General features: G+C 44.8%; 2 protein-coding genes across 2 annotated transcripts; both read left to right on the forward strand.

Moving 5' to 3' along the window:
• Positions 1 to 12675: 12675 nt before the first annotated feature.
• EXD3 (exonuclease 3'-5' domain containing 3) lies at positions 12676 to 107737 on the forward strand. The gene is given in 23 exon segments (XM_061550260.1): positions 12676 to 12682; positions 15868 to 15959; positions 17216 to 17383; positions 17988 to 18155; positions 23590 to 23643; positions 24476 to 24615; positions 27184 to 27284; positions 27866 to 27939; positions 28301 to 28339; positions 37162 to 37328; positions 38868 to 39000; positions 39827 to 39969; positions 39971 to 40035; positions 40459 to 40584; positions 41096 to 41205; positions 45712 to 45913; positions 47069 to 47244; positions 47917 to 48102; positions 59082 to 59135; positions 59575 to 59706; positions 104871 to 105081; positions 106965 to 106972; positions 106974 to 107737. Coding segments are annotated over 23 exon segments (2892 nt in total). The 3' UTR covers positions 107310 to 107737.
• Positions 107738 to 114758: 7021 nt separating this feature from the next.
• NRARP (NOTCH regulated ankyrin repeat protein) lies at positions 114759 to 118684 on the forward strand. The gene has a single exon (XM_061550496.1). It carries the CDS (start codon positions 115284 to 115286, stop codon positions 115632 to 115634), a length of 351 nt encoding a protein of 116 aa, XP_061406480.1. The 5' UTR covers positions 114759 to 115283; the 3' UTR covers positions 115635 to 118684.
• The last annotated feature ends 7158 nt before the right edge of the window (positions 118685 to 125842 follow it).

The following is a 125842-nucleotide window of genomic DNA, read 5'->3' on the forward strand; positions in this document are numbered from 1 at the left end:
CCCGCACCTCCGATTAGCACGGTTGGCTACGTACAGTGTGAAAGAAGTTCAACATACATACATACATACATGTAAATAAAAATCGACGCTAATTAAAGCAATTTGTTTTCTCCAAGTGAAACATAAGACTCTGATATATTTCAATATTTCCAAATGAGCTCAAGTAATCTTGTACCTAATCAACACAGCTGTCTTACATTCTATCCATTGCACGTCGCAAAAAAAAAAACAAATGAACGTGCCATGATCTGTAAGGGTATTTAGTAATCATTTGGAAGGCACGAACAAAACAAATGAAAAACATTGCCCACTTCAGTGTCCGAGTAACTCAAGCGTGACTCCTTATCAGAGCTCTGAAGCTTAGCTTTCGGTCTGTTCTCCTATAACGCGTGTGTTCATAACGCGAATTGGATATAACGCGATTGAGTGAACAGAGCTACGTCGCGTCGAGTAGGAGCACGTGGTTGCACGGCTGCCTCGGCTTGGCATCGCACGAGGCAGCGGGATGCTGCTAGATGCTTCTAAGATGCTGGCCACGCGACTCGGTCTTTGTTCAGCCTGCGTACGCGTCTCACGTGTTATCGCGGACTTTGCTTTACCCTATATAATTTATTAAAACGCGATTTTTCCATAACGCAGTGTTCTTCAGGAACGCAACTACTACCGTGTTATAGGAGAACAGACTGTGCTTACTTAGGCAAGGAGTACATTGGTTACAAGGCCATAATTACTGTTTTGCCAAACAAAAATTGTAGGTAGGGAAAATTACGGTAAACAATAAAATCAAAGGCCACTTTATCAGTTAATCTATTAAGAGGCTGGCATTCAGCGAGTCATTGGTCGCATGTGTTTACAGCACGTGGGTTCTGCAAGACATCCAGCTTACGAACCCCCCCCCCTCCCCCCCTTTACGGGAACGTTTTGGCAATCCCGTCAAAGGGCTACGTGTGCGTTGCAGACGGCCAAATAGGGTTCCCTAAAAAAAAAACATTCACATCTGTGTGGCATCATAGGCAGGGCCAGATTAACGCAAGGGGCTTTAGAGGCTATAGCACGGGCCCCGGACTTTGAGAGACTCCCAAAATCTCTGCTCGATAACGGTTTAGATTCTAAATTGTCGCTCTAAGATGTATGTATGGTATGTTGAACTTCTTTCGCGCCATACGTAGCCCACCGTGCTAATCGGAGGTGCGGGGGAAGGACAGCAAACTAAACACAAAAATAAGTTAAAGAGAAATGAGTTTTCAATCTAGATTTAAAAGTGCATAGCTTCAATGGCATCCTAATAAGCTCCAGTGGCCTCCTAAGATAAATCCTAGAAGCGATTCGGTAATTAAAGGCGTAGAGTAGCACCACTATGCAAATGACTACGAATTATGTGCCGAAATTTTGAGAGTTTTGATTGAGATTGTTAAAATATAAACTGCATTTATGTACTGGAACTGAAATAACCGAGGGACATGGCCACGCAGTGTTTTTGGCACCGGTTATGGGTGGTGGTAATAGACAAAAGAGGCACCCCCAAATCTATAACAGCCCCATGCCCCCCTCAAACTTAATCCAGCCCTGATCATGGCTAACAGCAATAATAACGTATTATAACTTGATTTGAAGCTTTCGTGACTGCAGGGATTACTATTTGGTTCTTTCGGTAAAGTCACGTAGAAATTTTTGTTTTTATAATTATAAAAATTTATTTATTACAATTATTAAAATAAATGTATTACAATTATTATTTATTTATTTTCTTTCTACGTGACTTTACCGAAAGAACCAAAGAGTAATAAGGTATCATATATGCTGGACTTCTTTCGCACCGTACGTAGCCAACCGTGCTAATCGGAGGTGTGGGGGGAAGGACAACACACTAAACACGAAACGCAATTCTAAAAAAATTGTATTTCGATCTAGATTTTTTCAAAATGCGTAGCTCCAGTGGCTTCCTAATATCGCAAGGAAGAGCGTTCCAGACGGCCGCAGAAGCACATCTGAAAGCGCCCAATGCCATCGTTGTTCGATGGTGATCCCAAAGTCGCTGCGAGGATGATCGGACTCTACGTGATGGTTTATGCTCCTTGGCGAGATGATGACATATGCAGAGTGCGACTTTGAAGGTTTTTAGCAAGGAAACACGGGCAGATTTGTTTTCGTATTCATTCATGTATTTAATAAACTAATAAACGTTACAGAGCGAGATCCTCGGTAATTGTAATTATGGTACCCCACCAAATACAAAGCAGTTCAATTCCAGTACGGCCACGTGGTGGGGGAATACGTGATGGGCAGGAGAGGGCAGTGCGGAAAATGTCCTATGTTCCCACGTCTATGCTCCCCCCTGCCTTCTTAATTCCATACTCCCTGGCATGGTGAAGTATGGTCAAATATGATTTGAAGCTTTCGTGACTGCAGGAATCCATACTCTTTGGTTCTGTCGGTAAAGTCACGTAGGTATGAATAAAATAAAATAAATCACGACGTTTCGAATCGCAACACAAGCAATCGTCATCAGGTGGGACAACCACAGCAAGAAAAAGACTACTGAAGTCGGCTTGTGTCGCGATCGAAACGTCGTGATTTATTCTATTTTATTTCTACCTACGTGACTTTACCGAAAGAACCAAAGAGTATGGTCAAATAACCTGCATGAAACCACATTGGGTATGGAAAAAGGCCCTCATCTGTAGCTGTGCATGTACGTTGAACTTCTTTCGCACCGCACGTAGTCAACCGTGCTAATCGGAGGTGTTCGAAAGGGCCATTGCACATTAATGTAGAGGTCACAGCGCTTACTATTCAAATCCGATGCAGATTCGGCTCATTCGACTAAGGCGGTGAGCCTCGCTTACCCACCGTACGCAGTCGTGGTGCTGAGTGTTGCCGAGTTAATGTGAGGAGGCTGTACGTGGAGCGTTCACCAGACATCTGGGGAGGGGGGGGATAAGGGAGAGGGAAGAATAGAGCGGCAGAGAAAACACAAGCTACTGTAAGAATGTTCCTGCTGAAATAAAGCAACGGCACATTGTCAATGTGGCAGTGCAGGCTAATTAAATTGATTTGTGCTTTATGGGGATTTTAAAAAAAATTGCCATTAAAATGTGAACTGTATTATTGCAGTTCATTATTTCTCCATCAGAACGCATATTCTGACCCCCCTCCCCCCTCTTCCCAGCACTCATGTCTAATTCCTGGCTCACCTCCTGTGCAGCTAAAGCTACACAAGGGTGCTTTTGCAAAATCACTTTCATTGCCCCTAATTTACACGTCGTGACTGTTTCAGGCAATACCTACTAATCCCGGAATAGCAGTCCAGGCACACGCACACACACGGACGCATGCGTACGTACAAACTCGTGAATGCGTGGGTGCCTGCGCTGCTATTCCGTGTCCAGCGGCGTAGGGGTTGCCACCTGTGAGGTGCAAACAAAGCTAGGACATATCACGGAAAGAATAATATCTCGCAGTGCCAGAAGAAAGAACTATGCGTAAGTGCATTAAGTGGTATATTATTAGGCAAGTGACAAAAATAAGGACTTGTCATGAACTTGGAAGACTTACATATTTCCAGGATAGCTACCTCGAAAAGAGGATATTCCTGGGAAAACCAGGACAGGTGGCAACCGTAGGTGGTGTGCCTAAAATGAGTGTCAATTAATTTACGCCCATAAGATTATCACCTTTCCCCTCGTATGTTTCATGTTGCTTTTGAAGGTTCAAAACACATCCACATGTTTAACATCCATGTCAAATTAGACACGCACATGCAGGAGAGCCACGTGCTCGAGTTAAATATAGATGGGACACACGTGCTATGGAAAATGCACAAATAAAACTGCTTCTGAATTTGATTATGAAGATTCTGATAAACAACAATAAAAAAGCGTTAACAGCCAATATACGATAATGTTAAAGTTCTAAGGGAATTATGTTCAAACATATACCTCGTGTTGTTTACTACCAAACTAAATTCTCTTTGGGAGTCTGGTTTTTTACAGTTCTGTTTTCTGCTTGCAGCATGTGTGCTGTAATTGGGGCTGATTCTCATAATGCATTAGGAATATGCCAAATGTGCTTCCCTTGTATGTATGTATGCCAAACTTTTTTCGCGCCGTACGTATTCAACCGGAAGAATCGAAGGTGCATCGCCAACCATGCTATTCCATTGAATAGGCACATAAGAAGACAGATAAAGTGTGTATGTGCCTAGCAATTCAACAAACCCGTGGCTATAAATATCCTAGCACAAGGCAAAGCATTACCTCTGTGTGTTCACATTACTGCCCAATACAGTTCCTCCATATGATAACGGTAAGGTTAAGAATATTCGATTGCCGTAATGTGCGTGTGTGTACAGCCCTTTGTCAATACAGTAATGGATGAAGGTCTACCCACGTCGTGTACGTCACGGGGGTTGTTTTACCATACTTCACCACGCTGGTCGGTGTGGGTCGATGAATGGGTGGCCCACGACCGATTCTGATATCCCTCGCCACTGATGGTAGCCGTGGCCAGCAGTCAAACTTGGGTGGCAATGTTTATCGTGCAGGGTGCTGACCACTGCACCACCGATTTACCCGTCAAATGTACTACGTTATAAATTTAAGCCATATTGTTTCCACATCTGATTAAATTGTGCACAGTGAAGCTAAGGTTTTGCAATACGCAGTAGGCCAGCGTCATTTCAGGGTCATTTCATACTTGCTCCAAAAAACACTCAATTCGGCACAAAGAAAATGTGTAATGAAAGAAGCTTTCACTTTATGAATGGATTCACTTCAAAATCTAAGTTTGGCTCCAGCACGACAGCCATACACGCCCAGACAGAAGCCAGGATGGCATTTCAATAGAGGCTGATTGTGTCCATGGAATAGACACACAGAGAGTTAACACTAAAGCCCGCTGTATCTGGTGTGCAATGCGCATTTTGAACAAAGTGTGCAGTGTCAGACATTCCAAAGTGCAGGACTTGCACGCAGTCGCTTTCATAAATGGGCTCATTATATATCTGGAGGTTTATGAGATGGTTCTTTTGAATTGGCAATTTTAGGGCAGAAACATCCATTGCAAACTACAATTGTTCAAAATAATATGACATTCCGTGGATTTTTTTTGCGTAATGAAATTTTCAAAATATCCCTTCACTCAGAGCATTTTAACGATGTGCCAGGCAAAGCAAACATCTTTTAATGTAATTTTTGTGTTCAAATTTGTTCCCTGATGTGGTTTTGGATCATACGGGCTTGCTGTTCTGCATGGTGTCCGAGCGAAATGCCAAACAACACGCTGTACAACCAGAACACACACAGGAGAGCTATGATGGACAACCGCGTAAACCTTTGCAATAATAATTCGTATTTTTTAAATACCTGTTGATTTGCGTTTTTTCTTTCAGGGCAGCCCATTTAGTGATTGCATCGCACTAACATTTCTTGCGTGGCAAATTAAGCCGACATGATCGTTGGCATTTTACAAGAGCAATAATATACGCTTCCTCCCGTGCAGTTTCCTGTAATATAAAATGATCTTTACCCCATTGCCATTAAGACATGATCAGTGTTACCTTAGCAACGTGGGGCTGGAAGAGTGGCGCAGTGGTTAGCGCACTGTGCTTTGAACCTCGCGATCTGAGTTCCAGCTACACGGCGAACATCAGTGGACGAGTGATATCTGAACCAGTCACAAACAGTGTGGGGTGAAGTATGGTCAAATAAGTCCCATGACCGACACGGAATGGGGAGGCTTTCATTCGGTAGCGGATTGACAATGGACTTTACATTCACATTTAGATGGTAACTGATCAGTGTGTCGAAGGAATATAGTAATTTTAAATTTTCTTAATATGTTCAGGTGAAAAACATACTTTGTTTATGTTACATTTCCCCCCAATAAAAAGCAATGACGTTGAAATGTCATTGCTTTTTATCTAGAGATGAAAATCACGATTTTAAACTCTTACAACCCAAAGAATGTTACGTCATTATCGGGAAAAAAGACAAATCTAATAATTAAAATTACCAAGACGACAACTACGCTATCACGGTTAACATCAAGGTCCCCGGGCATCACGGTCCTTGCAATCGCAATCTTGTTTGTGAAATGCTTGATATACATCAAGCTGAAAAGAGTTCAAACGAGAAATGTCCTCAGAGCTACTCTACTGATGCGGACGTTGCTCAAGGCTGCAAATAAAAATACAAACAATTTACGGGAATAAGCCAAGGTTATTTGCGAATTGAAAGTTGCAGCTGAGGCACTGCTTTGTAAAGGTAGCGGCGGGAGTTGGCTTTTTAAAATCCTTTATATTAAGTTCGCTTGCTTGCGTGCTTGCGTGCTTGCTTGCTTGCTTACGACCGTGCAAATCTTTCGGTCGTTTTTTAACCCACTTCCCGTGATCCAATCGAGCTGACATTTTGCACACAGACTCGTTGTGCGTGAACATGCATTTTCGTGAATATTTTTAAATATTTAATTACCAATTGTTTAATGCTGCCAGACAATAATCTGACCCATAGGTGGCAGCCATCTCAAGCCAGAGGACGAGAGGACTCTAGTCGCCCCGATGCCACGCATATAAAGGATTTATAGTGAAAAACTTTGTTTTTACGGGTTATTATTTTTTTTATTGTCTATAACACTGGTCAACACACTTTTTCTGGCATAAGGTATTCCAACGGTTTTAAGGTAATTTTGGGGTGCTGATTCCAAATCTGGCTATCACATCAGGTTTTTGAGATATCAAATACAGTATTACATTTTCAATAAAAACTTCAGAAGAAAAATATTAAATAAATGTGGATATCTACATAAAATGATATTATAAACGCACTATCCTAAAAATACAGCACCATATTTTAACACTAAAGCAGTCACTCACTCGCAACAACTTGCAATCATAAGTGACAGAGTTAATTTTGGGTAAAATCAATGAAAATGGGGTATGCCGATAGCATAAAATGAGATGTGATAGAGCAAATCTGAGATCAGCTTTGGAATCAGCACCCTGAATTTAGTCTAAAACAGCTGCAAAAGTCCAGGCCAGAATTTTTTTTTTTTGACCAGTGTAATGAAACATGAAAGAACGATTTTATAACGGTTCGACAACACTGGGGCAGTTTAACACGTAGGCTTTCGCGACCAATATTATTCATAATCAACGTTTTTGGGTTTAGATAAATAACGCGATCTAAACCCAAAAACGTTGATTATGAATAACACTGGGGCATATGCCAATCACATGGGTGCCTTATTTGTGCAGATTATTACCTCACAAACATTTTATTAAATAGTGTTAAATACTCGGCTTGTATCAGTTGATGTCTTATTAATGCATTTCATGTGCAGGTGCTGGATATATTGGTGCATTGCAAGATCGTTTTTCGTGGCAGTGGCTTGGAAAGGCCTGTATAGAGCAGTGGATTGGTCAAAGCTGCCGATGATAACAATGATGGTGCTGGTTAGGCATTCTAATTATTTCACTTGGGATTAAATTATTTTTTTATAGGCTTACCTCCTTTATATCTCTCTACTTTCATTTTACTCAATTCCCTATCACACTCCACTTCAACAACCAAGGCTCTCTGCAAAAGCCCCCCAGTAAACTTTGACTCAGGGACAGGTCGCTCATTCTCTTCTGCTGTCCTCATGAGTCTGCATCTCCCTTCCCTCAGCCATCTGAGCTGTCCACTCACAGCCTAAGTTCAAGTCCAGGCTCAAGTCCTCGGTTTTTTCTCTATGAGGCAATCACTTTCTGTCCAATAAATATTACTCATTGTTCCTGTACATCGTCTTCAGGTGACCAAATCACCTGGAATTTTTTCTATCCCATCAGCTTAGCGGGATTGACTCGGGATAAGGCCTGTATGGTTAACCACCATGCATGAAATATGTGTCGTAGGGAGTGTGTGCGTTAGGGGAGCACTTTAATGTGTTGAAGAGTTGATCAGAAACATGTATTTTGACAGATGGAGGTTAGTGAGCCAGTGAATGGATTCAGCAGTAAATCTATGTAAAACAGTAGAAATTATACATTTAAACTGTCTGTATTATGTCATTAGTGATTGCTATGTAAATGTCAATTGACAACCTGGGCCCCATTGTTCATGAAATATTCAATCTCAACGGATTATCCAGGTAAAATATATTAATGAATAAAAGTATCCAGATGAATGCGATCTTTTTAACACTCCCGGCAATTGATCGAACCAGGTAGTGGCATCACTATGTAGTCCACAGTTTGATATTGGTCACCAGAGTCGCACTGTGGGCGATTATTTATGTTCCATTGATCCACCTCCAATTAGCAGGTTGGCTACGCACGGTGCAAAAGAAGTTCAACATACATGCTGTCGTGCCCCTGTTGTGGTCAAAATGCCACTGGATGTAGACTCATCAACCTCCCAGTATGAGCACAAATGTGAACCAAGAGGCACTTCCAAAAGCCAATTTTACCACAGCGGGGCCTCTCTGGCCTGTGACCCGAAAGAAGACTGGATCGTAGTGTTCTCATTGCAAGCAAGCAACGATCACACCGTAGGGAATCGGCAGCTTCCCATTTCAACATGAATTTCGCAGCTCGAACTTTTTTGTGAAGGAAAAGTAAAAGGACAATGGGTTAGGCATCCGCTTTCTGCTGGCTAAAAATGGTTTGGCAACTTTGTCTTTTTTCCCCTTGCACGTTCAGTTTGGTCCGGAAGCATCTGTCTGGTCTGTAAACGGAGAAGCGTAAAACAAACGAAGACATGTCCATGACAAACTGTTCTTCCATTTCTTCTCAAACTCCCACTGCAATTTGATAATCTACATGGCGTTTGCTGTTTATAGTCAAGTGATAATGGGCACAATTTTTTTTTATAAAACAAGATTTTTGTTGACAAAAAAAACGTTCACTGTTTAGCAAAAAACCTGGCATGCAGTTGTATAATCTGTCACCATGATTAATCACTGCTAAATGAAGGTCTGTCAATGCAATCACCTTATCATCCTGCGTTGAAATATTCTATTCAGAACCTGGAAATTACACGATTTCATTTGTCCATCTTCTGCATGTCCTAATTTGGCATGCCCTCTATTGGCTGCCATTCGATAGCTAGTTTCGATCACCAGCCATCATCCCCTCTAGTGCCTTGTGTCCTGCCCAAGCCCAGTTACTTGCTTTTAACAGTCAATATGTCTCTAACTTGGAGTGTTTAAGGATGACCCTAATTTAAGTATCTGCCTATAATGTTGGTTTTTTTTAGGTTAGATCACGTAATTATCAATGTCTCATTAAACCCACCACCACCCAACACAGCCAATGAGTAAGGTTTGTTACATAAACAGAACATGCCAATTCGTTACTAGTACAGCACACCGGTGTGTTGGAGAGCAAATCCACAACGTTTACCTTCTGAGTACGACGTTTCACCAGTAATTAGAACACGTGACAACACCCCATCATCATCATTGTGCTTCTGTAAAACCCCCAATGGTTTCAAATGTGTGGTGGCCCTCACACTTATGTCTTTTCGGCGAAAGTGGCCCCGCTCTGAAAATTAGCGAAGAACACTGATTCAGATGGTTAATGCTGTGTCCAGAACTCTCAGCTGACACTGCTGAGAAAATCGGTTTGAACTCAAGACAACCACCCACGATTACCCTGAATTCTCAAATGCAAGCATGGTCACCAATGCCTGCACAATAAACAAGATATTTAATTTGGTTTTACATAACTCTGTAAAGTTATAGCTCTTGAGGATTACAGATGTTCGATTTAATTGCGAATGCCACAAACATTTCTAGAAAAGGCCACGTGAGAAAGTGTACCGCATTTAGTGTACAGGAAACGACTAAAGATATCTCGGAATCAGCGTTGAGATATCGCCCCCCAGACACCATTCTCAATTAGAGCTTTCTGAAAGAGTTTCCGAATGGAAGTTAATTTGTCTCATGACGTGGGCGCCTCGATACTTTCAACTGAAATATAATTGGAAGCGAAAACTTACGCTCCCTAGTGGTCACATTATGACACATCCTAAAATCCATTAGAAGAAAATTTCATATTTCTCTTAACCTCTAGTTCCACCTAGTGGTAGAATTCAGTTTAAGTACTGTATGCAGAGTAGTATTTGCAACTCCAATGCATGCCAGTGTTATCTGATTAAAATAATAACAACAAATTTACATCTTTAACTAAAAAATACTTGTGACAAGCGTACAGTATGAAGAAAAGTGAGTGATCTTGGAATGAATACATGGCTAAAACGGAAACTTGACTGATGGACAAGACTCGTGATGAAATGGCAGCACAAGGAGATAAATGCATACTATATTTGGAATGGCAGTGACTTTATTTCACATATCGTCATCATCCATGATGAAAAAAAAACTGCTGGATGTGGGCCTCTCCAATCCGTCACCATCTTTCACGATCAAGCGATAGAACCAATTATATTTGGACGAATATAGAGTGGATGGAATCAGCGAGGTAAAAAGGAAAGTTGAACAACTGAGAGGCCACATTTTCCCCTTTGAGAGCTGATAGCAATGATCAGAATCATAATACGTATTTAGAATGGAGGAATTCGATTAGCGATAAAAAATATTTTTCACAGATGTCCAATTCACATACATTGCCCGTATAAAAATAATTATACTATTCCTATGACTACTACAACTACTGCAGCCTTTTTTCTTACACCCACAGTTACTGAACTCTTCTCTGTCCCATGGAAATGCAACAGCAGCACTTGCTTGTTCAAACACTAAATAGATACATTTTGCAAGGAATTCAATGTATTGCTGGAAAGGGTGAACGCTATTCGAATTATTTCTCATACTTTGAGACTGTCAAAAAGGTCACGTGACAAAAGCAGCAGCACTTCCAGACTTACTAAGTCGACCATCGCCATCTGCTGGGCCATCAACGGAACTATCCACAAAAACAACCATCCAACCTCAATCTCATGGCCACAAACTTGAATTCTCAATGTCCTTGTTTGGTTGGTAGTGGTGGTGGTGTTGGGAGTTGTGAGATTGGGGGGTGGGGTAGTGGTTAGCGTGCTACGCTACGAACCCAACCACCCGAGATCGATTCCCGCTCACGGCCACCCGGTCCTGGGCCCTCCCCTAGGTCGACTCAGCCTAAAAATGACTACCTGGTGCAGTGTGTAGTAAACACCCCCACTTGGGCGTGATTGTTGGTGTAACCCCAGTCTCAAACGTCCTCTGGTTTAACACCGTTTAAGACACGCCTCGAAAGAAAGCTGTCTCTGGTGTGGACCAATCAGTTTCAAAGACAATGCATAGATAATTATCAGAATGTTTTTTTTTTGCATTCTGACCACAAATATTGTGGTTAATGCAGCCATGATTCCTTGTAAAAGGTTTCAGTTTGGTGTTTTAACATCTTAACACCTGTTTTGTTGCCAGAAAAAAGGGGAAAAATTATTCTCATATTTTGGTACTGGCAAAGGAGGTCCCATGATAATCGATTTCAAATCGAAATTGCAATTTAAAACCATGTGATTAGTAAACTGCAAAGTCTGCGATTTTTTTGCGATTTGAAAAGTCCTATTACTTTCTCATTGGAATTGTTTTATTGTTTATGATTATAACTCATTTAAATTTACAATTGTTCTATGTTTGATTGTTCTATTTCAATTAAGCCATTTTAATAAGGGGCCGTCCATAAATGACGTTACGCAATTTTTTGACGATTTTTTACCCCCCCCCCCTCGTCACACGGCGTCACAAAAAGTCAAAGCTCTGCCCCCCCCCAAAAATAAAACATGCTTCAAATCGCTTTAAACTATTGTCATTGTAGTGCGTATTTAATGTGGCGCTGCACTCTGATGTTGTAGGAGAAAACATTTATGAAAAATAATATTTAGTTAAGTAGAACGTCTTGTCTATATTTATTTAAAGTTGTGCATTTTGATGTGACGTCACATTTTCACCCCCCCCCCCTCCTCGTCACACATCGTCACACATGTCTGACCCCCCCCCCCCCCAGGTGCGTGACGTCATTCATGGACGGCCCCTGAGCAAATCGCAAAGGCTGCGAGTTTTTGCGATTTGAAAAGTCCTATTAATTTATTATTGGAAGTTTTATTTCATTATTATAACTTTATTTATTTAACTTAACAATTGTTCTATGTTTGATTGTTCTACTTCAAATTGTTTTTATAAATATATGTTGGAAGCAATTCATACCTTTTAAGTTCTCATCCTTGCATGATAATGATAATCTATAGAGCAGTTCATATTTTGATGACATCATGTGCCAATGCCCCAGCACATGTTTCAAATATTTAAACGGAGCTTAATTTTTTTTTTTTACATTTATCGCAAATCGCCATATCTGCCCGGAAACAAATCGCAATTAGATATTTACCCCTAAAACAATTCAACCCCTAGGCGCTCAGCACCCCCAACAAGGCACATTGTCAAGCCACGCGGATATTGCGTAGCCGGAAACAAGCGGGGCGACGCCACCACCAGCAGCCAATCGACATCCGCACGTGGTTACCAATTAAAGAAATCCATTAAATTGAGCGGCTTTGAGAGACTCGAGTGTGGGAGGTTGTGTGTGGACTGCTCTGGTGGTTGGAGGTGGACCTTCAGGACGAGTGGTGGACTGTTTTGTTTGGGGGGTGGTGGTGCTGGTGGTGGTGCTGGTGGTGGAAGCGGCTGGAGGATGAGATGAGAGGTGAGTTCGAAGCCGGCTCTGTGACTCTTGTATGGCTCCGGATTGTTTAGGTCTGGTTGGGTGGTAAATGCGACGGGTTGTTAATCCACTGCTGGATGAAGGCCTCGTCCTTCTCCCCTGCCCTCGTCACTCTGAGCCACGGCGGCTGTGGTTCGTCGAAGAGCCATACTTCACCGCGCCGGTCGCTGGCGCGGGTTTGGTGGAGACCGCTTTGGTGATGTAGTTCGTCACTTGTGATTCGCCACATCATCATCATTATCACTATCATCACCACTACCACCAACATCATTTTCATCATCATCGCCATCATCATCGCCATCATCATCGCCATCACCACTACCACCATCACCACTGCCACCATCGTCACCATCACCACCATCATCACCACACCATCATCATCACCATCATCACCACTACCACCATCATCACCACCACCATCACCACTACCACCATCGCCACCATCGTCACCATCACCATCATCACCACCACCGTCATCATCACCATCACCACCATCTTCACCACCACCATCACCACCATCATCATCACCACCCTCATCACCACCATCATCATCACGACCACCACCATCACCACCATCATCATCATCACCACCATCATCATCATCACCACCATCAAGAAACCAGTATCCTGTGGGTCCCGCACCAACACCCCCTAGGTTGACTCGGCCTCAAATGATTACCTGGTGCAGTGGTGTGTGAAACATCACTAACTAGGGGGGTGGAGGAGAGACAAAGACGGCCTCCTTCCCTCGTGTGCCGGTAGTCTTCACAGCTGCTGCTCGCCAACAGCACTTGCCCCTACAGCCTGTTGAAGGCTACACGGTGGATCTTTGTCTTTGTATGCTGTACTGTACGTCGCATACAGTAACTACTCGGGTGTGCACGACGATAACCGTGCTATAATGTAACAAAAACTATTTTAAATAAATACTGTTACAGTGTACGCAGGGTGGTGATATGCCGCTTGTACGTTTAACACACCGGTGTGTGTGCACACAATATATTTTTGAAGTATTTGCAGTGATTGGGGGAGGCCTTCGTCTGGATAGATAATGGTTGGTAATGAGACTGTACTGTTTTAGTATATAAGGCGCAGTGATTAACAACATGCACCGTAGAAACGTTATGCCATTTACAATATCAGATGCTGCTTTAGTTCGCAGTGCTGTATTACTTTTTCCCACCGTCACATTTGACCTCATCTCGATATTTGTGATGATAATCAGAGGGGGGGACGGTGCCTAAAAAAATCCCAATGTTGTACTGAACTATGAGTCCGGGGTCTATGCTCCCCGCCATCCCACACCGGGATGACCAGCGTGGTGAAGTATCGCCAATGAACCTCCCACGACTTGCCAGGTGTGGTGAGGTGGGGGGGGGGGGGCTCATCCAGCAGTGGATTTGCACCAGGGCTGTCTGTATACACACATGTACATGCCTCAGATGATGAAAGAGAAAAAACCACATGGGCTGGACTTGAAATTCTCAGATGATGTAAGAGAGAAGAACCACATGGGATAGACTTGAAATTATCAGATGATGGAAGAGAAAGAATCACATGGGCTAGACTTGAAATTCTCAGATGTAAGAGAGAGAACCACATGGGCTAGACTTGAAATTCTCAGATGATGTAAGAGAGAGAACCACATGGGCTAGACTTGAAATTTTCAGATGATGGAAGAGATAGAACCACATGGACTGGACGTGAAATTCTCAGATGATGGCAGAGAGAGAACCACATGGGCTAGACTTTAAATTCTCAGATGATGTAAGAGATAGAACCACATGGGCTGGACGTGAAATTCTCAGATGTAAGAGATAGAACCACATGGGCTAGACGTGAAATTCTCAGATGATGTAAGAGATAGAACCACATGGGCTAGACGTGAAATTCTCAGATGATGTAAGAGATAGAACCACATGGGCTAGACGTGAAATTCTCAGATGATGTAAGAGATAGAACCACATGGGCTAGACGTGAAATTCTCAGATGATGTAAGAGATAGAACCACATGGGCTGGACGTGAAATTCTCAGATGATGTAAGAGATAGAACCACATGGGCTGGACGTGAAATTCTCAGATGATGGAAGAGAGAACCACATGGGCTGGACGTGAAATTTTCAGATGATGTAAGAGATAGAACCACATGGGCTAGACTTTAAATTCTCAGATGATGGAAGAGAGAACCACATGGGCTAGACTTGAAATTCTAGAAATCAAAATCAGGGGACAAGATGCTCCATCATAGGACTCGAGTGGTGTTACTTTATTAATAACTTTGACATATATTGGAGTGATGGAACCAGCATGTAATAATGACACACTTAACCTTGGCTTTAAAGCATTTTTTTCCTCCATGAAAGAAGTTTCACAAATGTGCCCGGCAGAAGGCTGGCAGAGCGAGGCACACCATAAACGACATGATTTGAGTTTTGGGTTGCGTTATTAAAATGTTTCCAACCACACCTTGAAATTCCATCCTGAAGGGCAACATTAATTGTTTTAAAAGGACATTAAAAATGTTGCTTTGCAAGCCGTGAAGCACATTTCATTCACATACAGGGGAAAGAAAGGGGTAGAGTAATGGTGACTTTCTTGAGTGACTGTCAAGTTTTTGGCTAACATTATTTGGTGTTTCTGCATTGGCAGTTGTTAAATAAATGTTGTATCAAGGAAACAAACTTCTTAACCAGCGTCAGCATTTTGGACGTCAGCGCTGTCTCGGTTAACTTCATTTTGGAAAGCCAACAAACCAAAACGTTTTGTTTTACACGTAGGCTTTCGCGACCAAAACGTGTTTTTTACGCTATTGTGTGTATATAGGAAACATCGGTGTCCATGTACTCCCATGTACAATATTTATTTTACGTGTGTGTTTAAAAAAAAATCACTTTATGACATTTTAGCATAACTTTGAATACTTATATTTTACACACGTGCTAATACTATACTGTTCTCTTTTTGAAACTGATGATTACTGGTTTTGTAAGCTCTCTTACACAGCTTACTCCTTCTTTGAGAATCTTACAGAAATAGCCAATGCCCTAAGGATAATAAGGTTGCAGCTGAATAAATGTCACGTGTCACTGTCTTTTTTGTTGTTAAAATGCAGGAATAGATTTGAGAAGAGGTGTAATTTTTGCAAACTTTTACCATCGTCTTTCAGTGATAGTTTGAGAAAAGGGACAATTTATCATGATGGAGGACGGATTTGTACGCAACTTGGAGGAACTTTGGAATAAAAAGCAGCCGAAACAGGTGAGATGATTCATTAAAGGCTTAATAAACCAAACATGTATCAATAATAATTCCAAATAAATATTACTATTAATGTGATCAGATGTTACTGAGTGAAGTGATAAATATGAAAGCCACCAATCTGCCTTACAGTAATATTAGATGTACTTGTTTAATACTGTAACTCAATGTGATATTATTTTGTAGCTTTCTGTGTAATAAAATAAGTAACCAGACCTACATTTTGTATCTAGATAAACATTTTTAATAGTGTTAGTCTTTGGGCCTTTTGGCCTTCTATACTCGTGTTAACCAGCAGCATTTGTTAAAGTAAACACACTTTTTACCTATTTTCTTGGTTCTTTCGGTAAAGTCACACAGCAAGAAAAAATTATTGCTGTGTGGATTTCACACCTGATGATGATTGCCTGTTTGCAGTCAAAACGTCGTGAGAATTTTTATAGTTTTATATTTTTATTATTTTATTATTTCCCTTCTACGTGACTTTACCGAAAGAATCAAGAATATGAATCCCTGCAGTCACGAAAGCTTTAAATAAATAAATAAAAATTACCTGTTTCGATCGTATGGATGTCAAAGCTTTTGATTTAACATAAGTCTAGAAGGCCAGTAGACTAAAACATGTCACCATTGTGTGGCTATAGGGAACAGGGGTTAATTTTCCTCGATTCATCTCGAACTATAATACACCTTGCCAGCAGAGAGAAGTGCATCAAAATACACCTTCACGAAACCTGCTGTGACCAGCATGATGAAGTATGGTCAAACCACCATGACCGATAGAGTGTGGAGAGCTCCTCATCCAGCAATGGATTGACGAGAGGGCTATACGTGTACGCATAATAAATGCGTACGATACAAAAAATTCGTAATTTAAAAATTGCAACAATTTTATTGAATTTTATTATTATCTGATGGTGTCTTTGAGTTCTGCGCCTTTTGGTGTCATCTGGTCCAACCCATGTGAAACTAGGCTCTAAGGAAAGCTGTCTCGGGTGTGGACTAATCAACTTCAAGGACAGTGCCTATATTATCAGAATTGTGTTTTTTGTTTGCATTATGGCTGCAGGTATTGTGGTCTATGCAAACATGACTCCTTGTAAAAAAAAGGTGTCAGTTTTGTTGCCAGATAGAAGGGTAAAAAAACAATGATCAATTTTATTGAATTCAATTAACGGTTCCATATTCACTCAAGGCAAGGACAATTGAGTAAAATGTGATTTTTTTTTTTACATTGCCTTTTTCGTTGGCAAAAGATCTTGGCGGCATGCCAGGCTCGCCTGGAAACCGCGGTCGATCCTCGCAGAATGCTGGTAGACATCTTGGAGGTGCGCAGTGATTGGAGGAGGGGCAGAGCTCACCTTGCTCACCACATCATAACGGAGTTTTCCAACTGGGTGGCCAGCCACCCTTCCCAAGGGAAGGTACGACACCTGACCTCGACTGTTCATTTTGTATCGATGGCTATAAAAACCTGAATGATGAATGGGCACATCAGCCATGATCTGTCCACTGCTGGATGAAGGCACCTTCTGTCATGGTCCATCTAGCTCCTGCATTTCAGCTGATTACATTACTCTATATCTTTGGTTCCCTCCTTTGCCTGCCATTCCTACCAATAGTCTCGACCACTGGCCAAATTTCTAGAAATGTGTCCTGCCCAAAACCATTTTTTATTAACATTAAATATGATGTCTTCAACTTCCATATGTTATATTATCCATGTGTTTAAAATGTTCTGTTTCTCATTTACAAGCATGCACCTCTCTATGCTTCATTCCTCACTTTTCAGCTTTTGTTCCATTTTCTTAGCCAGTTTTCCTATTTAAAATCGAGATGGATTGGTGGAAAAGGTTTTGAAAATTGTGCAATTGTAAATTTATTTTTGTGAAGTTCAGATGCTGCCGCTTGATTGTCGAGAAACCAATCTCCACGCACACCGCTTGTTAGCAGTGGCACAACCTCAACAATGCACTTGTTTAGTGCACAGTGCCCTTGGTTGACTGGCTACCTGCACAACTCTTCCAGGCGCTGCCATGTGACTGGGAACTGCAGGCAAGGGCGATCCGACTGCTTTCATCCAGCCAGGGCTCTACCATGGACCCGTTCATTCATATGTATCAGCTGGAGACTGCCGATCGCCAGCATCTCATCAGCGCAGTGAAGGGTCTTCAGAAGAAAGACAGGTATCAAGAGGTGAGGCGTGGTGGGGTGTCATCGGCCACACTCATGATCGGTCATAACCAGCACTTCTTGCGTATAGCTTTGTATCGCAACTAACAAATCAGATAACCAAAGGACAGCCTCTCGGGAAGCTGAATAGATGTCTTCAATGCAACTGCTGATATTTCAACATTCGCAGTGCTTCATAATGTGGTCCACGGTCTGGTAAGAAGTCGCATGCTGCAGGTCTCGCTCTTATTGTCCGCTTAAATAGGTAGTGGCCGCATCTTGCCATGGGTGTTTTTTGAGGAAGATCTAATTCAGGGGCTTCAATGGTTATGTCAGCAATGAGACATTGATTGGGGATGGCTCTGTTGTCCAAAGCGATTACTCGTACTGGGAGAGTCTCTAAATATGAATAATGGTTATATTTCGGGTCTCCCCACAAGACCTATCTACAATGCCAATGCCAATTAGCTTTCAAAACGATGCACTACGCTGCTCCCGACGCGGCTATCTGGCTTGACCACCTGAATGTGAAATTAACATATTTCTGCGGAGGGAGCTGGTAGGAACGTTGGGTTGCTCGGTCAATGGCCAGGGTCAACGGCGGCGTGGTGTATTCCGCAAATATGCCCGACTGTGAGGGCGGGCACAAGCCGGCGGGAGTTGGTTAAACGTTGAGTTTTATAAGGGCACCACGGGGTGACCAGCCCCTCCCTCCCCACCCAGCCCCTCCCCACCCTCCCTGCACGACGGACGGACGGACACAATAATCCCCTGTGGGCTGGTGTAACCAGGAGGTTCCTACCAGTATAACTGTTGCGCTGCATCTACATCAGCCATACGAAAGAAGAAGCTTTAAAAAAGTGATGTATTGCTCAAATGACCCTGGATGGTGGTGGTCATCTCCTGTTGAAAGCCCTGAGCCAGTGGTCGAAATTCCACATTCCTATGGATATATGCCTATACGTCAATCCATTGGACAACCACTGCTGAATTCACGACAAAGTGGTATTCGTAAACATTACATGCTCAAATTACATTCTGATCTAGATTGAACATACTTTAGAACTGGGATAAAGGGTGGCACTTGTGAATATATGGATATTAGAGACGTGTGTGTTGACCAGGGGTCATTATCATGATCATCTGTGATAAATCAACTGCTGGATGTAGAATGAACCCGTGTTGAATTGAATTGGGAACGGAATGGATATAAAAAAAACTGTGACATTTGATTTCAGTGTTGTGGGTAGGAAAGGGGTTATAGTTATGACCGAAACTAATAGTTGATGAACCTAGGTTTACAGCAGGAGAGTTGTGCTGAGCAAGGGTTGTGCTGGACTGTTCATGATTACGCTTGCAATTACCTTTGACGAGTGCGTTTTCCATAAGATATCCTTGTGTTCTTGTTTACACAGCCTGTGTCTCGGTTGACTCTTAATTGCATCGATGCAGAAAAGTGTTTTTTAAATATGGGAAAGTATGTACATATGTTGAACTTATTTCGCACTGTATGTAGCCAACTGTGCTAATAGGAGGTATGGGGGAAGGACAACAAACAAAACACAAAAATCAGTTATAAAGAAATGAGTTTTCAATTTACAATGTGGATGTTAAAGATCCTTCGACATCAAAAAAGGAGTAGGGCACGCATACCCGCGTCAAATTTCAAACTTGCAAAACAATTACCCGTAAATTACTTAATCGTGTTTGACTACAAAACCATTGCGAGGTTATTCCAGACTATTCAATGTCCCATTGTAGCAGGACCCCCATAAAAAATTTGTTTTTCGGTTCGTTGAGGCTTTATTGTTGTAAATAAAGGGCATGGTGATAATTATTTTCTCTTTGACATATCTGTGCTCCGTTATAACCTCTGAACCTTTTAAAGGGCACTTGTTAGACATTCACTTGATCACCACATACGATGAGCACTTAGTACAATTATCTCGGCCACCTTGCAGGAAAAGCCTACAATATCTGATAGTATTCCCTGAACATCTTCATTCCAAGTACTAACCAGACTTAACTCTGTTATTAAGTTCTCAGAGGCTAAGCATTCGGGCACAATGAGGGTGATTTCGTGATAAGATAAATTATAATAATTTCCCATTCGCACAAACATTGGTGGAAATGGCACATTCCTGCTATGGTGGGGGTAAAGTCTTTCTACATAGGAACACGACTGTCATAATATACAGTGTACATACAACATTGGTTAATTATTTATTTCAATTGTAAAAAATATTAAGGCCGTTGTGACAGCCTGGATGACTGTTTTAGTTTACACTGATTCAAAGTCAATAATAGTCAGGCACAATTGTTTTTTATATTATTTGTATCTTCTATGTATGTATGTGGTCAATGGTAATAGAAAATAAACTACTAAATCCAGCTTGCTCACACGGTTGGATGGCCTCACTGCTCTGTGGACCGGCCACCTGAGTTCAATTCCCGGCGACTGTTAACATTGGTGGGCGAGTGATATCTTGGGAATGCTCTCTTCTTCAACCTCTACTGATGCTCGAAGTGCAATCTGGTGAAACATCCACTTTGACCAACACGGTTTGGGGAAGCAATGAATTGACGAAGGGCTGTTTATTGTTATTTTATTAATGGGAGGGTAATTGATATATAATGCTTCATATCAGTTTTTTTGCATTTTTAAACAGGAGAATGATTGCAGCCTCATTCCTTAATTGAGTTATTTCATTTACTTGTAACCATTTAGTAAATATACAATGAATGATATTGGCGGCGGTTGATGTAAAAAATATGATCGATGTAAGCAGTCGTTCTTTGTAATTGTAGTTGATTTTTCACGCGAGTGTTTCTCCAACTGTGTGAAGAAACAGCTCTCCGTTGGTTTCCAGGTTGTACCACACGTTTAAGGGAATGACGTCTGACGTTTCGATATAAGCTCCCGGCACGTGAAGTGAAACGTCGGACATCAGGCCCAAAAACATCGTTGTTACGACCTGAAAACACATCGGAAATTTCTGTACATCCCAACTGTCAAAACCCAACGCTTGAGCGTGAAGAAATATTCAAGTTCTCCACTAGAGGGTAGCATGACTCCTCCCTGGGAGCGCTTTCTATCGCAGTGCCTATTGATCATCGTCCGTATCACAGGGACTCGAATACAAGGGCTGGTTCCCAGCCCACTGACGTACTCTTATAGCCGTTGCCGGAAGAGGATGGGGAAGCAATGAAGGAAGCTGTCCTGAGGAAGTCCATGTCTCTTTGTACACTGCCAGTGATTAAGAGCTGTGTTTTGTAACTGTATTGATGTCACAATTAAGTTCACTAAACAGTGCATTGGGAACCTGGAAGGTTTTAAACTGAGGAATTCAGAGGTGAATAATATTTCCTCTTGGCGTGCCCCAAAAGTGCCTCCGGAAGAAAGCTTCGATCGGTGGTATGAAGCCAGTTGTGTTGTGGATCAGAAATACGAATTATGACAAACAAACAAAAAAGGGAAAAAAAGCTTAAAAGAGTGCAAAAAGAATGACCGAGAGTTACATGCCCTAAATTACACTGACAGTCTGCAAGAAGAGCACTTGGATCGGACAACGACCATAAATCGGAGACATTGACTCTAAAGAAAACACATGTGGGTTTGGGCAGGATATATTGCTAGATTGAGATGGAGCGATGAGATCAGCTCGTGCGCAAGAGCGAGATGGTCTGTGGCATCGCAGGACCTTGAGGGGTGGTGACAATGTACACAGTAATTCATCCAGCAGTGGCTGGCTGATGATGACGGTGATGAGTATTTGTAGGGCAGTTGTGCTGGTTTTTTGTATATGCTTGTCCACAAGTACTTGCTAGGGTAAGTACATGCTTGTACACGTGAACGCCCTTTGCCTGTTGGTGTATGCATTCGTTTTCTTGTGTTTCTTGCCAAAATCACACTGGCACGGACTGTCCTAGTTTGTGCCCCCCCCACACACCTGTAATGGCCCTCAGCTTCCGGGCGTAGCACAGGTGTGGCACGTTAATTGTGATACAACTTGTTAAAATAGGTTTTGTATTGCTTGCATAATAAGACGTGACAAAAATAAAATGCTCAATTTTATTCACGAACGAGCAAGCCTTAATAGATACAAATTCTGCAGCGCTTCAACTCCATTTGGTTGTTTGTACAATTGAGAATATTTGGTCTTCCCATGCACAATAAGTGATGTCAGACCTACGGTTAAACATACCTTCGTTTATCACACGCATTACATATGCACTGCACGTCGCTTTTGTAAATGACTGCTTATAAATGCAAGCCGAGCAGAAAAATGAATTGTTCTGCCACTCTCCAGTAAAAGCAGCAGCAGCCAGCGTCGCTGTGTTCTGCATGGATGGGCTCACAAACGGGCACTTGTGTGGAAACATAACAATGACACCAGCAAGCTGGCGGATTAACAATGAGACAAACTTTTACTATTTAAGCAGACTTTGACATAGGCCAAAATAGCTTTTTTTATCCCGAGCTGATGCCATGACTCACACACTCCTGTATTCTTTTGCCAAAATAAAGCTTGAGCAACAGCGGAGCACAAAGCTCTGATAGGACCTAAACTGATAAGTCCTGCCTCTCGACCATTTATCAGTCACTTATTGGTAACCAGACACAATGCAGGGACACAGGGCATGTGATGGATTGGTTTGTATTTGAGAGTGGTTCTTTTTTGCCATGTTGCTCTGTTCAACTGCAGTAGCACACGGTATGCATATGGATTTGGTTGATGATGATGATGATGTATGTATGTATGTTGAACTTCTTTCGCACCATGATGTAATTTTCAATTTCAACCATTTGAGGGTAGCATGCTCTCAGCTGTGCAATTATACATGAAGCCAGTCCCATAATATTGCAATGAAAGTCCGGCTGATGAGGTAGCTAGTCCTAATTGTGGCAGCAAATACAAATCTCCTCCAGCGTACAAAATCGGTGACGCTCGCGCGCAAAAATGCCATCGCTTTTTTAGATCGAGGGGGTAGTTCTGAAAAACATCGCCACGTCTCCACAGATAAGATTTTGTTTTCCCGCATCACCGTAACACACCAGCTCCTCTCAAACCCTTCCCCTTGGCAAGTCTCGTCTTCCGCCGGGCTGTGTGCGGGGCTCGGCTGAGTTTCTCGGGGCGCTGTGAAGGGGGATGTTTGTCTTCCTGCCTGAAGTCCACGGGGAATCACTGTTGACCGCTCGCACCGAGCACCAAGCGACCGGATTACAGTGAGCTTTAGCGTCCGAAGCGGTGCCGTTTTGATTGAGGATTTCCGCCTAAGCGCCCGGTTTATTTGCCAAAATTCATAGGTTCACAAACTTTACTCGCAAAGCAAAAAAAATCCTTCGGAAATGCCAATGTGTACACGTTCATTTATTAAGTAGGTAAATAAATATAAAAGTGATACATTTTGTTTTCAGAAATATTAATCATCAAACACTGTTTTTTGTTGTTTACAGGCCGCTCATTTGGCTAAGAAAATGCATTTGCAACCGTACTTGAACTTCAGAGAGGCATGTACTTTGCATTAATACACCTTGCCAATTTGATCTGCAACAATACTTGAAAAGCATTCTGTACTCTTTTATCCATATATGAATCACTGTTCAGAAAGTACATTTTTTTAAGGACATAAAGTACATCTGCATATGCATGCATGATATTATAATCATAAGACTATTCCATGTTGCAGCACTTCTCATTTACACATGTATGCACAGCATTTTATAAATCGGACCTTAAGAAATTATAATACTTACATTTCGATTTAAAGCTTTCGTGACTGCAGGGATTCATCTTCTTGGTTCTTTCGGTAAAGTCACATAGAAGGGAAATAATAAAATAATAAAAATAAAACATAATAAAATAATTCTCACGATGTTTCGGCCACAACGCAAGCAGCCGTCCTCAGGTAAAGACCAGGTCTGTCGGAACGTCGTGAGAATTATTTTATTATATTTTATTTTTATTATTTTATTACTTCCCTTCTACGTGACTTTACCGAAAGAACCAAGAAGATGAATACTTACATTATTTTCCCTACGGTATAAAATTTAATTTTGAGGGATGGAATGAAGGCATAATGGTTAGTGTGCTGTGCTATGAACCCGGTGACTTAAGTAGTATTCCCGGTCATGGCTAATTTCGGTGGCGCGTGACATCTGATCTGCTCCTGGACATCCCATTTCACCAACTCGCACTGACCAGCGTGGTGAAGTATGGTCAAACAGCCCACATGACTCGCACGAGGACCTCATCCAGAAGTGGACTGACAAAATGGCTGTACATATAATTGATTTTACAATCAAGTTTTAGGGCACTCATCCTTACCATTGCCCCCCTCAGCTCTGCACGCCACTGCTTCTCCAAGACAAGCTGAGTGTGGTTGAGGGTTACGTGTCCAACTCGCCCGAGCTGCAGCAGGAGCTGGTGCGACTCCTCGATTCCTGGTGCCATCCGGACTTCAACCTGGGGACCCTGCTGCAGTATGTCACGCATGCCAAGTGCACATACCTTAAATTTCGATTTAAAGCTTTCGTGACTGCAGGGATTCATCTTCTTGGTTCTTTCGGTGAAGTCACGTAGAAGGGAAATAATAAAATAATAAAAATAAAACCTAAAATAATTCTCACGACGTTTCGGCCACAACGCAAGCAGCCGTCCTCAGGTGACTTTACCGAAAGAACCAAGAAGATGCACAGACCTTGCTGACACACCGGGCCTGCATGAGGAGTCTGGCCACCACACGTGTGGGAGCGATGCCCCTCTTGCATACTTTTGGGGGATGTTTGTTTTTCGGTTCGCTTTTACCTGGTGATAAATTGCAATGATCGTGAATTATTAATGCACGCGAATGTAAATATTTGGGCATGGAGCGGTGGGGAAGTGGTACACGCACTGTGCTGTGATTATTATTTTATTGTGAACGTAGTAACATGAATTTAATTTCGAACCACAGCTCACTTCAGTGGCAAGTGATGTCTGAACTAACCCTTGGCCCCCCTTTCACCAACACGCACTGTCCAGTGTAGTGAAGTATGCGCCAACTACCCCCATAACCGACAGGTTAGGGAAGCTATTCTCCAGCAGTGGATTAACAAATGGCTGTAGATTATTATTTTCTGAATATATATGGATGAATATTTGGCTGAGTAAGCGAGTGCCCTGAAAATATGGGCACTTGTGTGGCTGAGTTTTTTCAATCAAAAATGCCTGAGCAAAAACAATGCAATTGGAAGTCTTCACAATATGGACAGGCATCAACACTACTTTATTATGACTACATTTAAAATGTTTCCTTTATCCTTGCGAGCTCGGTTTTAAATGCTGTGCAGTCATTGCTATTTCTAAACACATCCCAGTGGCAAAACGTGTTCGGCACATGGACAGTTGGATGCATTTTAAATGGCCGAGAGCAGGCTGAGGTCACAGTGAATTAACACATTGAGATATTCTTTTCTGCTGTGCTCATCGGGGATCTTTATAGTTCGCAAAAAATGTGAGCGGCTAAAAATAGCACTGAAAGAGGGGGCCTCATTACGGGGAAGGTTCATGCTCTGTTATGCCGCTGATGTGCTATAACGCTTCTGACAAATGAGTTACTAATCGCTAGGGCAAGTAGGTGCTTTTGCAAGTGAAAGCAATCTAGGAAATGCCTGGCGATCCTGCACTTGCCGATGGATAAAGACACAAGCTAGCTGATGTTACAACCCATGAGCTTTCTCGAGGTCTTCTTACAGAGTTCAGTTGAGGGCAGGAATATTTGAGGCTCCCCCAAGCCGCGTTTCGGGCGTAGAGGCAAGATGGGATGATGATAGCGTGATAATGATAACGTGATGATGTGACGAGGGGACTTGCAGGTATGCGTGATCCCTACAGGTTACATGGAAAGAATTGCTTGAGGCTACTTTGGCATATAGCAACAGATGGTCTTGGCCTTCTGAGTAGTTGCCAATAGTGCAGAGTGACTCTGTGAGTAAGGAATGCCCCTTGCTGTGGCAGTAAAACTATAATCCAGTCACAAACTAATGCACAACATATATTTTGCTCTTGCCAACCATACATGTTTTATATGACAAAAAATTGAAGCAGCTTCCCTTGTATGAAAGCATGAGGTTTTTGTTTAACGGCTCGAATCAGATGCACCGTTGTTTTTAAGGAACAAAAACACGTTTTTCACATCGGACGATTCATTTTCATTTACTTGGGAGAATTGTCACTTGAAATATTCTAACCGTTTCGCACTCAAGAACGCAGTTTAATGTTTTGCCACCATTAAATAACCCGTTAAGATGATACCTGTCAGATTACGGAATTCAGCGGAAATGGTTATGGCCTCTTGGCAGCAGACAGCGCGTGTTAAATAGACGGCAAACCGAAACGTGGGAAAAAAACACACAAGTTCACTGCCAATGGGCGGCATAGGTGAATTGGAGAGAGAGAAAGAGGGAGGAAGCGCAAGTCTTTTTTAATGGCCGGGCAGCAAAGCCACGTGCGTCTCGTCACCGCGACCGGCGTTTGCGCCCCTTGCGAAGCCGGCATCCTCGGAAGGGCCAGCGGAAGCGCGGCTGACAGCTGGGAAATTACGGGATGGAAAGTATTGCGGCGGCCCCCACCGCCCCTGGACGGAGGGAGACCTGCCATCCTGTTGCGTTGTGGGAACTGCACTTCCTGAGGCCCCGTCAGCGGCAGTGTGTTCCCGCAGAGTGGCTTCCTCGCCGCCGGGCCTTTGCGCAGAGCGGTCATTAGCCGGCGGGCGAGCGACGATTTGTTTGATTTTGTTTTGCCTGGTTTAGAGCGTGTGTTGACAAAATGCCATCAAAATAGCCCCAAATTGGGTATTCTGGGAGCCAAGTTCTTCGTGAGCCGTGGTTTTATCGAGATTGTTTATAGGATCTAAAATGAGTACTGTACTTAGAGTGTTTGTTTAACCTTTTCCATCTTTTTACATGGTTGACCAAATAATTGCCCACTGGAGTGCATTGACATTATATCTGTCCTGTTATGATTCACAATGCAAGCATACGTGGAAATGAAATTTTTTTTCTCTGCAGACAGTACCCAGGTCTGCAGCAGGTGAAACATGAGCGTATGCATCCCAAATCTCTGAGCAAATTTGTGACACGATTACTGGATACCTACAAGATCGATTCAGGTGGGGCCTTAAACTCTGCTATCCTTGCCTCGGCCTATCTTTCCACTGGCGCCATTGTTTAATATGGATGAATATACAGGCTGTTGTCGCCAACGACCAAATAATCTGGATTGCATCCGATCCGATCAGATCTCGGAAGCTGAGCAGAATTAAACCTGGATCATGTTTGGATGAGTGACCACCATGCTTACAGCAGGTGGTGTAGGCTGCCCCGGGGCAACGTTGCTAGCAGAGGACAGTGCATGTCAAATCCATTGTACTGTGCTATGTTCCAAAGTCTGCTCTCTGCCTTCACCATCGCACACTGACCAGCATGGTGAAAAACTCCCCACGATCTTCACGCCGTGGGGAGGCCCTCGTCCTGCAATGGATTGACTCAAGGGTTGTGCATACTGCATGTAATGTTCATGCTGTTGCCTTGTGATGGAAAAGCGTCAGCAGGGACACCCTGTGCCAAATTCCATTAAAATAATGCTTGACACAATGCTTTATACATTATTATCACTTGCGTTTGACTCGTTAAATGAATGGGATTTCAAGTGATGTAAAATAACAAATTGTTATGGAATTTCTTTTCGCAGAACTTTGCCCCAATGTGAAGCAATATCGAGCACTGGGAGCAATGAAGTTTCTCTTTTACCAAAAGTATGGAGAGGTAAACGTTTTGCAGTAACCACGTTTCCATTTACTTGGGGAGGTACTATTCACCTCCCTGGCCACTTGATGAGTTGGCACTATTATTCAATTCAGGAATAACATTTTTGGTTCTTCACGGTTGACCTTTGGTGGTTACAGTGATGACGTGAACCCAATTGCAACGTGTACAAATGTAAATGCATTGATTCTTACACATGCGATGCATCTATCGCAAATTTAAGATTGGGTGTTACTTGATGCTCGATCCACCCGTCTTGTTTACTTTGTGTCTTGACATTGCAATCGTTTCTACCATATTTAGAACTACAAGGTTGCAATTTTTGTTTTGTTATACCATGGTACGTTTTGTTTATCTGCAGAAAGCAATGGACGATGAAAATTGGAATGATCACATTTTGGTAAGACTCACTTTTTTTATCAAGATGCTTATGTGCATTGAGTTTTATGCGGTGCATGCTAAATGAACATTAGACGATTATAGTTAGCACCCTCCCAATAATAGTAAGTGGCAGCGCTACTGGTGTGTTGTCTTTCAGGGTGGTCAATGATGACCATTATTTTCATTTACGCATGGAGAGCTACGAGTGCTGTATAACTTCCTCTTAACAGTCCTCAAACGCAAATACTTAGATTACATCAATGTGGAAAGTGCTTAAATACAAAAGGCACGTGTACCAGTATATTTGCCACCCCTTGTGTGCGAGTCATAACATTTCGTCAAAGAGATAAGATTTTAACATCTGTCTTCCTGTTATCCACTATTAATGTTAACCATGCCACTGAATCGATCCACGGAGATTGTATTACTCACTATCCGTGCTTCCCCCACAGATAAAACAAGTCATTGCAGAAGTGGGATTAGTTTTATCCGGTTATCCGTGCTTAACTGTGGCTGAGAAAAGTCTCCGTGGCAAAATCATCCTTAATCCTCACAAAGGCGTGGGTCAGTTTACGGTACTTTTGGGGCACAAAAATCGTCATGAACGATGTCTGTGGCATCTTTTAATAATGTTTTCTAGCTGCCATTTAGTGTTGGCGGTTGTAGTAGTTAGGGTGATGGTATTTGTTGTTGCAGTGGTGGTAGTGATAATCGTTATGGTGGTGCTGGGAGTCGTCATAGTGGCCGCGGCCATCATCGTCATCAGGCATGATCGACTGCTGGATGAAGGCCTCCCCAAGGATTTGCTATCTCTCATGATCCTGTCATATAATAATCCACCTCGCCTTTACACATGAGCTGATCTTTCCACGGCGCCTTCTCCCTGGACATCCTTTTTGTATGCATTGCATTCCATGCGCTGCCGCTCCATCCCTGTTCGTGACCGTCACCCATCGCCCCTCTTCTTGCAACGTGTCCTGCCAGTGATCCATAGCACCCCCCCCCTGGTCCTTCTCCTACCTGGCAGATGCCATGACTGCTGGATCCGGAGCTGTTGGCGTTGGGCTGTGGTTTAGGTGGGTCGGTCATGGCGAGTGTTTTGCTTTGCCACACTGGTTAGTCAGTGCTGGTTTGTGAAGGGAGCACATTTTGTCTCGCCTCTCGCCGAGTACCTGACTGGCATGAGTGTCCCTATCCATTAAGAGCTCCGAAGGGTCTACATGGCACTCAAGCCTATACCACAGTGAGGCAGTGCTCAAGTGAAGAAGTGGTCATCGTGGTGGTCGTTTTGGTGGTGGTTGGCCAGCCTGCCTGCTCTGGCGAACGGTGATGATGCCGGTGTAGTTTGTGTCTGCAGATGAATGTCATCTGGAAGTGGTTGTCATAGGCACTAAATTCATCCTCTTATGCGCACCAGAGCATGGATGAGAGGAATAACTGGGAATTGGTGGTAAATCTGCATTTTATCCACGTTTATGCTTTATTCTTCACACAGATATGAGGGCAATTCATGGGTAAGTGCTGATCGTAGAATCTGACAATAGCACCTCCTGCATCGACGCAAATAAGAAGTTCGATTGCTTATCATATACGGTTGGGATGAACATGCGAAAAATAAAATACCAAGCTGAAACTTCATTTAATCTGCACGAAAAACTGGAGTGCGTTATTGCTACAAGAAACCGTATTAAACAGTGTGCATGCGTTTTAAGGCCCCACTTTCTGCGCTGTCCGACCGCACCTCGCGCACGCACGCGGCAATTACATCGCTAATGTTTTCTGGAGCTAAAATACCATAGTTTAAAGTCCCTGCAAATTTGATAGTATGTCCGTGGATGAGTGTGCGTTACGCGGCACCTGAATGTAAACCGTGAAAAAAAAGGCGGAGGCTGTTAAGAAGGAATTCTTTTGCATTGCTTTTTTTTGGGGGGCGCGCTTTTGTCTGCTGTGGCGGCAGAAAGGAAGGAAAAAAAAGAAGTGCGCCATTTTGTGTCCCTGAGGGTTTTTTTGTGGTGCCGGATTTCAAAGGCCCATTGGAGAAATGGCCGAGATTGTGTGTCCGCGCGATTTACCAGTTTTCTCGTTGAATTGATGCAAGTGCCAGTGTGCAGCCTCGCGCTTCGGACCACGATTGGAGTGCACCATCGGTGTCAATTGAAACTTGTGAAAATTGTGTGGTGACACTCCGCCGCCTTAAACGGCATGCACGTTGTAAAATATCTGATGATGTTTTGCAGGCGGATATTCGGTTTGCCATTTCACCGACTACCCAGCGTGATAATTACAGTTTGGCTTCATACCAAACGCAATCTATACGTGCGCGAACGGATTACCTCCGTTGACATAACCAATATGCAGGTGCCACTTCCTTGAATGTGAATATTCACAAAACGTACTTAAGGGGCATTCACTGCATGTAAATTTGTTCTTCATGGGCGTGTAATTGTGCAGTGATTAATTGATAAATATCGATGCATAGGATCACGATAAATGCATTGAATTGCCTCCGTAAGCATCGTTTTTTTTATTATACGTCATGATTCACGTGACCCACTTCCAGTCAGCAGAGACCACTCCATTCACCACAGCGTGAAAACAAGAGTCGATTCTTTAATGCCATCGCAACCCTGAATTCTGGCACTTCGTGGAATCACGGGGGGGAAGGGAATCGTCACACTCCTTGTTTCTGGTAACGCAAGTTAGTGAAGCTGCTCTTTAAACCATTCTACTTCATGGGTAAAGGCGTTTATTGTGGTCGTTTTTGGATCTACTTCCACAGCTGTGTTCCATAAAGACTGCAATCCTGCCTATTGCAATCCAGCGATATATCTGTATTCTAGAATTGAAAAATTGTCCTTTGCATGATTGATGGTCATGCGTATCTGCTCCCCGGTGATCGCCTCGCTCACTACCTCTGAAGATGAATGCCAATGAATCAAAGGCAAAAAACGGGCTCTGTTGCAGTGGGAATTTGTAAACGGTAATTGATAAATAGAGCGCCGCCACCAAATTCCACATGTGAGGACACTCCTGGAATCTTAGGAGACAGCATTTATCCTTTACTCATCTCTCCCGGGGGCTTGCAATCCAGGATCAAAAGGGGCGTTGACTGAGGAACCAAACACAATTTACTTTGCCTTAAAAAGAAAAGTGCCCAAGTCTTTTAAGTAAAATATCATCATCGTCAGGAGCAGCAGCAGCAACGACATCAGCCCCATCCTTATCTTGTTTTAGAATATAATCTTCTTGAGTCTTAATGACCTCTCAAGTCAGTCTCTGACAACCCCATCATACGGTACTTTGAAAAGCCTCGTCTTACTCGAATATTTTCATGGTTCCTCCATGCGTTTCTAATCAATGAGACGTAAACCTGCTACTATAACCCAACTCCGGTTTGTACTCTGATTTAAAAAGCTTATGTTTGTGATGTGATGTCTGCCCTGAAGTAAAATAGCAGGGCTGTAATTACAACTGGCTGCTCATAATTAAAATATTCGCTTTTAGATTTGAACAGCAGACTTTGTGCATCACCCGCACGACTGCCGATTTAATTGGCATTGCTGTAGCTGCTGTGATGTACACCATTCTGAGTCGTGTCATGCTGGATTTTTTTTGTTCTCAAAACAACTCTGGATTAATCAGCATCTGGTAGAATAATACATTGGGTCTTACCCTGAGTGCATGAAACAAGTACTGGGGACATTCTGGCCAAGAATCTGACGGGTCTTGGCACGGCTGTAAGGATTTGGCGTTGCACCATCTTTCACCGCTTTTCCAAAACGTTTGGTCTATAATCGTAGTCCTGTCTGGGGCCACACTAAGGATTTAGAATTTAAACTTTGTCATGTTTTGTCTTAACAACTGCAATTTGAGCTTCGGGGGGGGGAGGGGGGGAGTTCCTTGTGATACGTTTTGTAAAATATTGTTGGGTAAAATGTGCCTCACATTTTGAGAAATGTCTTGGCTCCTCATTGATTAGAGGAAGAAAGTTTCATCACCTGAAGGTAATGACTGAAACACGCATCCACTTTTCAACCGGCCAGGTTATTGCGACGTATCGAATGCGCGCACCCCCTTCGGTTCATTACGAGACATCAGCAGTCTTAATATATAATTTAATGAGCTTTCTTCATGAACGCCGACGATGATAATTATCTCATAAAATCATAACAGTGGCCTATTCAGTTCTGGGCTGTTCAAAGCCAGATGAAAGGCATATGGTATGGTTTGATGGATTTCTTCATTAATGCTGATGAAAGAGTTGCAGAGAGCAGCAATGGTCATAATGGGACCTTAACAAATCCCCCAAAACGTTCACTCTTAGAATCTGCGACGCTTAAAAAATAAAGATTCAGTCATCCATAATCCGCAGTTTGCTTCTTCAACTTCAAGTGCCAATAAGTAAAAAAATAAATTTAACAAACAGGCCAGCAATTATCTTAGCACGGGATAAACTTTTAGGCGGTGATATGACTTGTGCCAGCATTAAGGTTCCTTGAGGCTCACATTGAAATCTTTTCAATCGTCATCGTTCTCAGCTATCCAGTGACCCCTGATCTGCCGTTTTAACTCCTGACGTGGTCTTGAAATATTCCATTCGCGTGAGCAAAGCTTTGCACCAAACACCTTTCTCTTTCGTAAACATTACACGTCAGCGGACACCACAGCTTTCCACAGCTAACAAAATAAATAAGGGGCCCTTGAAAACATGCACGAGTCCATCTGTTTCTACTCCCGTAACGTACTTTGTTACCGTTTACTGAATGCACCATGTGTAGACGAACATAGATGTGTAAAATATAAATTATTATGACAAATAGATGTTTGACCGTGACTAAAGAGCCTTGTTGGTTAACGTATGCTGTATTGGTACAGGTAGACTATGAGGAAACAACAGTTTAATCTCATCTCCGCCGACAATACCTGCTGGTGTTATGATGTAAGAGCGCCGTCGGCTTAACGTAAATGTTAAAACCACGTGACGTTATTTTAAAAAGTTGGCCGTTATTTCCGAAGCAAGCAGCGCAGACAAGGTTTTTATTTCCAAACTTTGAACTTTGGCACAGTCGATAGAGACACACTGCTTGTTATTTATATAATCTGAGCCCCCAGTTGATCTGCAGAAATTCCCATTGTCCATCTATTAATTATTGTCTATCCATTATTCTTATTATGTGCATTTTTTGTGGATGAGTGGCGTCAATATTATCAAATTTTCCGTGTTTATCTACTGACCATCGCACTGACATTTATCGGAAATTATGAATCTCCTGCTGGATGAAGACCTCCCTGATGAACTGTTACGCCTCTGCTGTTACTGAGATAGAATAATCCACTAAGCATCCGTGCGTGACCTGATTTAATCGTTCCATCTCCTCAATGGATGTCCTTTCATGAGCGTTCACTTCTTTGCTCCCACTCCATCTTAACCAACGGCCGTTTTCCCTGTCTACTCATAGTGACGTATCCTGCCCAAGCCCACTTACTTTTCTTAACAGTCAGAATGTCTCCAATTTCTTTGGCTCAATGTAAATAAAAGCACGCATATACCCATGCTTCTTTGCTGCACTTTTGAGCTTGTGTTCCATGTTCTTTGTCAGCCATGCGGATATCCATAGTTAATAGAAACATCACCACGGATAAGGGGAGTTGTATTGAAATGTAACGAGGTAACAATGATCCTTGGTTTGCATATCACTTGAGGTAATGATTGTCTACATAGTCGAGAGTGTACAGATAGCTGCAGGGCAATAATTTACATTCAGATGATAAGTGAAACGGATAATAGATTGGTGAAATGTGTTGTACAGTCTAAATGCAAAAGTGAAGCTCTCCTAGTAAATGTTTCAGAGCCGTTTTTCAAGTGGTAAATTTGTACTTCACCATGAATGAACTTACATTTTCTCATGCGCAATCAAGACGGGTCACAATTTTACATTCTTTCCACGGTTCCATTCCGGTTTTATCTTATGCACATCGATGGAAAACCTCACGCTCGCCATGTCTTTTTTACACTAAAAATACATCTGCAGCCCATCGCTTTCCTTTCACTCCGTTTTCGCAAAAAAAAACCCCGCAAAACCCACTACGATCTCATTGGTGCCAACATCACATATTGCACCGTTGGTTTGAAAGAAAAAAAACACCAGAATCTCATCCATAATCCCCCGACATCACAGTCCGTGCTCGCTAAACAAATGCGCATTTTGTTAGGGCAGTTTGGCGGGAATGTTGCCCCGAATCGTCACGGTTGTAAAGCGCTGTGCCAGAGGATTTTGTCCTCGACATCACCGTCGATAAACCGAGAGGATTTTGTTTTGTGTTTTGCGGGCCCTGGCGTGCCAAAACACTGTTTGTTCGCTTATGGAGTTAGGCTGCGTGTTTAATGAAAACTGGATTTGTGCATATCCCGTGTAATTACAGTGTGCTCTGCCCTCGTAACCCTGTTTGGTTGCACGCCCAGCCTTTGAAGTGATATGGAGTCAGGTGAAAGGACCTGTGCCTTCTATTATTCTCAAGGAATGTGGTTCTATTTTTCCTTCTCAATTCAATGCACAGCGGAGAAATGTGGCTGTATTTAGTTTCCCTGTTTTTTTTTTTAGAAATCGTTTTTTTTTGCAATGAGCCTGTTACATTATTAAGTTTATTTATCAACGTTCAGAGTTTGCAGCACAGCAGGACGGTTGTGAACGTTCAGGGTGCCAGATATCGATAGTCTGTGAAGTGTATGTTTAGGGTGCATGTTGCGTTTTGAGTGCAAGCGCCCTGCACAAGAGGAGTATCTCTAATTTTAATTTTACAATCTTACTTTGAAAACTGCAGAAGACCACATTTTCTAAACCCTTGCACGTGAGATCATACCATTACTTCATATTTCTATCCTTTAACTCGCATCTGCCTGTAACCGAATCGCCCATGTGTTAAAAGGTGTTATAGGTTACTGCAGGACTACATTGTGGCCAGTGCATAAAAATCTACGAATGTACTGTACTATGCACCCAAGTCATTGCTCCCAACCAGCATTGACCAGCATGGCAAAATATGGTTCAAATAACCCCCCCCCACCTCACTTGCAGCAACCCGCACGGAATGGGGACGGCCTTTGTCCAGCAGTGCATTGACAAAAAGGCTGTACATCCACACATCGCTATAATGACAATCCAAGCTCATTAGAAACACAACAACCAAACACTTTGCTTGAGTTTGCAGCGGTACTTTGACCACACTTCGTTGAAATGGACCTTGCTGTGAGCTATTTTTTGACAGCATGCAATTTGCTGCATACAATGTCTGGCTGCTTGCCTGGCTGCAGGGGGCATTTTGCAGCATCCCACTGAGTTTCTCTCTATAGCGGACCTGACGACTGCGCGAGTATCATATTTGCCTGACGTCAATGCATTTTTTGGGCCTTTCCCTGGCAATTTTACAATGACGGCTGAAGCAGCTTGGTTTCCTGTGTTTCGCCCACGAGGATGTGTTTTCTGGAACTTTTCTGAGAATTTTATTTCATTGGCCACTTGTAAACAAAATACGTTGCCCATGCAGGTCGCCTCCACTGCTCTCCGATTTAGCGCGGTTGGTTACGTGCGTTGCGAAAGAAGTTCAGCGGACATAAATACGTGCTTTGCAAGAAAAACTACATCGGCATATACCATGGGAATAATAGTATTTCACAATACAAGAATCGTTGTCTTGAGTGATGTATTATTATGGAACTGACAAGACCGGGACTTTTAATGTGTCGCGAAGACAGATTTGCCAGGAAGGCTTAACTCAAAAAGAGGACGATCCTGGGAAAGCCAGGAGGACATTGTGGCAACGTTATCGAAGAGCAAAAATAAACCATCGAGTGTTTAATTCCAGCATTGCTTAAAGTAGCTTCAAATTGTCGCAGGTAAAGCCGTGGGCGAACTATTTAGTCATCCTTCAAAAGGAAATATGCTGTGCACATTTACTGTCCCTTTCCATGGGTGCACAGACAATGAGTAACAGACAGCCAGTGTCTTGTCTGGCCCAGGGCTGGTGGAAATACTTAACTTGATATTGCTTGCTTCACCATTTCACACATGGTAAAGACATAATAACACAGCCAATTTTGACTTGGAAAATACTAAATGCCAGCGTCAGATAGTTTGCCGACTCCGTGTATCCTTTCTGTCATAAACACGGCCTTGTTTGCATTTGAGGGGGTTCATATTTGTATCAAGAACAGACTGATAACAAGCAATACTTCATCAAAATCATCAGCCATGATCTATCAACTGCTAGACCTAGTGCAAAGATAGGTGGCCACTGCACAGCAGGTTGCTATAAGCTGCACGGTTATATTGTGGGCAGCAGAGGGCAGTGCAGAAAAATCCAATTGTTGAACTGTACATCTATGCTCTCACATATGTAGTCCCCATCTTCACGAACCCATAATAACCAGTATGCTGAAGTATGGCTAAACGACCTCCACAACCCTGTACAGTGTGGGGAGGCCCTCATCCAGCAGTGAGTTGACAAAAGGGCTGTACAAATAACTAAACATTCAACCGTGCCTTTGGGTTGTACATTATGTTGTTCGGCATGATGTCCCACATTTTACTCCACGTTCCTAAATAAACTGGCAGCACGTGGAGCGAAACGTCGGACAATAGCGCCAAGCAACTCGCGGTACGACCCGAAAACACATCAAGAGAGCTATAGAGCACAATCGCGAAAAACTTTTCGTAGCAAAACAAAACTTAGTTTTTCCTGCTCGCGTACGGTATAAGCTCGTTCGGTCACCGGTTTGCCACCAAGGCTTTGACCCAGCGCCGCATTCTCGCCACTCGCTCCACCGTTGCCCGACTGGTGCAGGTGACGGTCGGGGACGACCCGTGGCTGCAGGAGCAGCTGGTGATGATGCTGTGCAGCTACAGGGACGTGGCAGCAGCAGCCCGCTGGGCACGTCGCCTCAAGATGCCGCACGACCGGCTGCCCAGCGCCGTGCTCTGGATACTGTCCAATCAGCGGCAGGAGGATGGGTGCGCGTGCCTCTCTCGTACCCATTTTCACACTACGCGACCAAGCCGCGCCGAGGCCCACGTCTCGCCGCCACGTGTGGCAGCTCGGGGAGTGTGCCGGATTGTTTTTCCCCGTTGCAGAAGCCCGGAGCCGTGCCACTGACGAGGCAATGAACGAATCACCGGGGGAAGGTTCCTTGAAAATTTAATAATTTTGCCGATTTCTCAATTTTCTCAGCTCGCTACCGAATTTTTTTACATTTTGCCTTTTCCAACTAAATAAAAATAGCGGTGCAAAATATATATTTTGCCAAAGCTACGCTGCCGTCCTGTAATTTTTGCCACGAGCATTGCTTTCCCGCAAATTTGATAATTTTTCAGGAATCCTTGTTGCTGCTTTCTAAAGGCTCGGCGGGCAGCTGTGAATTGTACTGCACACCCTTCGGCGTGCCAGTGTCACATTTTTTTGTAAGGATGTTATTAAAGGCTATTATAGTATATTATTAAATAATGGATCCTGTGACTGACTGTTAGTTTTAGGTTGGGTTTCTTACCATTTGAATATTGAAGAATTTGCCAGTCATCAACATTTGCCTTCTCCGTGCACATTGAAATCGGAGTGTGTTTTTTGTGTTGTGTATATATATATATATAACACTGCACTGCCAAGCTATCAGTTTGACATAAAAGCCTCGCTTTCTTGCAAATTTGGCACTATATCCGAAGTCTATGATGTTTTCTAAGTTGCAGTGACCAGCTGTGAATTGCACTGCATACCGCCCATCGGCATGCAAATGTGGAAACTGCAAAGGGGGATGCCCAGTTAATCGTTTCGATGAGCGGTCACTGGCTTCTTTTAAAGAGAGCTACTTGCGTATAAGATACAAACGAGGTGGCTGGGTGGCTTGAGGATGAGAGGACTGAGTCGGCACCAACTGAGATGCTGGGTGTGAAGCCATATTTCAGCCGCCTGTGATTTAACCGGGCTCTCAAGTTTAGCGAGTTGAAAGAAATAAAAATGATCATTCGTTTCAAATGGGGTTTTTCACTTAAATCTGGCTGATTCCAACTTGAAGACTTGTGTACATTTCAGCTCGATTGACAGTCTTTGTTTGGGCGTTGCAAGGTGTGGCCTGAGTGTGACTCCAGAGGCCTGTTGAAATTGCTTTAAAAGTCGTTGCATGACATCCTTGCCAGGGTCGCTCTCCTACATGGGGTGATGCGCTTCTGCCTCTAGGCGTCCTCGAGGAAATTCCTTCATCTCATGTCAATTTGGCTTAATTCCAGTTGTCAGGATTCCATCCTCATAGCAGGCGGTGTTGGTAAGTGTACCCCTTGTTGTGTGGATATGAAAGGTCAGAAGTAGTTACATGGTATCTTCTTACACGTGACATTCTTTAACACGGGAATGCGCTGCTATCTGCAAAGACCCAAATGTAAATTTCATCTGGTGACTTGATTTATGGAACGATTGGAATACAATTGGGGGAAAACGGCAGTACGTTTTCGAAGAACGTATATAAGGCAAATTGCCGATTTTATCTTGCGTTCCTTTGCCAGCAGTGGAGAGGAAGAGAGTGCAATGGCATACTCCTCGAGGGAAGACTGCTACCAGCTGCCTGTGCCCCTCGATCAAGTGATCTTCATCGACAACCTCACCGACCTCGAGATGCATTTGCCTGCAATGCTACAGGTGCTGCGCTCTGACCATCGTTTAATTGACTGTGACAGCTTGGAAACTACAACTACTCATACATTAAGTGTGCCAAGTTATGGGATAAATAAGGGATGTTGATATAATGGTGATACGTTTTATTTAAATTTACATGCATTGAATCTATTTGCACAAAGCTTTGAGTGTTTTTCCATTTTATATGTAGAGTTTCTCCCGGTACTCCGGTTTCCTCCCACATGTTAATTGAATTGGCCAAACATCCAAATGCAGGACAATCATGAAAAATTAACCCGTAAAAACAAAGTTTTTCACTATAAATCCTTTATATGCGTGGCATCGGTTTTATTTTATTATTCATTTATGTTTTTCTTGAGTAAGAGTTTCATTTTTATCACATTGGTATTTTAAATTAAATATGAAAAAAAAATTCCTAAAAAGTGGAAAATAAATTGTCACGCACAACGAGTCTGTGTGCAAAATATCAGCTCGATTGGATCACGGGAAGTGGGTTAAAAAACGACCGAAAGATTTGCACGGTCGTAAGCGCGCAAGCAAGTGAACTTAATATAAAGGATTTAAAAAAGAGTCCCCAGTGAGGCTTTCCTGGGTCAATGAAGGGAATTACTATACTTCAACAAATATTTAAGTTTTTTGACGTCTATTCGGGCTAGAACAGTAGGCCAAATACCCATTAGAGAGGCTCTGTCGTGCTCACTCCAGTGGAAGCCCTTCCTCCGGCAGTGACGTGACCAAGACATTGCGGGGCTGCACCTTAGCGGCCTTGTGAAAACGTCCTCCTTACCTCGCGCATCATCCTTCCCCAATCCCTGCCCACCGTCGTCAGCCGGGCTGCACGCTGGGCGTGGACATGGAGTGGCGCCCGTCGTTCGGGGTGCTGTCGCAGCCTCGCGTCGCGCTCGTGCAGGTGGCCCGCAGGGACCGCGTGCTGCTGCTTGATCTGCCGCGGCTCTCGGTGGAGGAGGAGGAGAGCAGGCCGCCAGCCAGGGGAGCGGTGCCTCCCTCGGGCAACGAACGTGGAGCCGCGCGCTCACGGTGCAGCCACCGCACGAATTGCGGAGACACCGAAGCCCTAGAGATAGATTGTCGTCATTATTGTCGTTGTCAGCAGCAGCCATATTCAATGAACTGAAGGCTTCCCGTGGCTGTGTTGCGGTTTCTCACGGCCCTGCGATGTAGCAATCCACCTACTATTACCTGCACACAAGCAGATTTAATCGCTCCATCTCCACGGTAGTTGATCGCTTGATTGCGCACCCTCCACCATCGTTATTCTCGACCGCGGGCCACCATCCCGAACGTTGACGTGCCCTGGCTCACCAAGCTCACATTCTTTTTCTTAATTCAAACGAGCAGCCAAATACACCGTGACCGTCGTCTGCATTGCTGGAAATTATAAAACGAGGTGGTGGGGGGTTGGGGCAGCGGCGGATTTTGTTGTTTTTAATATTTTCTCAGACGAAACCGCACAGCTGCAGGCGAGCTGTTCGGGGCGCTGTGAAGCCAAGAATAGTGTCGTGGAGGAGGGCAGGCTGCTCAGCCTGATGAGAAGGCTCTTCTCAAGTGGCGATGTCCTGAAACTGGGTACTACATTTATTCAAATATTACGTGAATTTAGTTTATGTATTTTTTTAATGTAAACAGATGTGCTGCTACTTTTTTCTATACCTACCTATTCGATTGTTGTTGGCTGTGTGCACATCATGTGGTACAAGCACATAGCCCAGTGACATCTGCACCGCTGCAAGGCGGTTGGCTAATGGCAGGACAGAAAGTAGGTTGTTCAAGAGGCTGTCTGTTTTTGAGTGGTCCTGTCTATAGCCTCTTCATATGCACACGTGGTGCACATGGGCACCGCCGATCAGCGCGGTTGGGTACGTACTGTGTGAAAGAAGTTCAACATCAATACATACATCACAACATTTGCAAATGTAATTATGCAAGGAACCCATTACAGCCTATGCATTTACACACATGGGATACACATCAGTCAATATATATACATGCATTCGCATGTACACCTCACGGCGTATACATGTGTGGTATACATCACAGCCCATACAATGTGGCGCATATCACTGCTTTGTATTTACAGGTTACGATGTGGGTGGAGACATCCAGTATCTCTTAACATCATACCCTATGTTGAAGCCAGCACTTCAGCAGTCCTCCAGGGTTCTAGACATTGCCGTGCTGCAAAAGCAGGTAAACACATTCATTCGTGTCTCAGACTTCTGTATTCGCTGTTGCACTGTGCTATCTCCAAAGAGCCCAGATTGTGGAATGGCTTGCAATTTATTATTGCCGTGACATAAACCGTGACATGTATCCCCTCACCTGATCCCTAACGCATAAACTCTCACCCATTAACAGCAAATTAAAATTAAAGAAGCAGCACCCTCTTAACAATTAATCAATCGAGACCTCAGGAAGGTCTTCAATTGGACAAAAATATTGGGTATGATTTGATAAAAATCTGCATCTTCAGGGACAGTAGACGCTTAAAAAAAAAATCTGCATTTAAAATAAGAACAAACAATACACGTCTTTTAGGTTCTTTCGGTAAATTCATGTAGATAGAAAAAGTTAAATAAAAAATAAAGTGAATAAAAAATAAAAAACAAAACACCACTTATGTAGACTGTAGCCTGGTTCTTCATCGGAGTGAGTGTACTGGCAGTCTATAATGTAGACTGTAACCTGCTTTTTAAGCTTAAAGCTACATTATAGACTGCCAGTACGCTCACTGAGGTTAAGAATCAGGCTACAGTCTACATTATAGACTGCCAGTACGCTCACCGAAGTTAATAACCATTGCTACAGTCTACATTATAGACTGCCAGTACACTCACCAAACTTAATAAGCAGGCTACAGTCTACATTAGCGTTTTTTGTTAATTCTTTACATTAAAATTTTCATTTATTTTTATTCACTTTTTTTAAATTTATTTTCTATCTACGTGACTTTACCGAACGAACCAAAGAATATGAATTCCTGCACTCATGAAAGTTTTAAGTTAAAATTCCCATGCCGTTGATGGAGCCGCGGTAATCCCTGAGAGAGTCTCTGGAACGTGGAATCGGAGCCAGGCAAGGGCCAGGAGGCAGCACCGGAACCAGGCCAGCAACAGGGGATTTTTTTATTAATTAAATATAGCAATAAAATAAAAGTTGTGGATGGGGGTCAGGAACAAATAAATATAGTTTATAGTTTTGCAGCAACATCGTTCAGTGTTCCGCTGCTTTACCCAAGAGGAGAAGGGTGAGGTAAGGGAAACGGACAAAACAGAACAGCGGCCATCTTTCCCCACCTAAACACGTTTATACGCGTCTGGTCTGAAAGTACTGATATCTTTTAAAGTTTCTCCTGCCCGCAGATCCCTCCACTGCCTATTAATACAATTCACACCTCCGATTTGCACGGTTGACTACATATGGTGCGAAAGAAGTTCAACATATAATTCCAAGTAAACTGAAAGATCACCTTCGCCATCTCAAAACCGTCAATCTATTTACCCCCAATTAATATCCCGTGACATCTCCCTATTCTCTTCACCTGCTGTCTGCTTCAGCAGCTAAGGTCATCTGTCAAAACCCTCAGTCACTTTATGTTCACTTGGAAGTCGTCACTTCTCTTTTGCTGCCACTTTCTTTTTTTGGAAATGTCTTTCCCTTGTCCCTTTGCACTCCTGGGACCGTTTATTCTCGCTCAAGAGCACGCTTAAACATGTATTTCCCCATCGTATTACTGACTTTCCCTCCTCGGATTAATCTTCATTGCACCATTACCGTACAGCCATCTGCTTGACCTCTCCTTTCAAAATAATTCCAAGCTTATCTTAAAATTTAAAGTCTCGTTAATGCATGCGCCCCTAATTGTAAAGCGTTTTGAGATACGATTGCATTTGGGCATTTTATAAATCAACATTTATTTTTCGATTTAAAGCTTTCGTGACTGCAGGGATTCATCTTTTGGTTCTTTCGGTAAAGTCACGTAGAAGGGAAATAATTAAATAACAATAATACAGCATTACATTTATTTGCTTTCTAATACTTCCTAGCAATTAGTTTTTTTTTCTACAAATTAAGAGTTGAATAGTTAATCTTTGTGCGCCTTGATGAATCCATGACTGCATGAAGGCCTCCCCCACGCCATCGTCATCCCAGACGGTCCCGCGATACCACAATTGGTCTCGCTGCTGCGCACAAAGCTGATGTCGTCATTCCATATGAATTCATGGTTAATAACAGTGATGGTTATTCTCTATTTGGTTACTTATTTTTTCCCGTGGCACATTTTTCTATTCGTTGATGGCCTTGAATATATCTTTACATTCTTCGCAGAAATTGACAAGGTGCTTTATGAGATTATTTTGACAATGATGACGATGACAATGGTAATTATTTAACAACCATACTGGCTTTACATCTCTAAATGCCTGTATATAAGTAAATTACATTACATAGAAAATATTTGATAACTTTTAGCAAGTCAAAAATATTTGTGTATATAAATAATTGTCTTTGTGATAAAAGTAATTTAAGACGTAGGTTTAGGTTCATATGGTATGTTGAATAGCCAAAAACAAAAAACACTTTGGTTTTTGCACGTCAACTTTTAAACACGATTGGCTGATAAACACAAACTTAGCTACTGCAGACTTGCGTTTGTGGTTTTGGCCCGAAGTGAACTTGGCTCGGACAAAACCCGTATAGAGTTTCTCGACGTTTTATTATTTCACGAGCATTTCGCATATCCCAAGGAGATAGCCCCGTGTGTTCTGCCGGGGGTTTGGCACGGCGTGCGTTTGGCTTCCACGTTACTTCTTTCTTTAAACAAAGATACGGGAGAGGCAACGTCGCTGTCAATGTTTAAAATGCACGTCTGTAATGTATATGCATTCATCTGTATAATGTTCATGCTTCCGCCTATGTACTGAAATTGCGTGATTTCAGTTGCTCTTCCTCTTTAAGTTTCCTCTTATTTAATGAAGATCTTTATAAAATATCTAGATTTTCCCTTGTATATGTAATTGTAGATTTTAAGCTTTCGTGACTGCAAGGAACCATACTCTTAGGTTTTTTCGGTAAAGTCACGTAGGTAAAAATAAAATTAAAAGTTAACAAAAGTAATAATGGAAATAAAATAAAATAATAAATCACGACGTTTCGGAGGCAACACAAGTCTCCGTCATCAGGTGGGACCGTCACAGCTAAAATTACTGCATCAAGTGATTTATTATTTTACTTTATTTCCATTATTACTTTTATTAACGTTTAATTTTATTTTTTACCTACGTGACTTTACCGAAAAAACCTAAGTATATGTAATTGTCTTTCCATGATTTTATCTTTCACAGAAAGTACTACTGAATGCCTAATTCAATTCCATCATGGATTTGTTTTTATTTTATAAATCTCTGCTTCCACTATTGTTCTTCGTCTGTGCTTATAATATATCTGTTAGATTTATCTACGTGTACATTCATATTCTTTACTCAAGGAGGATGCCCTGAGTCTTGAGACTTATTCAAGTGGGTCGAACCCGGGACGATTGGTTAATTAGTTAGAATTGTTATTGTGGGAAGAAAACAAAGGGAGTATTAAAATTCTGCACAGATATGTCAACAACCTGCTTGCTGTACTGCTTCCAACAGACTCGATTCTTATTGCCCTGGAGAGGTGCCTTCCCCAATGTTATTTACCAAGAAAATCTTCAATCGGTCTGAAGATTTTATTCGGGATGCTTCTGCCTTAGTATGTTTGGACCAATCACATTTTGAGGAGTGTTTTTGTGTGTGGGAGAAAACTAAATACCCGGAAAAAACGCATGCTTATGGGAGGACAAGAACTCCAGCATACGCCACCGCAGTATTTTGAAAGTGTTATGATTGGGGTTAGTATTTTGGAGTTAGAGTTTGGGTAGAGTTCAAAGTTACGGTATTGGTTATGCATAGAGTTAGGATTAGAGTTAAAGTTAGGATTAGGGTTAGAATTTTGATTTGGTAGAGAGTTAGGATTAGGAATACATTTGTGGTTATGTATGGGTTAGAGTTAGGGTTATAGCTTGGGGTAGAGTTAGGTTTAGTGTTATGATTATGGTTGGCTTTAGAGCCCAGGTTAGAGTTTGGATTACTGCTATGCTTGGGGTTAGAGTTTGGGTGAGTGTTAGGGCTAGAGGGGAGAGCTATATGTTTGGAGATAGGGTTACGTTTGTTCATAAAACACATTTATATTTTGAACCGGGGGGTGGGGGGGTGTGCGTGGGCGGGGTGGTGGTCTCATTCTAGATTTGAAGCTTTCGTGACTGCAAGGATTCATACTCTTAGTTCTTTCGGTAAAGTCACGTAGGTAAAAAATGAAATTAAAAATTTATACAAATAAAATTAAAATAAAAATCACGACGTTTCGGAGGCAACACAAGTCTCCGTCATCAGGTGGGGCCGTCGCAGCCAGATTTGCTGCATCAAAAGAGGCAGGGATTCCAGATGCAAGCTCTTAAATACAAGTTAAGGGGGAGGAGAGGGGGGGGGGCTTATCAGAATGTGGTAGCCAATGAATGGAACGTATCGGGAGGGGGGGGGGAGCGGGGCTAAAAGAGGGCACGAGGTGCTCGACGTTATTTTCATTAATTTTCAATTTCATTTTTTACCTACGTGACTTTACCGAAAGAACTAAGAGTATTGTGGTCTCATCACGGCGACTGTGCAGGTCGAACGGCTGCTGAGCGCTCAACCTGTGGCCGGTGGCAGCGGCGCAGAGGTGTCACGGGGGGCGACCGCCGCCCGTACGACGGAGGGGCGCGGCCTCAGCCTCCTGGTGCTGCAGACGCTCGGCAAGGCGCTCGACAAACGGCAGCAGCTCTCCGAGTGGGAGCGGCGGCCACTCACCACGGCGCAGATCCTCTACGCCGGTGCTTGCCGATCGTTTTTACGCTTGTTCGGCTGAACGTCGTCGACGTCCGTGTCCTTAATTATATATTTTTGTAATATATATATTTTTTATATTGAGGTAATACACTTATCTTCTTGGTTCTTTCGGTAAAGTCACGTAGAAGGGAAATAATAAAATAATAAATATTAACATAATAAAATAATTCTCACAACGTTTCGGCCACAACGCAAGCAGCCGTCCTCAGGTAAAGAACAGGTCTGTCGGAAAGACAGCCATTCAGACACTGTCTTTCCGACAGACCTGTTCTTCACCTGAGGAGGGCTGCTTGCGTTGTGGCCGAAGCGTCGTGAGAATTATTTTACTATGTTTTATTTTTATTATTTTATTATTTCCGAAAGAACCAAGAAGATGAATCCCTGCAGTCACGAAAGCTTTAAATTGTAATACACTTAATTATGTTTTTTAATATTTGCTGTTGCCATTGAAAAGCGACGGGTCTTGAGCAATCGTAAGACTTGCCGTAACGTACGAACGCCCCAATGACATAACTTATTTACTCTGGCGTCGTGAGAAATCTCATCTTGAACTGGACTTATGACATTGCCACGATGTTACACGTTTTTCTGCACCCGTGCTCCTGTTTGAGTGATAGTTGGCTTTCTTCGGCACTACCGAGAAAGTGCTGATTTGTGTTGCGTCATGGCGGAGGATTTTTGACGTCGGTGCTTTGTCTACTCATGGAATTATCCGTGATTAAACAGATTACCTCTTTATGCCCTTTTTGAATGCTTGCTGGGACAATTGCCCTCATTTATGACCTGAGCTCGTGGTTCAAACTGGCTTAAATTTAGACTTGGCAAGTGTGGCAGACTTCCAGATCGCACAGCCACACACCACCTGTGCCTGCCTCCAATTTGTAACACCGCATTCCCATGGTATTAGGGTGTTGTTAAACTGGGCTCCCACTTGTACAACAATGGCTGAAACAATTCCAGAAGACTTATTTTTCTCCAAAACATAGGACATTCAACAGCAGATTCCAGTACAAATGTTGTATGAAAGTAACCTAAAGGCAACGTAACGTGCATCGGTTTCCCGTTTCTGCTTCGTTCATCGATGTCGGTTTTGTTCGCGGAAACTGAACCGCGTTTTGTGCGTGTGATACTACCAACAGCTTCGGACGCTTATTGTCTGCTGGAAGTTTACGACGTTCTCCTCCAGAAAGCCAAGGCCGCCAAGCTGTCCGTCAACCTGGAGAAGTGCATGGTGGGAAAGAAAGTACAGAAGCCTCGACATAGCGACCCAGCACCAGATGATGAGCGACTGTGGAAGAAGATCGGCACGGATGTGGTAATCACGCACAGTGTTGTACACACAGACGGAGAAACCTTCGATGTATTTTGCATAATGTACAGCTCTTTATCAGTACATTGCAGGGTTTAGGCCTTCCCACATCATCCAGACATGGGGGTTTCTTGACCATACGCCGCCATGCTGGTCAGTGCAGGTTGAGGAAATGGGTGCCCAAGACTGGTGAACTTATTACTTGCCACTACTGTTAGCCTGGAATTTAACTTTTGGTCACCTTGGTTTATAGTTAAACACGTTTAACCATTGCTCCACTCTATATTTCACGTGTCTTTGTGGAAATACCTCTGTGTGCATTTGCTTGTTTCGAGTCATTTATTCCCGAGTATTATTTACTGTGCCGTAGCCGTGTGTATTTGCAGTGCGTCACATTGTGTATCCTGTCCGTAATGGCGTGTAATGTGCCATCACTAGAGCCACAAACAAGCCAACGCATTTCACTTCTACACGCTGCTTAAATGTTTTGAGTGAGGAAGGAAGGAAGTAAGTAATTAGGTTATAAAGTAAATCGGTCAATCCATCCGTCAATAATTCAATTAGGCGTTCACTGATTAAAAAAAACAGCTCGCGCGTTTTTTTTATAAGCGTCACACGACCCCCATGGTAATTTTTTGTTTTGCGTGCGTGGTGTGTGTGTGCGCGCGTATGTCTCAGCCGGCGACACTGCCGGCGGCTAATCCCGCCCGTCCGCCGGAGTCGTGTTCCCGGGAGCCCATGTCGGTGAGGAACTTTGCGGTGGTGTGTGACAGCATGCTGCAGGGACTGGGACGCTACCTCCGCTGCCTTGGGGTCGACGTACGCATCCTGGAAAACATTGAGGAGCATCGCAAGGCTGCGGAGGTCCGTTTCATCCCGTCCCTGTGGCCTTTTTTGCCACGATGGGAAATTCCTCCCCCCAAAAAAACCCCCGCGCCATGCCTGTCGTCCCGCGGAGTAGTTTGATCGTGGTCGGCATGGGCCTCGGTACAGAGGTGAAGGCGCAGCCCCTGCAATTGCTTGCTCACGCCACTGCCGGCGGACGGAGCCTCCGCTATGGGGGGCATTGGAGAGCTCCGTTAGACAACCCCTTTCAAACTCGCCGGACAAATTTGCTTATACTCTTAGGTTTTTTCGGTAAAGTCACGTAGGTAAAAATAAATAATAAAAATGAAATAATAGAAATAATAATAGAAATACAATTATAAATCACGACGTTTCGGAGGCAACACAAGTCTTCGTCATCAGGTGGGACCGTCACAGCTAGATTTACTGTATCAAGTGAGGCAAAATTCCAAGAGACAAGCCCTTAAATACAAGTTAAGGGGGGAGGAGGGTGGAGGGGGTTATCTGAATGTGGCAGCCAATGAATGGAACGTGTTGGCTTAAATTTGCTTACCCACACTTTGCTGCACCGCATGCGATCTGTCGATCCACTAACTGCGGTGTACGTATTAATGCTTCCTGGTTTCCCACCTCTTCTTAAGCTGTCGCCCGGACCGCTTCGCCCTGTGCGCCCCAGTCCAGTTGCACCCCCTGCACACTTGACCACTTTGCAACTGAATGTCATCGACCACGACAGTGAATCATTCTGAGGGTGACAGGTCAAGGCTAGGTGAGCCAGCGGCGCTCTTGACACCTGCACTGTCCCGTGACCGGTATTTCAAAATTGGTTGACTCAAATTCCCAGCAACATTATATCATGTTACTTTAAATGCAACCGAGTTTGTGTAGCAATACCTTTTTTATTTGTCTGGTGCTCAATATCTACTTCTAAGTAACTATTCAAATGGCAATTTAAAACTGCTCATTGGGAAAAAAAATGTAATTACTTCTTATCAGGCCTCATGGAGTATAATGTCGTCTCCATCCCTGATTAACCACTCCGGCTCTCTGGCCTGTCTGTGTATGTGCTATGATGAAGGGCCATTGCCCGAAATATCACCTACTTTATATCTTTCCTTTTAAGGCCACGGTGTTATTGACGGGCGTTCCGAGTTTTTTTTTTACTTTGTAAAGGTCGTTACACAAAATCTGTGCAGCACCTGTTCTCCTGCCTTGGTACCTGAAGCTGCACAGTGACTGACTACACAAACAAACATCACATAATAATGAGAATTTTGACTTAAAGCTTTCGTGACTGCAGGAATACATATTATATGGGTCTTTCGGTAAAGCCACGTAGATAGAAAAATAATAAAAGTATATCATCCCACGGGAACATTCAAAGCAAAACACCAACATGAATGTAAACACATAAAAATTGTTTTTAACAATTCAAACTTGGATAAATGGAACAGCAACGCAATATCCCACGCACAAGCCACCACTGAAGAGACTGAAAACCCCAGAGATATATTTCAGAAATTTAATAGGAATTATTTACGAAAAAACGTAACTCGTAAAAAATGTATAGCCATTTTCACTTTATTGAAACTTTAATGACGTCTGGTCTAACTGTTTTTACGTAGGACTGTCTTGGGAGAGTGACATGTCTCATTAAATCCATTACAACTTCTGCTTTGTATACTGCTGTTTAATGTCAGAGTCTCCAGGCAATTTACTATGCGAATTAGCATTGCGGTTGGAATATTGACAGTATCATGATACGGCGTCCATGAAATATACTCGCCTTCGTCGATAGAATAGACCTTTGAATCTGTCCTGGAAAGTGCACAATGTTGTGAAATGTTTGCCTTTCGTAGCCAATTAAAATACGTGAACACTTAATCTTGATTAAAACTGGCAACTAATTATATTCTGATAAATATGATGATAATTAGATTATGATAATTATCATATGCCAAATGCACGTGAGAAAAATAAATTATCACAGCCCCATGTCAATCGACTGCTAGATGAAGGCTTCTCCATGCCATGTTGGTTTTGGGGGGGGTGGTTACGTGACCATACTTCAAACCCCGCCGGGCAGCCCGGGTTGGTAAAAGAAAAGGGGCGGGGGGGGCGGGGGGGGCGGGGGGGGGGGGGGGGCGGGGGGGGGGGGGGGGCCCCAGGGCCGTTTCTGATATCGCCCGCCACTAATGTTAGCCGTGGGCGAGATTAGCGAAATAATCCTCCCTCTAATCTCACACTCGCTCGCCCGTTGTTGTTTGGATGCCGTTGCTCACCGATGCGTGGGGAATTATCACGACATGTAGGAAGTGGGGAAGTCAATTTCGACACCGCGTGGAGCTGGGTGCTGATGGGGTTGAGATCAGTGGTGTGCAGGAAGGGAAAAAAACGTAAACGGGGGATTGGATCCGGCCCTCACTTCCTGTGTTTATCAACACTTTTGCACTCTTGCCAAAACAAATTAAAAAATAAAAAGCCCCGAAATCTTGTCCCTGCAGATTAACTCCCAGCTTGACGCCGATTGTGGTTTCTTTTTTTATGCCCCGAGTGTTTTTTTAGATGCACTTCAAAGCGTTGTTGTGTCTAAAAAGCAAAGGGAGGCAGTCAAGTGAACCTCGTGCTACTTATAAAGGAACTCATTAGTGTTACTGAATCTATACCAATGGTTTAATCCTTTGACAACAAAAAAGTATCACATTTTTGCCATGACTTTCTCAGAAAGTTGGACTCTGGTATGAAAATTGTAGTTTTATAACTATTTTTTTTTAAACATGTCCTAATCCTGTTGGTTTCATACACATAACATGCCAAAACGATTTGAAACTGATTTTCCCCTTGATTAAATCAATGAAAAATTTGGAATTATGAAGATCATTTCTCCATATATTTTTTCCCAGGGCTATGTTATAGCATTCGACACACTTGAATAGTTTCCAACATTCAGCAAATGTTTTTCGGCTCATATGTGAAAAATATTTCCTCTGCAATGAAATGTCTTCACAGAATGTTTGGCATTAGGGACTAATGCAAGCATTGTTGACCTTAGTTCAATTGCTCTACCATTAAGAAGGTTGCTCTCCAACTCCAACATTTTTATGAACTTGGTAAAAGAGTTTCCTCTGAAAGCTAATTTCAAGGCAATCTACCTTTTTAGCCAATTCCTGGCCTTGGCCTTAAACTGGTGTGTTCATTTCTAAAATTAGTTTGGTTGAACAATTGTTAAATATATCAGGTTGAAATGGGACTCCGTTTGGGGAAAGAAAACAAGTATTGTCTTGCGTTGATGTCATTAGTTTATTATCGCATGACTGAATCTAATTTTTACTCCACAATAACAGGGTGTCCAAGAAAAACAAGCACCAAAGCTCGTTGGCGCTGTCTGTCTCTATAATGGTCGTGCTGATGGGCCCAGACTCATTGTCTCCATCACGTTTGCTCTGCCCTAGGATAGGTCAGTGTAGCCGTTTTTCCAGGCACAGTGCGGTAGGATTTTGGGATGTGATTTTGCATTAGGATTGTGGTAGAATTGCAGCAGAATTTTGGGGTAGGATTTGGGGGTAGGACTTTGGTGTGGGATTTTGCACAATGATTTTTGGGTAGGATTTTGTGGTAAGATTTGGCGGTAGGACTTTGGTGTAGGATTTTGCGCAATGATTTTTGAGTAGGATTTTGTGGTAAGATTTGGCGGTAGGACTTTGGTGTAGGATTTTGCACAATGATTTTTGGGTAGGATTTTGTGGTAAGATTTGGCGGTAGGATTTTGCGCAATGATTTTTGGGTAGGATTTTGGGGTAAGATTTGGGGGTAGGACTTTGGTGTAGGATTTTGCGCAATGATTTTTGGGTAGGATTTTGGGGTAAGATTTGGGGGTAGGACTTTGGTGTAGGATTTTGCGCAATAGTTTTTGGGTAGGATTTTGTGGTAAGATTTGGCGGTAGGATTTTGCGCAATGATTTTTGGGTAGGATTTTGTGGTAAGATTTGGGGGTAGGACTTTGGTGTAGGATTTTGCACAATGATTTTTGGGTAGGATTTTGTGGTAAGATTTGGCGGTAGGACTTTGGTGTAGGATTTTGCGCAATGATTTTTGGGTAGGACTTTGTGGTAAGATTTGGGGGTAGGACTTTGGTGTAGGATTTTGCGCAATGATTTTTGGGTAGGATTTTGGGGTAAGATTTGGAGGTAGGACTTTGGTGTAAGATTTTGCGCAATGATTTTTGGGTATGATTTTGCGGTCGGAATTTTTTGCGAAGCGGCTGCGAGCGGGGCATCCTTGTTAGGAGTTGAACGGCACCGTTTGCCCCCAACGTTCGCCCCCACATCCTCGCGTCAGCTGGGATGCACACGTCAACGCACGGCTCGCTTTCGTTACGCTCGCTGGAGTGTCGCGCTGCCTTCCACTGAATGCATCAACCAAAATAAAAACACACAAGACGTGGAGAAAAAAAAAGTATTTAACGTTCCTATTGCACGAAGCCCAAAAAGGCCCTTCTTCCTCCGACCCGTTTCGTCTGAATTTCGATTTAAGCTTTCGTGACTGCAGGGATTCATCTTCTTGGTTCTTTCGGTAAAGTCACAGACCTGTTCTACACCTGAGGACGGCTGCTTGTGTTGTGGCCGAAACGTCGTGAGAATTATTTTATTATGTTTTATTTTTATTATTTTATCACTTCCCTTCTACGTGACTTTACCGAAAGAACCAAGAAGACCGTTTCGTCTGCTCGACCGATGACGATCGCACCGAGCAAACGCCTTCCGCTGTCTCACGTCTTGAATTGGTCTCGTTGCTTCAGGCAATTGCAGTCTTTTTCTCTTTCAGATCTTTCTTTGCTTCGTCTATTCGTCCGCTTCTCTGTTTTCCTACTTTCCTCGTTCCCTCTACATATGTGTTACGCAGCACCAAATATGGTGTTCTGTCCCGTTTCGCCCTAATTGCATCTCCAAACGATCGCAGGATTTTCTCCTGTGCCCCTTGAGTTCTGAGTTTAACATTTGTTTAACTCCAGCATGTTTTCAATGCTGCAATGTTGCCTTGTAAGATGCTTGGCTCTTGTGTTGTAATCTGTTGCATGGGAACCTGTGTCCTGTTGCTGTTTATGTTGTTTAATTCTGTATTTTATTACCTTCAAATACTTGTTCAGTTTATTTCACCCAAATCTCCATTGAAAATATACTTCTCATCTCAATAGACCCTTACCTGGTCTTGATTAAATTAATTTCATTCATTGATTAAAACCGTTATTGAAAATCTTGTGCTGGTTTTCAGTTGGAATTAAAAAGTTTATACGTGCCATTACACCATTTAAAGTCTCTAACTTGAGCATAAAATAAAACTAGAATTATGTTTATATCTTTTTCCTCCGCGTCCTGTGCGAGCACTGTGTTTACAATGTCACATAGCTGCAAGGACCTGTGTTCACATGTCCTGGTTTTTTTTGTTTGTTTTATTTTCCAAGAGCACTGCTGTGTGAATTTCTTTCCGTGACAGACAAACCTCACTCGCACTCGTTCCCCCCTCCCCAACCCCTCTCCACGGCAGCAGCGGCACCGGCGCAAAGCCCGCCTGCTTGTTTCACACAGCGCAAATTAAGCATGGTTCCGGGCCCCTTGGAAGACAAAAAAAAAACCCCTCTGCTGAGGCTAGGTTACGGGACAGCCGCACACAATCGCTCGATTTTGTTTGGATTGTGGGCCGAGACATGCCGCGCCAAGAATCGTGGTCTGATCCTCGCGCGGTGGGAAAGCTGCGACGATAACAATGGGAACAAACTGCGGTTACAGCCACTCGGCGATGCACGGGCACCGAAGCAGAACTCGCGGTGTGATGATCTCTGTGAGATAGACGTAGGGCAGCACAAAAATGTCATTACGCTTTCATTATTTTTTTTATTGCTGTTAACTCTCCGCAGTGCCGCTGCTTTGCGACATTAGCATTACTTTAAACGTGCTGTTTCTATACTAATAATAGCGTTCCTATGTAATAAGAGTGCATGATCGAAGCTACAGGTACTGTATAACCTGAGGTCATTTGCTTATTTATTTGCACAACTTGCCCTTGCATGAACTGGCAATTGTATTTACATTACCAAGACACATTATCCATCTTGTCGTTTGGGTTAAATTTACTTTCGTTCAATTGTCAAGTGGGATATTTTTTGTGAGGCTAAATAAAGTGCAGCACAATGTACAATTCCACGATAAGGCAAGGAAAAAAGTCACTTGAGAAAGGTGAGGTCGCGAACAATGAGAGCGCAGCCCTAAATTCAATAGTTTGAGCGATCTGTTTGCCTGCCATCAACTTGGCTCACTCTTCCGCTGCGGTCTGTAAGCACAGAGGTATATTGTAAAACTGCCGTGGGCTTCTTGAGAGCCAAACCAAAGGTCAACCGAATAATGATGCACCTTGTGGTGCAGGTTATCGGCAATAATAATAACTGATAAACCAAGAAAGCCAGGAAAGCCTCCATGAGCCTTCAATTCCCTTTCGTGGGCATGCTGTGCGTACCATGTTGGGCCGATAGATTTTAAATATCCAGGGTTGAGCCTGGATATTGTTTGGATGGTTGACTACCATGCACAACATGTCGCTATAGGTTGCAGAACTATATCGTGGGCAGCAAGTGGCAGTGCAGCAAAGTCAGTTGTTGCTCCCTACTTCTATGCTACTACGTCTATGCTCCTAGTATTTAGCCCACACTGGCCAACATGGTGACGTTTGGTCAAAGAGCCCCCCACCAATCCCCTACAATGTGTATATGTGTGTGGCAGCCCTTTATCCAGCAGTGAATTGACAAAGGGCTGTACACGTAGGCATGCACCTTGTAAAGATAAACTGTCATGCCTGGAGGAAACCCACGTGTACAACACGAGGATACGTAAACCTCCACACAGGTCGGCCACATACCTGCTGGCCATACTGCCACTATAGAAATTTCACTGACCAATGGGTGAGCAATTGACTGCGCACATCGTCATAACGTTCCTTGCTAGAACGACTGAGCAGTTAATTTTGCTGCGTGATTCACCAAACCAAACTCAAAGTCGGTGGATTAAAGGTGTGTGCCACCAGAACCGGTAAAAACAAACGTTAAACGTTGCCTTCTGCGCTGGCACGGTGCCGCTGTACGAACGTGTACACAGATTACTGGGGCAGGTGCGGCATTTTTAAGTCTCTTCAGAGGGCAGGTGCATCCAAAACTCTTCACGGAACACTGACAAAGATGAAGGGGCGTACGAAAACCCTTTGGCAGAAATTTCTAAGACTGACATTTGGCTGCTTTGCTTGGGCGTGAAGCTAGGTCAAGACACAGGGCCCTCTCTGCTTGAGAAATCGCTTTCCGTTACTCTTCACAATGCCTTCACTTGCGAAATATGCGCAGGGCACGGCCTGAGGATCGGCGTGTGGGATACGATGTGCCCATTCTGGCTCGTAGGATGAACCCTTGGGTTGCAGATGGATTCTGAGGTTTTTGAACAGTTAAGGCTTTGTTATATGAGGCTGCGTGGAAACTGTATTTTGAGTATTAACAGCAACATGAGTAGCATTGCATCTATTGGGCTGGATTTCTTTTCTCCTCCAGTTTTATTCCAATTGTGTTATTGACATCATGTCCATTCGAAACTCTCTCGGCAGCAAAATCTCATTTCTTAGAGAACGGCCCTTGAAAGGAGATATTACAGAACAATTTCTGAGGTCCCATCAAGTTATCTTTACATTCACACACAATGGGGGTGTGTACTTTCTCACACACACCCAGCCGTTGAGTTGTTTTTTGCACGGTAGTCAAACCAACTTTCATTTTTTTTCTCTCAAGACCTGGGATTTAGCCAAATTAGTTGTAAAAAAACGAATTAAACTGATCAGTTTTTTTGTGTGTGTTTGTCATTAATTCGCGAGCAGAGACCATCTTCTGGCAACGCTTGAGTAGCCAGGTGACTGAAACACGGATTTTAGCTCAGAATCCCGACGGTGCTGGCTCAGTGGTCTGACTCCTGGGTCACCTGGCTGTCTTTTTTTTCCACTAAAAATCTAAGCTGGTCACTCGCTGCACAGAGCACACAGCTCCCAGGGAACTTGACGGGTTGCATTCTCACTGCCGGCTTAAATCCACAATTTCAAATCAGAAAGGGCATTGCAAAGGAGAAGAAACATAACATTCTACATTAAAACCATATTTAAATAATCTGCCATGAAATTTGTATCATTTTCTCCAAAAGATGCTTCATTTTTGCCAACCAGTGGCAGTTTTTCTCTTCCAGGGACTTGCATTTATAAGACTGCGGGGCAGCTCCAAATGCGACATATGCAACACTCGAAGCTGCACACAGCCACGGAGCAGTTTTGCACTTGGCTGCTGCACAGACTGGAGCAGCTCGTGATATCCAAGCTGCAAAACAAGCTACCGTGCAGCTTGGCGTGACGACCTTTATAAAGTGAAGTCAGGAAGCCCTGTGTTAATGAGTCGGACTCATTCTGAGACACCGGTCACGGGATGCCATGCAGCGATTTAGTGCCACTGCTGGCTCAGGCAGCGCTGACTTGTGACCCTGAGAGAAGGGTTTCATTCTGCAAAACAGCCCACACGGCCCCGGGGCCCCAGAGCGTCTTGCTCACCGTGTCATGGGAAAGTTGTTAGTTTGCTTTTGCAGGCGGGAGATGAATCTCTTTCTCTCTCTCTTCTCCCTCCGCTCTTTTTTTTTTTTGGAGCGAGCGTCAACTCTTAGCTAAGTCACACATTTCCAGTGACCCTTACCGAGAGAGTTTGTGAATTTCTTATTTTCCCAGCGATGGGGACCAAGAGGGGAATTCCAAACAGCCTGGGAAAACTTTTTTTTTCAAGCGCATTTTTTTTGGAAGATTGCGTGATAAGCCGATTGCAGAATCTACGTTTGGGCGATAAACACTAAATGTGCCACCGACGCCGATATCATTAAGAACATTTGTACTGTTGATTCGCGTTTATCGAAAATATGAGGCTGAATTTTTATCTCAATACATTAATGCAACTTAAAGTGCAGTATTTTATTTTATAACTTTAACTTCAAACGCAAGTCTCCATACATAGTCTGTAATAACAAGCATGTACAAGCGCAGCCTTGCTGGCAGTGCCACTGAATAGAATAAAATAACAAGCCATAAATTAATATCAAGGGGATTACACAAGGTGGCATTTAGCGAGTGCTCGTAGTTTCAGACGTGCTGTTTTATGCAGGTGTACCGTTAACTGTGGGAAAGCTAACTGTTATTCCACCTATCTGTCAGCATGCCAAGCAGTCGAGCGGAAAGATATTTGCACACCGTACAGTTAGAATGAACAACATCATAAAAGGTAACCCACCCAACCTGGGTGGGTCATCCCTACCATCACGTCTGTCTGCACGGTGTAACGGTCGGACTTGGGGTGCACTTCCCATATCGGCGGCAATATTGTCAGCGCGGGCGCCTTTCAACCCTGACGAAGTCCCTCTGTCGTTTCCTCCGTGTACATGTCTGCGGGAGAGGGGGTGCGTTTGAAGTCAGGAGGGGCCCATGTGTCGATATCTGCAACGTCCCACGGATTCCGCAATAAATCAATTGGCCTCTGTAATTGCCCACCTGACCGATACATTTTTTTGTTTGTTTGTTTGTTCTGCTGGCTTTGGCGAGAGCAAACCCGATGGCTTGTAAGAGATCACAGCGGTATTGCACCAGGACATGGGAATGTAAAATGAATGTAAACGTTTTATCTGAGTCTACATCACGGTCTATTGAGGTGCATGGGAAAATGGGAAATGCTCTTTTGATCACAACATCCCAACTCGTTTAAACAAAAATTCTCCATTTTGCATTTTTTTCTGTTTTGTCTTCTGAAGCCACTTGACGCTGTTCTGTTTGAATGCTGATAATGTTTTTTTTTACCCACTTCAGCAATTGTTTCTTGCTGTGGTCGTCCCACCTGATGACGGACGCTTGTGTTGCGCCCGAAACGTGATTTTATTTTATTTTCTACCTACGTGACTTTACCGAAAGAACCAAAGAGTATATAGTGCTGATAATATCCCTGACAGCGGCCTTTGGAAAAGCAATGCAAAGCCAACACCCACGAAAGTTTGTTCCAAATGACCACTCATTTTTTAATTATGCATATTCTCATTAGAGCTTGTACAATTAGAGTTACGGAAATCAAATAGTTGTTTATTTTACTGTAAATATATCCCTTTTTGTGACTTCCAGCAACTTTTAAACTTTAGCTGAAAATGTATTAAATTATTTTTTAAACGCATGTACATTTCTTTTTTTTATAAAGGTATATTGTGAACATTATTTTTGCAAAAGTGTAATTTTAAACGCGAAAACAACGTGTGATACTGCATGGGCTCTTGGTCCACAAGCGGAAATAAGAAACTAAACACATTCAGACAATAGCGCTGCCCTAAGGGGAAAAAAAATATAGAGTAGGTGATGCATCTCCCTATCGGACAGCTCGCAAGAACCGTCAAAGACAGCCCTGTGGTGTAGAATAGACCTGTCTCAAAGCCAACCCTCGGAGGCTAAAAACAGAACGGGGATGCTTCCTAAATAATACGATTGGTGCCCAATATAACCAACTAACTACATTTTAATTTTACCAGGTAAGGCCTACTGATCGATAAAGCTCTCTTTTTTCTTAGAAGCAACCTGGCCACAAATTATACCTCAACAAAGTGGCTTATCACGTGGAAATCTATCGTGGCTAAATACTCTAAACGCACGTTTCTAAATGTGGAGGGAAAAACCGGAGTACCCGGAGAAAAATCCACGTGACCATGGGGAGAACATGCTATCTCCAAATATATGTTCCCCATTATATATTTTTCCCCTCTTTTGGGGTAGTATTTAAAATGCACGTTTCACACGTACACTTTTGCACACACGATTCTATTTGTACCACAGCATTTTTCCCCACTCAGAAGAGTGAACGCACGATGGCAGGAAAGGTAACGTGTCTTCGTCCTTTACTCCTGTTCCTCCAGATCGCCCGCGCGGAGAGACGGGTCATCCTCACCTGCGGCTTGCCCTACCAGACCGTACGTACGCCATGTGTTTTGCACGTGGTAGCATCGCGTCTCGTTTAACTTTAGCTCTGGTGGCCCTAAAAGTAGCGAGAGCCCATGGCTCGCAGTAAATCTCACCGACCTGACGTGTGCTGCACGAGATCGCCGCTGTGCAACACAGGTGCGCGTCCGTGGATTGCGTTCCTTTGCTGCCGCCTTCAAGCTACAATAACCTCACGTTTACAAGATTTCCAGCTTAAGGGAACCCGTTGTTAAATTCGGTGCTGGCTTTTCGGCAGCTTTTCATTGCGATAAAACCAGTCACACTTCAATCAGAGCTATGAAATCGAATGGTCCACGCTCTTTAGTCGCGATGAAATGCAAAGCGTCGCGTAACTCTTTAAGCTCCGACGTGGCCCTCGTGTGCAGTTGAAGGTCGTCAAATTGAAATTGTCCCGTGTGTCCAATTCAGCTGAGGTCGCAAGTGGGAGAGGACTGCTGTTATGTCGTCGACTGCAAGGAAAAGGCCAAGGATCAAGCGAAGGACGTCCTGAGGCACTTCAACGTCCAGGTCACGCCGTCCGACATCTTTAGCCGCTGCAAGGTGAATGCAATGCCCCGCACCATCGGCACGAGCTTTGTCCAACTACTGTTATCGCTGCCGGTACCACAACTGCCATCCGTTTCCTCTTACAGTGGCATCACTGTCATACACAATTTCACATGCGCAACCCTTTTTGTCATTCCACTGCTGCATGATGGCCTCCCCACGCCGTCCGTTGTTTGACCGTAATTCACCGCGCTTGTCAGTGCAGATTGGTGAAGGCAGGCAGCGTAGATGTTGGAGCATGGTACAGTACAACCATGGATTTTGCTGCACTGCCGTCGGCTGACAAAGTAGTCTGGAAGCAGCCTATGACACCAGCCTTAAGAATGGGTGGTCGCCCAGCCGAATGTTGTACACGCTTATCATTAATGGGCTATTTGTAACCCTAACAGGCTGTTTGTAACAGGGTGTGCGATGACTGCAGAGACGGTATCTTTCGCGTGTCGTGCCTTTTGGTGTCGTCGTGTCTCAGGCAGCGGAGATACGACGTCTCTTTGGACGTCACAAGAGTACAGAGGTTGTTTTTACCACACTCTTCCATTTAATATGCTTCCTGTACAGCCCGTTAATAAGTTTCATGAACCCGAAAGGTGGAGGAGTCATGTTTTTGCTGGCAGGTTTTTAATAGTAGTAGCCTAGTTGACGTGCGCCTGTCAGAAAATAGTCCGGCGTATACTATTACCCAGTTTTGTAAGGCAGTAAAAAAGCAGCAGAAAAAAAACACCAAGCAGTTGACATGTCAGGAGATGCATAGCAAAGAACGCATTCCCAAAAGGGGTGCATCGGTGTCTCCTTGGAGCCTCGGCTGTCGTCTGGACAAAGTGCAAAAATATAAACGGCATGCGCCTCTCTCTCTCCCGATGGACAAGTGCGAGCTTAGAAGGGGCGCTGAGGTCAGGTGGTAAAAATTGAACCGAGCGTAAGATTCAAAAGACCTATTTCTCAGCATTTTCACACAAGGCTTATAACCTCCCGGCAAACAAATATGAAACGTGTACGCGCCGTCGTGCACGGATTTTTTTTGTTGTTTTGTCTTTCTCTCGTGTGCGGATGCAACTGGGCGCTGCATCGTATTTCCCCCAAAACACGCTAACACTTTGGACATCGGAAGCGGATATCGGCGACGGTTGTGCCGAGCCCAGCTTGGCCGCTGTCCTCGTTAGCGCAAGATAAAAACACAGGGCAGTCCCTGAAGACTCGGGAGTGTGATTAGGAGCACATGGGCTCCTCTTCCTGCTGTGGGGAGATAACCGGCTGTCCACTGTGGAAGAATGCCCTCCTCTTTAATCCCCCCCCCCCCCCCACCAATTTCCTGTTTCCTGCCCATTAATGAAGTGCCACAGAAGAGGAGATGGACTGCTTGTCAGGACGACGGGGGCACCGGGAACGGATTGGGGGAGATTTGGCAGTACGTAAGCCCGCTAACCTTATCAGGTCATGTCTTCATCATTATCCTCGGACGGCAATCTATAATTACTTGCTGGGAATTCCTCATACCGTATATACACTGGATATAAGCACACATTATCTAAGCACGTTCTTGCATGAGCAACGCGTGCTTAGATTAAACTGCTTTGGGGGGGGGGGGAAACTAGTAACTCGGTGGGCTTTACCTGATAAAATAAAAAATAGTTTACTTTTAGTTTCGTGTGATTTGCTTATCTTTCCTATACTTTGAACTCCTAACGTGTGCTTTTTGTTGTTGTAATGTTCTGACCACCCCTATTGGACATCTGTGAGAAAAATCTTCGTCGCTCATTGGATTCCTCCAGTAATACATACATCTTCTGATTCTGCAACTTCTGATAGAAGCACACTTTGTGAATATAAGCACACCTGGACATTTTCCCAAGGGGTGTGCTTATATCTGTCTTCTGCTGTTATATCATTGTACTCTTAATTTGATTCACAAGGTAGACTTTTCTTTATATTAGCATAGAGGATTGTGAAAAACGCTATGGGAAATAGCCTGCATAGCATTTAACAGTTTGGATGCATTTTTTAATCCTTTATATTAAGTTCACTTGCTTGCTTGCTTGCACGCTTACGACCGTGCAAATCTTTCGGTCGTTTTTTTTACCCACTTCCCGTGATCCAATCGAGCTGACATTTGCACAGAGACTCGTGCGTGACAATGTATTTTCGTGAAATTTTTTTTCCAAAATTTTACACTTTTTAGGGATTTTTTTTTATATGTAATTACCAATTGCTTAATGGTGGCAAGCAATCATCTGACCCATAGGTGGCAGCCATCTCAAGCCAGAGGACGAGAGGACTCTAGCCGCCACGCATATAAAGGATTTATAGTGAAAAACTTTGTTTTTACGGGTTAATTTTCTATTTTTTACAAAGTGTGCAGTTATCAGTTTGTTTATCAGTGTGTTTGTTTGTGTAGTCACTTACTCGTTTATTTGCTTTTAAACGTGCCGTGAAGTAAATAATGATTTAAAAAAGCAGCTATAATGAAGCATGAGATATTTTTCTGGCAGGAAAATTAACGTGGGCTTCCGTTTACTCCAATTAAATCAGCTAATGACCCTTTCCAGGGCTGAGGACCTTGTATTAATACAAGCAGACCACTGAGTCAACGTTGCATAAGACTTGACATTCATGATGGGAAAAAGTCCATATTACCCCCAAAAATATATATATAAGCCCTGATTTCCCACGAGGATTAAAGGAAAATCAAAGAAAAGCTGAACCACAATCACCGTAACTGAATGAATCGCATTCCACGGGATTGCTGCCACGTATTTTTGGCTAAGGGGTGCAAGTATATTTTTTATTTTGTTTATTCTGCATGGGGGGGGGGACCCCCAGGGAGCAGGAGTAGTATGCCCCGGATGGGGGGGGGGGGCATTTTGTCAAAGTCTGACGAACCGGCTGGCTGAGCGAGGCAGGGGGGGGGGGGGGCATGGTCTTTACTGTGTCTTGGATTTTGGGATTTCGCGGCCAAACGGAACGCGTTATTCCAAGCCGGAAATATGGAGCACACGTCTTGACAGGCAAAGGAAATGTAGTGAGCCTTAGATGAGCCCCTGTAAAAATAAAAAAAACTTTCTGTACCGTTAGAAGAAGTAAAAAACCTCGTACTACGTGTACGCAGTGCACAATGGCAGTACTGAAAAATTGTATGTGACGTGTAAAACTTAGTCCTCGAGTTTGTGCTCATGCTAATAGGGCATTTGGTCCATACTCCCATACTGGCACACACCACGATTTATCAGGGAGTATTTTTTTTTTTTAATAATTGACACATAAGACGCAATGCTGCTTTAAATGCAATAATAAAATAGGTCATATTTACTCCCCGTTGTCATTCAATTGCTGGATGAAGGCCGACTCGCACCTTGCGGTCATGGGATTTGTCTGATCAGTATTCAACACAACAGGTCAGCGGGATGGTGAAGGACGAGGCTTAAGACTGGTTCAGATATCGCTCGCCACTAGTCATGGCCAGGAATCAAACTGAGGTCACCGTGTTCTTAGTGCAGTGCGCTAACCACAGCGCCACCGTTGCCCCCCCAATGTTTCGCGATACAAATGTGGAGTATATCTCGTACAAAACCTTCAATTTGCTCTGTTAAACATAACACGAGCCGGTCTCCTTACTTTCTTCATTAAAACACAAACACTAGCGGAATGCAGGATTACATCTGCAAAGTGTCCTGGGGAGTTTTTTTTTTCCCCCGCTGCATTGTTTGATTTCCTGTCGAGCCAAAGTATCACGGTCAGGAATGAGTCTCTCTAGTGCTCTTCGCACCACCAACCGCAGGCTGTTTGTAACCCATGCTGAGTTTTGGCAAATTTTACTTGCTGTCTTCGATGCTGACATTAGGGGTCACTAAAGGGCATGGGAGCCGTACGTTGAGGCGCAAGACTCAGAACTGCCGCAGTGAACATGTTGTCGGGACACGCTCGCCATTCCTTTTGCGTTCTGCAATGCAAATGTATATGTCGAGTGAAATATTTGGACACGTTACTGGAATACTGAGCTCAGAGACTCATTGTGTTCGTTTTATATTTCGGAGTTGGTTTATTTAAAAAGTTCAACGCACCGTCACACAATCAGAATGTATAGACTTTGTGGTTAGAGGATAAATTTTTTTTTACATCTGCAAATGATTTATTGAATGGACAGACAACTCTAAAGCAGACAGACAGGTAATTAGCATAGTTTCTCAAAGTCCCAAGTTTACTCTGCTAACCGCTCAGGCATTGCATGAGATTGGTGTCTCCACCCATTCCTGCGTACAGACTGACTTTTGCTGCTCAGGAGAAGAAACACCCTTTGTTTTAACACCACCGCAGGCAGGCATTCACGTAGGCGTTCAACGTGGTTCAGGAGTCCAAGACTTTGCACATGTGACGTCCAGTCCGGTTGATGAGGTCCAATTCTGCTGTGTAATTTTTCAGACAAAACAAAACCTCTGGCACCATGCTTCGATTGAGTCCTCACCTGGTTAGACAAATAAACTTGACTTGACTCGCGGGTCAAAGTCATCCATTTTGTCCACTCATTGGCTGTCGCGAAGGGTAACTCGCCCAGTCGTCGTCGTCGTCGGCGGCTGTATGGGTTTCTTTGACCAAGAGAACGTCGTCCGTGTGGAGTTCGAGGAAATATCCCAGGAAGTTGCACTTGTGCCTCGATGTGCCCCCTATATTTAGATGGCACGAACATAGTTACGGCTTCACGCTGCGGTAAGTTTGGCTCTGAAAAGGACCCCCCCCCCCGGTGTTGCAATCCTGATCGGGAGGCCCTTTTCGGGAGTTCGATTGGCGGGTTGATGACATTGGTTTGTGACAAGCGCGTAACAGTGGAGACCACGGGGAGGTTGTCATCTTCACCCAGTGATGGGTAGTAACCTCTACTTTTAGTTATTCATTCATGTTACTATTTAGAGGCCAATTGAGACGATCAGTTTCTTCGCCTTCACCTTGTTTTAAATTGAGGCAGTCTTCCTTTTTAAAATGTCCCCGTGAGCAAGACGCGTAGCAGGCTGTGGCATAGGAAGCCAATAAATAAATGCCGTTAAGTTTTTAGGGTAATGTACGTGCTGGGAATTTACAAGACAGGAAAACAGAAGGAATTTAGGGAAAGCTAGAGACAATCATGTTTACATTCCTCTGTGTGAGGAAGTACCCAGAGAAGAGTATTCAAACAAATAATGTCCCTGGAGCCATAGTTGATACTATTGTCTCTCTCACTTTACAAACAGGATCATTGCCTTTTATGGGGGGTAGTAATGGTGGAGGGGGAGGGGCAGTAGGGTGCAGCCAAATTGCATGCCATTGAGTGTTCTCACATAGGCTTTCCTCAATGAATGAAGAAAGATACAACGGACTATATATAGCGTTCTCAATTACAGCCTGATGCATCGTGGAGTAGACATTCGTAAGCAACACGTGACCACGAATAAGTCACAATTTACAAGTTGTAACCCTTTTGTCGAGCCACTGTTGGCGAAGGCCTCTCAATGCCGTGTGGGTCTAAGGAGTTTGTTTTTTGCCGTGCTTCACCGTATGCTCATCAGTGCAGGTTGGTTAAGGCGAGGGAGGAGGGGTTCACGGCCTGTTGAGATATCACCCGCCGCTGATCTTGTCGACGTGGCCGGGAATCCAACTCTTGTCGTTGGATTCCCAATGGAAAGTACGGTTGTCACCGCTCTGCCTGATCACATTTTACCATCTGGTAATTATCATTTTAGCGTCTGATAATAATTCTAATACACAGCTTGCCCAGCTCCAGCACAAAGCTGTTGGCTATGACCACACCTACCCAGTTTGTATTTGCATTCAAAATACTGTAATAATGGGTATGCATATCACCTTACATTACAGTACTCTACACCTCCAATTTAGCACGGGTGGCTACGTATGGTACGAAATAATTTCAACCTTAATACATACTCTGTCAATTATCACGCTGCGCACAGAGTGTATGATTTGGGAACTGTGATAGGGTAGCACATTTGTGAATCGGGAGTGCTCATGTGACACACGTGTGATGACAAGAATGTATCGGTGGTTTAATGGATTATTGAATCAATCTGTGTGAAGCTTTGCGTGTGCGACCCACGCCTTGTGTGCGTGCGTGTTTTCTCCGGGTTCTCCGATTTCCTCCCACAAGCCAAACACTCGGGCGATTTGGAATTGGCCAAACATTCCAATGGAGGGCACCCCTGAAAAAAGTGTCTTGAAACCCGGGTGAGTCTTTCTGGGTAAATAAAAGGCATTTTTATTCTTAATAAGAGCTCGACACTACACCCGTTGACCTCTCTTTACCAACTCTCCTCACTCTGACCCACATGTGGCCTACAATTTCGGGACGGCCAACAAACGATATCTATCCGTCACTGCAAGTAGCACTTTAGCCGCGCTGATCGCTGATCGGGTACTATAGAGGACCAATTTTTTTTACCTGCCAAAGCTGCGTTTCTAATTTTAGCACTCTCGGGCACTTTCATCACTGCAAAAGATGCCTCTTGCAGGCACACAAATGACTGAGATGTGTGCTATTACGTGGCCCATCAAGGGTATTTTAAAGTCCAATTCTGCTCGCAGTAAGAAAATGGTTTCCCACCCATTGTTCATACTTGTCTGGACTTTTGGCTGCCTTGTACAATGTGTGTATTTGATTTTCTGGTCGGGTCATAGCAACATGTATGGCAACGCACGATATAAAATCTTGCCCTATCTGCCAGTATGTCCCTCCAGACTGACTGATGATGATGATGACGGCCACGATTGTGGCGTAGTCACGATGTCTCTCACAAATAATCGAGATGCTGGTGTGTGTGTGCGTGCATGTGTGTGATCCCCGCTGTGTTGTCACGAGTATGTGAGAAGTATTGTATTCACAAATGCCTGCCACCCCTCCTGAAGCCCTACACATTTCCCCCACCGCAATAGCACTCCCTCCCTCCACTGCGTTCTCCCACCCTACCCCCCACACCCAACCCGCTCTTCCTCCCGCCCACACGAGTGTGGAACCCCAGCCATGTTTGCAACTGATCGTGGCTGTTTTTTTTCCCACGGCGTGCTTACAGCTGTCAGCGGTCTGTGAGGCCGGCAGGATTAAAACCTAAAAACCCCCAAAAAAACACAACGTTTCAGACTTTCACCCCCCCCCCCACCCCCCGGCTTCCCGTGCCGCCACCGCCGACGCCGCCGCCGCCACCGGCTGCTGAACAACAGTGCATTGCGCACGTTACGCTGCGTGAGCATTCCCGCGTGTACCCCCCATGCGTGCGAATGTGCGTGCGTGTGCAGTGTGCGTGCAATTCAAGACACCTAAGGGGGGTAGCTAGCCGGTAGGCGCAGCGGTACAAACCCGGCGACCCGAGTTCAATTCCCGGCCACGGTTTAACATCGGTGACAAGGTGATATCTGAACCAGGTCCTGAGCCTGCACCAGGTTGACACAATTTGAAAATAGCCACCAACTGTGTGTATGAGAACTGGGGAAACAAAGGTGGCTGGGAGTGGCTTTTTGGCACACCACCCCTTTGTGTGAGAACATGGCCTCGATAAGTTCCCTCTATAACAGTACTTGCTTCAACAGCCCATCCTAGGCTCTTGCGGGGAGGATTTTTGCCTTTGTTGTCCACCTTAGACGTTCGCAGATGCCGGTGTTGATGCGTGCAAATTCTTTCATGTACGTGGATAACACTTGATTCTACACCCGTTAACATTTGTGTTTGCTTGCTACTGTGCTCAAACGCACACACGTGTGTGTGTGTGTATGCTATGGACCCGGCGACACGAGTTCAAATGCCGCTCACAGCCAACACCAGTGACGATTATCTGAACTGGTCCTGGGCCCCCACGAGGTCGACTCGGCCTCAAACGTGCAGTGTGTAAACATCGCTGTTCGGGAGACATCGGTGGCCGGGCGTGGTGCTGGCCACGCATTCCTTCGCGTGCCGTGCCGGCCTTCATAGGTGCTACTCGCTTTAACAGCACTTGCCCCAACAGTTTGCTAAGACTATGGGGGGGGGGGATCTTTGTCTTGTGTGGCCGCGCTTGTGGATGTTCCCGCATGTTATCTGGCGTCTGCGCGCCCACGCGCATGGACTTGTTGTTTGCATGAGCGAGTGTGCACGTGTGTGTGGGCACGTAACAAGTCTTCTCTGCATGTGGCACATGTGTGCATGTGTCACGTGTGCATGTGTGTGTACATGCTTGCATATGCACCCATGCACTACTTTTACTTTCCCCTGTGGCCTTTTCCCCCACTTCCTGGCAACGATTGTTTGCAGACCCCAGGCCATAGTTTAACCCACGTTACTTCAGCCCAGTCTGCCGTTCTTCCTCCATCGCCCCATCACTCTAATTAAAAGGACAAAAAGCCAGGCAGTCGTAGGGATGCAAAGGTAACCTCGCATGTGCAAGCTCACCGCTGCGTGCCGTCACACACGTGGAAATGTACTGTTGTCCACCATTCTGTTTTTACAGTGTGCAGTTCACTTATAGTAAAGATAATAGTGTCGGGGTTACGTAATTGAAAAATGAAGCCAGTGGAAACCTGCGTGCAATTGCAGTGGCCGTGTTGCTCAGAGGTTAGAGTTGCTGAGTTGGCACCACTGAGATCCAGGTGGCCGGCCAGCCTGTGATTTTTAAACTTGGGATGTCATGTGTAGTGAGCTGGTGGTCTGAGTATGGTCATTAATGTCTGCTCGGAAATCCAGCACATTCGATTTGCTCCTATGCTTAACTTGGCTAACATCCAGCTTTCAGAATTGAAAAAGAAAATTTATCGGTTTGACTTGTCATGCGACAGACGTTGCTCGCGGTACAGAGAGGGTGGGAAAGTGCCGCCTACTACCGTGTGGAATGGAGGTCCTTTTGAGGGGATCTTGGTGGTAGCTCTGTGGTGTCCACTTTTGCGGACGAAAGGCTTGCACTGCGATGTGAGAGGTCAAAATGGATTATTATATGTTTCGTGACATGATGCCACTAACACAATTGGGATAAAATTGCAGGAAATGTTTAATATACAACAAAAAACTCTACCAACTATTTGTCAGAACTGTGCAGTTACTGCTTATTATTTAGGAACATTGAACAGGAGCAATTTTATATAATGTTACAAATAATTTAGCCTTAAATTGTCCAGAGGTCCTAAATTTACACTATCATTTAAAATGGCAGTTTACAAAATATCCACTAAATACATTCAAAATCAATGAAGTGAATTAAAAAAATTTTGTCAGGAGTGTGACGTAACGCCAGTTGCACTCGCAAATTATTGCAGTGGCATTTACCGTACACTTGCAGGCATGGCGAGTTTTTGTTGTACGCTGCCTCCCTCCAAATCGAATTCAATGCGTTCTATTTATACAACATTTTCCCAACGAATGGAACGCATTCAAGAGGACGTCCACCCCGGAAGTGGAGTCACGACGTCAACACCGTGTGCCCGGCGCCAGGTGGATCATTGCATCGCAAAGTTCTTAAGAGATTGAGAAAATATGAGGAGGCACTCGTCCATCAGTAGATTGATCATGGCTGACGACTATAATTCCACAGGACCTCTTTTGAGGGCCCACTCTTGTATACCGGTCACCCAAGGCCGACGCACAATGCTTTGCAAGCTCATCCATGCCATTTTGTAATCCAACTGGCTTAGCTGTTCTTTGAGACTAGTTTTTTTCTTCTAGTTTACTGCTGGTAGTAAATGTTTTAGTTTCACGGCGTTTACGGTTGCTTAACACCGTTATTTTCTTCGCACCTTATCTGTTTGCCATCACTCCCTGCCTCTTTATTGTGCAAATATAGGAGTCTTTGCGAGAATCGTGCTTTAAATTCCCAGGCTTTATTGCCTTACGCTGCGCTCCGCATGCTCTCACCTTAGCAGGCCTTATGCTGTGTTCAGCATGGTCTCCCCTTAGCAGGCCTTACTCTGCGCTCCACATGCTCTCACCTTACCAGGTCTACGCTGCGCTCAGCATGGTCTCACCTTACTAGGCCTTACGCTGCGCTCCACATGATCTCACCTTACCAGGCCTTACGCTGTGCTCAGCATGGTCTCTCCTTAGCAGGCCTTACGCTGCGCTCAGCATGCTCTCACCTTAGCAGGCCTTAAACTGCGCTCAGCATGGTCTCACCTTAGCAGGCCTTACACTGCGCTCAGCATGCTCTCACCTTAGCAGGCCTTGCGCTGTGCTCAGCATGGTCTCACCTTACTAGGCCTTACTCTGTGCTCCACATGCTCTCACCTTAGCAGGCCTTACGCTGTGCTCAGCATGGTCTCACCTTACCAGGCCTTACGCTGCGCTCAGCATGGTCTCTCCTTAGCAGGCCTTACGCTGCGCTCAGCATGCTCTCACCTTAGCAGGCCTTACGCTGCGCTCCACATGCGCTCACCTTAGCAGGCCTAAAACAGAGTGGTTGTTAAGCACAGGTTCGTATGAACACACCTACAGCATGTGAGCAGATTTTATGGAAACTGACTTGCTTAATTCCATCGTTGTGAAACGCCCCTGACTCCCAGCCACACCTTGGCATTTCAACACATAATGGGTGGAAATACGGGTTTAATTGTGTCTTGGTAAAAGCAGAGGATTGCTTAAGCTGCCTGACAGGATTGAGATGAATTGAGCCTCGGCAAAGCTTAAATATTATACAATCGCTAAGTGACACATAGCATAATACGTTTCATTTCATCATAGCAGTTATGTGAAGGTTTATATTAAATAAATAAAATTAGAAGGTTGATTGTGTCACCCCGGTCACGAATGACTGCACAAAATAAATTAAGTTTTGCGCTTGATTTGTCTAAATTCCAGCTTTCAGAATTAAACATCAGTGTGATTTTGACATTCATGTGAGAGTGTCATAGTCGGGTGTGTGGGAATCTGCGCCCTCTACTGTGCAAAGGATTAAAAAGGGGCACTTAAATTATTTTTCGAGAGAAATCTCGTGAAAAATCTCCTGCGCTGGATCGTTGTTTGACACACGAAACACCTCTTCTGTGTGAGAATCCGTAAAGGATTATTCATCGTGACATATATGTATAAAAAAAAACGTAATGCGGCATATTTTGTTCACACGACACTTGGTCACAGACCTGGGGTCTTTCCCACAAACCCAGCTCGTTGTGAAGCAAGACATACAGTTATAACTTTCAAACAAGGCGTCATTCAAGATTGCCACAATGACATCTCCGCAAATTATCCGCTCATTAGCGGCAACAAAAGGGACCCCCACGTGAAATGGATTCCTAACGGGAGACTAATTGTCGGTAGGTCTTGTGGAAAACATGCCAGGGAGTCTGAGGACAAAACAAGCGAGAGGGGTAGGGGTTCGTGGTGGGGGCAGGGGTGGGGTTCAGACACGGTGGTGGGAGCTGAGGTGGGTTTGTGTTGGGGAGGTGGGAAAAGGGGTGGTGAGGGTGGGAGGGAAGAAGTAGTTTGCAAGAAGGGTCCAATGGCCTGGACCTCGGCACAATTATTTTCATTCCCCCGAAAGAAAGCGTGCTTTTGAGCGGAGCGAGTGGTGAAATGGACGCTGCCCTGTGGACAAGCGAAGGCTGGACGTAGCCAAGGAGGCTCGCTGCGGCCTCTCTTGCCGCCATGTGAGAATCAAACGGAGCCTTGTATCAAATGCTGGGGAAGCAGCGCGCTCGTCTAATTGGCTTAACCCTTGCACCACTGCAGTTATTCAAACAGTGGCTGGCAGCCATGTGGGATGCGATTACAGTTACGTGCTTGTGAGCCAACTGTTCAAGTACGTCTGTGGCTGACATTTACTGGGTTGGTGGAAGGGGCCTATTGTTGATAAGAAGGTGGGCGGGCTGTAAACTGGAGCATTACCCAAGGTTCATTATCAACAAGTTGATGCTGATGCGGGGCCGTGGGAACCAAGGGGGCTGTAAACAACACCCATTTACGTCGGCCCGCTTTTACTGTAGCCAGAATCCACACAACCGGAATTCAAATTGCCTTCCGCCTTAAATTGGATGTCATAAAAATTAAGTGAACTATATTGCAATGACCCTCCGTATTTTTTCCCCTTCTTATCTACTCCCTCTCCTTGCCTTCCCCGGACCCCTCCCCAGCCCCCCCCCCCCCGGCTAACTGAGATAAGGCTCAGTTGAAAAGAGCCGTTATCTCTATTGGTGTGATTTTGTGTTATGTGGCCGACTAGCACATAATGGCGCGGTAGTGGGAACTGCTGGATAACCCAATGGGAACTCTTGCTCTTATCTTGCGACAACAGCTCTAGGCAGGGATGAAAATCTGTGCCGTTTATTTATGTTGCTTTTGTGTGTTTTCTTCGGATATGGCACCTGTTGGGAAGACGAGCGTTTAGATAAGACGTAGAGGAATGTAACCTCCGCCTGCTGATTGCTCTATTTGCAATTTACAATCCCCCGCTCCCCCACTCCGTGATGTGATCCTTACTGGCTGAATGAGCTGACTGGTTCTTGGCGTTGGTTACCCAATTACTGACTCAACCGTTTGTGATGTCTTGGGCCTGTCAGAGTTTTGCGACAGGACAGCGTCCCAGAATCAGAATCTTTATTTATCCTGGCAAAATGCGATGAGCTATGCAGCTCTTTTTTTTCTCACAGATATTCGAGATAGTAGGCGTGGCATCAATAATAATAATTTGCATTTTGTAAAGCGCATTTCATCCTTAGAGTTACAAAGCACCGTGTATGGAAAGTGGGAAATAAACAGCCAGGCTAAATGGCCAGAATTACTGGTGGGGAGCGGGAGGGTGAAGGCCAATTTAAAGAGGTGAGTTTTCAAAACAGAGCTTAAATAGCTCTCGCGATTCTGATTGTCTTATTAGCGAAACAAAGCGTCGCAAAGCTTTGGAGATGCACTGGCAAAAGCCCAGTCACCCCAGGAACATAGCCTTGACCTCGAAGTACTTCGACAAGGCTATTCGAAGATCTTGAGGAAGTATAAAAATGTATAATTTCTTGCAAATATTGTGGAGCGAACCCATTGAAAGCCCCGTAGGTCAGCAGCGTCTGACCACGGTTATGTCCTAAAGCGTTGATGTACAGCAAAGTCACAAACACAAGATTAGGCTCTCACAAAAAAAAGGTATCCTGTCAACCTTTCCCTCTGTATTTTGGCTAACCACAGGTTAAGCCTCTTAGTGTTGTCAGCAAAGGAATATTTTGTAGCTGGGCAAGGGATGCATAGAGAGAAAGATAGCAGCTTTGAGAAAAAAGGGAGCATGGGGGGTGGTGCAGGGAGTAGATGTGCATAGGGGAATGGAGAAAGAAAAGAATTCCTTTCATTCAGGAAGGCTTGCAGGGATGCCTTGGATTGAAACAATACCCTCCAGTTTACACAGAATCCACAACCCAGGGGTCTTGAGGTCATATGTGGGAGGATGGCCCCCTTTGCTTCCTGAGCTCTGCAGAAATTCCATTCTGCCGAACACTGCCTCAACCCTTTCACCAGACTCCTTTTGTCCTGCTGCTTAATTTAAAATCTCGGAACCAAGCAAGTGTCCTCAACCTAAGAAGTGTGGCACCGGCTTTTTAGCTGACTCACATACTAATGCTATTGCCTAGAATGGCTTGGAATATACCTGCGACGTATTTGCATAAGGAAACCTGGAGACCACCTGATTATATAATAAGTCATTGGTATATATGAAAATGAAATGATGACCATCAATGTAATTTACGGTAATTGACATGTGCTTTATGCATGGCAGTATTGTGAATTTGTACATGCAAGAATCGTAGATTTAAGGAAATAAACGTAGCGCATAAATCGTGGCGCAAATGCAGGTTACGCAAAATACGTTTTCATTTTAAAACAACGCTGCACGCCTTTTAATGTAGGAGCTGTGGAGCGAATTATGTTAATAGCAGCGCCGCTACCACCACCGTTGCTGCTGGATGTGGAGGGTGGTGCTCCTTTGTAGCCACCACCTGCTGTGCCTTATAGCATCTCCGAGTCATTGACCTGAAAGAATGCCTTTTGGGGTTAGGCTGGTTGGGAGAGGAGCATGGGCCAGGAGTTCGGGGTGGGGGGGGGGTATGATGGAGGAAAGTGTTCAGTAGGGAAAGGAGGTAGGGGGTGGGTACGGAAGGGCACCCAGTTGGGGTTGGTGTGGGGGGTTTTAGATGGAGGTCACGGGTTAAAGGGTCAGAGGTGACAGGCTGCCACCCTACCCCCAACCCTAAACTCCCACCCTTCTCTGGAATGCTGATAGGATTATGTCATGGGATAAATAGAGAGGCCTCCTTTGCTGGACCAAGGCCATTGAGATGTGACCATGCGTGCAGGGCCGCCTTTTGTGCGCGAGACTGGCAGAATGATGGGCTTTGGCTGGAAAGCTGTGGCTTGACGTGCAGTATTGTGGATGCGCATTCCGCTGGACTGTAGTTTCTTCACGCGGCCGAAAATGTGTACAATGAGCACTGTTTGGAATGATCATTTTGAGCCGCAGATCTTGGTTTCAGGCATGCGAGGCCAGAGTCTCGGGTTATTATTGACAAGCGACATTTATTGTAAAAAGGAATACGGTGCCTTTGCTTCATTACACAAACAGCGTTTTTTTTTATCCCTCTCCATTCGTTTGTTCAGTACAACAAAATGTTGCACTCAGCACACAACTCGCCCCTTCAAGGGTATCCCCTAGCCCTATTGTGTGACTGGACATGTTTGTACACTCTTGCCAAAACAAATGGGAATAAAACAAACAATAGTACCTACCACAGGGACGGTTAGGAACCTACAGCAGGCCTACCAGAGGTGTACAGTTAAGATGTGTGAACTGTTGGCATAACGTTCATACATCTTGACAGTGACTTTTTTATCGTGAACGGAAGTGGTTATTAATTAGCTGTCTATTTGCTTAGGACAACTGTCCTGCCTCTTTCATAATCATATTGTTGAACAACCAATGGATTGAAACTCCTGTTTCCTTTTAAATTAAAATGACTATCTGTCAACTGCGCCCGAAAGAGAAGCATGTGGCCACGAACTCATTGTTAAAACAAAAGTTTGTAACTATTACCCCTTGGATGTAGTTCCTACCCACGTGTGTAGATGTGAGTTGTCATAGCTTTGTTATAGCGAACGTGAATAGTCACATTATTGGACAACACTTTTCTTGATTTTTCTTCACCCTTTTAGAGAAAAAAACTTCCGACAGTTTTTTTTCACTCCTTGAATTACAGCCTATACAGAATCAATGCCTTGTTCTAAACTTTTAGGGCATACTAAAGGCAGTCTGTTGACCAAAATGTTGGCTTTTCTTTTTTAACAGTTCAGGCTAAAGGTTAGAAAATGCAGTTCAGCCCATTTCTTTTACCATCCCGTGTAAGCGAATGTGGTTTTTTTTAAAGTGTGTAATGCTGTACCAGCCTTAATAGGTGCTCGCTGAAAGCACGTGCCCATGGCTAAATGAATGGTGTGGTTGGTGAGGCTGGGGGGGGGCTTTATTTTCATACTTGAGAACAATCGTGGCACTTTCTCTTTCGATCCCTGGAGAGAGAGGGGGGGGGCCAGAAAATGATTTAAAATGTTTGTTCAGCATGTCCCGTCGTGAATACCACATGCAGTTGTGTCAGTTTGTCTTGTAAGAATCCTAAGTATGGTAGGACCCATGCATTCTTAGGCCAAGAAAAATGTTTGATTAATTAGGTTTTCAGGAGGCGTTTTTCTTCTTTTCGTAACGTAACGAGGCTTTTTAATGCAGTACGGTATATATGTGTCTTGGATGCTTCCGTGGTGTAATGGTTAGCGCACAGGATTTGCGATCCGGAGGTCACCAGTTCTCCCTCTTGGTGTGACAGTTAAAAGAGTGGTGGGGTAAGTTTCTTTAAAATTCCACCCACCTCCTCCGTGCCTCTGTCCACCCAGCAGCATCAATGGGTACTCCGCCATTTGTCAATGAGTAGGTCGCGAGGGGTGGGGTAAAGTGTGGGTGTTCTCCACATCCCAATCCGCCTGGACCATGTGAAAGAGTCGGCAAAATACCCTTCAGAGGAGCTGTCTAAAGGACCATTATGTTGGAAGCCCTTCTGTTAGCAGTGGCGTGAGCAAGCAATTGCAGGACTGCACTTTTATCTTTAATTTGTATTGAAACCATCTGTAGATTACAAAGGAGAGTTGCCTCATCCCTTTTTTTTTACTGAAACCTGCTCCATTTACCCTCCGAAGCTCGCCATTTAACAATAACTCAAAACATTCTCAATTGCATCATGTAAACATTTTTTCTCTTGGATTACAAAAAAATATTTTTGTTATTGGAGTGCATGTTGCTGTGCACAGCCTCATACCGAAATCCGTCCTGCTTTGCAGAAGATATTTTCTGTTTACTGTCACATCCCAGTGGGGGAAACTTCCTTTGTTTAAATTCGCAGCTAAATGAAAATTTCCATTCAATATTTCACTGCGAGTGCGTTTTTTCCATGCGCGGTTGGAATGCTTTCAGCTTTGAGGCACAACAATCAGTATTGGGCTGTAGCGACGGGTCTACTTTGTTTCATCCAGTGTATCAGGCGTCGGTGTAATCGCAGTTTCACCTAAAATAGTGGCAAAATATAGTAATAGGTTTTTACCCTTTCAACTGGTACAAAAACTGACACCTTTTATACAAGGCATCATGTTTGCAATAACCACAACACAAGCAGTCAAAATGCAAACAAAAAGAAACAACTCTGATAATGATAATAATAATATGCATAATAATATCATTATCAGAGTTGTTTCTTTTTGTTTGCATTTTGACTGTTTGTGTTGTGGTTATTGCAAACATGATGCCTTGTATTAAAGGTGTCAGTTTTTGTACCAGTTGAAAGGGTAAAAACTTATTACTATATTTTGCCACTGGTAAAGGAGATGTCTCATAGAGTTTATAAATGATTTACAATTCATTGGTATCATCGTTATGACCCATGGGTAATCCACTGCTGGATGAAGGCTTTCCCCAAAGCCGTCATCGTCTCACTCACGATCCCGCAGTGTCACCAAGCACCTGCACGCGAGCCGATGTCATTGCTCGACGCCTTTTTGATGGGCATCCTCTTCTTGCACGTTTATTCCCTTGGCTGCTACTGCTTTGTTGAGCCTTGACCACTGGCCACTTGTTTATGTATGCATGTATGTTGAACATTCTTGATTTGAAGCTTTTAAAACAGTCTGCCTCGGCAGCAGGCCATGCTTTCCCACCTGATGATGGACGCTTGTGTTGCGCCCGAAACGTCGTGATTTATTTTATTTTATACCTACGTGACTTTACCGAAAGAACCAAAGAGTTTGTTGAACATCTTTCGCACCGCACCGTACGTAGCCAACCTTCTGTTCAAGCCAGCTTACTTTTCTAAGCTTAATACGATGTCTTTCACGTGCATGCATTTTTTCATTCATGGGTTCCTCTTCCTGTCTCTGGAAGTAAATTAAAAGCGTGCAAACTGTTAACCACGCAGTAGATATTACAAATACGTTTTTCTTAAAGGAAGATGATAATAACCTACGGTCTTTTTTCAGTCACACTGCTGGACGGAAGGGTTCCCCCACGCCGTGCTTGTAAATGGCGGTTGTTTTGACCGCGTACTTCAGCACGCCGGTCAGTGCGGGTTGGTGAAAGCGTGGAGAGACCCTGGGAACCGGTTCAAATATCACTCCCTACTCACGTTAGCCGCGGTCAAGACTCAAGCTCGGGTCGTTGGGTTCGTAACGCAGTGCGTGCAAACCACGACGCCAAACCCAACACGACTTGCAGACAACGTTACCCATATGTAACAGGAGGAACTAAAAACGCATGTGTTTTTTTGTTCCAATGCACTCCAATCTATCATTGCTTGACCCGATAATGTCATTTGTTTATCCGGTAAAGTCTCGCCGAGTCCTCACGATGTGTATTTAGGAGGCTTTTTGCATTGATATGTTACGCCAACATCTTTGAAGAGTATTTACCCAGAGAAAACCCTACACATTGAAAGAGATAACACTCGAAGATCCACAAAGAAAGGTTCTCAAAGCCGTTTGCTGTACTGCCATCTTGTGGCCACCTCACACGCGAGGTTTGAGAGTTGCAAAGTTCTGCATGAATTCTAGATTTGAAGCTTTCATGACTGCAAGGATTCATACTCTTTGGTTTTTTCGGTGAAGTCACGTAATAAAATAAATAAATACATTTGGTTGTTCTCATTTATTTTATTTTATTGATTGTTTTACCTACGTGACTTTACCGAAAAAAAACTGAGTAAGTTCTGCATGGTCTACCAACACATGCCTGCAAAGTGTTGTATTACAGGCATTTTTCGCCTTGCCCAGCTCAACAAAAAACATTATATATTGAAATATGTTTCCTTAAGTAAGACCTGCTTGTATTAAATTGCACTGTGCTTTAATGACACATGCGTATATATTGGGCCAGAAACGAAAGTGGCCATGGGCAGGACATGTCACTACACAGGGGTGATCACCAGTGGTCAAGACTGATAACAGAGTGGCTGCCAAAAGACGGAATGTGCCCGAAAGGACTTCCGCCCAAAGAGATGGAGCGATGTGATCGCCACGCGGTACGTGCGGAGCAAGATGGGTCGGGCATTGCAGGACCTTGATGGATGACGACGATTTTGCCAGCTTGGGGAGGTGGCATCTGCCACCTCCGATTTATCACGATTGACTACGTACGGTGCGAAAGAAGTTCAACATACATCTGCTTTGTCTCTCGTTCAAGCTGCACGAGGTGCACCTAACAGGGTAGCTTTAAAGAATAGGCATTCACCCCACACTCAGTCAGCCACAGTTTGCAATGTTACTCCAAAAAAATGAGTAGCCAACCAAGGCTTGAACCGGACAGTTGATGTGCTACCGATCCCAGAGGCATTTTCATGCCACTATTACCAGCTCTTAAATATTTTGTGAGAGAAGGGGATTTGTCGTTTGGGTGGTTGATCCTTACCAGGGCTCAAAGTGTCTCAGAGGAATTGCCACTCGACGATGACCCCCCCCCTCCCTAAACCCCCCACTCTTGCCTGTAGCCCCGTGAATTATCCCTGAATCACAATTCTATTTAAGCACATTTGTTTTAAGTTTGAGTAGCTATGAGTGAATGGATTCAATTCGAGACCCCCTCCCCCACTCTCCTAGCGATTGAATTTACTGCTGTGATTTAAGCATCGCGATTCAAATGACGACTCAGTCTTTTATGTTATTGCATTGTGGTGAATGGAAGCGCCTTTGGTGTGACATTAACCCATTATAGACAACTTGAACGTGTGATATTCGAGCTTAAGACTCAACATTAATTGATTAATGAATAATTGCATTCTAATAACACCGCTACTTCTCAGCCTAGGGGCTTGGAGAAAGAAAATAAACATTCGCATTAAATAGTAGAAGTGTGTAAGTGCGGGTTATTTTAAGAGCTATAGCGTCTACGTTTGCAGGGCGATTGTGGTTTTAGTCGAGAGAGATGTGTGTTTTAATGGAGTAATTGTTGCACTGTTTTTGATACCTGGGCAATGCCATTGTAATTGTTACAATAGCTTTTTTTAAATGCAATTGACTTGAGTCCTACATCCAAGAGCGATCCACAATCAAACGAAGGACACACAATCCTCATTGTGTGCGTTAGCGTTCTCATTCTGCACAATATTATGCTTTTGTGGCTAAACGCTGTTTGTGCATCGCCCATTAAAAGATGTAAAGGCGTTGGGTTGGTACCTCCCATGGCTTGTGGAGCCAGGTTGTCTGGGAGTGAAGGAGCCTTGACTTAAATAAGCTGCCCTGCACCCTCCTCCCTTCTTTTTGCACGATCCCCCCCCCACCACCACTGCCAACCCAACCACGTTCGCACACACAAGGGCTAACACACGCGGCGCACAAGCACACACACACATGGGGACAAAGAAACGTAGAGAGTTGGAGGGGAATGAGAAAAGAGCCATTCAGCCCTCGGAGCTCACTCCACGTTGGATCAAAAACGCGATCCACATGGCTCAAACGTTTCTCATTAGTAGATAAATTAAATATCTAAATAGACTGGGTAACAAGCTAATCCTGAGCAAGGCTACCCCATTGTGCCTTATTCAAATGCATCATGAATGGGGTAACTATTCAGATTAAACTAAAACATGTTTTAATGTTGTACATTTACCAGCAACTCGGCAAAAGGGGAGATGTTTGTTAATGAAATATATTTTGTTATTCTTTGGGCTTTTTCTTGAATACTTATTTACATTTCCCCAACGTGATGTGCAAGTATTCTTAGGTTTTTTCCGGTAAAGTCATGCCCACTCTCTCTTACTTGATACAGCAATCGTGCTGTGACGGTTCCACCTGAAGACGGAAGCTTGTGTTGCCTCCGAAACGTCGTGATTTTTATTTTATTTTAATTTTACTTTTATTAATTTAAATTTTTTATCTACGTGACTTTACCGAAAAAACCTAAGAATATTCATCCTTGCAGTCACGAAAGCTTCAAATCTAGTGGTGTGCAAGCTTTGCTTTATTACCCCATTGTCTGTTGCTTTTAATGCTAGCAAATTGACTGCTAATATGTCTCATCTGAATGGTAATGTAAGAAAGGCCCTCGGGTTAGTATTCCTTCTTATGATGTCGTACGCTCGCACACAAAGAAACCACACAGGCACACGCTCTCACACCCTTCTCTGAGTCAGCGAGCGTCACGTCTTGCGGCGAGAAGCTGCTCTTCAAAGTATTTAGCAGAGCATAACCCAAGCATTGCTTTCCCATTACATAATGGGAGCACAGCAATACATGCGCACCGAGAATGTAAAAAAAAAGTGATGAAAGGATATTGAACAAGGGATTGCAGAACGTCACATATCCGACTAGCCGGGAACAGAGGTCAAGGCGGATATGCAAACAGGTCGTTGTTTTTTAACATTTACAGAATACCAACGTCACGGCACGCACAGGGACAGCACTGCACTGGCTGTCTGTGAGCAGTTGGTCAGGGCGGATATGTGACGGGCAGATATGCGACGCCATGCTGCATCATAATCTTGAACGACTCTCTCCCGTTTGTTTGCATCACGGAGCAGCGGGGTTTTCCCCCCCCCCTACATTCAAAACGTCACATTCGTCACTACAGTAGGTGAGCTGAGCGACTGGTCCGTCTAATGGTGGGGTTCTCACGTGGCATTCTGGGAGGCCACGGGGGGGGGGGGGGGGGTGCAGGGTGGATGTTTGCGTCTCAGCTCGAGGGCGTGATGCATCTTGGCTTAAGTGGGGCAGCGGATTGTCAAGCCTTCTCCGGCGTCTCGCGGTAGGCAGCCCGCCCATGGTTGCACCCAACCACACGCCACCCACACAGGCAACTCGCATGGCTAGCAGACAGCGTCTCCACTCCCACCACCACGCCAGTGTGCCGGGGTAGGGTGTTGGGTGGGATGGGGAGGGGGGGTACGGCACCCTGCTGTTTTGTTCTTCTGCACTGTGGGAGGCTTCCTAACAGAAACACATTGACTAACTCACAGGCAGACACATTTACCGACCCCTCACCCATCTCCCCGCGCCGAGTTTCAGTGCCGTGGTCCCCTTGTACCCGTGTGGGTTTGCCTCTGCTGGCCACGCCAATTTTGTGGTGTTATATCTTTTGGCGGGCAAAAACATGTTTATGGAAATGTAATTGGCCGAGCATCTCCGAAGCAGGAGCCATTAATGAATCTTGTCGAGGCTTGCTTGCAACAAAGAAGTTATGTTATTGACAGGCTGATACAACGACTGCCAGCCAGGCTAGATTAATTGTACCGGCATTCAGACAGCTTAAACGTTACCTTAATACAATATACATTTTGACATCCAAAAAATGCCCAGAAATTATTGTGAATTGCAATACTCTTCATTCAATGCATTTGCCATATTATATGTTTGTTGCAAATTCAACTGTCGTCATTTATGCAATCCAGCAACTTGCGTATGTTCTCTCATCCTATGTGCCTCTTCCTGTCTGTCAATGTAATCCCAAACATCCAAACTATTTACCAACCAGCATAATGCTGATTTATTTCAGTATTTTGACATGCGACTAGAGACCATTACGTTTTAAAGACAATGTGATTTATATTTAGGAACCCACTTATAATTTAATCATAGGTTATGCTTAAATGTGTGCAGGTGGCCTATAGTTATGCAACCACGGAATTATTTTTTTCTTAATGTGGATAGAGTAAATGATTGATTTTCGTTATGTATTCCATACAAAAAATGCAGCGCTTGTTTTTCCCGTCTTGAACCGGATTTTAAACGAAGTGTGTTTGAGAAAGTATTTTGTGTTTAATGTGTGTTATGTTTACCTTTTTGTCATTAATGCATGAGAAGGCCAATATTCTAAGCAGGTTAGATGCATTTACCCACTTAACCAAAACGCAAAGGGCAAACAAAAATAACAGACTAGTCAGGATGTTCATATGCCTGCAGTAGAGAACGTAAGTGTCCTTGTCTTAATCGTGAAAAATTCTGTCTCAATCTTTTTTTATTCCACAATTTCACCAGTTTTTTTAATCTGGTGGCCATCACAATGCCCGCGCAGAATATGCTCAACAATGGTGCTGTCATCTTCACATGCAAAGCATGCTGGGATTCCTGTTACGTTTCTGCTGTCGAAGACGCCCTTTTTTGCGTGCATTCCAACACGTTTCCCCGCGTCCTTCCCGATCGTAGGAAAGTGCCGACGATTCCGCCAAAAAAATACCTCCCATTCACAGCGGCTCCCATCACCTGACCAGAAGAGAAGCCAGCCAGTGGACTGAGTGGTTAACGGCTCCCATGGCTTTAGGTTGCGGCTGGGGAAAGAAAAGAAAAAAAGAGAACTTGACGCCAGGGAGAGATTGAGACAGCGTCGCAGTGTGACGGCGTGGCAGGCCGTCCTGCCACAAGCGGTTTGGCCGGGGACTTTAGAGCTGCGAGCATTTTCCCATGGGGTCAGGGGTTAGTCCGCACTGCTCCGACCAAAACAGCAAATGACTGTTAAACCGTTGGCAGCCTCTGTGGAACGGAACGGGATTTATATGGAGAGGGCGCAAATGTGCTGGCCAGCCCTCCCTCGATCCTCACGTTGCCTCCCTCCCTCCCGACAGCCTCCAACCTCCCCCCCACCCCCCCATCATTGCCCGTTCTGCTCTCCCAGATATACTACAGATATTCCTGTTTTCTCCTGGAAACCTTCCCAGGAGTAAACTGACAAAACAACATTAGGGTTGGGGTTTCTACCCGAGTGCAATTTCCGATCGCGAGCCTTGAGCACTACAATGGCATTTTTTTATTGTACTGATAACTTGAACGGATTTACGGGAAATTGTGATTTTCTCGCTAAATATTTACTTAAGCCACAATGCAAATTTCTTATTGTGAAGCTAATTAAAAAGTAGCGCAGGTTGTTTTTTTACTAAAAATTACAATTGTACGTTAGTGGAGAAAATGCAGAGGAAGAGGGCAGGGAAAATAAACCTGCGAGGAACCATAATTAGAAAATATGGAAATCTTTTCGGGATTTAACAAAGTTCCCGACTTAATTCATAAGAGCTGCCTCCCTCTGCCTTGCTGTTTTCCCTGGCATAGCAACACAACCTTTATCCCATTTGCTCTCTTACCCTCCCAACAAAAATGGCATCACTTTAAAATTGACTGCAACCAAATTAGGCTAAGCAGTGTTGCGCTTGGTTAGTACTTGGATGGGAGACGTCCTGGGAATACCAGATATTGTAGACTTTGGCTGTTTGGTGGCTTGGAGATGGCAATATACCAATGTATTTCTAAAATCTATCTGTGCAGAACTGTAGGTGTTATCCCCTCAGGCATGGGTTTTCTCCAGATACGCTGGCTTTCTTCCATGCAACACAAAGTCATTTATATGACATTTGCCAAACATCCCAGTGCAGGCTTTCCTGGAGAATTACCGGGCGTTATTATTTATGGGCCTATTGTATTGAGATGACCCCATTGACCCATCACCCTCCATGCACGGCGTTCGCTGAGCGTGCCTCGAGATTAACTTGCCATGTTTTTCGTAGTCGCCAAGGTAACTACCACACTCAAAAATAACGACCTTCCACAAGGGTCACAGGACTACATGTTTACAATTACAGAAGCGTCCGTCGCCCGAGTGGCGATATCAAAGCGGGCCTTATGTCAGCGGCCCGCGTAAGTCACCGCCAAAACTTTGGGCCCGTGCTAAAGTGCATTTCGCTCTGCAAACCGCCACTTTTATGCCTCCCAACTGTAGCGGCTGTCAACCGCCGTTATTGCAGCCCAAAGATGCTGTCTAACAGCGAGTGGAGACTCGCACAGGTGAACGTTACCGATCCGACGGACGGACCGCTGTCGGTACGGATCCTAGGTGCCGGTCGCCCCAGATGGGCCACGGCCTGTGAGTCGTCGCTGCTTGTGTAGGTGATGTCATCGAGCTGAGAAAAATTTGCGTGGCCATGTGTTGCAAATCATTAGCATATGGAGGTTTTTCTTTTTTTTCTTACATTATTTACATTTTTTAATGTATACAGTCACATGACATTGCACAAAAGTTCTGGTAGTCTGATGCATCTGCTACGACATTTGCTGGAGCAATGCGCTCGATGTCACGTTGAGTTTCTTGCAGTGTTACGGGAAACAAAAGTGATTTTTTTTTCCCATTCTTGTGATTGTTGTTCGAGCGGTAACATTTTATTTATTTGTAATGTTTATAATTGCTCTTCCATGAGGGGCTATTACGGGCTTGCAGGGCACGCATATCTATCATTGCAATGAGTTGCTTTTGTTAAAACCACATTTCACTACTTTCCCAAGCCCATGATGTCCTGCCAAAATACACATTAATAACACTAGGCCTCTTATCATTACATCACCATTTTCTTGCAGTTAAACTCAAACGCCATTGCCGTTCTCCCTATAAGAAACATGCTTGAAGCAAGCCTTTGGAGTCTTGTGTAACAAAAAATCAGCACGGCAGGCAGTTTTCTTGGCTTGGGTCTGCAGGGCCCATAGTTTTTTTTATATGTTCTATGTCTGTAATATATCCTAGGACTCTGTCGGCTGGCATGTATGTGCACACTGGTGCCAAGTCAAACAGCAGAGCACTAGAAATATGTGCTGGCAAGGGACCCCCTGAAACCTCCAACTGAAACAGAGCAGAAGTGATGCTTCTCAGTTTCCCAAAACCACGCCGCCGTACGTTTTGTTTATCAGAATTGTCCTCATTGGAAACTTGCAGCCATTACGCACGACGCGTATTTTCACGGTTAGAATTGGTAGGATGTTAAACTTATCGATATATACCTTTTTTTTGCTGATTCATAGGGGCGTATAAAGTATTTTCTTCTTGCGTTTGCTATTACGGGTCAATATCCAAATCAACCGACTTATCCATTGCCGATTCATCGAGTACAATCAATCTTCTCGCCCCACCTGCCAGCGGGGGCCGTAAGGGGCAGTCCTCAACATTGACATGCGAAGCAGTGACTTGCAGAGAAAGAGTGGTCGTTGCTTGCGACGCCTTGTTTTATCGTTGAGCTCAAATCCGGCCGGGTTGGGTTTGCCGGTCGTAAGCCTTGACCTTGGCTCAGGAGGGCTCTCAGCCGGGTTGCTGAAATTGGAACCCGGCCAAATGTTTTGCATGTCAGGGAGATGCCAGGCTCAAGGGGATGGCTGGGAGTGTGGCGGGAGTTTTGGGTGCTGGAGAGGGTGGGAGTGGTGATTAGTAGCCATGTAACAATTTCACCTCCTACGCTTATCGCGATTCAGGATAGTGGTTGGATTCAAGAATCGATTGTTGTTTTGTTGTTATCGTCATTATCATCTTTGCAGTTCCATTCGTGCTGCTTCTCGTGCAGTCTGCCTTGTCTGTGCTTTAGCCTGGTAAGCCTCAGGAGGGTCCTGCCAATTTAGTTTTGCTGTAGTGGGCGATGATTGCTATTCTGTCATGCAAATTTGGTAGTTTGTGGTAATGTGCGGTTAAGTTTGGAAAATATTTACACCGGCACAATGGCCTGCTCTTGCGGATGACGTCCCGGGATCTCTTTAACTTCCTCTGTGAAACAGTTAATTTTTGTTTAAAGTTCATACACCAACTGTAATTACTAGGGTGGCTACTGGATTTTATTTTACGGTTAACACACCAACAGTAGTAACCAGTTTAACACACAGGCTTTTGCGACAAACATTATCCATAATAAACATAAAACATTTTAACGACGCATTTATATTTCCGCAATGTAACCCCAAAAAGCATTTATTATGGAGTAATAACCAGGGCGGCCACTAGATTCGAACCGCAAACCTTGGCAACGAGCATCGAACGCTCTGCTGAGCCGGCTCGCACTTGGATGAGTAACCACCATGCACAGTCGCGTATGATCTTACAGACATTGTAAGCAATAATTTCTCGTGCTCATGATTCGATGCATGTTTTGCGAGCGTCCGAATCGGTGTAAATGCGATGACTCGATTCATCGCCGCACGCTTCGTGATCAAGGTCCCCCAGCAGCACTTGAATGTTGTGTTCCACGAACGTGTTTTGCTACTCTGTGTCTGCAATGTTCCGATTTGTTTGCTGTGTCGTTCTGTTTTTCACCACGGTCCCTCCGCCAGGTCATTCTTACAAAACGGCTTATGGCTTGATTTTTTTCATATGACATCAAATCAAAATTCAAATCGCACAAGACCTGTTTCTGCCATAACATGCTATTATCAGCACCACCACCACCATTATCATCATCATCCCAAGCAGAGTATTGCATTGCACCAGGCCACCAAGATCCTCCTCAACTGAATATACAGCCTGACAGGCAACCAATCCCTGCGATGCCTCCTCGGTGTCACAAAATGGCATAAAGGTTGCGCCCCTGCCCCCTTCACCCCTCCGCACAAACTGCTTAATGGCGTTGGCTGCCTGGAATGCACACTCAAGACTTAATCCACTCAAGCATGTATGTCAGTGTACGCATGTATGCACGTCGGTAAGCCTGTGCGCGTGTGTTTCTGTGTGTCTGTACGATTGGTCGACTCGGCCTGAAATGAGTACCTGGTGAAGTGTGTAAACATCGCCACTGGGGAGACAAAGGCGGCCGGGCGTAGTGCTGGCCACCCACCCCTTTGTGTGCCGTGCCGGTCTTTATGGGTGCACGCTAACAGCACTTGCCCCAACAGTCTGTTAAAGCTATACAAGGGATCTTTGTTTTTTTTTGTGTGTGTGTGTCCGATAGGGGGGAGTGGCAGTGCAATGGTTAGCGTGCTGTGTTACGAACCTGGTGAACCAAGTTGGATTCCCGTTCATGCCCAACACCAGTGACGATTATCTGAATGGGTCCTGGGCCTCCTCTAGATCGACTGAACCTTAAAAGCGTACCTGGTGAGGTGTGAACATCGCCATTGGGGAAACAAAGGTGGCCGGGCGTGGTGCTGGCCACCCCACCCGATCGTGTGCCGTGACGGCCTTCACAGGTGCTCGCTAACATCACTTACCCGAAGCCTGTTAAGTCTATACTAGGAATCATTGTATACGATAGTGGAGAGCGGTGGCGCTGTGATGCAAACCCGGCGACCCGAGTTTGAATGCCGCTGATGGCCAACATCGATGACAAATATCTGAACTGGTCCTGGACCTCCCCTAGTTCGACTCGGCCGCAAATTAGTACCTGGGACAGTGCGAAAACATCAGCGCTGGGGAGATGTGGCCACACCATCCGCTTGTTGTGTGACATGCCGGCCTTTATAAATGCTCGCCAGCAGTACTTACCCTCAGTATATGTTGGCGATACGGGGGGGGGGGGGGTGTTGGGGGGCAGTTGGGGCTTGTCTTTTCATTCTCACGCACTTGTTTTCTCCTTTGGCTATCGTTCTATCACAGTCTCATCCATCAGCTTTCATAACTCCGAGTGATGTGGCCTCCTCACGCCCTCTCCGCTCGCTTTTGTTCTCTCGATCCATGTGTTCCTCTTTACGTTGCTCAGTGTGATTCCACGCACGCACCTCGCCATGCGTCTTTTGTGCACTTTTCATCTTTGTCCCATTTCCTTTGCCGGTGCCCGTGTTTCTGATCCATATATCGTAGTGGGTAATATGGTGTCATATGCGTATTGGGTAGCCTACAAAACTTCCAGACTGTATTAAGTCTTGATTCCATTAAAATGTCAATCTTATTGTTCCCGAATTTTAGGGGACCGATAATATATATATATATATTTTTGGTATTTTCTAGCTATAAGCATAGACTGGGCTAAACCTTTACCAAACGTCCGCTTTTTTCCCTTTGAGAACATTATAATCTAACTCGCTCACTTAGCAATATCTATATGTATTATATGTGTAAATGAATTGCTTTATATAAAATCTGTACATGATCCCGAACTCAACCGCTTTGATCCTCACGTGAATTTATAAATCCGAGAACATGACACGCAAGCCTCGGTCATTTTGTATTCCGCTTTACCTCCACTTCAACTCAAGGCCCCCTCTTGCCTCTTCAACACAATATCTGTTGTGGCCTTAGTGCCAATTGCATTTCTTTTCTCACGACTCTGCTCCACCCGGCTCCCCACTCTAATCCAACCCCCACCGCATTTTGTTTCAAATCAAACTCCCATCAGTCTCCATCCATCTCCACGTAATGGGAGGTCACCCCTTATCTGCTGCTGCTGCTCCCCCGGTATCTGTAGGCCCAGACTGCGGTGTGCCAGTGTCGATACGGCTGATTTCTACACTTCCGTTTGCTCAACTCTTAACGAATTCAGCAAATGGGTTGGAGTATTTATTTTATTAATTTTCCGTTTCTTAGTTTCATGACTATCTAGATTGAAAACTCATTTCTTGAGAACTGCTGTTTTGTGTTTAGTTTGTTGTCCTTCCCTCGCACCGCCGATTTAGCACGGTTGGCTACGTACGGTGCGAAAGAAGTTCAACATACATACGTGCATGAATATATTTGTCATGCTTTAAAGTGGCAGATCTTTGCTGAAATGCACTTAATAAAGATAATTATTGTTATTATGTCTGTATTTCCATTTTCCTCTATGCTAATGACCTATTCTCTCTCATACAATCTAATTTCCCAGGCCCCCACCTACACCTCCAGCCTACATTCGTGACAAACGCAGACGGTCTATCTGCCAAGTATTCTTGACTGGCATGCCGTCAAGGTATTTCTGTTACATCTATGTAGTGTCTGCTTTGAATGCGAATTATAAGTAGGACGATTAATCGTTTTGTCGATTAATATTCATTCTTAAGCTCCCGCTGTGCACATCGAGTAGCGTGTTTGAGAATCGATGGTTTTCATTCGTCGAATGTAAAATTAATGGGTATGTCGTCCTTGATCGGGGCTACTATTAATCACAATGTAAAACAAAACGTATAAATTCTCTAACCGCTATCCTAAATCACAATTCATCAAATCGACAGGGAGTGGGGGATGCATCATAACATTTATGATGTTGATGCAATTATAATGATTAAGAATCGTTTAGGGACCTTTATCAATCCACTGCTGGATGAAGGCCGACTGCGTCCAACACCCCGGGTCGGTTTGGATGCAGTTCGCCACTTAATGTTAGCCGTGGTCAGGAATCGAACTCGGTTCGCCAGTTCTTAAGGTGAGGTTCAAAGTGGGTGAATGTTGAGATTAGGACTCGATTATAATTCATCGGCATATCAGTGCAGTGATACGTGCCCGTTATACATGCTGTAGAAGGACGCCGTTAAGCGGTAAACAATGCGGCTTTTGGACAGCTAAGAAGAAAGTGTTTCTGTCAACGGGATCTTTTTAAAGACTTCTTTCCTGCTCATGTAAAAAAAAAATGCGCGTACTGTTTGTCTTCGGTGTTTGTTTTTGTGTCAACGAAACACATTCGTGCACGTGTGCACAGATGCACGTACTTGAAACGAGTGGCTTGTGCGTGTTCTTTTTTTAAAGTCGGAAACGGGGAGGGGAGCAATGACTAAATACAGAAATGAATTAAATAAGGATGTAAAAAAAAAAACTTCGTGACCCAGCGCTCGGCTACAAAACAGCAGTGCTCACCAATAATGAATCGCCGCGAATCTGGAGCGCTGTCAGGTCGCTCTCAATGTGTGCGTTTGCCATTGACGTCCCTTCCTTCTGCCATTGTGTTGGGTGTCTTGAAGCGCGGGGCCGCGTGCGACGCCGCAGATGGCTTTTACAGTGACTCTGGGAGCGTCCCCACAATGGAATTGCCGCGTGGCCCACTCTCCCCCTCCGCGCGCGTCGCCCGCAAACCTGTTATCAACTTGCCCGAGCGCCTGTGCGAAAAATTCCCCCGCGCAGGATATTGTCCTAAAGAACACGCCGTTCCCGCTGTTTTGAAGACGCAGGCATCCTCGATCAGCAGCTGGAAAACAACACACGTGTGTTTCGGCAAACCGCGTGCATCCCGTTTTTTTGTTGTTGTAAAGAGTTGTACTCCAAATGTGCCATCGGCGTAGTGTCATCAGACGAAAAATTTCCATTTAGAACTTCGCAGCGAGCTTGCTAGTGAGCGGTGCGTCATCATATATATTAGATTGAAAACTCATTTCTCTAGAACTGCTTTTTGTGTTTAGTTTGTTGTCTTTTCCCCCGCGCCTTTGATTAGCACAGTTCGCGACGCACGGTGCGAAAGAAGTTCTACATGAAGTCGTACATCACGTGTCGGAGAACTGCCACCAGATGATGTCACAGAAATATTTCGTTAGCCCTCTTTTTCACACTTGGGGAAAAGAACATTTTAATGCCCTGCAAAGATTTTTTTCATCGCATGTTAATAAGATGGGGGGGGGGTTGTTTTGTAGGGAGTCATCGGTGAATGGACTGAGACCATCTAATCTCTACATTTGAGAATTCCGTTTAACCACGACTGCCTAACACTCGTATTCGAACCCAAGATCTCAGGAATGCAAACTCATTGCTTTGACCCCTTAGCCACCCGGCCATCTCCTATTTATGATGGCGTTTTGAACACACAAAAAACCACCCCCACCCTACTTAACAACACCAACCAAACGGTTCTTGACAGCTTTAAAAAAAAAAAAAGATTTTCACAAGAAAGCTACAAGGCCCCTTGACTCAAAGAGAATTTATTTTTCGTGAAAGTATGGCCGCAATAAATGGTTGAATAAGCCGTGTAAAGGCGCGTTATCTGGCGACAGTCGAATGCGTGCTCTCTTGTCGTCGGCGAGGCAGACTTTACCAAGCGTGCAAAGCCGCCCATAGAGCGGCGCGATTTAAAATTCGGTGAAGCGACGCTTTATCTGAGCGGCCTTTTGAAGGCGGTTTTTTTGTTGTTGTTGTTGCGCGTGGGGTGAAGGGCTCGGCCCAGGATGGGAGGGCGGTAATGATGGTGTTCAGCAAAGCGGCAGGGGTGGCGTGGGGATGGCGTGGGGATAGTGAGGGCGGTTGGTTGGGGGTAGGGGTGTCGGTGCAGCCGTTCGCCTGCAAATGCGCACGGTCACACGGTAACGGCACAGGGTGAGCGGAGATAGCGGATCAGGGCACGGAGGTCCTGCCTTCCTTGTCTTCCACATAGCGCTTAATGCTCCACCCCCCACCACCACCTCCCACGTACCCAACCATTTCATGGAGCTCTTAACAACTTAGTCGATTCACAAAACGGCTCCCACAACACAGAGGCCCGCTTCATTCCACGGATTTATTTTTTCTCTTGTGGGTAAAATGAAAGAAGATGACCTGATAAGGATAAGGGCCTGTGTTGTTTTGAACTTCAAGGATGTCACATTTTATCTTTTCTAAAACGGCACTGGCGATATTGATAAGATTGTCTATAGGATATAACTGGTTAAAGTGTTGTAATTTGATGGTGAAATTACACTTAAACAGCACAGAAAAGCAAGGATTTTGTCCTCGACCTTCTGTCGGGATGCGTCCGTAACAGAGATAGTTTAGGGCATATTTTTTTTATTCAATTGAACTGCCTCCAGGATAGTCAAGAGTAAAGGAGTGACGACCTGCGGTAAAAATGTGCGCGTTCGACGCCGGCCACACAATTGTCGCTTTGTGACTCTGCACGCCATCGCGGGTGCATGCGGCACAACAAGGCCGGTTTGTGCAAAGCCTCGGGGCGCGCGCGAGATGCTGCGTACACGCCGCTTTGTGCGTACAGGTGGGATTCTCTCGTGAGCGTGATTCTCTCGCAACGTGCGCGTGACCGCGACGGTGGGTGGTGGCGTCTGCACGTTTCGTACGGCTCCCAGGCGTGCAAGTCCCCCCCGTGTTTCGCGTCTGTGGGCGCACACGCGCTTTTATGTGCCTGTGTACGCGTGCGCGTGCATTTCGGCGCAGAAGTTATCTGCATCTTTCCCATGGCCTCAATATGTCACAAGACGACCGTGTTAAATTTAGACGAGCGACATTCTCAGATTGAATATCGATGGACATAGCACTTTTTTCATCTCGAGAATAAACAGCATTTGTGCATTCGGACTTCTCTGTGGCAACGTTGTTGTCTGGGGAAAGAAATGCAAAACAACAAAACAATTAAATAGATATTCTTGGTTCTTTCCGTAAAATCACGTGACTTTACCGAAAGAACCAAGAATATGAATCCCTGCAGTCACGAAAGCTTTAAATCAAAAATGAAATAGATTAATTAAAAATGAAATAGGTAATTGGTGGATTCCCCATATCTCCATAAATATTAATTTTGTAGATTTATTTTTGTTTATCATTAGGTTAATGAACTAAATGTAACAACTGTGCTTTGTTCGAATGCACAGAATTGAATGTAGTTTGCCAACGTTCATTTTTGTATTTGCATATTATGTCAACAAACTGATTCATCTGTACTGTGTTCAACTAGCCATACTGCAGGTCAAAATAACTCTCTTTACGCTTCTTTGCTAGGAAACTCTCCCATTGTCTCTTTTTCCCAAATTATTCGAAACCTTGCTCAATTCCAAACACGTTAACTCTCTTATCTGTTATACCTCCACCGGCCCATTTCTTGCTTTGCCCCTTGATATTTTGAAGCTTTTGGCGTGTGTTCTGCAATGGTGATGATAAAAAAAACAAGCAAAGGCTCCCAGCTACAGACACAGCACAATTGTTGAGCCATGTTTTCGTGCGAATTCATTATAGCTGCATTTTGCGTGGGTGAAGAGAACTCGTTTTTTTTGTTCAATTCCCCCATGAGAACACTGTTTCCTCCGAAGCGGTGCTTATTCTCGTGGGAAACGGCACTGATCTCCGCTGCGAGCTATGGGCCCTCTCCGGCCACTTTAACCCCCTCCCCCACCTCTTTCCCCGCCGCCGCCGCCGCCACGGCCGCGTCCACAGCGTGATGATTATTCAGAACGCCGCAGCTCGCGCATGACAGTAAACAAGCGCCGTGCTCTACAAATCATCAGCGCGTTTGAGATGAGCACATGCTCCGCCGATGCTCTCTGAATTATAAGTGACCGTTTGCTTTGCCTGTAGAACACAACACGTTTCTACCTCCCGCCGCTCCTCTCGCGGGGGGGGGGGGGGCTGTGTTTATTTGTAAAGGTACACCCACCGGTGTGACTTTGTCCACAAAGGGGGGGGGGGGGGGTTGCAGGTTGGAGAGTAAATTGATAGTGCTGGAAATTGGAAGTTTTTAACAGTCCGGTGACCCACATTCTGTCCTGCTCCGGCTATTCGATTTCCAAAGGCCAACGTATCAAATGGCTTTCAGATTTTTCCCACGTAAACAGCGGCTAGACGGGGCACTTAACCGCACCCTAAAGCCCACACCCAACCGCTGGCCAACCCCTTTACCCGCACACCACCCCCACCACCACCACCACCTCCCACCGCCAACGTTCCCGCGCCTCCTCCACCCCCCTGCGAACGGCACTTATCCGAAGAGAAAATGTTTCTCGCACCCCTCCCCTTTAACAACCTGGTGAAAATCCTAGACGGCAGCCGTGCAGCAGGGAGCCAAGGTGTGTACCCAGGCACGGCCGCAAGGCAAACAATCCGTGCATGCCACCAGCGGCCGCCGCTGCCGCAGCCCGGTATGCCACTAGCACGGTTAGCATTCCCTTCCCAAGCGTTCGGTGAGGACCTGTGAAAGAGGCGAGGGTGGTGGCCATGAGAGCTTGGGGCGACACCTGGGGGGGGGGGGGGGGGTCGGGGAAGGAAAATAGAGCGTGTCGAGTGGAATCTCTAGCGGGCTTAAGAGGCGAGGCGCGTTCAGTGCCGTTGACGTTGATGAGCGGGCGCGCTTCGCCGGGTGCGGTGTCTTTCATGGGAAAAAATCCCGAACTATTATGTTTTTTTTAACAACACCTTTCAACATCTGTGTATTTGCATCGCCGTCAATTATGGTGGTGGACGGTGGTTTTAAATTTGTACGCGTACGGACCTTTGTCATTTGACCGTATTTCACGCCGGTTAGCGCGCGTTTGGGGAAGAATTTACGATTGGTGCAAATGATATGCTACAATTACATTAGAATGTCACGTGGAGGAGTGGTGCAAGGGTTAGACATGGGAGCATAAAACTATGGTACAATGGGTTTTTGCCGCATTTCCCACAACGTAGAACAGCCCTGGCAAAACCACCTTTGACATGCTGGCATCATGCATGGTGACCACGCATTCAATCGCTATCCAGGCTCTGCTAAGCTGCTGAGCTCATAACATCGGGCATATTCTGGGTGGTTTGTTCATGGGCAGTGGTTGAATGTCGTGGTTCTAATTGTAACGCATTCTAGGTCAGTTTGGTGGCAAATTAATGAGTTGATAGAAACAAACAGCATATATATTAGGGATGTGTTGTAGCCTCAAAGAAAAAAAATCAATACGAAAATCCAAGCAGTATACTTTTTTCTGCGAGAAAAAAATAGAAAATGCAAAGAGTTCATAACAAGAAAAACATATACCTGAAATTCTAAGTTTTTTTTTATCTCATTTATGCCTGGGGTCTTGAGCGAAAAAATGAAATCTGACGCACAACAAGTTGGCAATTTGTATCACAAAGCACGTAATCAGCTTGGGAAAGCTGTGCAAGCGCCCGATAGCAGTGTCCTGACGCAAACGCTCCGGCTGGAATGATTGGGGGGGGGCGGGGATGGGGAAGCGGGGCTTGGAGGCAGCGGCTGGGAGGACAGAAGAGAGGAGAAGGGGGATTTTTTGGAAGGCTCTGTTTACGTTGCTATTCTGGCGAGGCCTGGCCAATTGTTAGGGCCCCCTTCCCATGGGTCAGGCAAACGCAGTTCATAGTCGCTCCCTCTCTCCCCCCCCCCACTCGGGACTGCACAAAACAACTATGCAGAACCGCTGTTGTAACAACGAGTCCTATTTATTGATTTATTCATTTTATTGCACGTCCCCTTCTTGTTTGGTGGGGGTTTTTTTTTCCACACTCGCGAGTCGTGCGGTTGGTTGGACTCGCATGTACTGTGGCTTTGGAAAGCTGCCTCGGAGCAAGAGTGGTGAAGTGAGATATGCGGCGATGCCTCGCCATGTAACAGTAAATTGCCTTTGTCTAGCCCCCGCATGTTTATAGGCCATCTGCCAAGAGACGGCAGGGTTATATTTTACTCAAATATTTTAAAAAGACAACGTTGATAATCGGAATAACAAAAGTACGAGGGGGTAAGTTAGTAGGCGTGAGAAAGTGTTTTGCGATATTCCGTTGACCCTCCCGCTAAATTATTCATTCGGCCCATGGCACCCGCAATGCCACACGGACACGAGCGGGGGGGCATGAGAGAGACCCGAGTCCTCGAGCTTCACCGCCCCATTCCCACGCTCACTCGCTCGACACAAGAAGCGAGAGGAGAGAAAGGTGCAGAAGTCATCACCGCTCTTGCCGTGCCACGCCACCTGTTCCGGTTGTGGCGGTGCCGGTGGCCGGGGGGATAAGATGATGGAATCGCGGTTGCCATTCACACAGTTGTGTATATTTGCGTTTTGAGGTTGGGGGTTGCAGGCAAGGTTTTTTTTGTTAATGCTTTTTGCCACTGGCCCAACTCTGCGCTCTGCGGCCGGCAGTGTGGAAGTTTCGTGCGACCGGTGGCGCAAGCCCCCCCTGGGAACAGACGCTGGTGTTCCGTAATGGGGCTGCGTGTGTTGTGTGTATTTCACTGCGCGTGTGTATGTGTGTCGGACCACGCACACGTGGGGAGCAACGGGTTAGCACGCTTCGCTACAAATTCAGCGACACGAGTTCGATTCCCGCTCACACCCAACAACAGTGGCGATTATCTGAACTGATGCTGGGCCTTCCCAAGGTCGACTCGGCCTAAAATGAGTACCTGGTGTGATGTGTAAACATCGCCACTGGGGAGACAAAGGCGGCCGGCGTGGTGCCTGACACCCACCCCCCTCGTTTGCCGTGCCGGCATTCATAGCTCCTTTGCTAACAGCACTTGCCCCAACAGTCTGTTAAGACTATACGTGGGATAGCACAATCCACGGCAGCACCTGCAGCGCCTGCGCAAACTGCTAGTAGCTCGGTATGCGCCTAGCTTGGGTCTTTGGCCGATGTTGTCTCCCGTGACTAGCAGCTCGTGTGACCATTGTGTTGCTTGTGTAGTAGCCGTTGTGGTTGACGACGGAGACTTGTGGCTGCTCACCTTTTTGTTTACAGTTTTTTTTTGTGTGCGCACGAGACGAATATGCACGTATATATTTTGAACTTCTTTCGCACCGTACGTAGCTAATCGGGGAAGGACAACAAACTAAACACAAAAAAGCAGTTCTAAAGAAATGAGGTTTCAGTCTAGATGATTAAAAGTGCATAGCTGCAGTGGCTTCCTAATATCGGAAGGGAGAGCATTCCAGACGGCCGCAGAAGCACATCTGAAAGCATGCGATGCACTGACCGTCTTTGTTCGATGGCCAGCCATATAAGTTCACTTGCGTTGACAAAAAATCAACCTTTTGTGAGGCGCTCTGGTGGCTCGGAGGTCAGAGCACTGAGCTGCTACTGCTTCACTCCTGGGCGTGATTCTGGGCAGTCGCTTGTAATTAAACCGGGTTCTCAAGTGTAGCGATTCCAGGGTTTCCAATGACTGCATACAAAAAAAACCACATCAGATCATATCTTGTTTTTGCACTTAGTTGGCCCAAGTTCCAGCTCTGGGAATTAATTTTAAAAATGCAATGTTTTTAAAGTCATATGGCAATCTCATAGTGCGCACAGTGTATCGTAAAGTACAACTGTGTAAATAATAATTTGACCACATGAAGGATTTTTCACGAGCCCAGTGAAAAAATATTTACTGCGGCCAATTCTCTGAGATTCGTGGTGGCATTGCAAGGACCACGAGTTGTGTTGGAGAGGCCTTCATCCAGCAGTAGATGCGCCTGTGGCTGATGATGACAAATGTTTGAATGTAAATGTAAATATTGTCTTTTGCCAATAGTACCCAGCAGCTGTTTATGCCCAAAATCACCCTAAATCCGCTCAAGCTCATAAGATCTCGGAAACTAAGCAGAGTTAAGCCTTGTTAGTACTCGAATTGGTTGCCAACAGTGCTTGCCAGGTGCTGTAGGCATGGTACTCCGAGGAACGGTCAGGAGATGGCGGTACTGAGTGTCACCCCTCATATTCGTGGATTTTTCTATGGTTACTACTGTCTTCCTCCCAAATACTCAACAATAGTAATACACAAATTATAACGCTTTCTGTAAATAATGAGAAAAACTCATCAGACAGAACATTTGTGCAAGCCGGAAATAAATAACAAGAAGAATTAGGCGAAAGCCTCTACGTGTTAAACTGAATAATACGAATAATTATAATAAATACGCAAAAGATGATTTCTCGACAGCAGCAGGCACGACTGTAACCATGGCGTCTGTCCTCCCATTATTCCTCGCATGCCACGTGACATAACCACGAACTGCGTGGACAATGCACACAGCCTCATTACCGGCATTGTCCAAACACCTCACAATGGCAGGGAGAGACCCTGCCGTGAACAGAGCCTTGAGACTCTGCTAGGCTTTCCTTGGTGAGTAATTGGCATAATCGGCATAGTTGCAGCATAGTTTTATACACGGATTTGCTAAGAGGCCATTGAGACTAGAAACCCATTTACAAGGGCCCAGAGCCGTTCTTGTTTTGGCCAGTGCACCCCTTGCCACGGTTGTTGTTTGTTGGGGAAAGCGTTCGTGCAGTGGCTTCAGGGTGACTCAGCCCCTCGTGTTGCTGCACCCAGCCCCCCTCTGTCGTTCTGCCCAGTCAGACTTTGGGTCTGCAGCTTGTGAGAACCTGGCCCAGGGCCAAATATCACCTCCAACCATCTTACCCGCATTCTACGCGCGGCGGAGCGAGTTGTAAACACACCGACTGTTTTTCTTGTTCGAATTTTTTTTTATTTTCCTAGCAAATTTTTCGCGCCAAAATTTTGTCGGAACAATTTTAGCGATTGGTGGTGGTGGTCATCCTTATCATCAGCCCCTGTACAAACAATCTACTGCTGGGTGAATGCCTGCCCAAGCTGCCTCCATCTCTCACGGTGCCTCGATGTAGCGATCCACGGAGTGCCTGCCAACGAGCTGATTTTCTTTATCCTGTCTCCGTGATGTTTGTCCTCGGGGCGCATTTATACCCTGGGCTGCCACTCCGATGCTCGTCTTGACCCCCCGGCCATCGTAGTGGACGACATGTGTGAAATACTGGACACCTGTGAAAAAGAGCTCCATAACTCATCGGATTCCTCCAGAATAAATAGATATTCTGATTCTTAAATAGTCTGATACCTTCGAAAGATGTCTCCTGCCCAGACTCAAAAGGAAAGATGTTTTATAATATAAATTAGCCGGTATGAAATACGAATTAATATTTTACTTTTCCCTCCAGCAATTTAAAGAGTTGCTACTTCTATTGAACGTGCTTTCATCTGATGAAAAGCATCTTCATTGTAAATGTAATAGTAACAATTTTGAATTCAACACCCAATCCTGCATTGCGAATGTAAAAGTGTTTATTGTATACTGTGTTCTTCAGGCTGGATAGAAGCCTCTTATGATGTATTATATTATACTGTATACTATGTCACATATCCAAACCATGTCTCAATATCTATGTTGCTACGTGGATTTTCTTCCCAGTATGAGTAAGCAAGCTGATTATAAGTAAACATGTTTACAACTTACCCCATTCCCCCAATGCAGGCATATCCCGATTGAGTTATCGGTGTAAGGTAATGAGACAAATTCAGATATATTTCATGGCAGTGAATCCCTTCGTGTTAGAGAATGACCTGCGGCAGTGGATGTCACGGAACTACCTCGGAAATCCCTTCCAAGTGACCTCTGGTCTCCAAAGTAGGGAGCATAACTTTCCCACTCGCTCTGCCACTGACAGCAATGTTCATCACGTGACGGTCAAAGTTACACTTTGAATTCTCAGGCCTGGAATTTAGCCAATTGAAGTGCAGAATCAAGCTTAATGTCACGCCTTTTCGCGCAGTTATTGGTGACTGGGCTTGAGATCATCAACTCGTGATAAGAAGCCAGTTTACAAAAAAACACAATACAAAAAAACAACTCCTGGTTTACAGGCAGTCGCTCAGAATCATAGCCAGGATCTCATCGGTGCCAGCTCAGTGTTTTGACCCCCGAGCCACCCGGGCATGGTATTTAGTTTTAGCCCTCAATAAACGATTCATTCTTCCTCTCCTCAATCTACGCTTAATAGCTCCGCGTTTTTTTCTTTTCTTTTGGTGTTAAACTTACGATTAGCAAAGCTTTCATTTACTTAAACTTTTTTTTGTTACACCTACTGCAAGTGTCAGTTTCCCATCCACTCCACCCCCCCCCCCCCATAACATATGTGGAGATGCTCACACCTTGGAAGGCGCGCGCTGTGACATTACGCAGCGTCTTGCCTCGCACCCCCGTTCCCTGGGGATAGCTGGCACTGTGCCCTTTTCCCCTTCCCGTTCAAAACCCCAGCTGTCATCGCGCGTGATGAATCACTTAGGATGTGCGTCCGTAGGGGCCTGCCTGCCACGGAGCTGAACACCGCAAGACCAGGCCTCGCATAATGATGCTTGATTGTGTCCGTCCGTGCATGTTGCACGCTGCATCAGCGCTGCTGGTGAACTTCCACGTGTGCGTTTTCCTATTAGGAATATAAAAAAATATTTTAAAAAATACGAATGTTTCATTTCAAATACGGGAGATTACAGCCATTCTCAATCCAACAAGGAATGAATGCCTCCCTATGCCATGTTGGTCAAGGGGTTTTATTTTTTCCCTATTCTTCACCACACAGTTCTGTGTGCGTGAAGGGGCGTAGAGGCAGGACTGGTTCAGATATAACTTTTCCACCGATGTTTGCGGGTTCACAGAGCAGTGCTCGCTGATCACTGTAGTGTATTTTTTACGTCATAAGGGAGCCCTAATAGAAAAAATGTTGACAAATAGCACGTCTTAGATGTGTAACTTTCCTCTTCTTGTATAGTGCCAATGTCATATCTTGATTTGTTTACCATTATTATACCTATTAATATATAAATAAACACATGTACATTTTTTGTTATTAACAGTAGTCAGACATAGCAGTGCTTACAGTAAATAGGAGCCCACCCAAGCCCCAGGTGTTTTGCGCTGCATAGGAGAACTCAAAATAAGCTCGACTACAATAGTGTTGGGTTTCACCGGCGGTGCCAGGGTTCTTCTGCGTGCCTCCTGCAGATCGAGGAGGGGGGGTCCCGTCCGAACCTGGATGCAGCTGTCGCACGCGCAACATTTTCAGATGAATGGTTGACGCGTGGAGAAGCGCCGCGGTGCTACGTGTGGACTTTCTGTCACGTGTCGTCAGCCGTCGTTTTTGTCGTCGGGCTTTTGACCCCGCTGCTGCACGATGATCATTCTGCGCAAACGCCCAACGAGCAATGATGCTCCCCGCGGTTTTGAAGCTGGCACGGTCGCACGCGTTGCCAAACTGGGCCTTCACCTAATACGTAGATTAATCGATTGAAATCAATGCTTATTTACGTGCGCATACATGTCAATCTACTGCTGGATGAGGGCCTCCCCACGCCGTGCAGGTCATGAGGGCTGTTTGGCCGAAACTTCGCTACGCTGATCGGTGCGGGTTGGTGATGAATAATTTATATTTTGTACGAATTATATTCTACTATCACATTAGCATATCATGTGGAGGACTGGTGCGAGGGTGAGTGCTCTGTGCGATGAACCCAGCGACATTAGTTTCATTCCTGTCCACGGCTAACGTTGGTGGTGACTTATATCTGAACCAGTCTTGGGCTCCTTTAGCAATTTGCACCAACCAGCGCGGTGAAGTATGGTCAAACAACACCTGATGGCAGATACGGCTTGGGGAGGTTTTCATCCAGCCGGCAGTGGATTGACATTGTACTTTATGATTGTTAAGTTATTATTGTTCGCGGTGGAACAATTCACCCCATATCCCAGCGATTCATGGAATTTTTACGATTCAAGAATCTATATATTTTTGACAAAGCTGTGAATAGGGAGCCATTCTCTAGGAGTCGTATGACCTAGGGTTGTAAAAATGCATGTTATATAAGAAATTATGGAGCAAACAAAACTGTCTTAACAAGAAATAAAAAGTGAAAGAAGAATATAAATGAGATAGTAAAAATGAAACTGCAAATTACTCCACTCAAATAGTGGCAATTAATTGAATTGCCAGGAAAGGGTGACCCATTTCTTGCTTTTTGCAAATCGACTATTAATGTTATGCATTCCAAGCCAAGAGTGCAATCACGCCATTTAGCAGCAGAAATTTGACACTTTACAAACGCAATTCAACATCTCATGGTGGCTTGTTCACAGTATTAAACCTTTTCTCTTTGATTATTTTAATCTTAAATACCCCTACAGTTTCATAGGGGATTGTCATACAGAGAGACGAAGTGTGTTAAACGAGAGGTAAATATGATACCACCCATTTAGTCCTAAAGCAGTGCGATTGTAGCTTGCGGAATAGTCGCAAAAACGAAAACTTGTTTTACGTGATGAGTTTAGATGGTGTCCTGACCTCGACCAACACAGACGGAAACAATAAAATGATAAGTGACCACCCAGGACTGATTGCTGTTTTAGTGTGACCTACCACATGACCCACGCCTATTGGGAAGTTCACATTTTGTTTAATTTGTTTAGCAAATTGATTTAAAAGCACGGGAGAGCTTGTACGTCGAGACTTGTCCACAGTGGTAAGTGTGCCTTGGCCTGAGAGTATGAACCCTTGGTTTGACAATCGCAGAAAAAACACCGCAGGGCACGCAGCTGCATCAACACCCTGACACCATCTCCAGCACTTTCTGCATGCAGTGGTCACATTGCTACGTGCCATTCATGTATAGCTCCTCCGAACTGCAGCGTTAAGGAAATAAACCGTGGCTATTTGATGATTCGTGGAAGTAGAGGTGCAATGGTTTTTGAATCTGCAATCGGGGTACTCGTTTTGACATTGTTGTGAATTTAATGTCTGCAGCTGTCACGTAAATCCACTACAACATATACGAACTGAGAGGTCTAGATTCTTACCCACGTGAATCGATGCATGTGTCAATAAAAAAAAAAATTTCACTCAACAGTTATAATCTATGCATTGTTACGCTTCTGCTTAGGAGTGTTTGTGAGCTAATTTTGCTTTGGAAAATAGGTGGCACACGAAGTGGAGGTGGGAGGGGCTGTGGGGGGTCAGTGAAAGTGTACTCGAATTGTGAATGTTGTGGGTTTACTCTCCAACACACTGGTGCTGCTGTACTAGTAACAAATCGGCACGTTTGGTTTACATGACGAACCTCACTAATTGGCTGTCGGGTGGTGGCAGGTTTAACGAAACATTTATATTTACGCGATCTAAACCAAAAACCTCTTATGGAGTAGAACAACACTGCTGTATGAATCTAGTGACCCGAGTTCGATTCCTAGCAAATTACTATTATCAGCCATGAGTAATATCTGTGCTAGTTTTTCAGCCTGTCCCCCCCCTCAATCCTTTCACCAACTCGGTGTAGTTGGGTCAAACAACCTCCCACGTGACTGACGTTGTGTGGGGAGGGCCTGAACTGTCAAAGGGCCGTAAATTGTTATCACGAATACAACTTCATGAAAATTAAAGGGCAGTGGTTTGTTGCCTCCAACAGTAGGTCAACAAAAGGGGGCTGGAAATAATGATTTGAATGGGTGGCGTACAAATTAGCAAAGTGTGTGTTGGTGGGGAGGGTTCATTTAATTTACATGCTCAATTTCACTGTGATATACCGCGCAACACAATGGGCTGCTCATGTGAAGAATGTCGTGGGATCGCCAAGATGCGTAAGTAAACGGGACATCCGGCAGCCTCAGAAGGTTGGCGATCATGCTCGCTAGCCCCGAGCCTGCCTCGCTGCTACGTCCGCCCTGCGAGTTGTTTGTGCAGTTTTTTTTGCAGGAGGCTGTGGGTGGGTGGGTGGGGAGCGGTAGTGTGGCGGTTAGCACGCTGCTCTACGAACCCGGCGAACTGAGTTCGATTCCCACTCACGGCCAACACCAGTGACGATTATCTGAACCTGTCCCGGGCCTCCCCTAGGTCGACTCAGCCTCAAATGAGTACCCGGTGCGGTGTGTAAACATCGCCACTGGGGAGACAAAGGCGATCGGGCTTGGTGCTGGCCACCCACCCCCTCGTGTACCGTTCTGGCCTTCATAGTTGCTCGCTAACAGCACTTGCCCCTACAGTCTGTTAAGGCTATGCAGGGGATCTTTGTCTTTGTGTGGGTGGTTGGGGAGCGGTAGTGTGGCGGTGAGCGCGCTGCTCTACGAACCCGGCGAACTGAGTTCGATTCCCGCTCACGGCTAACATCAGTGTTGATTATCCGAACCGGTCCCGGGCCTCCCCCCTAGGTTGACTCGGCCTCAAACGTGTTGTGTGTAAACATCGTTGTTCGGGAGACAAAGGTGGCCGGGCGTTGTGTTGGCCACCCACCCCCTCGTGTGCCGTGCCGGCCTTCATAGGTGCTCGCTAACAGCACTTGCCCTAACAGTCTGTTAAGGCTATATGGGGGGTCGTTGTCTTTGTGTGCGTGTGTGTGGATGCATGTGTGTTCTTTTCAACCGGACTCTCCCCAGCCTCCGGTTGCCCAGAGTAAACAAGCTATTAAACGTTTCTTTCTACCTGTGATGTATTTTATGTGCCCCCTCCTGTCAGGATAATGGTGCAGATGCCCAGTTATCCGTCTGTTTTATTGGAGTTTCTGCGCATATTAGGTGTGCATCCCAGGGGGGGGGGGGGAGGGGGTCTTCCCATTAATGCAGCAGTCTCACGCTTCACATTGCTTCATGTTGAAGTGTACATGTACATATGTACAGCCAGCTCTTTTGTCAATCCACTGCTGGACGAGGGCCTGCTCATGCTGTGCAGGTTGTGGGGGGATTCTTTGATACCTCGCCACGCTGGTAAGTGTGGATTGGTTCAAGCACAGAGCATAGAAGTGGGGGTATGGAAGTACAGTACAGCTATGAATTTCGCTGCACTATATTAGTTCGTGGTAAAATGTGATTTTCAACAACCAGATGAGAGCCCATGGAGGCAACACATCTCTTTTGTTGCAATGAAGAACTGTGTGAGTGCATGCACACACCACACACATTCACGCAGTGCAGTACAATACCTGCAATTTGTATGTTTTAACAAAGAAATACTGGCCTTAGTAGGTCCTCACGAACAACACGCAGCACAGCAGTTTACAAGGCCAACAGGAGGATCGAGTTTTGCCTTTTAATGTTTTTCAACTAAGGTTGAAAGCGTTTACGCCAGGGGTTAGCAACCTGCGGCTCCAGCGCCGCATGTGGCTCTTTAAGGACCTGCTTCGGGACTTTATTTATTAATGACCACCACCGTCTCGTATTCACATTGCATTGCGGCTCTTGAAATATTGAGGTTCTTTTTACCGACTTCGAACATAAATTGCTCCTCTTGTAATTTTGGTTTATGCAATGGCTCCATCCGTCCGATTGTTCGTAACGAGGAGGGGAACTTTAACTCCCTTAATGATGGTTGCTTTTAGGGACTTACGTTTCTTGCATACTGGCCAAATTGTTCAAACTATTGCCAAAATCGTGGAGAATCATATCAGAGCATATCGGACTTTTTTCAAATAAGCAAACATTTAAACGTTGACAGCTACAGTACTGATAACTCGTGTTGGAAAGCGTTACATAATCCATGCTGTACGTGTGACTTTTTCCAACTTTTTTTTTATCATTGTCGTTTTTTTACGGGATTGGAACACAGGTCTGCAACGGCAACCGCTACATGAAGATTTCGGGAGCAGACATGGCCAAGGCGGCTGTGACGAGGAGGGAGCTGCTGCGAGCAACGACAGGACTGGTCGATCCCGAGCCGGGCTACGGCGGCGTACTCGGAGACGACCTCGCGGACGAGGCCCAGGGCTGCATCGAGCCCGGTGGTGTACGTTGGTCACCGGCGGTGGCTCCAACCCAAGGTGAAGCGTGGAACCCTGGCTCGCGTGTGTCGACGCTGTCAAAATAATTTCACAACATTTCAAGATCAGAAAGGTGGAGAATGAGCGCCGAAAACTTTGGCAAGCGTTTCGAGGTTACACTGCCCTCGGTGTTGTCAGATTTTAGTTGAAGGTTTGGCAGCTTCTTTGCTCGCGCAACGCCAATGGTACTGCAGGCAGATGTGGTGACTCTTAAAGTGCACGCACGCCTCCTCTGTACTTCTCACAGATGTGCAGAGGTAATTGTGTATAGAAACATAACTACGGTGGGGAGCATTGACACAACAGTTAGCATACTGCGCTGTGAACCCAGCGACTTAGTTTGATTCCCGGCATTGGCTACTATTAGTCGTGAGCGATATCTAAACTGGTCCTGTCCCCACCTCCCACCCTTCAGCATCCCACAATTACCAGTGTGGTGATGTACAACTAAACAACCCCTATAACTGCCATGGAAAAGGAATTCCTTCATACAGCAGTGGATTAACAAAATGTTGTACATTTTTGTTACTTTTCGATTTAAAGCTTTCGTGACTGCAGGGATTCATCTTCTTGGTTCTTTCGGTAAAGTCACGTAGAAGGGAAATAATAAAGCATTTTTATTATTTTATTATTTTCCTTCTACGTGACTTTACCGAAAGAACCAAGAAGATTTTTGTTACTGTCTAGGGGATGGGCGGAGCATTACAATCTAAGCAATTATGAGTAAGGAATTGTCTCCTTGAAGCTGTACTCCATGTTAGTGACCTAACTGAAGTAAGTGCCTCATCGTCTAATGTATCACATTTTACTGCAGGGAGTAGCCCAGGACCGGTCCATATATCACCCCCTACCAATGTTACCCATGAGTCAGAAATCAAACTTACGTTGCACAGATGCGTCGCGCAGGGCGCTAACCACTGCAATACCGTTTCATGTCACATTACCTTTATTACTGCCCCCCCCCCCGCCGAGTCGTGATTCCATAATTCATAAGCAAGTCGATAACTTCCTTTTGCCACTTTTTCATGAATTGCTTTTCTTTAATTCTCAAAAACGAAAAATGTCACCATTTGCTTTGCAAGATTTTTCCCATCGCCTCCCGTAGTGGATTTGGGCCTGAACGCCTGGGACACGCTGCCACAAACAGCAGCCTTAACAGAGACGTCTCTCGACTTTTGCCGCGTCAATATTTGTTCACCTGAGTTGCCAAAAAGCCACACGGCAAACACGCCGGGAGGAGGTGCCCCAACAGACACTCGGCTTCAAACGAGAGCCCTGTTTGGTCCTCCGGTCGGGCTGAGAGCTTGGGCCACAGCGTTCTCTCATGGGCGCAAAATCGTAGCACAGCTCAAGGCTTGCCTTGTTTCGCCGTAGACTTGACAGATGTCCACATTGGCCCCAGTCGTTTACTGACATGAGGGCGCGAACATCCACAGGTCTGATGTTGAGTGTGTTTAGCGGATGTCAATAAAAGTTAGCCGTGTTTGTCAAGAGCCTCTTGCTTGTTGAGTATGGTGGGAATTGGACTTGGGTTAACAATTTTCGTGACTGTGCTTGTATTGTTACATATCCATCAGTTTTTTTTCTGGATTTGAATTTTCTAAAAAAATTTCAAGAATAAAACTTAACATGTTTGACTTTCTCTTACTGCAAAACTTTAAAAAAAATTGTTATTTTTACAGAATAAAAGATACCTTGTATATAAAATAAATACTTCCATCAGACTTTTGGAATTACATTGAGGATTTTAATTCAAATGTTGTATTAACCTTCAGACATTTAGAAAAGTTTGGAAATTACCCAAAGCTAAGTTCAGTGTCATGCTATTTATTATGCTTATGATGCCCCCGCCTGTACCGTGTTTGTCTACTTTACATCTGCAGATTTTGCAGGGTAAAAGCTGGCAAGAAGGTGTGGTGGCACTCCCCGGGCCGGAGAAGACGATGTCAAGGGCGAGCGAGAGTTGGTCTTCGCGGACACCACGATACTACCCGGCCTGCTTCGTGGAGAATCAAGAACTTGATGCAAACACGGCATCATTCGCAAACGGAACCGCGCTCCTGGCCGAGGCAATTCCCCAAGGTGTCTTGGAAACTGTGCAGCTCTTTTACTGCTGCGTAGCTTGCGGGAAGGTGTTCTGGGAGGGGTCGCACTTTTCTCGCATCCTCTCGCAGTTTGCCGATGTGCTGTCCACGGAAGGCGACACCTCCACGTTTTACGAGTCGTAGAATTAGCCGAAAGGTGGGTGTTGCAACAAAAATAATTACGCTTAAAATTGTTCGATTGCGTTCAACGGTTGAAGAAATCTTTCTTGGTGTTACGTTAGTTTTAAAGTCTTAAAACTTACAAATTTTAAGGTCGTCTTATTTGTCTATTAAAAATTAAAGAATTCTTTCTAATTTTTTAAAATTGTTTAATATGAAACCAAAGTTTTGTGGGATGGTTTTAAGCATGGTTTAATCTTTATTAACAGTCGGATGTTTTGGTTTTGAGTGTAAAAGTTTTCCATAAGACTTAAGCAGCCAATGTACATCTGCATTTGCTTAAAGCTGTTACTCTAGGTTTATGGCAAACATCACAACACGATTTACATTGTTTTGTGATAAGAATCTGGTGGTGAAAATAAACGCTTTGGTGCTTTCATTTTGTTCCAGAATTCTGTCCACTGACACTGGTTGTGATGAGGTCAAATGTCTTTATCTCGACATAGCATATGCTCAGCAGATAAAGCTGAATCCACAAATGCTTTCTTGCCTGCGTTTTGCAGCACACTGATGTTTCAGTATCAGAGTTGCAAAAATTGCTAACTTTGGTTGAATTTCCATTGTGCTGTTTCGGGTCAAAAGGTGCATGCCCTGAGTTTAGTATTTCTGAAATGAAGGCTTATGCTAAACTGCAACGGTGTGTGTACATATCCGTTCTCTTTATACAGCTTAATGATTGCATCCAGTGTGCTGATTTTGGCTGCTACAGGCATGGAATATTATAAAATAATTAAATGTTAAAAGAATTATATTTCTTTACACGTGCAAACATTTTGCTGTATCTGCAATTTTCACATGCCCTGGATCATAGCAAATCACTCAAATGTGTTTGCTGAGAACATGCCTATATATATTTTATCAGCTTTATTTGGAAAACAGCAGCGCAGTGGTTCACACACCACGCCATAAACCCCCGGCTGCTCCGTTCGATTCCCAGCTACGGCCAATATCTGAACCGGTACCCACAGCCCACCCTACTTCACCGACCAGCATCGACCAGCATGGTGAAATATGGTCAAACAGCCCGACCAACGCGGAAGCGTTCATCCAGCAATGGTTTAACAAAGGGCTCCATATTGTCGTGTCCATACCAAATCCAGATGACGTGAATCAACCCACACCAGTCAGATTTTCAGATACAGCCCCTTACAAGGGCACCAGCCTGCAGAGGCACGCGCACTCAATCGGGCATTGGCACAACCGCAGCGGACCTTGTTCACTTTGCTTTACATTTGTTCCACATTCGTAAAGATAGGGCAGCCCTAAGGACCAGCACAGATGTGGAATGTTACATGTGGCAACGTCTCTTCCCCCCTCCACCCATGCAAACGCTTCAAACACTGCTGCTTCACAAAAACCGAGTGTAAAGACCCAACTATTTTTGATCTGCCAAGACCTCTGAAAATTATCAGCGTTCTTTGCTCAGCCACAGTGACTTCTTGTGTTTAAACTCAGCTGGAGATTTCTTACCCCCCCCCTCTACCCTACAGTAAATGCACATGTTGTTTTGGGTTTATAACTCGGGAGCTACCGAACAATTTTTCAAGCCATATAATACCCCATTATATTTATCCTTATCTCAATCAGGCATCTGCGCCGTAGTGCATTGTACAGTGACTTGCAGATGCAGCTCACTTTTTTTTTCACTTGCGTGACGAGTGATGAGCCGATGCAGCCGACTAGAGTTTGCTTAATAACAGGGAACCGAGGGGGGTGGGGTATTGTATTTCAAAAGGTTGCAGGTTTTAAAATTGTGTTTGTCTGTTTGTCTCATTATTCTCTGCAACCACAGAGCCACTGCGATTGGGAAGCCTTGGTTCTTCGTCTCTGTGAAACGCCTCGCCAATGGAGTTTGCGTTGTGTGTGTCTCTCTTTCTCTCCCTGGTGGCGTGGATTTTTCTCCGGGTCCTTGCGGGTTTTCTCTCCACATTTAGAAACATGTTTTTAGAGTATTTGGGCTGATATATATATTTCCACATAAGGCCACTTCGTTGAGCTATCATTTGTGATAGCCAGATCGCTTCTGAAAAATAGCTATATAGCTCAGTGGGCTTTACTTGTTAAAATAAAATAGAAAATAGTGATAATGCAAGCGGTGCGTCAAGGGACAACACCAAACTCTAGCCCACAACTACAATTTTTTAGGTTTTGTTCACCCCTTCTTCCCACAAAGCCTGCAAGTGCCCCAGCCCCGCATTACAGTGCGTGCCTGTGCGTTGCTAAACGTTGGGTGTAATTCCTCGGGTAATTAGGGGCAGGTTTATACCACAGTGCGTGCATTGGGGTGTAAAATACGACGTTTCACCCACTCCACCCGCCCATTCTCCATTCTGCTCTCTCCCCTCTTTCGACACCGGTGGGTTCCAACACAATCCAGCTCACAACCAGATCAGAAATAATGTGGCCGGTCCTAAAAGCCACAACATAAATTGGGATTTTTTTTTCTTTCGAAAATGTCCTACCAACCCAAAAAAGTTCAGTGGGAGGAAGTTTTCTCTGGCAACAGAGTCCGTCTAAACTCACGTTGGCCTCTATTGTGTGAAAACACCCCAGATGATGGATTCGTGTTGATTGTCAAGAGAAGGGCCCAGTCCAGCTCTTCACACCTTTTGCCCATCCCACTCTCTCCTTGCAGCCACCGCCGTATTGGAAGGGAAAGAGGGCCACAATCTTTGCCCACAATACCGCACTGAAAGAGCCCCCCTCTCATTCCTCCAAGCAGGCAAGGCAGGCGAGGCAAGGGGGCATCCTTCTTGTACTCACAACCCCGAGCACACCCCACCCAAGGCAACAAACAGCGTCGTTCGTGCACAACGCCGGGCAGCCCAACAGATGCGCGACCATCGTTCGGCGCGCCGATGGGAACCAGAGCGGGAGATTTTCCCACGCCTTGACGTCACCGCCGACATACCAGCAGCAGCAGCAGCGTCGTGCAAAGGGAGAGAGAGGAGAGAGAGAACGGAGGCGGACCGAGAGAGCGAAGAGTTTGGGTGGTGGGGGGGGGGTGCTGAACGGACGGGTGGTGGTGGGGGGAGTAAGGCAGAGGAGGTGGGGGGTGGAGGTTGTGGTGGGTGGGGGGGAGGGGCGGTCACAACCGCAGGCCACGCCTACTCAGCATTCGCTGGCGGACCAATGGGGTTGCAGAGTTTCACCGGCCGAGGGAGAATCTAGCGGAGCGACGCGCCCATTGGCTGCCGCGAGGGGAGAGGAATGCGAAGTTCCCACGCCCAGCGGTGAAATTCAACGCGGGGAGCGGCAACTCGATACAGTGGCCGTGGTGGCCGTGGGCCGCGGCTTCTGTCTTCATCGCTCTCTCCCGTGTTGCGTGTGGGTAGCAGGAGGTGCAGGAGGAGCGCCCGCGAGATGAATGAAATTTGGCGCTCCTTTTTTGTGTCCTGGGGGGGTGGGGTGGTGGTGTAGGATGCGTAGTTAAATCTTAACTTAAAGCTTTCGTGACTGCGGGAATTCATATTCTTTGGGTCTTTCGGTTAAGTCACGTAGATGGGTTCAAAGAAAATAACAACATTTTTTTTTACAAAAACTGCCCATATTTTTTTTATTTTTTGGTTATTTTCTTTGAACCTATCTACGTGACTTTACCGAAAGACCCAAAGAATAGGATGCGTAATTGTCAACCCGTACGGTTGAACCCCGTATTCTTGTACAGAGAAATATTATTTGGAGGTCCATGCGATGTGCAGCCGTTTCAATACGTGGCAAAAAACAAGTTTTTGTCTTGTTTGTGTTTCTTTGCAGGAGGAACGTTGATATTTATAAGGCCACGGGGTGACCAATGAGGTGTGAATTGTTCTGTAATAAGTAAGAGGCACTGACAAGGGGTTGACAGCGATGAGAATGTGTTGTGGTTTCAGTCGAGATGTTAACTCCATCGCCTGGTGCGCAGAAAGTCGTCGAGTCAGAATATTTGTAGCAGAGGAATCCGAAGAGCTGTAAAGTTCTTTTTCAGATGTCCAGTAGGGATGGGTAAGAAAGTTACAACAACGAACAACACAAAAACACGAAAAAATTCGTTTTAAAGCTTTCTTGATGGCAGGGATTCATCTTCTTGGTTCTTTCGGTAAAGTCACGTAGACGGAAAATAATAAAATAATAAAAATTTAACTATACAATTCTCACGACGTTTCGATTGCAACACAAGCAATCGTCAGGTGTGAAAACCACAGCAAAAAAACGCCACTTTAAAAAATATATATTGCTGTGGTTTTCACACCTGATGATGATTGCTTGTGTTGCAATCGAAACGTGAGAATTTTCTTGTTTTATTTTTATTATTTTATTATTTCCCTTCTACGTTAATTTACCGAAAGAACCAATAAAAAAACACGATAGTTTGCGTGTCCCCTCTTCCCGTGGTCGAGTGGATTTTTTTTCTTTCCGGGTCCTGCGGTTTTTGCTTCCACACATATAAAGACGCTTTTGGCGTATTTGGCTGCTATATATTTCCACTTTATAAGCCACTTAATTGCACAATAAATTCTGATAGACAGGTCGCTTCTGAAAAAGAGCAATATAGCTCAAGAGGGCCTTACCTGGCTAAAGTAAAAACAAAAAAAATGTGTTCGGTTATGCACTCCGCTGGTGTGCGAAGCAAACGCATCGGGAGCATATCAACGGGGCGATGTGCAAGCCACATCTCTCCCTTCGTAAATGGGGAAATTAAAAGTCACGATCTGCGGGTAGAGTGCGATTGTGGCCGTGCTGCCTAAACTATGGAACCATATTCAGCACTGCAGTAAACCCATAGAGGCACGTGGACTCGATGATACATTAAAGACAAACACCACAGTGCAAGTGGCCATACAACACAAACTCGACTATATTTAGTTATAAATCACCGCAGTCTGCGCTCCTTCATTGGCGGAATCGCTAAAACTCGACGAACTCTCCCCTCCCAGCCCTCTCGTGGCCAGCAAACCTCAATATTGGCGTTGACCTCCTGAACATTAGTTTTACACAGGACACTGTCAGCCTCCGATTACGGAATCAGCCATTTCATATCTTTAACTCGTAAGGGGACATCCATTCAGTACGCATGGAGGGGGGTGAAACAAAATGCGTACCCTTGTGTATGGGGGGGTCTACTGACAATGTACGCATAGGAAACGGGGTGGGGTGGGGTGTGAAGCCTCGATAATAATTTGTCTACATTGTCCTTCAAATGAGTTAGATAGTCCGGCGGTGGACTGTCTGTTTGCTTAAACACGTGAATATTATTCATCCTTGATCGCTTCTGCGTGGATTAAATATCGGCCGTTTATAGGATGGGGGGGTGTAAAAAGTCCGCGTGCATACAGGGAGGGGGGTGGAGGAGTCAAGTTTTGACAGATTTTTGCGTACGGACTAAATGGATGGCCCCCGACGGTTTCCTCCACGGTAAGCTTCATCGTCAGCCATGGTCAATCCACTGCTGGATGAAGGCCTTCCCAAGCTATTGGCCGTGCCTCATGGCCCAACAATGCAGCGAGCACCTTTCACGCGAAAGCCAATCTCATTGGCCCATCTCTGCGGGGGATTTATTCCTGGGCACTGTTTCCTGCTTTTGGTTGCTTCTGGGTTATTTTTGCCCACTGGCCATAATCACTTGGAGTGAGCTGTCTTGCTTTCCGAACAGCTCAGAATCAGAATCTTTATTCTGGAGGAATTCAGTGAGCGATAAAGCGCTTTTTCACACATGTCCATTTGACGTACAAATCTTTCGCTCTGAGTAATGTACATACATCACGAGCAAAATATATTAAAATGATGCTGGCAGACTCTCATAAACATAGCACAATAACACAAATAACGTTTTTATGTGCTATTAAGAAGGGCCATTTCCCAAAACGTTGCCTATTATATATTTACTGTTAAGGCAAAAGTGTTTTGACGAATGTGGAGTGAGCGTGTGCATCACTGTCAAAGCAACATCACCACATAATAAGTAAATGTTCACGTACCAGTGTTAATTACTGGAATTAACATTGAGCAATTCATTTCAATGATGCTATGAATTTTGGGATTAAACTCCCGATGATTGCACACTGCATGTTTAAAGTTTGAATTTTGATAACAACCAAACTGTTTCTGTAAAATTGGTATTTAAAAAAAAATCATGTATTATCAACACAATCATTGACATTTATATTGCCATCACAAAGTGCATACAAAGTTTATTGTTTAAGCACAAATGTACGTTGAGTTCCCCAATTTAAGGTAGGAATTGCTGAGCGTGCTTTTTATGGTTTTAGGAAACTAACCACTACCCTTTTAATGTATAAAGCTATCTTAATATAACAACATTCTAACAATGCCCAGTCTTCATGACAGGCTCCTCCCTCTCGTCTGTAACCTTAATGATACGTTAAGAAAATCCTATGTAAAATGCACGATTTTAAAAGACACTGAGAAGATGAGAAACGCCTGGATGAAAGTTTTAAGTGCAGTGCGCTAACCGCCGTACCACCGCTCTCTCCATACATTACAAGCTAAAGGTACAGCCCTGCAATTGCTCGCTCACGCCACTGCTGGCGGAAGGGCATCCACTTAACTGGATCACTGGAGAGCGCCTCTAGATGGTATTTGGCCTACTCTTCCACGTTGGCCACATTAAACCACACCGCACGCGAGTGTGACAATCACTAACAACCATCACGGTGACAGCATCGAACGTATTCATGTCGGGTGTTACAACGCATATCGGGTGAATTGACTAACTGGACAATGTGCGAATTAACCAACGTGTGTCATTTATTCAAACATAACTCCCACTTATTATTTATCTTATTAACATCGCCAGTAATACGTGTGTGCGGGTAGGTTACATACGGTACGGTAATACGCAACCAGTTATAATTTGTTAAGTGAAGAGGGGTGTGGGGCTAGTGCTGGTGGGGCTGGTGGTTGGGGCTGGTGGTGGTGGTTGGGGGTGGTGGGGCTGGTGGTGGTGGGGGCTGGTGGTGGTGGTTGGGGGTGGTGGTGGGGCTCGTGGTGGTTGTGGTGGTTGGGGCTGGTGGTGGTGGTTGGGGGTGGTGGTTGGGGCTGGTGGTGGTTGTGGGGGCTGATGGTGGTGGGGCTGGTAGTAGTGGTTGGACTGGTGGTGGTGGTTGGGGCTAGTGGTGGTGGTTGGGGCTGGTGGTTGGGGCTGGTGGTGGTGGTGGGGCTGGTGGTGGTGGTGGGGCAGGTGGGGGTGGTTGGGGCTGGTGGTGGTGGTGGGGCTGATGGTGGTGGGACTGGTAGTGGGGGCTGATGGTGGTGGCTCGGGGTCTCCGCAGCACGGTTTAGAAACAGCGACGTCTGTGCGGCGTGCGACAGAGGAGACCGCCGTAGGGGGTGGCTGGGGTGAACCTCTTCTCCATTGAAACCCCCGACCACCGCCACCACCCCCCCAGCGTTAAAAAGCCCCGCGTCTGTCTGCGGAGTTCCCACAGACCGCAGTGCACAGCGAGGCGCCCTTCACGCACCGCCCCCTCCTCTTCCTCCATCTCCCCACGTTTTTTGGGGGGGGAATTAAAAAATCATAAAGCGCGCTACTTGTGAAGTGGCCCAGGCGGTGAGGAAATTGGCGCCGGGAGCTTTGGGGAGGAACGCTCAAGAAGTCCACCGAAGTCGAGTGAAGACCGAGACAGAACCGAGTTAAACGACGCCGCCGCCGGACAACAAGGACGAGCGAGTGAACTGAGAGAAGAAGAAGGAGGAGGAGGAAGGCTTGGACGAGAAAACAAGAAACTCAGAGCGACTCGGCACGTGTGCGGCGGTGCCGGTGGTGGTGGTGACAATACTGGGGGTGGTGGTGGTGGTGTGGGTGGCCCCGTCCATCATTTACCAAAAACCCAAGTGAGAGAGGGCCACCAAAAGCCATCTCCTCGTTCGCTTCCGACCGTGGGTGAGGTGAGCGAGAGGGCCCACGCACACGTGTGTGGTGGGGTGGCCGTGGCGACCATGAGCCAAGCTGAGATGCCCTCCTGCTCCTCATCCTCCTCGTACCAGCGCATCTTCCAGGAGGCGGTGAGTCGAGGTGACACCAGCAAACTCCAGGCCCTCCTGCAAGACGCCACGGCCGGTGCCGGCGAACAGTTCAACGTGAACTCGTTTTTCGGCCCCGAGGGTCAGACGGCTCTTCATCGCTCGGTCATCGCGGGCAACTTGGAGCTCGTGAAGCTCCTCGTGCAGTTCGGGGCTGACCCCAGGTTGGCCACGCGTGACGGGTGGAGCGCCCTGCACATCGCAGCCTTCGGAGGACACCAGGACATCGTCCTGTACCTCATCAACAGCGGCACGAGGCGACGGTAGCGAGGGGAGAGGGAGGGAGGGGAGAGGGAAAAAGTCGTCTTCCTTACCCCGAGCTCCTTGTCCTGTTGCCGTACGGTTTCGCGTCGGTGCCATCGCTCGTTGTTGTGTGGACAGGGTGGAGGTGGTGGTGGTGGTTGTGGAGCGACCTCCTTCAAGCTGCTGCTGCTGCCTCTGCCATGTGGACATCAAACCCGCGACTGGCGACTGAGCAGCGCCACCAGCAGCAGCAGCAACATCATCGGTGGCGGAGGCAGTAAGCAAGCTTAGCACTACGATAAGCTGAGCACCACGACAAACAAGCCACCACCACCATCTCATCAACATCATCATCGTCGTCGTCGTCTCACCCAGGACAATTTCACTCGAGCGCCAAGCTTTCGTTCAACGCGTGTTGTTGTTGTGTTGTTGTTGAAGTTCGGCTCCGTCTTCCCCAACCCACCGGCTGCCAACTGAAGTTGAAGCCGGACAAGGAGCGGACCCACGCCTGGGTAGGTGGTATCGAAGCAGCCTAAGAGGCCTATTACAAGGAAGGGGGCCAGCACCTACAGCCGAGAGAATATGCGAGGTATCTCTCCGTCCCTTACACGTGGCCAGCGTCCTGCAAGACGGCGGATACAGCCAAGCTGTCAATCGTCTCGGTTCTGGGGACGGGGGCCTTTGTGTACCGCCGCTTCCAGCCACCAAAAGAAAGACCTCATCGGTGACAGTGGCGGTGGTGGTGTTCGCATTTGAGATTTATTTAAAAACGTGGTTAACGAGTTTCGGCCAGAATGTGCCGATGAAAGGTGTTGGACTTCCTCCGGCTGGCGAATAATGATTTGTTTTCTGTTTGTTTAAGACTTGTTTTTGTTTTTCCGATATCTTTTTTTCAAGCGGACCAGCCTCATCCCCTGCACGCTATCTCGGAAAATCTGCACGACCACATCCTTCACAAGTGGCTGTATAGATGAACGCGATAGAATTATCCTGGGTCGGAATGTTAGACGCGACTTGGACACTTGCGCGGACCAATTGCGCCACCTCTGAGCGAGAAGTCCTCTTGCCTGCAACGCAGATAACACGAATAGGTGTTTAGCCTTTTAACTATTTAAAACAAAAAGTAACCTTTTCCTCCATCCCAAAAGTGTCAACGGACGGGACTTTGTAATGCGTAGGCAGTTTTGACATTTCGCGAGCATCTCTTTCCGAGCCGATTTCCCAACAACTCCCCAATTTTCCCGATCACCCCCCCCTTTCCAAAAAAAACCTTACGATAGCTGCTATTTGTGTGCGAAAACTTAACAGAAAGACTGGCCTTAAAAACACGATCACTCTACCTCGACTTGCGTATGGTTGTGATAAGGAATTGACTGGGCAGTGTGTATGTACAATGCTTATACAAAGTGACCAGGTCACGGATGGGTGTTTGTGTGCACAGACACAATATGTTGATTGACATTGACTAAATCTCAAGTCGCGGAGGTGGTGGCAGGGGGGCACCTGATGTTTTTTTTACATTTGTCCGCTAATAACAGAAAATTAAATGTCAAACGAAAGCCTAAAACCTTTAAAACGCGCAACTTTGAATGCAGTATTTTAATTCAGCGCATAATCAAATGTAGGTTCTACCTTTCATTATTTTTTGTGTTGTTGTTCACACGGTAAATAAACATCCGTAACATATCTACAGCGTGCCGAAGAATGTGTGTGTGTGTGCGTTTGAACGGCCCGTGTGTTGTTCCGATTCTAGATTTGAAGCTTTCGTGACTGCAATGATTCATACTCTTAGTTCTTTCGGTAAAGTCACGTAGGCAAAAAATGAAATTAAAATTAATGTTGTTCCGATGTTCAGGTCCATGCAGCACCGTATTCTCCGGTTTATAAGACGCACTTTCCTCCCCCCTGTATTTTAAAAACGAAACTTAAGGGATGCGTCTTATAACCCGGCAGGTGTGTGTGTGTGTGACCATATTTGCAGAACTTTATATTCACACCCGGGCACGTGGTTGGTTTTTTTTGGTGCGTCTTGATTACTTTCCGGAGAATTTGGCAGAACACATCTGGGTTCATCAATCCAATGGACAGTGGCTTGTTTTTTTAAATAAAGTAACCGTAACTGGTTTTTTTTGCAATACAGCAAAAATAATCAATAAGTGGCGGCATTTTTGTGAAATGCTCCTTTATAGGAAAGGATAATTACTGTGCCGTGCCACCCCTGATTTAGTGCCCCCGTTTGAGTGAGGTCGTACGTGATGGTTTAATTTTTTACACACACTGCACACATTGATCTTCGTCCTGTAGATGCGAGATGCAGGATTTGCAAACCTGACGACATTGCCGTGGTTAATGTCTCGTTGTCATTGATGCTGATTGATGTTTGCAGCGAGCACGTACCTTATAACACATTGGATAGGATTTGTTTATTTTGTTTTGCCAATGCAAAGAAATGTATAGAATTATAGAGCATTATTAAAAAACACAAAGAAATGCGCTTTAAGCGTTGGTGCACGTGTGGCGGTAGCTTTTTTTTACGCAATGCAAAAACAAATGATGTGCAAATTGCTGTAAAAGAACAACCGTATAATACATTCAATTACTGTCATATTGCGGTTAAATACACAGACACAAGTCCCAACTGTTATGGACATTGCTGTTGCCACACCGACACAGTGTATGTTTTACTTGCGTATTGTATAATGCTATACTGTGTATCGCTTATTGTACGACACCTTGAGTATATTACATACCGTACTTATACTTCCATTGTACCGGGCTGCGTGCAGATTTTGTGAGCACATGCAACAACAACAACAACCCCTGAAGTTTCACAAAAGTTTTCACGCGCAGTTCGTTGAATGTGCAAAATGTGTCATTTTTTTGTATATGAAAGGGATGCTTTACTTTTTTTGCGTGTGTGGAAAAGGGAGAGACGGGAAAGAACCGCCCCCCCCCCCGTACGGAATGATATTGAAACCTGAGACTCGTTAAAGTGTTTCATTTTATATATATAAAAGGTGATTTGAGAGAGAGAGAGAAACAACAGTAAAGTTGACGCAACGTTGCACTGACAAGTTGAGCGGTGGTGCTTGATTACGGGAGCAGATTTTGTGTGCGTGTGTGTATCTTGTGTGTGTGTATATATACATTGTACCGTCATAGTTACGGCGACCCTAACTCGTGTTTGCGTAGAGAAGAGAGAGGTGGGCCTTGACGGACGGCTATACGGGCAAATAAAAATGTGCCTTCCAAAAACAACAACAAAAACATGCTTGAACATGGGAGGGTTTTTTTGTTATTTAAGAAAAAAAGTAGTGCGTGTATCGTTTTCACATCCAAGAATGCGGTGTCACGAGTATAGTTTAGCCACAGGCAATGACTGTGCTGCTTTGAGTTCGCATGGGGTTCAGTCAGTGCATGGTGCACAAAGCCGCCCCCCGCCAAAGCAGCCTCCCCCCACGTGTATAATACGGAGTGATCCATTTACAGAGACCCCACAAAAACATCAACCCTACTTTTCGTCCGATAGATGAAGACGCGGAGCCAACGTGTCATTCCACCCTCATCCCCCCCCCCGGCTAATTTTGCCGCACCTATTAAATATGTGAACGCTCTGCGAGATTACGAAGACGTCGCTTTCACGGCGTTCAATCGCCCGTTTAAAAATAAAAGGGGAGATCAATTAGAATGCCGTGGGGATATGTTTAAATTGATCGCCCTGTATATCCGTGCAAGCGTGTTTCGATCCTGTTTCGACGGCGTGCATGCCGAGTTGGTTGGATTAATTCGGATGCACGTGGCAGAATTGTCTGTGCACACGTACACATCACACTGGCTCACATCCCGTAGCTGTCACTTGTCAGGGCAAGGTATACGAACAAAACAATCGGCCACGATTATGCGTAGAATGTACAGGCACTGCCCATCTTTGTCAATCCACTGCTGGATTAGGGCCTTGCCCGTGCCAGCATATAGGCCGGGAGGGTTGTTTGACCATACTTCACCATGCTTGTTAGTGCGGGGTTGCTGAAAGCGGGTGGTCATAGGCGTCGGAGCATCGTTCAGGACAATGGATGTTGTTGCACTAACCTTGGCTGGAAAAAGTAGCCCCACAGGAGACTTATAACGCATGTTTCATGCATAGTGGCCACCCTTCCATGCATTATCTCGGGTCAACCTTGCCTAACTTTAAAGATCATACATAACATACACCGACAAAGTGGTGGCATACACTATACCACCTTCGAATACATTTTACATAGTTTAATAGCAATAATTCTTTGGTTCTTTTCGGTTAAGTCACGTCTAAAAATAAAATAATAAATTAAAATAATTTAATTTTAGACGTGACTTAACCGAAAAGAACCAAAGAATAATTCCTGCAGTCACGAAAGCTCCTAAATTAAGATTAATAGCAATACTTAAAAGAGAAATGCAAGCTATAGTCTTTTGGGATGTTGCTCATTTTCAAAGCAATAAGGGAAATCGATCTGTGGATGGGCCGTGAACCGAAACGTTGGCGTGTTTTACACAGTGTGTCAAGGTAGTGATTAGGCGTTGATTGCAGTCAGCAATGTATGTCTTAGTCTACTTCAAACCATATGCCAAGGCGGTTCCTTGAGTTTAAATCGAGGTTGAAAAGAACATCTATAGAATTGCACTGAAAACCTATACGTTTAAGTAATGGTTGCGTGTATAGTTTCACACTTAGCGGACTTCACGTCCAATAAAAATCACGTAACCTTTAAATGCGGCTGCATTCCCACCAAACAAAAACACGTTTCTCAATTGCACGCTGCGCACAATCAATTCTCCCCCTCCCGAACGAAGGCGTGCTCACAATCGCGTTGTGTTCATCGTGTGCCCCACGGCGAGATCTAGGTTTTTAGAAAGCAAAAGATGAAATTACGCGCTAATGTTCAGGAAAGGCATTTAAGAACCGTACCCCTAACATTTATATATTTAAAAAAGCTAAGCTAATTGTGAGTCCGGCGTAACCCTTTCTCCGGTCATTACTGTTTCGGGGAAAACGTAATTACGGTAACTAATTGTCGGTTCAGCAGAACTAGTTTCTATTCACATTCGATTAAGGGAACGCATAATTACGGGCGTATTAAGCTACACTCTTGTTTAACGCTACCTGCAGGTGCACTATTCTATCAGCCAACCAGCCTGCCACACAATCTACTGCTGGATGAAGGGGCAGTCCGTGCCGATGACGCCCATGCACGCTCACCACGTGTAATGCACCGTACACTAAAGCACGTGGCTGGCACGCCCGCGTGTGTACAACTTGATATATGAGACACCCGCAAAGGTAGGCAGGTAGGCAAGGCAGTAAGCACACGTGTGGCATTTTGTCCAACTTAGTATAGAGTGGAGGCGAATCACAAGGCAACTCAAGGTAACTCATGAATTGGCAGTCTAAGCCACGGAGTTGCACAATTAACCATTTATTTTGTTGAGAGGTACGGACTGCACGATTGACACTGCGTGCCAACTCCAGTGTGTGTATATATCCTGATCAATTTGCCAGCGCGAAGGCCACGGGCTAATACGTTCAATTGCCTTGGGGAGAGGGAAGTCCTTCCTTCCCGTGTAGCCCTATGCAAGTAGTAGTAAGCGTGGCACGGGAACGATGTGGAAGGAACTTCCCTTTGAAAATTTCACTCGCCCATGCTGTGAATAATGATAATAATGGACAATGCAGTATTTGTGAACACAATGCAGCATTGCCTCTTAGACAGGTAAATGAACGTGCACATCTCATGACGTTTTAAATATCGCTGAGATTTGAGCGTTAACGTCAAACGAGTCGACATTTCCACGAAGTATGTGATGTTGAACTTCTTTCGCACCGTACGTAGCCAACCGCGGTAATGGAAATAACAACAACGCACACAGATGCGAGCACAATCATTCAGTCACAAACTCGTGAGTCATTTGAGTCTTCTCATTTCGTTATGGCGGGGGGTGGGGGGGTTGATGAGAAATGTTTGTGTCGAGGATGGCGAGTGAGCCAGTGAACGGCTTCAGAAACAAGCAACGTGGTGAATATCTGAAACGCTGCCGGAGAATGATCGAAGCGGTGCAATGCGGTCTATGATTCGAGGCGGGTGACTGCAAGTCACACTGCGGGCTATTCTTGATTGTCCTCGGTTGTAAGTCTGCCGTGCGATGTTCTGATGCCGTTCAATCTCGACTCATTGTTTACGGCGCAAGTTGAAACCCGGGGGGAGTATCTTCCTTGCGTGGGAAGTCGGCAATTCCACTGGCGTGCATTTAAATTCGAAAAGTGACTTTAATCCCACAGGGGTTGACAGTGCTTTGTGAGTGACGGAAAGCGAGGAGCACGCCCTGCTCATTGCAGTCACAGCGAAAGACATGAATTATGACATAATTATGATGAATGTGCTCATAAGTGAGTCTTTCAGTTGATGTCGTGTAATGAACTTGAGAAGTAGGCGCACAATGTTTTCAATTAGGACACGTTCATAGCCCCATTGCGACGAGCAGTAAATTACTTTCTCATCATGAACAAGGCTTTCTTAGGCAGCCCGTGTCATTTGCTTTTGTTTACTTTTAAATTACTCGACAAAAAATGTATCTGTAGTAAGTGTATAGGACTGAATTTCACTCCAGTGGTCATGAATGCAATACAAACCAGCTTTACCAAGTGTACGCTCAGCCAGCAACAATATTGTTTATCTAACACATTCAAATAATGTGCAGTCCTATGTCAAGATACTGTTGGACAAAGGTTTACGCACACCGTCTCGGTGATGGCAATAATTTGACCATACTTCACCACGCTGGTCAGTGGGGCTTGGGGACAAGACCAGTTATATCACGCAACCGATGTTAACCGTGGCTGGGAATCGAACCCGGGAGTGCCTAGTTCATGACACCGTGTGCTAACCACTCTTCCCACCGCTCTACCAAACACTATTGCACAATGGCTTGCATTCGCATTGAAGGGAAACGGCTGCTGGTTTTCGTAGCAATAAAGAATTTATTGAACGATATTAATGCCTCAGGCCAAGTCTGTATGAAGCTTCTTGTTTCCGTAATTGCTAAATAAAAAGGAATATTGTTTATATTAACAAGGTAGCGTTTTGTTCTTCATGTGTCATGTACGTGAAACGGGGATGCTGCCATGATGTAAACGGTGAGCGCACCTGACTTGCCATTCGGAAGTCGTCGGTTCAATTCAATCTCCCGGCGCGGCAGTTTCAACAATGCTGCACGTCTCTTAAATCCCCCTGCCACCTCCGTCTAAACTTTTTTTTATTTTACCAGGTAAGGCCCACTGAGCTATATAGCTCTTTTTCGGAAGCGACCTGGCCACAAATTATAGTTTAGCAAAGTGGCTTGTCACGTGTAAATGTATAACAGCTTTAAATGCACGTTGATTATAAATGTGGAGGGAAAAACCGGAGGACCCGGAGAAAAATCCACGCGACCACGGGGAGAGTGAAATGCAAATTCCGAATATACAGCAGCAGGCGTCAGGTTCGAGATCGAACCCACGACCTCCTCTATACCGGGCGAGGTCGTTAACATCTCGCCACCGCGTTATGAACTTTTAATAGGTACATCACTACACTATGGGGACCTCATTTGCCAGTAAAAATATGATAATTGGTTCTTTACCCTTCTATCTGGCAACAAAACTGACACCTTTTTACAAGGAGTCATGTTTGCATAGACCACAATACCTGCAGTCATAAATACAAACAAAAGGACAGTGCACATTATCAGAGTTATGTCTTTTGTTTGTATTTATGACTGCAGGTATTGTGGTCTATGCAAACATGACTCCTTGTAAAAAGGTGTCAGTTTTGTTGCCAGATAGAAGGGTAAAGAACCAATTATCAGGTACATCACTGTTTTACAATCGGTAGGTTCACTGGTGGTGGGGTAAAATGTAGGTCCTTCCATCTTTAGCAAGAAGTCTGACCCGTGTGGAAGAGTAGACCAAAATACCTTCAAGAGGGATTCTCTCGTGCTCCCCTCTAAGTGGAGGTACTTCCAGCAGCAGTGGCGCAAGTAGGTCATTGCAGGGTAGCACCTTTAGAAATGTGATGACACATGTACATACACACAATTCTATGCATGGATGTTTACCGCAAGCCAATATGAAATGATGCTAGGCTATTTCATACCAACAAGTTGTGTTATTACAATCAATAACGTGGTACAGTTTCATATGGTTGTTGGTTTTCATATCATCTCAAAACACGCTTAAACATTGAAAAATTGTGTAAAATAGTATGTACATATTTAGCATGATGACAAATTCGTATTACGCATTGTTAACGCGCATATCTGTGATAATGTCTGACAATATACAGGTAAATTATAATGCTGTGTGCATTGTGTGCCTTATATTCTGCGGTGGTGACTTTTAAAGTAACGTATAGTTGCTATATTTTACAACCAAGTACAAATACATGGAGGTGCATATTACGTGACATTGACACAATATTCAGTAAGACCAATAATGGAAGAAAAAATAAATTAATTTAAACGCCACAGCGCTCATGTTCAATTCTTTGCTGAGTTGGTTCGTTGTGCTATAAATGTTATAATATATTACACTGTATTGCAGCAGTCACTTGCTGGTCACTCAAGTCCTGCCAGCAGTCAGTCGCCTTCTGATCACTCTTCGGTCGCTCCTGCCATGGTAACACTTTCCCCAATGAACTTCGCTCATGTATTCCTCCATCCACGTTGAGGACTCGGTCTGACCAGACTCTTTCGTCTCATTCACACTGTTCGGCCACCCCACTGCAGGTCACAGTGCTTACATCTTCTTCAATATATTACAAATAGTGCTGTTTGTTGCTGACCGCTTAGCGTTGTGTGCCTATGCTCAGCAACTGTGATTTTTATTTTAAAAAACAATTGCAATCAAGACTCGGAACATTGCAGCGCCACATTGAATCGTATTTCACAGTCATACAATGCTTATCGGGCCAGTGAACATTTGAATGTTGCCTATAATTTAAGGCATAAATGAAACATGTCATAACAATAATGTACCGCCCATTGTCAAGTCACGAGAGGATGAAAACCTCCCTACGCAGTGGCGCTCGTTTTGGTCTTAGTGCAGCACGCTGCTCAGTTAGGTTTATGAAGGAGAAGAGGGGGATAGCAGATCAGAATCAAACTCGGGCCACGTGGTAAATATCAGAGTGCGCCAAGTACTGTGCCACCAATTTATTTCAATATCATCCCTGTTGTATATCTCAAACCACGGTTCTTCACGTGTAGGGGGGTGCGGTAAAATATTTCAAGCCGTTTACATTCGAACTCATAATCACTGCCCCGTTAACCGACAGTCGCCTCTAACTCTACCGTCAGAGAGATTTGACATGGATTTAAAGCTTTCGTGACTGCAGGGATTCATCTTCTTGGTTCTTTCGGTAAAGTCACGTAGAATGGAAATAATAAAATAAAATAAACATAATAAAATAATTCTCACTTATTTTATTATGTTTATTTTATTTTATTATTTCCATTCTACGTCACTTTACCGAAAGAACCAAGAAGAAGATTTGACATGGTCTACGTCAATATTTGTATGTACGTATGTTGAACTTCTTTCGCACCATACGTCGCCAAACGTGCTAATTGGAGGTGCAGGGGACGTACAACGTCGATGAAGGAATTTAGGTTATGAAGAATTGCGTGAGGTTTGCGTCTACGTGAAGTAATTTCGAAACAACTCGTTTTGAAAAGCTTTCTGAGCCATCGTTAAAGATATATATATATACAATTAAACTTCAAGGTTACTGATAACCTGGGGCAGAGGCCCAAAATGCTGAACGGCTAGCAACAAACTGCACTTCTTGAGAAGGTAATAGAAAATCGTCGATGGGTTTCTTGAACTGAGCGATGTTATTTTAAGTTGGACAAAGAGACCATAGGAGGGATTTTCAAGATCCCTTGTCACCTGCAGTGTGATGGTTGAAGACAATTTATGTGAGATGTGTATTATTATTTTTTAAATGCAAGGCAAAATGTTTAATTTCACTCTTTAAATGTGTTTTTCCTATTCCATCCAATAGGGCGATTTACGCATGTCTCAATGGCTGTAGAATTAATATGTCTTTCATCTTTATAAAGTATGGGAGCGGTGGTGCAGTCGGTTTGGTGAAATTAGTTCGATTCCTCGCCAAGGGTAGCATCAGTGGCAAAGTGGCATCTCCAGGTGCTACGATTTCGTC

This window comes from Lethenteron reissneri, chromosome 12, assembly GCF_015708825.2.
Source record: "Lethenteron reissneri isolate LAM-NWPU_2019-01 chromosome 12, ASM1570882v1, whole genome shotgun sequence".
Taxonomy (NCBI): domain Eukaryota; kingdom Metazoa; phylum Chordata; class Hyperoartia; order Petromyzontiformes; family Petromyzontidae; genus Lethenteron; species Lethenteron reissneri.

What these genes read in the sequence shown, in the direction of transcription:
- NRARP (XM_061550496.1), top strand. Translation starts at nt 115,284, where the DNA reads ATGAGCCAAGCTGAGATGCCCTCCTGCTCCTCATCCTCCTCGTACCAG.